At 41.0% G+C, this 144,179-nt stretch overlaps 1 protein-coding gene and 1 long non-coding RNA gene across 2 annotated transcripts; one reads left to right on the top strand and one right to left on the bottom strand.

The window, feature by feature from the left end:
• Positions 1-26,869: 26,869 nt before the first annotated feature.
• KLF13 (KLF transcription factor 13) lies at positions 26,870-76,024 on the top strand. The gene is made up of 2 exons (XM_075208120.1): positions 26,870-27,825; positions 71,723-76,024. The coding sequence occupies exons 1-2, from the start codon at positions 27,333-27,335 to the stop codon at positions 72,013-72,015; spliced, it is 786 nt and encodes a 261-aa protein (XP_075064221.1). The 5' UTR covers positions 26,870-27,332; the 3' UTR covers positions 72,016-76,024.
• On the bottom strand, positions 56,140-67,774 carry LOC142151969 (uncharacterized). The gene is made up of 3 exons (XR_012691272.1): positions 67,691-67,774; positions 58,440-58,540; positions 56,140-56,400 (listed from the first exon to the last, which is right to left on the bottom strand). It is a non-coding gene; the product is annotated as an uncharacterized LOC142151969 (long non-coding RNA).
• Positions 76,025-144,179: the final 68,155 nt, after the last annotated feature.

Genomic DNA, 144,179 nt, shown 5'->3' on the forward strand with positions numbered 1-144,179 from the left:
CAGACAAGCCACAACTAAAGAAACCAGCAGCCACAGGTGGTGAAAGTGAGAAGAACAGGTAGGAGAGAGCAGCAGAGTATGTGAAATGTTGTGATTCTAGTAGGGACAATGCCAATTTTTGGTGAGTGTTGTGCCCAATGTAAGGTGCAGGTCAAGACTGAACTCTTTCTGTACACACTGCATTGTTTCTATACTACACTGTGGTGCTAGATGTCCTGAAAGTCAGGAGTGCTTGAACATATGTCACGCTCCGGTGAATTCAGGACCTAGTGAATTTGATGTGCTAGCCACGCCCCAATGGCGCATTGCCACGCCCCCAATGGCGCATTGCCACAACCCCAATTGTATGACCACATTCCTGAAAAATTTTGCAAATTTGTTTTAGCTTACTCGACTATGAGGGGGGCCCCATGAATTTGTTGTACCGGGGCCCTGAATTCCTCTTGGCAGCCCTGCATATGATCCCAATGAATATGAACTGCAGGATCATTTATTTCTTTTCTTTTTTTAATGAAAACACCAATAACATGCACAATATAAACAAATGTGGCTATTTTGATGCCTGTTGACATTCCCAGGAGCACTTTGGTCTAGGCAGTAGTCAGCAGTATTTATGCACGACATTCCTGCATTAATTAATAGACCAGGTCATGTATATATGAATGTAATAAACATCAGGCAGGCAAGAGAATTCAAAAACACAAATGTATGCTTAAACACAATAAGGAAATATACATGTCTCCAAAGACAGAAAACATGTAGAAACTAAGGTGTAAATGTCTTTTCTTGTTTTGTGGAGATGAAATAATTGTTTTAGGCACATCTATAATAAAGCCTAGGACTGCAAATACGGTTTCATTCAATTAGCTTGGCACAGCCTACAGGCCACTACGACAGCTAATTAATGAAAATACAGTTTTGCATGAAAGTGACATTGTTCAATCTTTGACACCTGGGGAAGCTAGAGTTAACTTGTTGCATTTCTGTCAGGCAGGGAGACAGCTTATCTTATATACATTATATATATTTATGTAAATCATAGCACTGTGCTTATATATAGGAGGGGTTTCCAAGTTTGTTGAATCCATGTGATTTCAGAAACTGATGGCGGGCGCAAAACAGAGATAACAAATACTTAATTGGTATTATTTTTTAACTAAAACGGTAACTGCTTTATACATTGCTATTATTACCAACATAAAGCTGCCACTCTTTAACTCAGGTACTCAGGTTTATGCCATAACAGATATGTGGTAAAGCGACTTTGACCAGGAGTCAACATATGATGTTCATCGCTCACTGAGTGTCCTAAAAGGTCAAGCAAGTTAATTCTCGGATTGCATAGACCGCAATACTACGATGCATGCATAGTGAAGGACAGAGCGTGGATCACTGTCCAAACCCCCAAAATTTAGCTATGCTTAATTTCTTCATATGCTTAACTTAATAGCACAGAAATGACAAGCTTATTGAAATGATCAAGAAAGTGATAATTACTTGTATGCCTGCTGGATCCAAGCTACAAGGAGAACGTGGGTGAATTTTGTGCTGCATCTCAAAGTAAGTCATTGCTTGCTATTGCCATAAATTGCAAACTTTTCATTCATTTACACCGCAAAAAAGGAAATGTCAGAGGAAAAATTTAATTGTGTTCACAACAATCAGGAGTGCCGAAAGGGGTGGGTTGGGGTAGGGGCTCACTTACAAATTACCCTGGCCCAGACCTACACCACCAGGTAATTCATTTTTTATTTGAATTACATTTCTTTTGGGAAGTGGGTGGCACGCGTGCATCCACGGTTATGATAAGGGGGAGGGAGGGAGGGAGCTGACATCGTACACTGTCCAAGCAACTTGCAGAACAAACCGTGAGGCTCCAAATCTCGCGAGTCTAAGAGCTTCCATGCTCACTCTGCAGGTCGTTCTCCATCTGGTGGATGTCAGCCCCTCAAGCACAGCATAGGAAGGTACAGTGGCCTGGGGGTGTCATAATGTGTCTGGTGGTGTTATAATGTGTTTGGGGGAGTGTCAGAATGTGTTTGGTTGGGGTGTCATGATGCATCTGGGGGGATTGGCGTGATGTGTCTAGGGGGGTGGCGTGATGTGTCTAGGGGGGTGGCGTGATGTGTCTAGGGATGGCGTGATGTAGCTAGGTAAGGTGTGATAAATGTAATGTTTTATTATAATATATGTATTATATACTGCGCCTCAAAAACCCTTAAACATATAAATTCAATAAAGATGAGAGAAAATTACATACAATTAAAAACTCCATACTAAATTATTCATAAAGTAACATTATGTCTCACAATACAAAAATTATATTCAATAAGACACAAGGGGGTAAATGTATCATAGTGCGGGTTGTACAAGTCGCCGGAAATCCGCGAGATGACAGCTTAAATTTAAAGCGGTGCTACCTTGTAAAGGGAAACTTCCCTTTACAAGGTAGCGCCGCTTTAAATTTAAATTTTTATCATACACATTTTATTACATTTGTTATATAATTATATATTATGTGATCTGTGTTATGTACTTTGGTCACTTATTATTTTCCATATTTCATGTACCTATGCATTTTCAAAACAGCTCCAAACATTCCAGGATCCATACAAGAATCCAGTACCAGGTTGGTGAGAGGAACACCATTTTAATACATAATATGTCATATCTAAAGAGGTGCAGCCCCTTTCTAACATCTTAGGCTGCCGACGGCTGCACACTATGTGCAGGTCCGTCCAGCCGTGACAGGCAGGGACAGTGTGCTGCCCGGCTGCTCTGATTGTGTTTTAAACACAGTCAGAGCAGCCGGGCAGCACACTGTCCCTGCCTGTCACGGCTGGAGGGACCTGCACATACTGTGCAGCCGTCGGCAGCAATTGTCTGCTAGGGGGACGATCGCCCCCCCCCCCCCCCCCTGATCCGCAACTGGCCATGCCCCATGTTGACCGTGCCCCCATCACTGTGTTACCATGTCCCCTTTTACGACGCGCCAACTCGCATCCCTTCTCCTACTGTGGGAAAGGGGACAGGGTCAGGGGAGTTGATGTACCGGGACCACAAATTTCTCTTGACGTCCCTGACAACAACCTCATGTCAGTGGTAATGAATGTAGTAATTAAATTCAATAAACTGTTACCAAAACTCCTTCCCTAGGAAAATAAAAATGTATTTTTAAGGTAACGATGCAGAAGGTTTTTGAAAAGAGAAACCCCATTCTGCAACTTAGGGAGAGAGAATGGTAAATGCATGACTCATAGAACTTCCACCTGATTGTGGAAATGCTAACAATTATAAAAGTTATTTAAAAATGGATAACCCCACACAAGAACAATGAATGCAATAAACTAAAAATTTACAACATCTCCACATTTTCAAACCCGCAGCATGATAAATGTACCCCTTGGACACTGCAGAAATCCTGCAGATATACGGTACATCATGTAGACTTCCTGAGACTACAACTAAATATGGGTTACATGTAAAATGGTAAAGTGGTACTGGTGACAAAGATTCTAGCTGAAGTGGCACATGTGATATGGAAAAATATCTGGAGAAATGTCCATCGTAATTATGCTGCTAATAGACAAATAATCCATCCAATAATCTATAAATTCAGTGATAACACATCTAGGGCTAGATTTACTAAACTGCAGGTTTCAAAAAGTGGAGATGTTGCCTATAGCAACCAATCAGACTCTAGCTGTCATGTTGTAGAAAGTACTAAATTAAGGAAAGCTAGAATCTGATTGGTTGCTATAGGCAACATCTCCACTTTTTCAAACCCGCAGTATGGTAAATATACCCCCTAGAATCTAATGCTAAACGTATATGCGAACTGAATCAAAGAACCAGCAATGGCGGCGATACAATACTGCAAATACTATTGGACTGCAAAAAAAAATTAAATAACTCTATGATGAGCACATTAGATCATCTGGAAAATTGTTATAGGTGGAGCAACCTTAGACTCATATGCATTCCTTAACACATAAGGGAACATAGCTATAGATTTCCATGGTGTAGACATAATTCTTATCCTCCAAATCCTTACAACTGAGGAGTCAGTGACTATTGAGAGCGCACATACTGTAGACTGGGACCAGAAAGAGAAATTAGTGGTGGCCATTCTACGCAGTAATTGCAAATTATACCACAATGTGTTCCCTCTGGTGTTAAAGTTGTGGAACTACAAGTCCCATGATACAATTAAGTAAGGATACAAGGTAAGGATTTTACAGCTGTTGCTACAGGAGGGTTTGCATACTGTGACTGTTCTACCTTACTGCAAGTGATGGAAAGACCCCTAAAAGCTGCACACTGGACAGATGGTGCTTCCATGCCATGCTGGCCTCCATAGTAGTGTACTGCTCCATCTGTGTGGTGTGTTTGAGTGTTGTCGGTGTGTGTTTCTGACAGTATATTGTACAGTCATAAGTAAATACATATACATTCGCCCCTTGAGATAATTCCCAGTACCAGGAGCCAGTAACGTTACCATGTGATATATTGATCACATGGTAACGTTACTGGCTCCTGTATAAGGTTGTGACAATTAATGGTTATGACTTATGCTGTTAAAATTATTGATTTATTACGAGTTATTGTATTAACCTGTTGTTCATATTAAGAGTTGGTTCCCTACTTTCATCCACGCTGTCTTATTATTATATTGTTCATACTATTATTTTAAACTATGCCAAAGTATCCCTGGTGCAAAATATGCAATACTGAGGATGAAGATCTGCAGCCACCTCTGATTGGCTGGTTGCATCTTGATCCCTCCCATCTTGATCTCTCCTACTAATATAATCTTTACTGAAGCTGCTATGTTCTATGAAGTCACTGCATTCTATTTGCACAATGGATATTTGCATTCAGTCTGTGGCAGGAAAGAAGATTCTTATTTGATTATGTAAGGGGAAGACAACAGATGTTTGTATTTAATTAAATTTAATTTGTACTTTTATTTTGTATTTGCGTCTGTATTTAATTGTATTTTGCATGGTAAATCCACATCTCCTGACATAAACCAAGTGCATATGCTACTGTTGCAGAGCTGAATGCATCTTGAGGTGCATCTGACTCAGCATACACTATATTGGTTTTACTTTATTTTACACCTGCGTTTTGACATATAAAGGATCCCATCTCTTCATTTCTACAATCAATAAAAACCCAATAATGGGACAGAAATGTATGTTCCAATTAGATATAACCAAACAATTATAGTCTTACTACACTAATGCATAGACAACCACTTTCATAAAGCAATGCTTTCATCACACCATGCCTAAATAGGCAGCTCTATTGAAACTAACATACTACTAATGAGGAAAATTAAATGATAGCACAGAGGAAGAAATCACATTAGCAATTAACAACCTACACACAAACAAATCACCAAGATTAGATTGCCTGGGACGATTACAAATTGTTGAAAACGTATAATATGACCTTTCCAATGACATCCCTTAGTCTAAATAACTTCAGTGAGGCTTATACAATTTTCTTCTTAAAGCAAATAAAAACCCTGAAATAATTAAATTCTACGGAATCATGATGTTACTAAAACAAGATTTGATATTACAAAAATAATGACAACCCATTTACAAGACACTAAGCCAAGCATACTAACTGCCCTCAATTCGGCTTTATACACAGCACCACTCAGTAAAGGACTAAGTACAGAAGTAGTGGCTTCCTATAATAGTCTCTCCTTGACTATTATTCTTCACTTATATGAAAAAAACCCATTTGACAAAGTATCATGGACCCCAAAACATCTTTGAGATAAGATCATTTGGCCACAATTCTTCTCAATTCATCAAATATTTATACAATACACTATTTATCTCTTTAATTAAAAACTATTTGTGCAGAGACCACGTCCCTATGACTATGGGACCCGTGAAGGATGCCCGCTCACCTAGGGCTGGCACAATATTTGGTGAATCTAGGTGGTTGCCTAGGGTGAGAGCTGTAGGAGCTCCTAAAAGACTGAATGAGTGACATATCCGCTGCTCCTCCATGTCAGTGATAGGTTTAAGTGTGGTTCTGAGTATTTTACAATCATAGGATGTATTGAAAGGTATCCAATAGGAAAATCATAAAACTAACACTGATGGGCCTGAGTCATTAAGGAGAGCAAAGGATAAAAAAGGAGTAACTTTGCACATGGGCAAAACCAAGTTGCATTGGAGGGGGAAGTAAATTTAAAATGGTGGGGACAGATCTATAGTTGGGCTAGGGCATGTCCTAGATCAACTTTAAATTTCAGTGTAAAAATAAAGCTATCAAGTATTTGTGCTAGATAAAAAACAGCCAGTATTTAACTTATGTGCAAAATAATAAACTAATTTGTCCCCCTTGTATTGTAACATGGTTTGTCTCGGAGAACATTTACTTGTTTTCTTTGCCTTACTTTCCTTAATGACTCAGGCCCGATATGTGCAACTCAAAATATAGTGCAAATATGTGGCCACTCTAATACGTTCTGAATGTCCAGAGTAAAAAACTTAATGATGATTGCCATATCTTTGCTGTTTTAAAAAAAAAAAAAAAAAAAAAGACTAATTAAATAAATTTAAAAAATGGTGTGCCTTCCCAAATAAGTAACATGCACAAGTATTATAGCCTGGGCTGGTTACAAGTAAATTGGGGGCAGGCCTGTAACAAGGGCAGTGCGACCGACCAGGGTGCAAGGATGAAGGGGTGCAACACCCACCCGCTACATGCCAAATCACCACCAATTAATAATGCAGTGCATGCCACGGGGCAGCAACGCAGGCCTGTACATGCTCATTGACAGAGAGGTGATACAATGAGGAAGGTACTAGCTTATTGCTGCTTCGCTGACCTGCAAAAATGATGTCAGGACACTGTATAATAGAGGAGACAAGAGGAGTCAGCTGGATAGAAAGAAGACACAGATAGAAGATAAAGCAAGAAGATACAAGGATAAGCTCATTAAGGTAATAAAATTACTGCAGGGGCTGGTGAGAAGAGGGGGCTGTGTATATGACAGTGTACATGTCTGTGTGTTTGATCCTGTGTGTTTATGTATGTGTATGTGTGTGTGTTTATGTATGTGTGTGTATGTGACAGCTTACATATCTGTGTGTTTGATCCTGTGTGTTTATGTATGTGTGTGTTTGATCATGTGTGTTTGTGTGTGTCTGTGCTTGTCTGTGTATATGACAGTGTACATGTCTGTGTGTTTGATCCTGTGTGTTTATGTATGTGTGTGTTTAATCATGTGTGTTTGTGTGTGTCTGTGCTTGTCTGTGTATATGACAGTGTACATGTCTGTGTGTTTGATTCTGTGTGTTTATGTATGTGTGTGTTTATGTATGTGTGTGTATATGACAGTGTACATGTCTGTGTGTTTGATCCTGTGTGTTTATATGTGTGTGTGTGTGTGTGTTTATGTATGTGTGTGTATGTGACAGCTTACATGTTTGTGTGTTTGATCCTGTGTGTCTGTGCATGGAACAGTTTACATATCTGTGTGTTTTAAACCACGCCCCTACACATACTGGACACGCCCACTTGTATTGTGGCGTGGAAACCCCCCCTCCTCGAATCCTGCATTTGCCCCTGAGCTAATGGGGTGATATATCTGTTTATTGAATGTGAATGTTATTAATTTAATGTTGGTGCTAAAGGGGGGGGGGGATATGTCTGTTTATTAAATGTGAATGTTATTCATTTAATGTTGGGGTTGGTTGGAGGGAAGGAGGCCTAATTATTAAACGTGGGTTCTATTTTATTTATGTCAGGGCTACAGTATATGGAGGGAAAATGCATACTAAATGTAAATGCTATAAATTAATTTCCGGAGCTGATTGGAAAGAGGACTGTTTCATCTGGTTTAGGTGGAGGGAGGACTAGATTATTCACTCCCTGCTCAGCTTTCCAGGAGGGAAATAGTAACCATCTCTCTTCCAAACAGGGACCCAACATTCCAGGAGCTGGCCAAGCAGCAACTGAGCTTAAATACAAGCAGCATCACCAGGTAGGCAAAGGTACAAGAAGAGGTTGAAGAGTGCAGCACAGTATTGGAGCAATGCATTGTTCTTGTAATGGCCTAGACACATCCCCTCCAGCGATGCCTTACCGCTGAGAGGCAGCATCTAATCCCTACCAAGATATGGGGAGGGGGTTCTGTTTTTCCGAGGGCATTTAAATATCTATTTACGGCTCTGCCTGGGTAACAACAAACTTAGGGTCACACTGCAAAAGCGGAAATCAGCACCAGATTATGCCAGACTGGGCATACCATAATAGTTTTAAACCAGCCCCAGCCTAGTAAGACCAAATTCCTTTGTAATAGCATCGTTTGTGCCTAATCATAAAGTGCTGTGGAGAATACTGCTGCTGTAAAAATAAATGTTAATAAATATATAATTATAACTAAAACAAGTATCCAAACAGAAATAAGTAATTTCAGCCAGACTCCTTACATTTAACATATTGGGACTGATTCATTACGGCACACATACTGAAAATAATGTGCATATTTAAAATAACGCAAGTGAATCTGGTGTACGCAGGCCCGGCGCTCCCATTAGGCAAGGTTAGGCACTTGCCTAGGGCGCCGGGCTCTGGAGGGCGCCTTGAGGGCGCCACAAGAATGTAAATTACTTTAAAACTGTGCGGCAACCGCTGACCATACCTGTCACGGCCGCCGCACAGCATTCAGATGCACGGGGGAGGGGGGAGAGGCTATTGCTCACCACCGCCGCCTCTCTGCTCCGTCTCCTCCCCTCCACTCACTAGTGTCAGTGAGTGGAGGGGAGGAGACGGAGCAAAGAGGAGGCGGTGGTGTGACAAGGTAAGGAAAGACGGGGTGAGGGGGGAGGAGGGCGCCGATTTTTTCAAAATGCCTAGGGCGCCATGGACCCTAGCACCGGCCCTGGGTGTACGCACGTACCAAGGAGCGGATGTGAAGATACGTGTGGTGATGAATATGGGTGTATTTCTGCTCTGTTTTGATCTACTACACAAGACCCTGCAGGATACATCCAATACATATGAGGAATATAAACTCACAAAAGAACGCGCAGAAAATGGAAAAAAAACCTGTACAATTAATGTTCCATGTTAATGAGATTATTGTTTTTTTTCTTTTTTGCATGAAATACATTTATTATGATGTAATTAATGTCTACTGTACTTAAAATACATTTTTTACAGTTGCTCCTGACTGCAAACACATGTCGTAGCATACATACACAGTCGTCATCATTAGTAATCACCACTTAGCCTAGCACTGTAGCTGCATCAAGAGATACAATGAAAATGCAAAGACCTATGAAATGCCCAGAGCTTGAATCGAACTCTGCTGCATGCGATCGAGATTGCCCCCTCCCCCCTTTACTGCATATTGACGATGGGCAAAGGCCCCTTGCTCTCCCCTTTACCTCCCGGAAATCGTAGGCTGTAGTAAGTGACCTTTGCGCTCAAAGATGACTTGGATGTTACTGCGTTCTGTGGCATATTATTCGGTTCTGGGCTTGCGCAGCATAATTGTTAGTATGTGTACAAAATCACTGTTTACATCCCTTAATGAATCAGGCCCAATGTGTTCTGCTTCCTGATTCTATAAAGATTATATGATGTTTGACAGGAGGTGGGAGAGACAAATTAAATTTGGGATGCAATTTGTTGGTAAAAAGTAAAAATTTTGAGGCACAATACTTCCCAACATTTGCCCAGGCAAAATTGGGGCAAATTAAGCCTAGCACCTGATTTATGCAAGACACTTGCCAGTTACACACAAACACACCCTAATCCACCAAATCATGCCAACTTTTTACCTAAGCCCTGACAATTTCCTCACATACAGTATACGTTATATAAAAGAAAGAAAATATTATTATTAGAGATGGTCACTGACCCCCGTGTTTTGGTTTTGGATCTGGATTACCTACATGTTTTGGTTTTGGCAAAACCGCCCTTGCGCGCTTTGGTATTGGTTTTGTTTTGCAATTTTGTTTAAAAATCAATTTTTTTGGGCCTAAATTAACCTAATTTAGTGCTCCACCTGTTTCTTGGATAAGTAGGGTAATTCTAAAGCTAGTAAATTAGGAAAAAAACAGTTTAATCCCTGGTAGGCCGTCCTTAATTCTGCACACAAACCTGATTGTCTTCCTCTCCATCTTAGCCTATTGGCAATGCAGCCATCATCTTTGGGTGTATATTACACCCTACACTTATAGTTAAATATATAAAGAAATGGACAAAGGCAGTTTGGTTTCTGTCTGCATCAGCCCCCCCCCCCTCCACTTGTAGTTAAATAGAAAAGAAGCAGCCTGCATAGACTTTACTATATAAAACAAAATGGACAAAGGCAGTTTGGTTTCTGTCTGTATCAGACCCCCTCTACACTAGTAGTAAAATAGAAAACAATTCAGTCGGTATAGACTGTAGAATATAAATAGAAATGGACAAAGGCAGTTTGGTGTCATTCTGTATCAGACCCCCCTCCACTTGTAGTTAAATAGAAAAAATTCAGCCGGTATAGACTGTACAATATAAATAGAAATGGACAAAGGCAGTTTGATGTCTGTCTGTGTATGACACCCTACCCTTATAGTGAAATTGACAAAACAACAGCCTTTCAAGACTGTACGTGATATAGAAATGCCCCAAGTCCCTTTTCTTTTGGGTGTAGAGTGCACCCTACACTTATACTTATACTTTTTTTTAGGTGTGTTTTTTTCCCTGATTTAAAAACACTATATACTTTTACATAGGCTTTACCAGATGACGTACAGGGAAGACTACCATCAGGACTGGTGCCAGCACCTGCTTGCTGATCCTGCTCTTATGTGGACTGCTTTGAATCCATTTTAATGAGCCCAAAGCACTTGTAGTGCAAAATATTAAATAGATAGTGCTGCTAGATAAGACTTTCAACACCAGAAAAATTGGGGTTTCACACTGGGGAATATGGGACGCCCCAAAGCACTTGTAGTGCAAAATATTCAATAGATAGTGCTGCTAGATAATACTTTCTGCGGCCATAAAAATTGCTGTTTCACACTGGGGAATATGGGACACCCCAAAGCACTTGTAGTGCAAAATATTAAATAGATAGTGCTGCTAGATAATACTTTCTGCAGCCAGAAAAATTGTTTCACACTTGGGAATATTTGACACCCCAAAGCACTTGTAGTGCAAAATATTCAATAGATAGTGTTGCTAAATAATACTTTCTGCAGCCAGAAAAGTTGTTGTTTCACACTGGGGAATATGGGACACCCCAAAGCACTTGTAGTGCAAATATTAAATAGATAGTGCTGCTAGATAAGACTTTATGCAGCCAGAAAAATTGTTGTTTCACACTGGGGAATATGGGACACCCCAAAGCACTTGTAGTGCAAAATATTCAATAGATAGTGCTGCTAGATAATACTTTCTGCAGCCAGAAAAATTGTATCATACTTGGGAATATTTGACACCCCAAAGCACTTGTAGTGCAAAATATTCAATAGATAGTGTTGCTAAATAATACTTTCTGCAGCCAGAAAAGTTGTTGTTTCACACTGGGGAATATGGGACACCCCAAAGCACTTGTAGTGCAAATATTAAATAGATAGTGCTGCTAGATAAGACTTTATGCAGCCAGAAAAATTGTTGTTTCACACTGGGGAATATGGGATAAAATCTACCAAATGGAGCTTCTTCTTATCATATCATATTTTTTCTACTATTGCAAATGTGAAAAAATGATTTTTTTATCACCGGCCAGTGATTCAGGCCCAGAACAGAACTATTTATTACTTTGCTGGGCCAGTATGCACATCATTGAGCCAGGTTGCTTGCTCACGCATCAACATAGACAGATTGACGTAGAAAATAATTTAATAAATAAGTTTTGCAGTGCTCTTCTGACAAGAGCTTACTCTACTTAAGGCGCTCAGGGTTATTGCGGCACTACATTAATAAATAGGGCACTTTCCTGCGGCCCTTGGGGGTAGTTGAGGAACTAAATAGTTATAGGTGGAAGGAATTATTTCTGCTTCTTAGGCTGGTTTGTATAAGTTACACATTGTTAATTATTAGTATTACCATTGATTTATAAGGCGCCATAGAGCTCTCCATGCTGTGTGGAAAATAGGACATGCATAAAACAGGGACATAGTGTAGACAAAATAAATTGAGACATGAAAACAAAGGATAGGGAGTGCCCTGTGACTGAGAGAGCTTACAATCTAATTGGAAGTGGTTACCAGCAATGAGGCAAAGCACAGTCCAGAGATAGCTATAAGAGGGCGAGTATTTTGAGAAGAGATTTGAGATGAATAATGGGGTGGAGTTGTTGAGAGCTTTGTAGGTAAGTGTGAGTCATTTAAACTAGATTCTGGAGGACGCGGGAAGCCATTGTAGGGGTTTGCAAAGTGGTGAGTCAGATATGGAGCAGCGATAGAAGATTAGTCCTGCTGTTGCGTTTAAATAAGTAAAAGAAAAAAATCCTGTCAGCATATCACTCATGTTCTCTTCCTTCCTCCTCCTTTCTTGTAGAACAGACTTACACAACTCCAGAATTGTCAGACTGACTTGGCAGACAGAGTCTGAAGTTTCAATCAGCAGCACATCATTTTCCTTTGTCTGATGTTCCAGTTCAATTAAGATCTGAACATTGAGCTGATTACCAGGACATATATAAATTTTATAGATAATAATAATTCCAAAGCCAGTAAAGTAATTGAGCCCATAATAGCTTCCAATTCTAAAAACAGACGTACATGTATTTGTTATTGTATCATGACTGCAGACAGTCATGGTGCGTGTGGCATTGAACACATGCCTTCTATTGTCAGCGTTTTCCTGGAAAGTGGAAGAGAGTTGCTATTTTCCTGTGACAGGAAGATAACATTGAAGAGTTTTACATTTTATAATGGGTTCTAGTTTTCTTGGGAGAATGTACATGAAAAGCAAACATACATTTCATGGCAGTGGATTCAATACCAGGGGCTGGCTGGCAAATTTTAGCCTGGGGAGGCGAAACTCAGCTCAGCAGCCTATTAGGAACATTGTGAAGGGAAAAAAATGTAGGTAGCGCAGTGACCCAGCCCAAGGTAGCCCACAATAGGTCTGGCCCAGGGGGCACCTCTAGCTCCCAGTCCAACCAGCCTCTACTAACTGCAATTACATATCAACCACAGTATATAAAGTATTTCCCACTTTGGTTATACTTAGCACCTTTTAAATGAAGGTATTTCTGCATTAGGGGTACAACTTGAAAATTGTATACATACAGTATGCTTTCATTGCAGTATCATTTCGAAATGCATATTCAGTGGGGTCAAGGTGTTTTGACATGCAAGGTAAAGATGCTAAACTGTGTTCATCCACCTTGGCACGCGCACACACAGACACACACATATTTGTTTTTTTGCATTGTGAGGACCCATGTCTGAAACATGGCGTATAGGGACACCCCTTTCCTAATGCCCTGTCGACAGAACAATCATAGGGGTATGTGTAGGAGCGGTTTGTCACCAGAGTTACCACATGAGATTTGCACTTTGACTTTGCATAAAGTACTGACACGGACAGCAAGATGGGGAAAGTGTAATGTATTTTGACTGTCTGAGGACATCCACATTCCCGTATACATAAATTAATATGTGTTGCTAGGCAGTTCTTCTGCCTAGCAACACAGTCTTGCTTTCCAGGCACCCTTAGGATGTAAGCTCGCATGAGCAGGGCCGTCTTCCCTCCTGTCTCCTTACCCGTTCTTCTGCTCCGTGTTTATTGCATCAGCCTGCCTGGAGTTTCTGAAGTATTGGTACTTTTTGTTTATTGTTCTGTACTGTTATACGCTGTATAGTCTACTGTTTGTACTATGTGCGGCGCTGCAGCCTTGTGGCGCCTAACAAATAAACGATAATAATAATAATAATAATAACAATGGTAGGGAAAGCTTTATGTATTCTGGCCATTTGAGGACAGCCACATGCCCCCTTACAACGACACTTAGCCATGGAGGCTACAGTCCTGTTCAACCACTTTGTATCATTTCAACAAGTTTGATCCCTCTTTAAGCTGTTAAATGGTTCTTTATGTAGAATTTCACCCCCGAGCAGTTCTGATCTTTCAGTATGGATGGTTCAGTCATGCAACACAGTCTCGCTTTCCAGGCACCGGGCATGTCTGTATAAACCTCATCAGGTGTTTCTCCACAGCCTGGACCTCCTTCTCTGTCCCAGGATTTCCTCCGCACTTCTTTGCAACCAGAAAGGAAGTAGAGTGGTCCATTATGGCTCCACAAAATACAGAGAATGCAAAGTTCTTCTGCCTAGCAAAACTGTGTGTTACACCTACCTGTGGAAGCCTTGGCTGGACACTGGTCCCATGTTGCCAGGTTCATACACCGCCTCTCTTCTGATGTGGAAGTATCGACTAAACGCTTGGCCACTTGTCCTTCTGTCACGATGGATTGCTCATCATCCGACATGTCGCTCTGTAGCTGGACCGGTTCTGAAAAGAAACAGATATGTAAATGACCGAGGTAAAAGTCAAAAGCATACATCAGACACCAGATTTTCCACTTCATTCAAATTCTTGCCTTTGAATTTGGCCAGTCTGCCACTTTTGAGAGCCATTAACAGTTTGCTGATCTTGGCGAGTTGGAGGGTACCTTCAGGGAGGCAGTAATACTACCGGTGCATCCTGATATCATGCCCAAGGAACTCTGTCAACTGATCCAGTTCTGTGTCGTTTAGGTGGAGGACCTTCAAGAGAGTGGCAATGTGCTTTCGAAGCCTCGTGGAAGACAGAGTGTGGGTATATTTGGCCCCACACTCTCGTGTAAACAGTTGTATGCAATCGAAGCCTCTGAAGTGTGACAAGGCAGCTGGTCTGGCGAACATGTAGACATTTTGGCTATCCACTCCACATTTGTCACGCTTTTCTGTTCCATTGCAGCTTGCATGGCTGTTGTCAGCAGGATGGGGACTTTTCTCCCTCAGATTTCAATGCGAGTGAAGCGCCAACAGAGCATCCTCTCAACCTTGGAAAGCGCAAGGGACACATCTTTGGGGAGATCCGAGGTATCTCTTGAGGAGAAGGTAGTCGGCAACATTTTTGAATCTTTCCCTTCCCTTCTTCGATTGAACAAAATCATCTGTGCCAGGGTGACTTTTTGTTAGGAACCCCAACAGCCAGCACCACAAAACCCGGAGTCTACTCCGAAAGTCTGGTTTTCACTGTTGCCCCTAGTGGTGGGGCTGCAGAGAGACGGAGGGTCGTGAGATGGGTGCTGGCTGCGGAGAACCCAGGAAGGCGGAGTGAGGTCCAGTCGAGGGTCCAGTAAACAATCCGAAGTCAGAGGTCACAGGCAAAACAGCAGCGTAAGAGTCCAGGCAATGGGTCAAGGGGCAGAGGCAGTCAATCGTAGTTAAAAAATCCAGGCAAGGGTCGGCAACAATGAACAGGTACAATGACAAGCAGGTACAGAGGAAGCAGGCTAAAGCACAGAAGCTGGAACTATAACCGGCAGGAAGGGCTTGCCTTATAAACGTGCAGGGGCCAATGAACAGCGCCCTGCACAGCAGGGAATACTTAGCCCAGCTGGGCTATAATAATATTGATTATGCGCACGCACCCGGCTGCCCTAGATGCTGGGACGCGGCGCTGAGCACCGTTGCCTAGGCAATGGCCGGGGGCAGGATGAAATGACGTCCCGATCGTCATGACGATGGCCGGGACTCTGAGGCTGGGCAGGAAGCGAGTCGCTTTTGAAAGTAGTGTCCAGTGGTTAGCCGTAGGCTCGGTGGATAGCCCACTTTGGTAAGCTTGCTGCTTTTCATCAAGGTACAAGTGCATCTTTTTTTACATCTTCCGTGAAAGGTAAGAGCTGAGGCATGTTCCACTTGGATTCCTTAAGAGTTTTCAAGGCATCCGATGAGATCAACTCGTTCCATCTCGCCTCATGTAGCTTCCTGAAATATCATGTGTTTTCAACCGCAGCAGTGTAGCCCTCCATCATGGCTCGGCACTCCGCAATGCTCACTATCTTTTGCAGGCCATGCCCGACCTTGAGTGCCAGTGAGGGCGTCTTAAATATACCTGTCTCCTCGTCATAGCCATGCAATGTTACCCAGAGAATTTAACATTTTGATTGAATAATACTTGAAAATATTTTTTCATGTGTGTGTGGCAGACTAAAGTACCATAGCGAGGCAACCTCTTTGTGTGCATGCTGAATGTATTGAGTCTATCAGAGTGTACAGAACAGGAAATGAAATGAAAAAATATTTGATTAAAATTCATAAAATTGTTGTGTTTGCAGTTTAAAAACATTTTGCATACAGATGCAGAGAAATTGTTCAGGGACAATTAAGTAGTGCTAAACATAGGGACAAACTTCAAAACCTATGGCTGTCCCTGCATATTAGTGATAATTGACAATCATGACAACTGATAATGGGCAAGTAGTAAGTTTATTCCATGAGCCTGGACAGCAGAAGAGACAAGCCAATGGGGCCTCATTGAGGCATGCACGCAAAAGTGTGCTTTGATGTGCTGCTCATGCATTAAAAAAAGGCATATTTAGATTTCAACTTACCTTGCATCTGTGGTCCCTTGCACTTGAAAAGGTGGATCAGGGATGTGCACATTCAAATTCAGTATGGTAATGCCATACATATGTAAGTGTAACACAAACTGGAGATTCATCCTATTTATACTCAGACCCATTTCTATATACACATCTTAGGATGTGTAACTTTTAAAAGTAGTTGTGTGTTAGATGAAAAAACAGACAGTATTTTCCTCATGTGCAAAATAATAAACTAATTTGCACCCCTTGCATTGTAACATGGATTTGTCCAGGAGAACATTTACTCCTTTGTTTTACCTTACTTTCATCATCATTTCATCATCATCATCATTTATTTATATAGCACCACTAATTCCGCAGCGCTGTACATAGAACTCACTCACATCAGTCCCTGCCCCATTGGAGCTTACAGTCTAAATTCCCTAACACACACACACAGACAGACAGACTAGGGTCAATTTGTTAGCAGACAATTAACATACCAGTATATTTTTGGAGTGTGGGAGGAAACCGGAGCACCCAGAGGAAACCCATGCAGACACAGGGAGAACATACAAACTCCTCACAGATAAGGCCATGGGCGGGAATTGAACTCATGACCCCAGCACTGTGAGGCAGAAGTGCTAACCACTATGACTCAGGTCCATAGTGTGTAAAGAAGTTCCAGTGGGTTACTATGCAATGTGATTGGGGCTTGCTCCTTGCAGGCAGACCCTAGACATACCTCTCAACAATCCCAATATAGGCAGTATAGTCCTAATTACGGGCTCAGTCACACCACTCCGACAAGGAAAACTTTGTCCTGATCGGCGGGAAAGTTGCAGTGGCAGAGCAAGGGACGGCAATGAAAGTGTTTGAAGGGGAGAGAGAACGGGGCAGCCTGGCGCTTCAGAATATATTCTTAAAGCCTGGGGCATTCCCCTGTCCTTGGAGCTGAGGTCATGGAAAAACCGCAGGTTATAAATAGACCTAGCGGCTATATTTCTATCATTATGCAGTGGTAACTCTTGCTGTCAAGAACTAGTTTACGTTGTCTATATTGGGTTTTTTATTTTTTCAAGAATGTTCTGATGGATTGTTTGGGCTTTTATCAACAAGCAGGACCTGGAGTGTTTTTGTTTTTTTTAATGGACATGGCTTTTTTTTAGGTGCAACCTACTAAATTGAGGGATATCTTTTGATGGCTTTTTTTCCCCCCGATTTGATTGTACCAGCCTAGGCTGACAGAATGAATCTGTCAACATATTCAAAGTCGCCAGAATGACTACATCCCTCACAAACTGCATATAGGAATGTGGTATAAAGCATACTTGCCTACTCTCCCAGAATTCTGGGAGGCTCCTGAATTTCGGGGAGTCCTCCTGGACTCCTGGAAGAGCAGGCAAACCTCCCGGATTCAGCGGAATTCACGGCATTGAATGATGGGGGCGGGGCTTAATAGCATCATTAAGCCCCACCCTTGCTATTCAATGCATTAATTTCGGCATTTTATAGTGGGGGCGTAGCTATGGTGACGCAACACCGTCACCACGCCCCCTCCTACCCCCTGTCACCTGACAAGTTTTGAAAGTTGCCACGCATGGTGTAAAGCTGCAACATTCATTCAGGAAAGCACTATATTTTTGGTTATATGGCTTCCTTTTTAAGTGATTGTTTTTTTCTTTCGCAGACATGTTTATTTCAGTAACATACCAAAAATCAGCAAAATGTACAAAGCAACTGCTCATAAGGATGGTGAAAACTACCGCAAGTTAAGTGGTATACCCTACATAAGTAAAGAGTTTTGATAAACGTTTATTAGTACATCATTTTAAAGCTATGCTATTGTAGTAACAATCTGATTCACCATTGCTGACAGATGTCTCTTCCATGCATTCTGTCTAATGTACAGTAAGAATATGAATAGCTAGCCTAAAGTTTTCTAAGAAGTATTTGGAAAATGCTGAGTCAGACTACAATTGACACGTCTAGACATGTGATGTGTCAAGTAACGTTCTAAAACATAACATCTCTGAATAATCTCTATGTTTTAAATGTATAATGTGAATGTAAATAATGTCTATGTTTAATGTATAATGTCAATGTAAACAATGTCTATGTTGTAAATGTATAATGTCAATGTATATGAATTGTCTATGTTTTAAATGTACAATAAATAGTGTGTGTGCAGCTGTTGTCTAATATACTAGGACCTGGGGTGGACAAAATGATGTCAAATTTAAGAGCCAATAAGCTAAATCTAGGAACTATAATGATCTTTTAGGGACCTTACCCACTTGCGTTTAAATAAGTAGGTAAGGGCCCTGTGCCAAAGCAGGCAAATGCATGTGAAAGTAAAACATATTCTATTCTATAAAGACGCGCAGAACATTTTAAATTTTGCCAGACAGGTCACAGTTTATTGAATAAAGAGAGAATGGGGGTGGCAAAAGCAAATTGTGAGTCAGCTAACAACTAATAGCAAAACCAAACAGTGTACAGCCACAGGCACTAACCGCTGGTCCCATTGCTAAATCTGGCGTCAAAGTGACTACACCCCTTCTGGGCTCTCAATGACGTGCCCATAGAAAGCAGGTCAAGTGGTCCCCCACACAATAGGACCAAGAGTCAGGTTGCTTTGTAGGGGTCAGTGACTTACGGCCAATCAGCGATAGCACTGTATCAATTAGTCGCAGACTGCAAAAGCTTTTCCCCAACTGTGCCTCACCTGAAAGAGGGAGAAAAAATGTTAAAACATCACACATAAATGCAGGGAGGGAATTTCTGCAGCAAAAAGAGGCCCAGCAGCCACTGGGAGAAGAATATGTGGGCTAGTCAGAGCCCCTCCCCTCTGGATACTTGGTTGGAAGCTGTCAGCAAACTTAACCTCTAACAAAAATTTACATTTTGGCAAACAGGTTACAGTTTATTGAATTAAAGAGAGAATGGTGGCAACGGAAGTAAACTGAAAGTCAGCTAACAACTAATAGCAAAACCAAACAGTGTATGGCTTACAGGCACTAACCACTGGACCCAGGACATAGTCCTTTATGATTGGCGGCTGCTAAATCTGGCGTCATAGTGACTACACTCCTTCTGAGCTCACAATGACAAGCCCACACAGAGCAGGTCAAGGGGTACCCCACAAAAAAGGTCCAAAAGCCAGGTTGCTTCAAAGGGGGCAATGATCAGTGATAGCAATGTATAAATTATTAGCTGATTGCAAAAGCCTTCCTGCATGCTGAAGTGAAGTCCTTTAACAAATGAACAGCCCGCCACCAAGTGACCAGTAAAGCTGCTCCAAAAATATCCAAAAAAACTCATCCAAGAGATGAACTCCATCAGTCCTAGAAAACTGAACCTAGGACCCAACTATATTCCCAGCAGACCGGTTGACTTTCTTAAGGACAGTTGTCTTAATATGGGCTGGTCCTCCAGGAGAGTCTAGGGATAATATTAGACCAGCATAAATGTACTGATGGGCACTGCACCTGTATGGTCCGCAGATCCTCCATAATGAAGATAAACACTTTCAAGGATTTACCCTAGCCTAAATCGTTGCCCCCCATGTGTATCACCAGTATATCAGGTGCACCGTGCCTGCTCACTTCCCCAGACAAGAGGGGAATAAGGGATGCCCAAACAAGGGAGGGGGACTGGGCATACCGCTATTATTTCCTAGGTCTGATATATGCTTTGTATGCCTCCAACTTCCATCTGCCAAGGGACTTAATTGCAACAACAGAAGAGCCTTCCTTGGCAGTAGCCACCAAAATCCTAAAGGAGTGGGTGCAGTAGAGGGCCAGGTCTAAACTCACGTGTGCTAATGCATGCTTGAAAATTGCAGTAAACTAAAATTTGAATAGACGGGCTCCGCCGGCATGAACCAACCAGGGCTATCCCCGCAACTCGGGAACACAATAGTACTGGACAAACATTCCAGTCCTCCTTTGCCGCCATGGACATCCACTGACCTTTGCCCCACTGGTTAGTCGTGGACCTAAGACATTTAGAAGAAATTTGGTTAACATTTATGATCATGTAAAAAAAACAAGCCCAGGCACAGTATATCCCATATTATATTTGGTACAAGCTGCGTGGCAATAAGGAAGCGCTCGCTGTATCCCATGTTGTATATGTATATATTTATTTTTTGTTTTATGATCATGTGCCTAGCAAGCAGTGCATCCCCAACAGCATATTTCGACTGTGCCACTAACTAAACAAAAGGGTTTTATAATCATTATCAGTGAAAGCAGAAAGAGCGCCTATCAATTATCGCAGTATCCCAGCAACTACCGTCTTCCTAGAATCCTCTACCGTCAGGTTCATTCTCATCCACCCCTTCATAGCCTTAGAGATCAACAACCCTTTTGTGAAATCCGGCAAACCATGCAGACGGGCCATGAAAGATATGCCCACCAAGGAGGCAGACATGGGCGTCTTAGCGACGCCCTTCATGTATTTGGCCCGTATAAAAGGTAGTATGTTGTCCCTGAGTCGCGCCACACCCGAGACCACCAAAGCATGGACCCACTGCTGCCAGGCTGCGCAACAAGCTCTCCTGGTGGAAGGGGCCAAAGACATCTTGGTGAGACCTTCTATGCCAGCTTGACAATATGTCAAACAGAAGAAGGACATGGAGTACCAATGAGATGTGTACAGGGCCAAATCTCTAAATCACTGCCACTGAAAACGAGAGAGAGCATCCGCAATTTTATTGTCCAGCCAAAGAAATGCGTATCAATCCCAGTTAAAATAAGCCCTGAAAACAAAGAACCCCAAAGAGTCTGTGTGCAAGTCCAATTGGTGGTTGGAAATCTGCAGGGGTGGGGGAGCAAATGTGGATACCGTTGAAATCCTGTAAGAAATTGGACCAACTTCGTAAATCCTAAAGGAACGGCAGTACGAGAACGGGGAGAAGAAGGTGATCCTCTCCTCACTGTCAGGTGTCTGCCAGCTGAAGGGACAGAGAAGGGCAACATGGCTCCTCGCTCTGTAGGACACATGTGCCGTCTGTGCTCAATGGAAACAGGAGCAAAGAATAAATTAAGGTAAGTGCAAGAAAGGGAAAAGCAAAGTGAAGACAAATACAGAGAAATAAACCAATCAATGACACTAGTAATAATACTGAGCCTGATGCTGGTATCTCTGCTCCACAGGAATTTGTTTACCAAAAAGAGGCCCAGCAATCACTCTGGGAAGAATATATGGGCCAATTAGGGCCCTTCCCAATTGGATACTATTGGCTGGAAGTCATCAGCAGACTTAATCACTAATAGATAAGTGAATGACTCATGCACAAACATATGCGTTTAAGTGCGTTTGGCTTATGGCCTCACTTGTTTTCATATTTTCATTTGAGTGTTTTTGCATACCGCATTTTTTTCACATTATCAGCTTCAGAGGAATTATACCTGCCCTCTATGACGTGAAAAAGATACGGCTCTTGACGTGCTGGGTTCTGGTCTGTCTCAACCACACTTACTGTATTCTATCTACGTTAAGACACCCCTTCCCTCCCATTTTTCCCATTTTTACTGGAGTAACTTAAACTGGTCTCATCAGGCCTATTGTGCATATACCCACAGGAGGTCCATCCAGTTAAAGGTTTAGAACAGGCTCTCCGGGTCAAAGTTCTGCCCAGCGTACGCCAATGGGAGGTCTGACCAAGACCCTAACCCCCCTAAAACCTGGATAGGATCCAACTGGACCACCTTGTTTTGGTCTGAATGCAGGTTTAGAACAGGCTCCCTGGGTCAAAGTTCTGCCCTGCGTCAACCAAAGGGAGCTCCAACTGGCACCCTAACCCTGCTAAAACCTGTCCAGGATCCAACTGGACCACCTTGCTTTGGTCCGAATGCAGGTTTAGAACAGGGTCCCTGGGTCAAAGTTCTGCCCAGCGTAAACCAAAGGGAGATCCAACCGAAACCCTAACCCCCCTGAAACCTGTCCAGGATCCAACTGGACCACATTGAGTTGGTTTCATTCCAATCTGTGCAAGACAGACAAACAGACTAATTATTTTAATATATAAGATAAAAGATATGCATAACAGTGCACCTAGTTTAAAGGTAACCAGGTGGAGGACATAAGTGTAATTTAAGCTTACATGTTTTGTAGTGGTTTAGAGGGATCTTTTTTCACCGCTAACAGCAAGCTGACAGTGTGTGTCTGCAGTGAGATCAATCAAACAGAACACCTGCAAAGAACTTCTTTTTGAAGGCAAGTTGTAAGTGTGACATGTCCATCAAGCTAGGGCTGTGGGAGGTGTGTAAATTATTTAAACTTGCCTTTTTAATTTGTACAGTGTGACCAATGACAGATAGTTGCTGGTGTCTACGGAGTTGGTCTCTGTCCATTTAGCATTAGGGTCACAAGAAAGTGTGAACTTTTATTGTTTTTTTCTCAGGCTCATCCCCATCTCCAGATTGGATCTGTTTTCAAATATTGATTGGAGTGGGGTAGTCTTCAAATAAGCTTAATTTTACTTAAGTGTATGCAGTTTATATTTGAGATTTACATACTGACAAAATAAATGCAGATGTGAAATCAAAAGATAGGGAGGGTACTTGAAAAGTTGGATTTACAGCCCTTAAGCTAGGGAAAGTTAGGATGGAATTATCCTGAAGGAATTTGGGAGGGGGCGTTTCCCTTACTAAATGACTTTGTGCAGAAAGCTTAAAAAATTCTACAAATCTGCCAACATTTATACAATTATATTTAAATGTAATCATAAGAAATCTTCTCCAAAAATATGTGTTTCAGCAGTTTTTAATGGCTGGGTTACAACCTGCACCCATAAACATGGTACTAAAATAGACCTGGGGAACTGGTTCTCACAGTGATTTCCTCTTGAAGAGATAAAAGATCTAGGAAGTAGGCAGCAAGTAAGATAGTGAGAATTTTTATGCTCAAAAAAGGTGGTCAGGTTGATATGGAATAGGGTAGTCCAGTGGTTCCCAAAGTTTTGCAGTTCGCGGGACCCTTAGAGTCTCCAAATTTTTTCAAGGCACCCCTCCAAAATAATTACTGAGCAGTCCTGTTTTAGAAGTAGTTGGGTCAAAAAATTGTAATAAGTATTTAGGTCACGACAGAAATACTTATTTAGTTGTATGCAAAAATGCCCCTCTGCATCTAGACACTCTGCCCCCTTTGCATCCAGGCACACTGCCCCCTCTGCATCCAGGCACACTGCCCACTCTCATGTTGCCCCCTCTGCCCTCTCTCCCTGCTCTGCCCTCTGTCACGCTGTTCCCCTCCTCTGCCCTCTCTCACGCTGTCATCCTCCTCTGCCCTCTCTCACGCTGTCACCCTCCTCTGCCCTCTCTCACCCTCCTCTGCCATCTGCCCTCCTCCTCTGCTCTCTGTCCCCCTCCTCTGCCATCTGTCCCCCTCCTCTGCTCTCTGTCCCCCTCCTCTGCCCTCTGTCCCCCTCCTCTGCCATCTGACCCCCTCCTCTGCCATCTGTCCCCCTCCTCTGCCATCTGTCCCCCTCCTCTGCTCTCTGTCCCCCTCCTCTGCTCTCTCTCCCCCTCCTCTGCCATCTGCCCTCCTCCTCTGTCATCTGTCCCCCTTCTCTGCTCTCTCCCCCTCCTCTGCCCCGCGCCAGCTATAGAAAAAAAGAAAGCAAACAGAAATTTACCAATCCACGCGGCGCTAGGACCCTGCAGCCTCCTCTCTCGGGCAGCTGTCACTGATGTTGATATTCAGTGACAGCTGCGGGAGAGAGGGGGCTGCAGGGTCCTAGCGCCGCGCGGATTGGTAAGTTTCTGTTTGCTTTCTTTTTTCTAGGGCTGGCCCGCGGCACCCCAGTGACAGCGCCGCGGCTCCCACTTTGGGAACCGCCGGGGTAGTCCAATAATTTGATTCCATTGTTTTGTACTACAAATACCAGCCAAACAACATTTTGAATAATATTTAACATAAAAAATAGGTTCCAACTGTTTAGAAAGTGATGGGTAATACCACTTATTTTAAAAAAATCTGATGAGATTCAAATAAACAAAACAGGTATAAATTCTATTTTAAGTAGTTTCTAGGGGGGCTGTGGATGTCCATATCATGGATTATAACTTTGTATCCGTGAAACTTTCATGATACTATCTAGTGTTTAATTTGCAAATAAAAATACATAAACTCGAAAGAAGTGGAACTCAAAAACTTATGACATATACTGGGAGGACATTAAATTTATCTTTAAACATGGGACCAAAGAAAGCACCAGAACTGTGTTCCTGTATGTTCCAGCACAAATTAAGCACTTTGGGCCTCATTTAGAGTTGGAAGCAAAGTCGGTTTTAGGCACATCAACCAAAAAAACACAATCACGCATGTGCAGCAAGCACCATATCCGCCTGCATCTTGGATGCAATTTACACTTGCCACAGATTGCGGCTTACTACGAGGGAAAGGGTCGTAACTGTGAAGGCGTGAACTTGGATAATATAGACACAGGGGATGTGACCCCGTAGGTAAATCCTGGATGCAGACGCAACACACGTCAAAAAAGGGCTAAAACAGTGCGGCAGGAATTAGGTGACACAAGTAGTTAGCCATACTTGCCAACATTTTAGATTTGGCTTCCGGGCATGCAGGGGTCGGGGCTCCGAAAATCGCTGGGCCAAACGCTGTGATTCCCGATGAATCGCGGCATTTGAACCAAAGGAAGTGGACAGATCAGGTAGATTGCCACACTTTCCCGGGAGAGTTGGCAAGTATGTAGTTAGCTAGCTGCACGAACTGCTCACAGCTCTGTAGGGTACTACAAGTGGGATGCAACTAGGGTTGCATGCCACTCGTAATACCCTACCAAGCAGCGGCATACTCCCACTCCTCCAGCACATTGTGTGAGACAGTAAGGGGCACATATATCAATGTTCGGCAAAAGTGAGAAATAGTTATCAATCCTTATCGCATGGATAAGGATTGAACTATTTCTCAAATTTATGAACAACAGATCACAGAAACAGCAGTTCCGAAAAAACTGCTGTTTCTGTGATAAAAAAAAAACATACTTACCCCCCTCTTCGGAACCGCTGTCTCCGGATCTTCTCCTCGTTCTCTTCATTCTTCAATTGCGCATGTGCAGTACCAAGAACAAAGATCCCCGCTCTGTCTCTGAAACAATAGAGACAGAGCGGGTGAGTGACAGGGAGGGATCATGTGATCCCTCCACACATGCGCTGTCCAGCTCTGCTCTTCGGAGCAGAGCTGACAGCATTGGATTTCTTCCAATTATGATAGTGTACGCCAGCTTCAGCTTTTTCAGAACTTGTTAGATTTGAGCTGGGAGCAGTCACCATACTGTAGAAATACTGTAGAATGGTGACTGCTCCCAAAAACGAAGAGGAGTGCAAAGCACTTTCATAAATATCCGGAGGACACCCAGGGAGCTTAATTTCACGGTAAGTGCACGATAGTGCACTATCGTGCTTTCATAAATATGCCCCTAAATGAGGCCCTTTGTGAGGAGAAAATAACTGCAAGCACTTCAGCAAGTTGTGTCATTTTTGTATAATACAGATTGAGTAAATAAATGATTCTGAAAGTTTATAATACATGCCTTATGTGTATAGAAACAAACACCCATTTTATTAGGCAGGGTTGTATTATTTTGATAAGTAAGCTGTGCTTGTCACACAATAACACTATTTTCATACAGATTCACAACTTATTTTGGTAGTTATTATCCAACTGAGTCTTTTCCCTGTAAAACTCAACATCTATGCTAGATAATGAGAAACAAAGCTACAGAAAATGCTTGCCAAAGCAGCATCTGGTATCTTTCCACATGATCCCCTATTATCTATCCCTCTGTTCTGTAGACTCAATGCAAGCTGCAACTGGGATGAGCATATAATCATATTAGGGCATAACTGACAAACCCACCGTTGGAATTTCTGCAGTTACCTCACTGTATATTTGCATAGAATATGGAGCTCTTGTGAGCCCCAAGTAACCTTTTGTCACACAAAATTAAAGAGTGTAAAATCGTTTTGGCAGGCATTAATTGTGCTGGTAAATCCTAGCAGTGTGCTCGCAAATCCCACTTTGTCAAGCACTGCGTAGATTCATTGTCAGTGCCGTTACACTGATGAATAAATGATTATGGAACTCAAGGGTGGTGTTATCCCCTCTCATGTTGCCTGCAGTTCCCAAGTTGCATGAATTCAAGGGCCAATGGGATCAGCATAAACAAGTCAGTGATTGGTTCATGGTGCTGCAAGACCCAATCGGTTTGCAGTCCTGCGGTTGGCAGGCTGTGACTTCTTTGCCGAACACCCCATGCTCTGCAGATCTGCTGCTAGGAGTCAGGGATGACTTCTTAGACTGATCAACCCAGGATGTGGCTTCTTGGTGACGTCATTCACAGATGTTTCTCAAGACCACGCCCCCACGTGGGACTGAAACACATTCACATAGTGCAATAGCAGGGAGAATAGGCACCTCTTGCTGCCTGAGTGAAACACAAGATGTAGAACAGAATATACCTGATCGCCTTTTTAAAAAAAATAAAATAAACACTTTTATCTTAAGAGGATCTATCAACAGCTGTCAATGTCAAGAGTGGTCTTCTCTCCCCTTGACACAGATGGATTTATTTTTCTATGCAAGTTGGGCGTGATCTCTATGGACCAAGTGAAATCGGGTGTCAGCTAACAAGCTGTATTTATGAAAGGAAGATAACACACAAAAAAAAAAAATAGAAATCATCGACTTGGATGCAAAAGGGAATACTGTGCAATTGAAACCTAAGGAAACACAGGAAAAGAAAATGTCAACAGTCGCCTATGTGGACCATTTTGCAGCAGAGTGCCTTGTGTCTATGTCCAGTCGTGCTATTGTCCACAGTGCTAATCATGGGGACCCCGGGCACATAAGTGACGCCCCAGCGGCAGTAGCGACCCCTCCAATGCTGGCTGAAGACAAGGCTCTTAAAGATAATGCCTCACTGTTCGTGGTGGCCAGGATCCTGGCTGATCTCAACCAACAAGTCCCCAGTCTGGCTGCAGGCGCAGAGGATATAAAGGGGAGTCTGGCAGTCGCTGGGGATCAGGGGGAGAGTGTGGTTACAACCGGCAAACGTGGAGATATAGCAGCCACACCTCCCCTCCAGCAAGAGCCAAGCCTTAGACAAAGAGCCAGACGTGGGAAAAGCAGATCTGACCCCGAATCACCCCTCAAAAAGCACAAGTGTCCCTACTCTGGATGTGAAAAAGTCTATGGCAAATCATCCCATCTGAAAGCTCATTTGAGGACACATACAGGTCAGTGCTGTGCGATTCACTAGCCTAGTGCCAGCCAGCACGCAGTCACACATCACTAGCATTAATACAGGCAATAATAGGATTTGCTAGGGACCATTGGCTATAAAATTATCAATATCACTCTTGATCAGACATGTTACGCGACTGGTTGTAATTTATGGGGGTAGACAAAGAATGAATTCCCAATTCTGAGAATTACATTGTCAGTTCTGCGTTTTGATCACACCCACTTCTCTAGCAGGCAGGTGTGATCAGAGACACTGGCTGGAGTGATCGTAGTAACAAGTAGAGGTGATACCAATGAGACACTCTGTAGCATGTGTGCAGTGAGTGCTAGTGACAGGGCACTGAAGGCTCCTCAAGGAGCGAAGGGTGCAATTACTTGGGTGGATGCAGCTCTCTGGATGTGTCAATTTTTCCAGGGCAGCGTGTCAGTGTAACACACGTTGGTGCATCGTGGAATCCAGTGGGTGGATATGAAACTGCAGCTCCGTTTATTTCATGGCTCTCTATGTACATATGGATGTGGAAACTGATTATATGTCTTACGCATCAGGGTCTTTATTTATTTACATTGTGTGTACATTTGTGTAGATGTTCTGATTATACTGCAGTGGTTTCTTGCAATCGCATTCATAATTATATTTGCAGTTTGCACTCCTAAAAACATCCCGTTTAAATAATTCATTTTGAGAAGTTGAACTGGGGGAAAATAATTGGGAGGAGCATACAACAGTCACAGGGTCCTGGACTGTGAACCCACCTCAAATGACCTTTGGGAAGTCATTAGTTCTCCCTGTTTCTCAAGCTGAACGATTGTCAGTACAGTGGTGATCAGCAGCAATTGATCATCCAACAGCTCTAAGCTCAGGTGTTGCAAACAATAAAGTGATTGGAATGACATTACATAAAATTATATAATATGCTAGTTGGGCTCTTTGTTATACGGGACACGCCCCTTTGTACGCCCCGCCCATCCGTGACACACCCCTCCGCTCGACACGCTTTAGACAATCTCACCCTCCCCCCATTCAAACGACCTCGCCCTGTGCAGGGCAGCCCACTCTTCTGGCCAGCAACAGACATCACTAACGGAGCCCAGACTGATCTGTGTCTGAGGGCTAGGCTAGCCAGGCTTTATTAGCATAAAGTTGGATGAGACAGGTAGAAAGGGGATGTGACATATAGTATACCTTGAATTTTGAACACATAGCAAAAATGGTTAATCCGTGAATGCATGTAAAATGTGCACATTTTTGCAAAGTGTAAACCATATGAATGGTACAATCACATTGTGAGAGCTTTTACTATTCTTAATTGTATTACAGTACAAGTTAATATATGTATATTGTATAGATCAATGTATCAGATGATCATAGAAAGTAATAATGCATTGAGTAATAGCACTCAATTTCCCTGAAAGGATATATGTATCTGTTGGCACCAGAATGGTTTGTAATATGTAAGTGCAATCAATAGTTTAGCAAAGAGATTTGGTGGTGCAATGCTAATATTGTTCACATTCTTAATCAAGGGATTCCTATATAACTAAATATTCATTCCAAATCTGCAAGTTGAGAGAAGGGGAATTTAAGTTATAAAACAAAGAGTTTGTCTGGAGCTCCTGTATGAAGTAGAGAAGATCGCTTTCATTATTAGCCTTTACAATAGAGGCCAAATATTGCTATTTAATAATATTTGCTGTTGTTGTCAGGGTCTAGGCTAGCATGTCTGTATTGGACTTATAAGGGTTGTGCAACTCTCTCTGCATTACTTTATTATGTAACCTTGAATCTGAAAGAATTCCAGTGCAGCATGCATCATTCATCCTTATTAAATCAACCAGGCTGGCAGTACTTACTAGTACTCTATATGACCGGTCTCTAAGTGTCCTACATAAGCCTTGTCCTTTCCTTTCTGGTCTGCAGCAGGTGCCAGTGTGAGAACCTTCTGTTGCATTCTCACAAATCCATGTTAATTGCTGATGGTGCTCTCTGCAACTTATACTAGTTGTACATAGTACTATATAATGCAACTTAGAATATAAAAGACAATTCATTTAAATTAGTTTCTTATTTAAAATTAAAAAAAGATTTACTGAAGTAATAAGGTAAATTTGACACCAACATAATTTCTGATTTTAGAAAACTGATCATCTTTTTATCCTTGATGGATGACTCTCTGGTATAATTTATGTACTCCAATTGGTGCTTTAGATGGCCAATATCCTATCTGTATAGTCAAGTACAAGATCTTTGATGGACTGCCTCCATTCATGTTGAAATATTACTTACTGAATCCAGTTCCTTAATACAGGGCTCATGGTGTACATCTAAAAAACTTATGAAGGGTCTATTTTATTAACTGGTCTGGTCAGTCAGAGCTGTACAGTGTTACTTGCAATAGATTAATCCACTTTTTATAGTAGCCTGTAACTGCAACTTCATGAACTGTTTAATCTGGCTCTATCTGATTGTATCTTGTAGCCACCATCCATTGTACAAGCAGAGTATGCAGGAATAATTGTCCTTATTCAGCTAAATGTTTTCACTCATGTAGTTACATCATCTCATCACATAATGTGTGTTGCTTGGAACACTGGGAGATGATGTTATTGCTCACATTTCTCTGAGCCATTGTCCATGGCTCTGTCCTGTGAAGGAAGGCACACGTGCATGTGATGAGACCATACTGATACTTGGGTATACTTTTATATGAATTACTTGACCCATATGTATAAACATAGTATTTAGGTGCCTTACACTAGAGTGTTAGCACCTTCGGGAATACTTCATGCCATTAGTGTCTATTTCCATGGAGGTTTTATATAATGAATGAGCCAGTGTTCAAAGTTCTATTTTGCTGCACTGACTGGTCTGTGTCCCCAGAATTCCACCAAAGAGAGTGCAGGAAATATGGCGCCTGCGCAGAACATAGCGAAGAGTCTAACACAGTGCCAGAGTCTTTGCTGTCTTCTGCGTAGGAGCCAGATCCATATTTCCAGCGCTCTCTTTAGATGTTGGACAGGAGACTCAGACCAGTCAGTAGCACTGCCTGGACTTAGTCCCCAAAGAGAGTGCTAGAAATATAGCACCTGCTGTCACTGACCTGAGTACTGGGTGGGTGGTGTGGGGCCCCTTGACTCCTGGGCCTGTGTGCACATCTTGCACCCATTATAGATGCGCCACTGTCTGTTTCCACATGTTGAGTTGTACATTTGCAGGGATACACGTGTCTATTAACTTCCAAATTTGGTCCAGTATTGGGTATTTCTACCAATAAAGTTCATTTATATTATGCCTGTGTTCTTGCAGGAATTTGTAAGTTGATAGCGCACTTTGCCAAGTACATTTGTTGGCTAAAAAAAGGAATATACGTTGTGTGGTAGTTGAAATTTAGCATTGGTGCGATACCATTTAATTTTGTGTATGTTTAGTACAAGTCATAGGTCAATCTTCTAATAACAAGCTCATCATGTATAATGTGTCCAGTATAATGTCAACCTCTGTTGCTTCAGAGTGTACAGACCCTCTGTGTGTAACCTCAAGTAAGGGAAATAATAGTTTGGTGGTGCAGTGGGGTTAGTATTGCTATCTCACAGTGCTTGGGTAATGAGCAAATAAATCTGTTCTCCAACCAAAATCAAACACAAAACTAGAGTTTAAAGCTTGGTGAACTGATGAAATAGGCAATGGGAAAAAAATAAATTTAAAAGGAATATAGCCCAGGTTGTGCTGAATGTGTCTTCACAAATAACTCCTGCAGAGGCTACTCTGACACTATAATGGGTCAAGCGCCACCGCCATTCTCAAATTACTTATTTCTAATATAGTCAAAACTAACCAGAACAGGACTGCACATTGTTAGACATATCTACACACATTTCATTCTGTTTGTGAAATCCCAATTGACCGTCTATACAAAAATAAACAAGAGTACAGTATAATAGGACTCTGTAGTTCCAAGACTCTAGTAACAAGTCATATTTTAAACTTTCAATCACACAGAATCAAAATGCCCGATCTTATGTGTGAAGTTAGATTACTTTCCACGAAAAAAGTGTTTTGTTTGTTGTTGTTTTGTTTTTTTAGCTAGAAGTTTGGCATAGAGAAGTAGGGGTGTTTTTTATTTTGTTTGTTTTTTTTTTTACTTTTAGCCACGCAGTATGCAATATAAAACATGTGAGAATTATAGTATATTATCATTATTTGGCTAGCAGAAAAGTATAGAAACTCTAGGCAGTCAAAAATAAACTTGGACACTGAATATATTTGACATGTGGTTTTTGTTCTGTTTTTAGAATTAAACCATGTGTTCTTTTTTTTTTTTTCCAATTGCACATCAGCTGTTTTGGAAAAGTGAAAAGGTCTGGCAGAGCCCAAAAATACTTATTTCACTCTCCAAATTTAGCTGCATTTGTTAAACATAAAGTAGAGTAGGTTGTTTTTCTCTATTATTTTTTTTGTTTTATTCAACTTTTTTTCAGTTTGTTGGAATCACATGCCTTTGCCAGCTAAGAATCTTGCATTGTTGTTAGACAATGTAGGTCACTTGAGTGCACAACTGAATGCAGACACATACATCCTGCTCTGCAGACTCAGCAAGTCCATCTGAGCCTCCATTAGGAGTAAAAGCATAAAAAAGTTCATTGTCCTGCTATACAAGCTTGAAACGGAAAAGCAATCTCATGCATTTGGTGATGCTAAACTTAGCAGGCTAACAGTTGTATGGAAGGTAGCAGTACAGAAACGCAAAGTAACCTCATTACTTCCCACCATGCAACGAGCAGGGAAAGGGTTACACCAGAAAGCCATGGAATTATAATTAATAATCTGATTTCAATAGCTTTTGTATATAAAATGTCCCTTTCCTCTTTAAGCGAAACACACTTAGGTCTAGACTTACTAAGATGCGGGTTTGAAAAAGTGGGGTTGTTGCCTATAGCAACCAATCAGATTCTAGCTTTCATTTATACCCCATTCATACTGCACCAAAATCCCAGGTTTTTCCTGGGTCGAGCTGAAACGACCCGGGTCTTGGTGCAGTATGAATAGTCCAACCACAAAATCCCGGGTCTAAAATCCCGGGACTTAGACCCGGGATTTTGCGAGGGGTAATTCCCGAGTTGGACCCCGCTCGCCTGCAGTATGAATGGTGCAACCCGTGTAATTCCCGGGTCTCACCATTCATACTGTAAAAAAAAAAAATGGGGAAGTAAAAAAAAAAGATTTTAATTAATAAAAAATACATAACAATTGTTTACTTAACTTATTTTCAGCCAGCGGTGTCTCCGGTGCGTTGCCGGCTGTCAGGGGGACCTCTGGGTACTAAAATGACGTCATTTCTAATGGACTAGAAATGACGTCATTTTAGTACCCAGAGGTCCCCCTGACAGCCGGCAACGCACCGGAGACACCACTGGCTGAAAATAAGTTAAGTAAACAATTGTTATGTATTTTTTATTAATTAAAACATTTTTTACACTTTTTTTTTTCTAAAACCTGGGTCGGGCAGGTGCAGTATGAACCCGCCCGACCCGGGAATCTTGTTATCTATACTGCCCTATACTGCCCTGTGCCCCGGCAATATGGATATTGCCGGGGCGGCAGTATGAAAGTGGTATTATTTAGTACCTTCTACAAAATGACAGCTAGAATCTGATTGGTTGCTATAGGCAACATCCCCACTTTTTCAAACCCGCAGCTTAGTAAATCTAGCCCTTAGTATCATTGACCTTTTCATTCTAAAAAACCTATAATAAAAGAGACACTTAGGAGTCACCTATATTGTAAGTGCTTTAGTAACTTGACATTTACTGTGATCCTTTCCAGAGATTTTATCTTTATTGTATTTTGTGTAAAAGGCTTCATACATTGTGCGAGGCTTTGTGAAGGAAAACACACACACAAAAGGTCACACTTGCGTAGATGCATACTGCACAGGCACTCACAGATACCAAAATGGTGCAGCTATATTATGTTTACATATTTATTTCATTATTTAATAACTGGTAGTTAAAATGTTTACACAAAAAAAGGTTTCAATTACTGCTTACGGGTGCCAGTCATGGATATTTAATACAACTCTATCATATTTCAGTAAGTGTAATAAATAATACCATCCATATTCAATAATATAAGTGGTGTAAAAACTGATTTACTGTTACAGGTTGGCTTGCCTATAATTATATCATCATACAGTAAGTAAAATAACTGAAAGTATCATATTATGCAAGACTAAAGAGCTCCCAACCACACATAAAAAACATGTTCTCTCATGTTGAGTATGTATTTGGAGGCGCAGAAGCCATATAAACAGTGCATTCTAGACAAGAGGTGTCGAGAGCCCAGAGGGTCACAGATACACTTATGACATTAGTGTGTTGAAAAAAGAAGTGTGTGAATTAATGTGTCTGTATGTCTAAAGTACTGGTGAGGCCTTAGAATTGGGTGGGTGTTACAGTGCTACCAGATGGATGTGTAAATATGTGAGATTGCTCGACCCACCTGGCTCAGTGAGAAATCTGCAGCTGCTGTAGGATTGTAGTGATGTTATAGGTATTACGGCAAGCCAGACTGGCTAGTCTTAGACTAACACAACATGCAGTTATATTTGGGTATCATTATCCTTATTATTAAAATGATAAAGATTGTGAGTAAACACAGAGAAAAATCCCCCAGCACATTGCTATAACCAACAAAGGAGCTGCTATTTCTGTTTGTAGATAAAATGCAGAAATCTCAGTTGCACACATTTGCAAATGTATGATAAGCCACCCGCCCCGTCAAGGGGCTTCTGCTAATAGGGTGGTCCTAACTCTAATCAGTGAGATTCCCTATTTTTGGGCCATGCATATGTGTTTTTAAATTGAGAGCTAACTTACCAAGTACCCCAAGAGACATGTTAGGCAGCATCAGTAGCTGACAGTGAGTACTGTTGCTGTATTGCCATATTGAGGAGCTTGGGTTACCTCTTGGTAAGGATTGTGTATGCTGGGTTGAATCTTTAACATTCTCACCTAAAGTTGTCACGTCTAAATTTAGCAAAGGAAAAGGTATATAGTCTTAGCAAAACTTGGGATCTGTACCTGTTTTATTGTAGTTATTCTAATTTTGAAATGTTCTCTCTGAAATGGATAATAGGATGTGTCTATGCTAAGCAGAAAAAGCTAATTGAGTAGAATATCTGTAAATATTTTATTGTACAAATTTTAAAAAAACAAAAAACGTTTTGTCTAGAGGCCTTATGCAAATTTAAAGAATTTATGTCACAAAGGATTACGGCTCTAGGCTAAGGAGTCTTTAGAAACTCCCTGTTTTGTGGAGATGAGGAAGGGAGATGTATATTTTTTTAAAAAGTTATCAATGTGCTCTGGTGCTGGTAAATAGGTTTGAGGGTTTTTTTTTTTCTCTAAGATTAATTTGGAAGGAGCAGTATTCTGCAACAGTGTCGGCAATGGAGTTAGGGTTTTATACCAAATTGCCTGACTTATAGAAGACCCGTCAAATCAGCAATTTAGTCCTTTGTTGTCTTAGTTTATTGGCTAGAAGCTTGTCTACTTTTATAACTCTTTGCATAAAATTTGGAGTTGTTGTTGAGCAAAAATCATTTGGTGATTAGTAGAACCTCATCACTCAGCAGGTTTTAGAGCATGTTTTGCAGATGTGTTTTTTATTAGTAAATTCCAGATTATTAATTCTAGATGGGTAGGGTACGTTATCCCGATGCTCTGGATACAGACAAGCACTATTATTCCAAAAAACCCAGATTTGACACTTACATTCACAGCGACAGCATGAATTTCCGAAGACTCTAGTTTGCGACATGTGGTAATTCCGAAGATGCTGCATACCGGTGCTGGATTGTGATGTTGGGTAAGTATCGGAGGTTTAACCCTAACCCTGACATTAACGTACCTCTCTAAATGTGTTCGATGATGTCACAATCCTGCTCCGGCATGCAGCATCTTCGAAAATTACCACGTGTCGCATACCAGAGTCTTCGGAAATGCAGGTGGTCGCTGTGAAGGTAGGTGTATATTGTCATCATGTCGTCTTTTTTAATAAATCTTTTTTTTGTTTGTTTGTAGAAATAGTGGTTGTCGGTATCCCGACTACCACCGTTCCAAATTTATGCTCCTTCATTCTGCAGATAAACCTCAAACCTCATTAAAACATCTATTTATAGGGGCAGATTCAATTGTAGAAAAAAATCTACATTTTTTATTTTTTTGTGAAATGTCCGCTCACTTTTGCTCGCACCCCATAAAGAGCATTGCTTTTTACTGTATAAACAGTAAAAATGCGCAGTCGCGATGTTCCTCATAACATCGCAGCTAATTGAATCTGTCCCATAGAATCAAATTAACTAAAAGTATCAAAGCCAAAAAAGTTAAAGCCTTGGATCTTAAGAGAATAGGAGCCCATGTCAGTCTTTAAGTAGTCTCCTTGCCAGAACATAACGGAATCACAATGAACCATTTCAGTTGACAAAAAGGATTCAGCAGTAGAAGTCCAGATCTCAGGCTCTAGAAGGTATCAGTCTTGTCACTGGAACGTGCTCAAGCCACAGTAGGCCATTCTGATTATAGACATTTAGTACAAATCTGAGGGTCTATTGCAGACTTCTTTGAGGCAGTTGCATTTCATGGTCAACAAGAGATGCCGCCTCATTTGCTGCATTGTATGATATTTGGAGCGTCAATGGAAACTCCCAGAGGTAATGGATATTATAATTTCTGAGACTGTGGGTCACAGCTCCAAATTCTCGTCCTCTTGCCAAGGTTATCAGAGTAAATATATAAACCTTTGTATGCGTTAGGAAATCGCTAGTTGCTTTTATTGATTGATGCATGTGAAAATCCAGTGCTGATCCTGCAGTATACAGACACTGGGCGCTGCTGTACTCCCAGCTTCAGTCTGCCTAGCACTAGATGCCTATAGAACCACATTTCCATGAAGGCCTCCTGCCTCTGTAACTAACACATTATAACGTGTTATGTATCACAGCAAATTATAGTGTGAGGTTTCACTAAAGAGGTGACTGGAGGGAACATGTTTAACTTAACTGCAGATTGTCTTTAGAAAACATTGATATTGTCAGAGCCACACATTTCCAGTGACTGTCCCTGCAAATATTCTCCCAATACTGTTAAAATATATATATATATATATATATATATATGTCATTTTAATTGTACAATTGGAATCCTAAAATACTTATTTTCTCTTTACATACAAGTCTAAATATTGAGGGTCTGGCATTCTAATATATGGAAAATAGTTAATCATCCTTGTTGGCACAGAATGACTGTACACATTTAAAATATAAACTCTGTGAATATTTATCAGAGTGTAATGAGAGTATGATTAGAATTCTTGCTGGATCTGATAAGTCATTATCATAGTGACAAATCCCTATGGAGGGATGGCTGCAGCGGATTGCTTTCTGCTACACACTGTTTTGCTAGCGATATGGGTCAACTGAAGACACCGGTTTAATGCCAAGAATATCAGCTGCCAACTTTACTTCCTATTTCCCTATTATCTGTTGAGTCTTACTGAAAGCAGACCTCATCTTAGATTAAATGGAGGATTAGGTTTTACTCCAGTCTGGCACAATGTCAAATAGTCTGGCAGAGATCTTACACTGGAGATGCAGTCATTCTGACTTTTTTACATCCTTCACATCACAGTGTTTTCAGCAGGTGAAATTCTCAAGAGTTCCCCCGGCCTCCTCCCTATTTTTTTTTTTTGTCGTTGAGGGCTACAGAGACATAATCCTTTCAGTGCCAGTATATCGGGTGGCTCATAAATCAAATCAAAATAGAAACTCCCATTCCATTCTAAAGGAAAACCACAGCCAACTCTGAAAATTGCATGCTGTTCCAGTGGGAGAGATTCATCAACCTCCATTAGGTGTTAATGTGGCTGTAAATCCTATTGATGTGAATGGAGTTGCAGGCAAAATGGCAGCATTGAGGCTTAATGGAGTTTGATGAATTCCCTCCTCCCAGATTCAACAAAATAGTTCTGCCATTTGCTGCTCTCACATGGTAAACAATGACACACAGATGCTGTTCACAGGTGTCAACATTCTAAAGTAGAACTTGTAATATGATGATTTACTTATGTTTGAAATCAATTGCAAAGGTCTGTTGCAGGACTCATCTAGGTTGTGTCTGTAAATCAACTTTGCAATGTTATATTTTAATTAATTTTGTTTTGCTATTTTTTTATTGTTTTACAAGGGTGCACTTAATATATTTTGCTGATAATTGTAAAAAAATAACATGATTATAATGAATTTATTAGTTGCAAGTGCAGTGATCACAGTAACACAGACTAAATAGCATGGAACCTAGAATTTGAGCACTGAAGATCTGGTTAGGTTTTTCAACTATATGGGTTGAAAACTGCTGCTTCGACAATTATACCTCCAAACTTTTCCCCGATTTAGGCCGGACAGTCCTGATTCTGGGGGACATTGCTGGAAATATTGGGAAACATGTCCTGCCCACCCCAGTGCGCCACACAAACTTGGTACTGATGCCTGTGGCAATTCATAGTTGCTTTTAGAGGAGGTTGGTTGGCCTCATACTTCATATGTGGAGGGCACTCCCCCCTGGGGGACATAACAAAACCTCAATAGAGATAGGTTACACCCCCCCTTCTGTATGTGTCCTGATGGCTGAATTTCTGTTGTTGGAAGCTATGCTCGGAATCTTTATCGCTGTACAGCGTTGCGTAATATGGTGGTGCAATAAATTGCAATAAATTGTAATAAATATGACTACGGTTTTCATTTTATATTGAATTGTCTCAATTTGAGCTTTAAGTCTGGGAATTTTCTGAAACGCTCGTTTTTACAGTTGTAGTTTGTTCTCTAACTTTAAGCTGGCCAACCCGATATTGCAAAATGGGTGACCCGAAAATGATAGTAATTCTAGATAATGACCCTACAATATTGATCTGATTATTATCGGACATACTTGTGAATTGTGCCCTGAAAATTACACAGCTGGGGGTGGGTCATGATAACATTTGTCATCACACCCCACCTGTCCTCCAGGGCTCTCTCTAAGATCTCCTGGAGGGATCAGAAAGTATGTTATCGGGCATGGCAGATAATGCAGTCATAAAATGTTCGAACTGCGTGCGTGAACATCTTTCAACCATGTTGACAGCCCTTAATGATGCCACTCGACTAGAGAAACAAATTGCTGGGTCTTGTCCAATTTGACCACGTATATGTGAGATCAAATTGTTTGGCCTTTGTGCAGCCACTTTAACTGTGCTGCAAACAAGTCTAATTATGTCCCAATAATTAAGTCCCAACAAGCGATGACACTATTTCCATGTTAAACAATTAGCAGATTTCTTATTTCACAATCAAGTTTCCCAGGAAGATGGCTCACATTCTTAACCTACTTAGTTCTGCATTAATCTAGTGACTTTGACCTAGTTCTGCATTAGCTAATTGAAGGGTCTGATTATCCAATAGGCTGACTAGGCTAGGCCGCTAGGCTTTTGGGGGCGCAATGCTTTTGGGGGGGGGGGTGCACAATTTGGACAGGGAGAGGTATAACCTGAAATTTTAAAATAGGAGATAATATATATAGATAAGGGTGTAGGATAGACATAGACGGGAACAGGAGCAGATTTAACAGCCCCCCCCCACACACACCCCTTCCACATCTTCACCCTCAGTAGCGGTCGTTCACGCCTCTGTTCTGCTATACAGTTCTGATTTTATTGAAAATGCCAAGTTCATTTTTAAGTACTGCCTATTAGTCTGGCGTGGCTGGTGAGGGGGTGCTCAGGAGCATATTAGCCTAGGGCGGCCTGAAACCCTAATCAGGCCCTGGCTGACTTGTTAATATCAACCTTTGAGTAAATGTAAATACCTGTTTTTCTTTTTCCATATGAAAGACTATTTAGTTTCTAGTATAGGTTAATGTGGTACAGACTAGCCCATTATTAATACACTCCAAAGCATATGCTAAATAAATGTGTGGCATTTGTAAGTGGTTTCGCTTTACTTTATCTACTACACTGTACATAAGGGACCGGACTTTGAAATCAAGAGACTTCCTATAATATTTTCTCATGTACGTTTAGTTCCTCTTTCTAGTGTTTGTTAATGTTTGACTTTTCCATCAGAACCTACGCAATGCAAGTTGCACAAGTACTGTGGCTTTCTGCTGACCAGGCGGTTTGACGTTATTCAAGACTGTAGAACAGTTAAGAGAACATTTAATAAGAATTAAAAATAATAAAAAGAAACACATAATCAAAATCTTTGAAGTTTTCATTTATGTTGTCTGTTGCTGCTCTGCATTCCAATATAAACAACGTTTATTGATGTAAAGCCTGGTGGTGTGAATAGGGTGTGCAGTGTCATGTGATGCATTCTGAATGGTAAAACATCCATTGAGATCTCAGTGGGTGGACATACAATCAGACAGATGGTCAGCAGAGCACAATAGATGATTTTGCCATTGGGAACACCACCCATCTAAATAGATTATTAAGCTTATACATGAAAGCCTATAAAATGGCAAGCTGAAACAAATTCTCTTATTCTCTATTACAAATGTAACCAGTATTCTGTCCTCAATTATAAATGTGTCTTGCTGGGAAATAAAATGTCTGTCTCACATGCTAATGTGCCAGAAAACAGGAACAAATGTTGGATGACTTTGTTACTCTGAAAAGGTTTAAAACAATTATGTGAACCCAGAATGAATTCACTTCTGCTTAACCCCCAACATTCTAAGACTCCATGAGAAGAAATGAATAGTTCCCACCCACCAATAAATGATTAAACACCACCATTAAATTATTAGCCCCCACCTACATTACATTATGAGCTCCTCCCGCCCCCCAAACTTCCTTTCTTCCATCTGGCACACTATGTTGCATAGGCAGATTTTGATCAAACTGTAGATGCCCATTTGCCACGTCAGGGTGACCTCTTTCAGATGGGTACCTACAGTACACTAACTATTTATAATTTTATAAATCAAAATGTGAACCTAATGTAATTTTATTATAGGGTTTATATTACTGCAGAGTTTTAGTTGGGTATCTATCCTCTCTGTATATGGTAGGTCCACTCTAATCTTTGTTATAAAATATTAGAATTTTTCATGCATTCATAGACAAGTCACTAAGACTCAGCAGACTTCTAATCTTAAAAAAAAACAAAAAAAAACCCAGCTTAATATATTTAGCTTCAAACATGTAATATACAGGGAGGACGTTACTATGAGTTTAGAAGGCAAATTATTATTACCATTTATTTATATAGCGCCACTAATTCCGCAGCGCTGTACAGAGAACTCGCTCACATCAGTCCCTGCCCCATTAGGGCTTACAGTCTAAATTCCCTCACATACATACACACAGACAGTAGAGATGGGGGCATGTTTTTTTCTTTTGCTTACAAAGCTTCTTACAAGTCCATTGAGGAACCCTTTAATTAGTCTCATTTAGTCTTTTGAAGTCTAAAAGAGCTGATAAGATTTAAACTAGTAAAAAGGCTAAAAAGAGAGGTAATGAATATTATATCTGAAAGAATAAAGCACTGTAAATAAGGAAGGGTTCATGGAATAGCTCAATTTATGGATGTGGATAAATGTAAGTGGAGATTCTGCTGGAGGAATATTAAGTTAAAATGGAAGAGCGAGCTGATGCTGCTAAAGCTGTTACCCATGAGGTCAGATGACATGTTGGGATGCTGCCATTTCCTCTGCTTGCTCAACTGAACTGGGGAGTGTGTGAACACCTCCCTGTCAGAGCTGCTAACACTCTGCTTCATGTGAGGCAGGCAGAGGAAATGGCCGTCTCCTGGCACGTTGGCTGATGGCAGTGGTCACACAATCTGTAGCATCAGCTACGATTTCTATGGTATGTGCTCTTGTTGTGCCCTAAACACCACAACCACATGGGTGAGTTGTAGTGTTTAGTATTAGAGCACAACAGGGAAAAAAACAACCACCAGAAATTAAAAATAAATAAATCATAAAAATATGTGTATGTGATTACTCCTCTACCTAGGTATAATTTTTATTTGTGTGTCGCTATTTCTGAGTGGGTTTGTTTTATTATCACCTGTGTATATTATTATGGATTGTACGCTCCTCTGAGCAGGGCCATCTCTCCTCCTGTTTCCACCACTTCTAACTCTGCTCTCCAGCTACTTAGCCCTCCTCCTCGAGGCTCCACTCCACGTCCACTCTCGCTCACTCCTCCCCCCTGGGGGTCTCCCTGTCTTCCGCGCCCTCCTTCTTGGGCCCCGTCATTTGCGGATCCTACCTCCCCCTTCCCCGCCCTCTCTAGCTGTGCATTGAGCTTACTGAGTTGCTGTGCTTACTGTTTACTGTACTGTGCTGTCTCCCATTGTATTGTAATTTGTTTGTCTCTGTACGGCGCTGCGGACGCCTTGTGGCGCCTTATAAATAAAAATTAATAATAATAATATTAGATGACACATCACAGTACAATAACCTGTATAAAAGCTCTTGGTCTCTGGACTCCAATATCTATAGATAATCTAGTTTTATTACATTACTAATCATTACCCTGCATTTGTACTTTTATAGACCGTGTCACATATTGATAGGTTTTTAATGCACATTATTATAAAACATTTTGCTACACACTTCCACAATCACCACAGATGACTAAATATGTCATAGACAGTGTGTATGTAATAATGAGACGGAGAACCAAGGGTGTTGTGTAGGGCATCATTATAAAGGGCTGACAGCCCTTCTCCAGTTCTCAGATATTCTCCCAACCACTAATAATTATTTATGAAGCAGCCCATAGACATTTATATCATGTTTTTCTTTGCTAACCTTTACTGCCTTTGTGGAGGAACAATGTATTGATGGTGGCAGGTCTACATATTGGGGAAAGCCAGTGGTCAGTAGCACCTGACCTTTCACACATCTTTCACTGCTGAGGGCTATTCTCTTTCACATACCTTTTAAATAAGTGTAGACTGCACTCGTGAGCATCTGAATTCGGTCTACACTTTTATTTCAACTTCCTGTTGAAGAACCAGCGGCCTCCAGGGCTTCATTAATACTGCTAATCTATTGAACGAACTGACAGTACCTGCCAGTGAATGATTTAGCTTTCTACTTTATATGACTTTCATATACCTTACAACATTTTTTGGCTACACTGTTGATCCTCTGTGCAACCCCCCATTAGAAACAAACTACACCCAATAACAGTGAAGACCCCAGCCCAAATCACAGAGCCCCAAGAATGTCTTGCTAAAATTTACTGGCTGGTAGCTTAGTTTCCCCCAATTTGAGTGAATTGGAAATGCTCTGTTAATAACTTTGCTTGTTTGTAAAAATCTATTTCAGTGGTTCCCAATTTTTTGGGCATCGTGACACACCTGCCAAACAGATGACACTTGATGTATTTTTTTATGACACACCAATGTTAGAATATTCTGATACATCATAGTTTCCTACTGTCCCGGAATGTCTGGGAGACACCCGAATTTCTGGGAGTTCTCCCGGACTCCCGGGAGAGCAGGGCAACCTCCCGTTTTTTTGTCCCCTCATTACTTAAGTGGCGGGGTTTAGGACGCGAGTTGCACATCATTGTGACCCCACCCCCTGCTGTAGTAGCCTATAAAAGTGTGATGCCAGGGGGCGGGGCCAAATGATGTGATTCGTGGAGCCCCGTCCCTACATGCCCACCTTCCCCCCTGATGTCCCGTAGGACAACTTGCCAGAGTTGGCAAGTTTGTGATATATACAATCAAAATCTTGGTTACATAGAAGTGTTTTTCAAAACCAATGTAAAATATGACTAGATTGTCTTCTGGTGCAAAGGAAAACTGTGTTGTCTATAGCAACCAATAGGATTCTGCGATTTATTTTTTTTTTTATTATTTTTTTTCTAGTGGATTTAAGAAAATGAAAGCAAACATCTGATTGGTTGCTATGGGAGATACTGTCTTATTTGGTTTGCACCAGTTTTCACAAACTTCCCTCACTAATTATAGCCACACTCCTTTAACAGGTTGACACTTTAAAGCCTGAGTCTGCAAAAGTACCTCCTTGACATACTAAGATAGCTCTCTTTACATAAAAACTGTACCTCAAAAGTCTAGATCATAGCCTTTTATTAAAGCCACTCCCTTTATTTGATATTCCCTTTTATTAGTCAGTGTTTGCTTCAAAACTGGACCATAAAAAGTACAGGTTTCATGGTTCCATTGCAAATGGGTCTTGTACATGTATCAGCTGCAGCCAAACGGCATGCATCGGATTTAATTTCACTTGAACCACACAGCCTATATATTTCATGTGTCTTGGTTGAATAGCTGACTCTGCATCTGTAGCCCCATGTCCAATATTCAATACAGTCATGCAGGTATATACAGTATTAACTATATATCATGCTTGCCTACTCTCCCGGAATTTCCAGGAGAGTAGCTATCCTCCTGGGTGTTGGTAGAGGTGTGAGGTGTGGTCCCGCCCTCCATTATGAAATGCTGTGAATTTGGGCATGTCATAGCAGGGGGCGGGGACAAGGTGATGCATCGTCACACCCCCTTCTGCGCTGGTCACCTGACCTGGGTAAGTATGGACTTAATACATACTGCTGCCAATATAAATATTTCCCCTCCTCCATGCTATTATGCCCTTATTGCATAAACTCTGATTGGATATTGAGGTTAGTGGGAGAACTACAATATTATATGATCCAGTGACATGATTGAAGATTAAAGGGCCCCTCCTAAGCACAGCAGTACTTGCAGACTGGCCCTTTGCAATTGTGCACACTCGGGCATACTGCATACCCATCAGACTATTGGAAATTAATATACCAGTAGATAGTTTAAAAACAGCAGCAGTTACATACAGGGGGAGATACAGGATTATGAACCAAGGGATTGTGACTGGTGAAATGCATATGGCCATCTTCTCACATTAGTACTTGCAGTTGTTGTTTGTAGACGGATTACATCCCGGAGCCATTTTTACAAATAAACAAATTGATGATCTGTTGGTGCAGTTTTATTACCTTTTATGTACCGGTACTTGTTTTGTTCATTTTTGCTACCAATGATGTTCATTATTCCACCATCCACTAATAAATTCTCTATTGCTGAGTATGCAGTATTTTATTTAATTCCTATCTTCATCGCTTAGTCTGGGGGTAACACTGGCCCATCATTACATGTCGTAACTTTGTCATAGCAGATCTGAAAACGTCTTAACACTTTATGGCACATTTCTTTGCTAATAGCAACTGTTATATTATGTCATATTTTGGGTTATTCTGGCAGATAAAACAGCAATTTCTTTTCTTTTTTGTTGAGGCCATCTTTACAGGACATTACGGAGATGAGGAGATGAGCCTTTTGTGGCAGACATCCAAGTTTTTTTATTTTATGTGCTGTAGTGCAGTAGGGTTTGTGTAGACCTTTTTGATGCCCATCATTTCCATTCCATGTGCTACAGCATTATGGCAAAATCAATGTACTTAGTAAACCACAAACCGCAAATGAGCCTGAGAGACCATAATATTTGTCACAGAAAATTATTGTTGACCCTTGTAGATACATTTATGATCGATGGATCATTTAACAAATCTGTTCTTGGCACCTGTAATGTTTTGCACTGGAAACTAACCTACTGTCTGAGCATTTAGTAATCAATGGCAGACATATAATACAACAGTGTATTCTTTATTTCCTTGGTAGTCCTAACCTGCTGATCACCTTTCTAATGGTGCATATGCAAGAAGCAAGTTAACAGCAAGTTTTTGTAAATTTTACCAAGCTAAAATGAATTAGTGTGTGTGTGGGCCATAACGATTACTCAGACCAATTGAAATTGAATCAAATTGAAAATCTGAGCATTGCGTTCCAGGAGATCCTCACAAGGGGAGGGTAAATGGCAGATGCTGCACTGAAAATCACGTAATTTGGACCTGCCCTTCATGGTGAAATGCTGCGGTTGCGTCATTCGCTATAAATCGCGTCATTAGGAAGCGGGCGGGAGAGCAGGCATGAACACAGTAATTACTGTTGGAAGATGATCATTAGAGAGGTAAAAATGTTCCCATAATAATCTGTTTATTCGGGATACCCACTGACTAATTTTGTCATCTTGTCCAATTGTCCTGGTCACTGTCTCATACTTCCTAACATTCTGAATTTGGAAATAGTAACTTTTTAGGCCATGCCCTAATCCACCTTTTACCAATAAAAGTTGCTCATAAGATCATACTTACCTGCTTTTCAAACTTCACCTCGTGATCCTGGAGAAGTCATGTGACAGGGGGAGGGAGGGGGTGTGGTGCCATTGCATCACCGTAGCCCCGCCCCCTGATAGGAAATGCCGAAACTTTCTACCTTTCATAGCAGGAGCAGGGCTTAGTGGCATGGAATCGCGTCATTACACCCCACCTCCATCACATCTGGGAGGAAGCCTACTCTTCCAGGAGTCCGGGAGGACTTCCCGAAATTCTGGAGCCTCCCAGAAATTCCGAGAGATTAGGCAAGCATGCGTAACAGCATTTGCACATACACATTGGAAATGCAAACCTGGTCCCCAAAGAGAATACATTTTCTTTTTTTTTTTAAACTTAAAAATGGATATAAAATATTTCTATGTGTTTGAGGAAAATTGCACTATTTATATAATAAAGCATTTTCTCTGGTGGTGAGCCTCTGCCATCACCATCCTGAGATGGCAATAGTGATAAGAGGACAGTGGCCGTACCTGTACCACTGCTGTCTATGGTAAATAGGCTTCCCCTTAATGGAGCCCCCCCTGTGAAATCTATCCATGGCAATACTTTGAGATAATCGTCACTGGCCCAGGGGCTTTACTACTAAAGGGAACCTCCTGGCCCTCTGTTAAATAGGCCCCACAATCCCAATGAAAGGAAAGAATAATATACTCTGGCCAGTAGTAGATAAAACATGATAAGCATACAACACTAGCTGTAGTTGAAAAGTAAGCAGTGGATCCCTTCCAGTGTTTACTGATTATCCTCTTGATCAAAAACATATCATGCTCCTCTTTTTGCAAAAGTATTGTTGTATACTAAACATTAATATGTAATGATTTATTGCTTGTTTTGTACAATGATCTATTTTGATAATGGTTGTAGCGGTCAGGTGGGACCCGGCCCCGGGACCTCCACTGCTGTCCTAGATGTCGCCCTCATGTGTTTCTGAAAAGGCAGTTATAGTGATCAGCCCTGGAGTACTTACAGGCTGGGTAGGTGTTCCTTATGGAGGAAAGCACATCTTATCACTGGACCACTACCTGTAAACTGACAAGTGTTGCATAATGCAGTGAATAAAGCATATATTCCCTGGCATTACGTAGCATCACTCTAAAAAGTAAATAAAATGTATGTTTTTGTATATGGTACTTTAAAAGCAAACCTATCATACACTGCGTGGTGTATATTTGTTTTATCCCAAGTAAGTATAGAAGTCTACTGCATTCTAGTTTTCTCACTGCAGCATGCAGGTTATTTAAGGACACTTTTTTTTATGAACCCTTGCAGAACACTTACTTCAAATTTCCCCAGAGTACCCATTTGGAAACAATGAAACCTTCACACACACGGAGCTCTGGTTTCTTGCAAACATTACATTATCTTTGTTTCTGAATTAACTTTATTTCCACATTACGTTGTGAACTGTAAAAGACCTGTAAAAGAGCTGCCTGCTCATTTATTAAACATTTCTGTGGAAAGCTGCTAGTTTGGAGTTCTCATGATGGTGAGAGGAATTACTTGTTACAACAATCGAGCTGCTACTGTATATAGCAAAACAAAATAGCACTTTTGTAAAGTCTGCATCAACCTTGACCGGCAATATAAACTGCTTGACCTAACTAGTCTGTTTAGTCATTTTCAGCATACTTACCAACACTTGTTTTCTTTCTTCCGGGAGATGCCGCCTGGGACGTGGGCGTGCAGGGGACGTGGTGCCGAAATCGCGTCATTTTGGCCCCGCCCCTTGATGTGATGACGCAAAACGCCACGATTCCGGGTGAATCGCGGCGTTTAAACCGAATTTTGACGATCAGGGAGATTGCCACTCTCGCGAAATGCGGGAGTCTCCCGGACATTCCGGGAGAGTTGGCAAGTATGATTTTCAGTTGAGGTATTACAGATATAGGAACTTTTATCCAGAAACCCCTAATCCTGAAAGTTACAGTAAAACAGAAAACCTAGCATGAAAACGAGGAATAGGTCCCTATATCTGTTTTTCCCTACTTGGGACCTAACAGGATGTATTTTATGGCTTGAGCAAATTTCAAGTCACATGGGTGGGAGATCACATGGGTACTTAGCATTCTCCTATCACTTGTACTGTAGCTTGATAATCCTCTCACAATACAGTGGCTTGAGGGCGGGACCTATTGGCAATATGTGTGATGTCGTTGATGGTGGTACACAATGTCGGTGTGGCACTGGCCAGGTCTGGAGAAAAATTTGACAGGGTAGGCAAAACAATAGTAGGCACAACCGCCTGAGTTTGCTCAGAGCCTATAGGGTTACATAAATCTGTGTCTAACAAATACATTCCCATGGAGGGGGAAAAAGCAGGACTTTCCAAAAACCTGCAGCAATAATTTTGCAACAGGCAATTTTTTTTTGTAGTCAATTTGCTGTATGTAAATAACAAGTGGGATTGAGTCACAAAGTGTTGCTTAGTCACATAGTGAAAGATCTTTTTATCTAATAACAAAATTGAGACAATCTACATTTTAAATTTTTGTAAAACCTGTTCTGTGACCTCGATTAAGGTTTGTTTGTAGACATGGTTTTGATGCTATATAGATTTTCTTTAAATGTATTGACCATAAAGGTATAATGTAAACATGGTAATCGCATCACATATAAATCCATTTTTTTTATTTGATAGGGCCCACGGCAGATGAAGGAGGGGCCCCCATACTGCCAACAATTGACATAAAATCTTCACTAGCTACTAAACAAAATTAGCAATACTGTGTGGTTATATAGGGAGAATAATGGCTTGTACACACTATACAATAGCATTTTACCTGCAGTGAAGTTGGCTGCGTCCACACACTGCAGGTACGTCCTGCTCTGCAGTGAGTATGGAAGATGCATTTACCATAGAGATAGTAGCTCTGCGTCCACCATGTGGTTGATGCAGCTGGCTGGACTGTGCAGGTACAACGCTGGTTTGTTTGAGCCCTAGGGGCATATTCAATTATGCACGGTTGACTCCGGAACAGGCACAAAGGCACCTCGCTTTACCTCAACATCGCAGACTTCTCTTCGCTCCCCGTAGGGTTGCGAAGGGAAATCCACGATGCTGCGGTACCATGTTACCAGTGACCGTTCGGCTGCGCATTTACTTCTGAATATCACGGCTAATTGAGTATGCCCCTTAGAGCAATATTGTGAATTGCAGCCAACATACAGTAATTACCCAAATTAATTAAAATACAAGAACTTTAGGGAAATTCACCAAACTTATATTTTCTCCCACCCCTCAAGGTAAAATTGCAAGTTTCCACAGTCGGTGTGCAATTCACACTCAATATTACTTACTAGATAATGATGATAATAATAATAATAATAATAACTTAATGACATGACAATAGACAATGTTATTCCTATTTACTGCATATCTGTATCATTTCGGCTAAAATATAAACTTTAAAAACTATATATTAATAATAACTTAAAAAACTCATATACCCATCCTTGGTGGACTGCCACGCTGCATCATAAGTGATATTGTTTGTGTAGGAGCCATTGACCGGACTTAGAGACACTTTTAGAACTACAGACCCACAGGAAAGACTGGGAGACAGGCACTGAGTACATTGACAAATATGAGGTCAATATGTCTCCTTTTCTATAGCGAATATCCAAAGATTCAGACCAATAGAACATGTTCTAAACAAGAGCGTTCAGTATGCAGCATTTTCATTCTTAGTTAATTCATACACTACCAAACTGTACTGCCTAATTATAGCTTCCTTTCATCCTTACACCACAAAGAGCCTTACTGGAGATGTTTTAGATAAGGTATTTTATTTTTGTGCTGACTGTACCACTGGGTCCCATTATATCAGTGATCTCTTATGCCTGTGGCCCTAGATAACCTCTTTAATCTGCATTCAACACTCGCCTCAGCATTCAGTGTTTCTTTTTATCTTGAACAGTCCAGACACATGCATTTCCATCTTTAATGCTTAGGTAGGGCTATTGCATTCCTAGCTGACCCTCCAGCAACAGCCATTGCTAAAACATAATGATAACCCAATGTGCAGAGAGGAACCTGTTAGATGCACTCTATGCTAGAGTGTATCTAGCCAACTGCTTTATCTAGGTAAGATGTTTAGTTTGCAAAATAGACCGTTATGGTTCATTAAATTGATTTTACTGAAAAGTCTAAAGTTCACAAAGGTGGACTATTTCTTTAAATTTAGGTAAATGCTACATATACTGGGCCTCTTTTAAAGTAGGCCGCAACTTTGCTGCAAAAGTACTGTCTAATGTGTGTATTTTGAGTTGTATGTAGCTTAAGATACGTGTTTCTCAAAATACACTAAGTATGTGGCCATGTAAAGGTATTCTAAGTGCATGTGCAGTAAAACTGCAGATGTCTGCGGCCTGCAGCTGGTCCAGTCCAACTCTTAACCAATCCCAGTGGAGCACTAATACGCTACCAATCACAATCGTGCATAGTTAGTTCCAGAGAATGCCTTAGACTGTAGAGCCTGCGTGACAGATTAGGTTGTTAGTCACAGGAGTGCTATGTGGACATTTAGTGCTGTGGAGCTTTGCATCTTATTGTAAGGGAGCGCTGACAGAAAACTCCCAACATTTTTTCCTCTGCTAGCACTTTTGAATGAGTCTGTCCATCACACTCCTGCCCTAACACAATTGATGAATGCAGCTACCTTTGTTAACAGCCCCTCGCATAGACATTAAATCACAATGTCCCTTAACATCACTCCTCAACAAAGCATCCTCTATGCTCCAAAAGAGCACGTGTATCCCAGAGTCTGAGAACTTGAAACTAATGTGAGTTTGCTGAATAAATAACACTGAAAAATATCTTACATTTGTACTGTCCAGGAAAAACATTTGCATGCTCTCCAAGTAAGTATTAAATTCCTCACACATCCTTCAGCCAAGAAACCACTCTGGTCACTGTCATTAACCCCTTCTGTCTGTGCTAGAGATTTACACTGAAATATAGTGGCTCCTTCTGAAAATCATCAGGGTCAGGTGACAATTGCAGAAGGGGGCGTGGTGACGCCATTGCATCAATGTGGCCCCGCCCCCTTCAAGTCGCCCCACCTCTGTCGGGATCTGGGTGGGTGTCTACTCGTCCAGAAACACTTCCTACAATTTGTGAGTCGTGAGTCTCTCGGAAATTGTGGGCGAGTAGGCAAGTGCTCCAGATTTTTTTCTTGGGAGGGCATTCACTCAAACAATGCCGTTTTCTGCCTTATTAGACAATACAATAAATGATGTTCTTGTTAAACAGTTAATTTTCTGTTATTTACAGCCCGTCAGCTGTATATATTTGTCACAGACAGCCATAGCATCTGTTTGTGGAAGCAGGAACTATACACTGGTTCCAGGGCTCACAATCATTAAACACGAGCTTCAAAGTGTACGCAGTTTGCTGAATGCCTAGGTGCCATGTACTTCCTCATTTATGAAGGAAATCTGTTAAATTCAATGAATCTAATAGCAATTGCTGCATGTGTTAGAATTTGATTCAATATATATTGGATCTGTTGGTGCTGAAAGTAAGGGTAACTCTTCAATAATGACAAATTAAAAGCAAAATAAAAAAAAATTGGGCCGTATAACGATTTCAAACCGAGAAAAATATATACCTGATATTCCTATGTGGGAAATTAGAAATTTGAGGAAATTCTTATTTTTCTGACTTTGCCCATCTATCACCCATATGGTAAAAAATGTTAAATCAAACAGGTTATTATGTAAAAAACAATATCTCTTAAAAAAAAAAAAAAAAACAATATGAAATGTGCTTAGTTTGGCATAGAAATAAAAAAGCCAGCAAAGCCAACGTGGCACAAAAGAGTCATTAAGGTCCAAACTCCAATCAAGGTGTTGCACCAAAATTTTTGTTAACTGTCTGTTATGAAGAGCACTGGATCCGTACCTGGGTCCTGCACTGGTGCATGTAGCTGGTCCACACAGCACTCTTCAAGGGGCATTTGTCCTCTCTGCTTTCAGAAGAGACCTCTGCGACCTAAAGTGCACCGAGGCGTGTAGGAAGGGACACACTGTGCAAAAATATAAACATCACATCAGATTGCAGCTTCCTACAACTTTAGAACCATTCCTTCATTGGAAGCTGTCCAATATTCTCCTAAAATATTTCTGACTTTTTCAATTTAACCTCACTAAAGGCTTAAATTCACGAGTGAGGGGACATTTGGATGGGTGCAAATTGTGTTTTATTTATGAGTATAAGAAGAGATCCGACCAGTTCAGGGCTGGTGGAAAAATCAGGTCCTTCTGCGGAGTAGAATCTGGCCATTCCTTACCATCAGATGGTGCAAACCTCAACACCACTCCAAAGACAACCATCCTGCTCCTCAAACTCTAGTCCTTTGACACAAATCTAGGCAGCCCTGTGCACATCAAGGTACACAATTCTACCACTGTGCCTTAGCCATTTTGTGCTTTATTAACGACTTCCAATGTATACATTTTTAGTGGTTTCCAATACCATGAATGTATATGGCAGTACTTTAATGTTACAGAGTTACAGACCAATATGTTATCTACAATGTGCTTTATAGGCTAAAACTGATATCAATTTTACACAGTGAAACATGTCTGTCTACTTTCCTATAATGTTCGGATGACCCCCATTAGGGGGAGACCTCCAGGATTTCTGAGACAGAAGGCTATTCTCCCGGAGTGCACTTACATATTGGAAGGTGGTGGGTGGGTACAAGTAGGGCTGCCAACAGAAAATCCGGTAGAGAAACTTTTTGGTGGAACCTCTTACATAGCCACAGAAGGGGCCATACCAGGTTGGTGGCTCCTCCCACTATAACAGGCAGACGCCCCCCCTCGTCACTCCTGAGTACATTATTTGAATCACCATCGAGCACCAAGTAGTACTGGTGTGGTGACTCAATTGCATCATCACTACAATACATGGAATGCCTGTGCAATCCTCTCAAAGTTGGCATATATGGTTCTCTATGCCAGTATCCATCATCAAGAAACGTTCCATTCTAGAAAATAAACACTTATAAACTCACAAGACTCAGCCATGCCTATAAGTCTGTTTTGATTTCTTTAGCAGTTTGGGTTTTTATTTTTACCTAGAAATACCTACTATGTGATACACAAGCTCCATTGAAAAAAAAGACAAAAGTGATATTTGGCATCACTCCCTGCAACAACATTTGCCTTAATGTAAAGTCCCCAATATATCTTGCTCTGTGCCAAAGGAAATAAGCTGTGGAAATCAAAGAACCGACCAGAGGTTTACCTTACGTGAACCCGTTTTTCCACCGTGTTCCAATTTTATAACATTTTATTTAAACAGCTGGGCTGTCTGGAAGTTGGCACTTTACACCTGCTAAGCTCAAAGGGTAGATTTTGGGAAGGAAAACCACAACTTTACCACAGATGTTGGTGTCGAATGGCCAAAATGAACAAATCACAATATATTTTTAACATCTGACATACACGGAGAAGCACAAGGAAAAAGATAATGAGCTGCATTGTCATAGACACATATGGACATATGCTATGGATTAGTTTTATGTGTTCCCCATAGCTGCAGCTAGTGGGATTATTTTATTGGAGAACGTTCCTCTATGAACATATAGTATAGAAATGACTTGTGCTGGGGCAGAGTCAATCCTCAGAATTCCAGCATTACTGACTTTCAAAGTGATTGACCTGAATTCTGTGTAAGGGAAATCACATTTACTTTCTACAGAACGATATGCATAGGCAATTGATAATTAATTATGAATGTACACAATCATTTCTTTTGAATCCTAGGGGAGACATTATGGGGCCGCTAACCTAACCTACAAGTTCAAACCTGCCAATAGTGCCGTTCACAGTGGGAGAGTCCCATATCTGTCTTTGGAATATGGGAATGTGTCTGGGTGGCTCAGGGATGTGGTAGGTTGAGCCATAGGCATATATTGGGAAGGTGGATGTTATTTTGCTTTGTTTTGCAAGTTGCGTTGAAACCGAAGCTCGCTATTAATAGAGATGCCCGAACTTAAGGGATCCAAGTAGGCACGAGAGCCGGCTCGGTACATTCAAGCATCCTCGGATCTGAATAGAGGCAAAACGTCATTGTTGCGTTGTCGGATCTTGCAGGTTTTGTATTCCATAAGTACCTTCCTCCCCAGGAGATCTAGTGCCATTGCTCACACAGAAACAGGGGTAGCAGTGTTCTTGTCACTCTCCAGTCTCCAGTGCCATTGCTCATACAGAAACAGGAGGGGTAGCAGTGTTCTTGTCAATTGACAAAAATTTACTGGAAATGACTGGAGGTTATTGAGGTTAATAATAATGTAGGAACAAAAAAGAGCCAAATTATGTGATTTTAGAAAAAAAATCCAGATCCAAAACCAAAACACGACAATGAATATCTCTAACTATGAGGCATCGATGAAACGTAAATAACCACTCTAATACAGCAAGAACAACTTCAAGTCTCGTGTACAAATAAAGCTTTGCTTAAACACAAAAGCATAGTATATTCCCATGATAAATAAAGCACCAACTGGCATCAACAAACTGCGCAAACTGGTGTATAACTTAATCTGCATCAGCCCCTATGTGTTCTCTGTGTATATTTAGAAATAAAAATATTACAATGCACATTGTATAGCTAAATATATTGAACAATATTTATAATAAAAAGTCAAGAATGAAAAGATCAGCCATGTTAGATTTCATAAAATACTGTGCAGTGAGTAACCGAAACCTAGAAAACACAAGACTACCTGCATAAAATAAAGACAAAACAAAAGCTTAGCAAGGGCAGGAGTGTGTAGTCTGGACATGTCCTGCTCTCTTCACTAATTGCAAATGTCATATTTTGCTAAGAGTAAAGGAGTGAGACATGCCAGGAGCCTCTTTGTGGGTATTAATTTACAGTACACTGGAAAAATGTGTGTCAACCTAAAGTTGTGATTGTATTTTTGTCATATTTAATTACAGCCCTGGTTTCACTCAAATTATCATGATTGTGGTTCTTGAATTATCTAAAGAAACTTGAGAAAACTACTTTCATGATGATCTCATAATGATCTGTTTTCATGATTTATTCTTTTTGTTCTTTTTACTGATACGCAGCATTGATATTGTTATGATTAGTAAGACGTGTCTTTCCCTGTGAAGTATATTAAGCACTGTTGATTGAACTCTCTGTCAACAATAGGACTCCTTTACAAACATTGCATTTTTGCACTAAACTATGGCAACCAATCAGGCACTTGCTTTCATTGTCTAGCTTGTGTTCTACAGATAAAAACTACTTCCTTATTGGTTGCTGTGGTGAAGTGCAAATTTAGCACCTAAATGCAATGTTGGTTAATGAACCCTTATTTCATTTGAACCTAAAACACCAAATTGAATATTAGCGTTCATATATTTTTCCTTCATCGTGTATTTTAAAAAATTCGGGTGGACCATAATTAGGTGGTAGTACCCATACCAAGTAGTCATTTTCCCCTTAATTATATTATAGGAGTGTGGTGCTGTTTTAGTAGTCAGTCCCCTCCCACCATCACGACCGTATGAATTTCCCACAGTAAACCCTTCTCTGCCCAGCTAGCAGAATGACAAATATCTTTGCCTGAAACGAAAAAATTAGTTTTAAGTGGAGTTCACCGAGTTAAATTGAATGACGTTCAAATTCTGTAATGGCCCCAAAAGGCACTCATCTATTCTTACTGCTCAGGCTGTTAAGACCGTGTTGATGCCGCTCTCTAAACATCTCTGCATTCATGCGAGTAGTAAAATGTAATAGAAGTACAATGAGGTTACAGCCAAAGGGGTCACTTGCGAATCCCTGAAATAGTGCACCTACTATTCATTTTAGTCTTGCTTATACTGCGTTTGTTCCCAATTTTGAAGCACTGCTGAGCATGCTGGCACTTTCTTATTAAATGATGATGATAATAATAATATATGGTGAAGCACACTTTTGTTTTCAAGTTATCGCCATGCAAAAAGTTAAGGTTTTTGTTAGAGACCTTTTGTAATATATAAGAAATGTGGGATTTATTAATCACTTGGCAATAGGGTTTGTTCAATACAATAGGAATGGGGATTGTACAGTGTAGTGCTTATATATTACATAATGCTGTACAGAGAATATTTAATCATTCAAAACTCTCCCTGCACAGTTGAGCTTACAATCTCTTTTACCTTACCCGGCAGTTCAGCTTTAAATAGCATGTGAATAAGGTACATACATTCATATGTTGATTTGGATGATTGAAACAATCCTTTGCTTTCCAATAAATAACACGTCAGCTGCTCTCTATAAAATAAAAGGCACATCATTGTTATTATGTGCATGAACAAGGTCCTTCCTCAGTAGCCATATGATACCTGTACATGTGGCACTCATTAGGAATTCTAGAACAAGCCCCCTCTTTGCTTTATGTGTAGACTGCTTATAGTCAGAGAAATGTAATTTCTTCAAGCAGACCAACTAATTGTTAACAACCTCGTTCTTGAAATGGTCACACAGACAAAATACTGTACAACAAACTTTTTTCCACTTCACAGGAGATTATTTTTTCTGTCATCCACTGAAAATGGTGGTAACTGAACTATCCCCATCTGGGAATTATTACTTTTACAAATGTATAGTATATTCTACTATTCTGCATTCTGTTACCGAATGTATAATATGATGCAAATATTAAGGGAAAGCCGATTAAGATGTGTAACATGCTCTGGAGGTGAGGTTTAAGACTTCAGATATATATATTTTTTTTAATTTAAACTACCTGTGATAAATGATTTATCCTAGTGCGTGCTACACCTGCTTCATTGATGAGCCCCTGCATGGAAACTGCAGCTTCCTCATGCAGTGCAGACCAAAGCTAATTCCACTTATGTCCGAGCTCGATTAAGGGGGCACATGGCCCTAACACTCTGCTCTCAGAGGGCCCCTGGTACCCACTGCTCTCTCCTCTGCTGTGGAGGATCCGCTTACAATCCTACATGTCTGTACTGCATGTCTGTGGGACAATGCAAATCACACAGACGGGTATCTCTACTGGCGCTAAGAGACAGTGTTTTCTTCAGACACACATGTGACATGATGATGCGCATGCGTGGACGTGGGTGATTTAATATGTAATCCAGTAACTCACTAATCCTCTCCTCTAGCAAATGTTCTCTATAGTGTAATTTGCACATAACTTCTGCATACTCCCTGTTTTGGGTTACCAGCTGTATGAAAGGTGATCAGATCCAGAATGGCTCTTGATTGTGGCTCTCTATACAATAATTCGGGTACGTCAGTATGCAATTCAGGGCCACAGCCAGTGCTGTTCAATTTGGCTGCAATCTCAAGTTTGAAGATCTGTTCCTGTGACTTCTATATGAATAGTGTGAAAAGAACTTAAAGGGAAACTGGTATCATCTCCCACTCCCATTGGAATCCTTACAGATATCAAGGGGATTCACCCCCTCAACTGATGCCAGTGTTTAGTGTATTCTTCAGGAAAAGTAGCTTGGGGAGATTTGAATGTCACTGAGAGAGAGATGGAGTGCTGACTGAAGCAGATTGTGAAATCTCCAGCAGCTGTCCAATGCCAGCCAAAGTTTTGTTATGCCTGGGGAAGAATGGCTTGTGTGGCATGGGCCCAAGTGAGGGATGCCTACGTTTCTTGCTGCTGGTGGGGGGGAATAATCACTGTGCACAGAGTGCTCATTTTAAATCTTTATGCAAATTCGAATATATGGCTCTACATAAAAGCCATTCTCTATAGCAGGGGAAACTTCACATGGCTCCATATCAATACATGTATTTGTGCTATTAACCAGTGGCTTCTGGATCCTTCATCAATAAAAAGGTACAGTTTGCATGCTCATAATATTATTGCTCACAATAATTAATTCCATCATTATTCATTTTGGAGGGCAATGCTATTTTCTATTAGAGACCTGCAAATACCTTCTGTCTGACAAACTTTTTTATTGTCATTTATTTGCAATGAAGGGATTTTTGGCACCTTTGAGCTTACTTGACCCTAACATTGCGTTACAGACAAAATTGCATACTGAGGCCAAGTCAAAAAGAACTTTCAATTTAGGTCGTCTTAACCACATCTGAAATTCATCGGGATCCAGAAATATCCTAGTTTATGTTCACAAGTGATAAACCATGGCGTCTTCGCAACCATAACTTTGCCTTTTGGCCTGGAAACCGATATTGTTTAAAAAGAACATAACATTAAAAATAAGGTGTGAAGGGATTTTCGTTTGTCAACCCGATTTCGATCAAGCTGGAAGCAGCTTAAACTGAAAAGGAGATACACTTAAAAATAAGTTACACTACATTACCTTTAAATTGTGATGTATTTTGTTCCACACTTCCTTTAGATCAGCCTGGCAAGGCATCCTGGTCCTTGTACTTCTACAGCAGCTTAAGGGTTATAGGTTGTCTGTCTGTGTTTTAGAAAAATAAATGTATACTTTTCAACCAGATTTTAAAGTCATCTTTACTTCTGTTTAATGTAATTGTATGTTATTTGTATAGTTGTCCTCTCAAAATACAGCAATCCATAATATGTTGAAACTTTATAAATAAAGGATGATAAAAACATGTTTAAATATGTTTTTTTTTTTATCTATAGTTATCTAGAAACAACCATAACATTTATGATACACAAAACAATCAACCATTGTCAGACTAGAAGATGCAGAGCCGCGGTGCATCTGTTATGAGAGACGGCGGTATGCCGCATCCTGACGTGAGGTAGCAGCCGAACATGTGCATTAGTTACAATGCACTGTTATCTTTGTGGCATAGAGTAGGAGGGTGTATGGACATCCGCCATCTCCAAGGGGAACTCTGGCATGATTCTAGTTGTCATTTATGCATGTTCCTGGTTTGTGATATGACCTATGCTAGTTCCCAGCTAGTAATTAATTAGCAGCCTCCTGAAGCTGATTGTCAGCCCTGTCCTCCTCCTTTCTGATTTGTCCATCATAGTATTTAAGGCAGTGAGGACTGGGGCTCACTGCCCGTTATAGTTCCTGCTCTGTGCATACTTACCTGCTCCCTGCTCTGTTCCCCTTCTCTGGCTTTGGATTGATCTTGCCGTGTATGACCTTGGACCGTGTATTGGACTTTGCTAATTTGCCTGTGACCTTGATCTCTGCCTGTTACCTGGATTCGTTGTTTGCCGCCAGCCCTTACCTTTTGCCTGGACTACACCACGGCTGCCCGCTGTACCCCTTGACCTGGGCCCGTTTGGACTTTGCTATTCTTCCACCTGGCCCTTGGCTGCGCTGTGGTAGGGTTATAAACTTGTACTACTTTGAGCTTAAGACCTCGGAGCATCCGAGTACATGTGAGCAGGTTCAGCTCTACGGGAAAGGCAGCTGCTGTAGGCGAAGACCTCTGTGACCTGTTCTACAAGTTTATGACACTTATCGTCAGCCCTAACAGCATCCCAACAGGGTCTATACAAAGGTAGATATTAATAATAAGCAGTAGGCCCTTATTGTTAAGTATATATTATACAGCATATAATATATGCTGTACACAAAACAATAATATTCAGTGTAGATAAGTTTTCAGGACAGTTTGAGGAGATTCAAGGAAGATCCCAAAAGGGCCCATAGAATCACCTGGTAACTTCAAAGAACAAGTTCATACATAGTTGCCAACATTTACAAATAATTCCCAAGGGCACATTGTTGCTAATCAAGTGCATCTAAGCTCATCAAAAGAGTCTGTCTAGGTGAGCATTATAATCCTTATAATGACATGTTCTGAATTTGATTAGAATACATTTCTTTCATTTTTAAATACGCCTCTTCAACAACTATTTACCCAATAAAGCCTGTATAAAAATAATAGATAGTGAGACGTACATTAAATATACAGGCTGGGCTTACTCTGCCACCCTGTTGTCCAACATATTTTATGCAGCTTCGCTTATTGTCTTCAACTTAATTGTCACTGACTACTCCTACTGGTGCCGCTTTACTGAAGCAACCAATTGCTGACTTTGTCAACCGGGCACCTATGGGATGCTATCGTTACTGCTGCCACCAGCATGCTCCTTCACTGGCACCAGAAACCAGTTACACTTCTGGGTAATCGTTTGGTGATTGCTCTGACCCAGTGGCAGAACTACCGCCATTGTAGAGGGTGTGGTGACTAATGCCCCTGAGGTGAGGAGGGCATCTGGGATTGGTCCATATGCTGCTGGGGCCACCACTGTGCTTTTCTGAGCCCTGTTTAGGCTTTTAGTTCTGAAACCGATATTCTTCCAGAACCTGATGTTCTTCCACAAACATAGCAAATAACAGAGTGCTTGTGGTGTAAATAAATATTAATTGTTGATGTTATCACTTCAGATTAAGAAGAGTCCTAAACATCTTGGAGTACAAAGACACAGCTGCTCAAAGCTATGCACACGTTTCTTGCACGTAAGCAAAATCTACTTTACACATTAGTATTCTTAGTCATGTGCCTACAGGTATTTATAGACTCGGCATAAAAAGAGCTTAAGGGCCATGTTGACAGGCCATTGACTCACTTATGCAAACCACAGTCTGAACCTCTGAAATCAGACGAAAGCTTTTTTTTCCTCCTCTTGGTTGAACCGTTTTGCTGTGAGAGGAAATGTGTCACACCCTTCTCTCTTTAAACCTCCCCCACTTTCTGCAATAATGGCCACAGTCCCATCTGTCTGTTAAGGCAAAGCCAACACTCTGGTATAGAATAGGAGGCACTGGTAGAGTTATACCAGACACTGTTTAAAATGTTGATCCCTTCATCCCTGTGCTAGTGCCAGTTCAGCAGATTAGATTGTTTTTACCTTACAGCATATTTTTTTATACTCTTCCTCCTCCTCCCCTTTAAAAAAAACAAATCTTTTAGGATAAACATTAACTCCTTAGACCATGACTGCATTAGGCTTGTGGGCTTGGCAAAGTTGGTGTATTAGTTATTTACTTCCCATGGGCATAATTGGATCTGTCAGTTTTTGAACCTGAGACTGGTAAAGGAGCATTTAGGAAAAGTATATGTATATATGTATATTTTTCTTACACTTTTGCTGCAATTGTCAGTGCTACTTTTTTGCAGTTAATGTTGAAAATGAATAGAGGCTATGGGCTAGATTTACTAAGCTGCGGGTTTGAAAAAGTGGGGATGTTGCCTATAGCAACCAATCAGATTCTAGCTGTCATTTTGTAGAAGGTACTAAATAAATGAAAGCTAAAATCTGATTGGTTGCTATAGGCAACATCCCCACTTTTTCAAACCCGCAGCTTAGTAAATCTAGACCTATGTCTCTCCCTCTGTGCCTCAGGACAGACCTATGACATCCTTCCTGTAATGTGACTTTTTAAAAAAAAAAAATCTGAAAAAGGGTTATCATTTGATGCATATCCTGTACCATCTAAAAGCATAAATATTGCATGAGTATTTTAGTATACAGTACATGAGAATAAAGAGGTGTTCAGCAACTATTCTAGTTATTGTGTGCCACAATAAATAAGTACGTTATTCTCTCTGTGGTCAGACTCCACTTTCGATAGATGTTCATTACGGTGTTTCATCAACATCTACGGTCTCCTCTCAGGATCAGGATCACGCAACCTACAATCCCACACTAACTGCATGTTAATGTTACTACTTGAAAGACTTTAAAGTTTGTGTTTTGATAACGGGATTTGTGATTATTATAGTTGTGACGAAACGAGTTTGATAACACTGTAACCAGCCTGTCCCTCGTTTCTCACATAATGTGGATTATAGCAAGTACTTTTTATAGCTATTGCTTTTGTTCCCCAGCTCAACAGACTACAACTGCAGTATCTAATTACATGTGTATAAGGGGACATTGTTGCTCATTGTAAATATGTATATTGTATTTTATATTGATGATGTGGCAGTGAGGTTGTTATTCATCGTCCTTAAAAATTGAAGCCAGGTGGGTTATGGGTAAAGATCAGGTGATGTCCAGGAAACAGGTGAGGGGCTGGAGCTGCATTCATTCTCACCCCTCCTTTCTCTACAGGAAGCATGGAACAGCTGGGGGACCCTGTGACATCACAAAGTATTGTGAGGGGTTAATTTTAGGAGGGACTGACTGCTACCCTATCTTTGGAGGTGGGGCGGCCAATTAGTATCCATTGTTCTCCATAGGACTAGTCCAGACGTTTTGTCTGCATCCCAGCAGGGGGCTTCTGTGGAAATGCAGCTCATCTCCACTCCCCTCTCCAAACCCCCTAGCCTAGGACTCACCAATGTTTAACAAGGAGAGGCCCAGGGGTTTGCCCAGTTAGGGGAAAGGACGGTGGAAATTTGACCCTAGATATAAGGATATAAGGAGCCACTCTGAGGGGGGGGGGGGGTGATATTCATTCTGGCATTTGATTCATGGAAGGTGCAGTGTAGTTGGTTTTCAGTTTTTGTTCTCTACCAATGGACTACAGCTGCAGCTAAAAGAAGCACTCCATGGGTCAGGACATCCAGGTGACTGTAGCTCCTTAAGCTAGTGGGGTAACGGATAGATGATGTGGTAAGCCTGCCTGGCATTTATTTACTGTGTGTACATAATAATCTAGTGTTGTTTTTATTACAATAAATGTACTGTTGTACTTTTTTTAACTGCATTTGCCTGAGTGACTAATAAGAACCTTAGAAGGTACTGGGTAGGCTTCCCTGGCCTAGGAAGGCACCCGTTGATGGCCAGCCAGAGGGAAGTGGTTAGAAATGTAGCTGTATATAGGAATCTGTGCTTAATATTAACTAGCATCTGAACATCATGTACATTTGTAAATACATGACAAAGGGCCAAATTAAATGGGATGTATGCATATATTTTTTAAATAGTTGTTGGAATTACATATGGACTAAATTATTTCACTTCACGTCTGTCATATATAAACTTGCATGTGTGGATTTTGTGTCATAGGTACAACATTTATTTTGGCTACAATTTTTATTTAAAGGGGTTGTCTAATGAAGAGTACTATAGGATAGTAAATGTGGATGGCTCCTGGTTTCAGTTGGAGACGCCTCCTATTTGCTACACAGTGGTATAGCTGATTATACTAAAATGGTGTTGTTCAAAAATGGGTAACCTCTCTAAACATACCTCCCAACATTCTCTATTGGAGATAAGGGACACAATGGTAAACATTCCCACAAAAAATGCTTCTTTCGCCAAGAAATCAAATTGCTTTTCGACAGACCATGCCCCTTTCAGATACTTAAATCCTTGACTGTCCTGGGAAATTAAGGACTTGTCAGTATGTTTAGTGTGGTAGCCTCAAGAAATGTATCTGCTGATTCTGCAGCTATGACAGACATTCTTGTTGGCCCAGGCCAAATAAATATGACCTATGATTCTTTAGCCTAGAACATACTTGCCAACTCTCCTGGAATGTCCGGGAGACTCCCGAAATTCGGGTCAGTCTCACAGACTCCTGGGAGAGCTGGCAAATCTCCCGCATCTTGCTTTTGCTGTCCCAAAATTACTAGTTTGCCGCGCCCTCCCGCCACGCCCCTCTCCCGGAAAAAACTTGCCCAAAGTAGGCAAGTATGGCCTAGAAAGAGTGACTCTTAGGGACAGATTCAATTTTGCGCAAGGTGACTCTGAACCACGCACATATTGCAGGAAATTACGCTAAGAAATCTACGCTCATTTTTCTGCGCAGCTCTATGGAATGCAATGATAAATAAGCGGAAACTTCTGCAAAAAGTCCTACACAATGTGCCCCTGCAGACTGTTCTAGAGACACATCGCTTCACCTCGCTTCAAATTGATTCTGCACCTTAGTTCATACCTCCCAATTCTCCCTATTAGGACCACCATGTCCCACGGGCTGGATATTTGGGGCCTATATCCTGTTCACTGCTGCTCAGCATAGTGTCCACAGACTGCAATCACACAAAGTGTCTGTACTTGCACAAAGTGAAATCACACATACACTTGTGTATACCCATGAAAAATACACATTTGCGCAGAACTTTTACATAGCTACTTTGCCATTTTTCCGCTTTGTAAATCATACCATCTCCTATGATACCTTTCCGATAACTGTGTTTGTTGCAGTCTATTTTTCAGAAATTAGCATGGTATGTTTCTCATACTACATTTTGTGGTCTATTTATTAAACTAGTGCATTGTTAAACAGTAAGCATCGCTGCAATGCATATTGAAACACAGCTGCAATTTACTATAACGGGGAGCTCCAGCCATGAACTTCCTCATACACAAAGTAATTGAGGTCTCCACCGCATAGGGTTTCACCCAGCCGGGGATCATGCAAAGCCATTCTGGCTTCAGTAGGCCCCATAGAGACAGGTAAGATAACGTCATCCTTACTAACAACGCAGTCCCATAAAGTTCTATAGGAACTGCGGTAATCCATGATAGTAGTTTAATGCATTAGAAGTGCATTATCCCCTTCATAAATTGTGCGATGGCCGTTGTCTAGAGTTTTCTGCGGGTTTATGGCAGATTGCAGTGTCATATATAGACCCCTTTTTATTTTCTATGCAGTTATAGGCCAGCCTGTAGACACAGGAGAATTCCATATGAATTCAAGTACAAGTGTGAACAAACTCTTTACTGGAAACATGGCTTTAGGTCACAAACAAATATTATTGCAGTTATTATGCACTGTTGTTTGCCTCAATGCATTAGCACAATCTTTTTTTCATTTTGCTGTATGTGGTTATTATGTGTTTTTTTACAATAACATCATACTAAGTTCTTATGGAAACTCACTTTGATTTTGTACTGTAGCAGCCATACATTTGTGGAGTAACCTAGCTGTAGGACTTAAAAAGCAATTAGGTTGATACATGATTGCAGCAACTCATCACCCGAGTGAGGTACTATTATTTACTATGCTGCTTAAGGTCTGACAAAAACAAATTGCCAATATCTTACATTTACCATGCAGTTTCCAGCTTTGCTTTAGTGTAACTACAATTTACTTATCCAGGAATTAAATACTCTTTATACAATTATGACATCATTATATCACCTGGATAATGGAATCTCCAGGAACACATTTTTTAATGTATATTTAATGAGCTCACATTGGCTACTAGAAATCATAGGCACAGCTGAAAACCCAGAAACTGTCATGATTTGGCACTCACAGGAAGCCTGAATCAGGTCCAAAAATGAAGTTCAATTGAGGTCAACAGCAGTTACAAGAATAAGAAGTCTTGTTAGTGCCTCTCATGGCTGTTATATTTATTACAGGCATGAAAGGCACTAGCAACCAAAATCTAAATGAAGTTTACACACACACACACACACACACACACACACACAATGGGTCCATGTCCCTCCCCCCCACACACTCACACATTATGCTGCCATGTCCCCCCTCACACACATACATTATGCTGATATGTCCCCCTCCTTTCACACACACACACACACACACACACACACACACACACACTATACCCCCCTTCACCCAAATCACGTGTGTAGACCCTGGATTAACATTTCCTTGCTCATTTCCATATATACACATTGGTCAAAATGGAGATTTAGCAGTGGTGGAATGGAAAATTCAAGTGATTAGCCAGCGGCCACCTAGGCCCCCAGAAGCTTTTGGGACTATGCTTTTTTTGTAAATTACTTTTAGATGTTTTTTTTAACACTGTAGTAAAATACAAAAATGTGTTAAATGATAATAGTTGTTTCATAAAGTGTTAAAAATAATATACGCATATTAATATGGGAAGTTACAAGATGTTTAGTACTCATTGATGGTGACAGTAACAACTTTGTAAATATTATTACCTTTTTAACTGCTGAATCAATCAGCGGTTAAGTGAGTAAATTGTATCTAAAGAAGTACAATGTAACAGACAGTGAAAGACCATTTGCTGAGGGTCCCTCAAAGGCAAAATATCTGTTTGATTTAGTGGCTCCCTGTTTTATTCATAGCTTCATTTAATGGATATAATTAATGTCTGAAGTCCTCTAAGAAGATGTTTAGAGATGTAAGCCATTACTTACAGGTAGTTTATCTACAGGTTTATACATAGCAGAAACTCAGCAGTAAGAACTCTCATATGTATGAAGCAATTATCAGCCCATCACTGAAGCCTCTCCGAGTAACATAGATGGTTTGAACTTAGGGGAGCACACTAGAAATCTGTACAGTGTCAGAAGCTAAATTTCTTGATGCTTGCTCGAAGTCATCCGTACCGCACGTTAATCAAAAGTAGCTCCTCATAGGAGAGTTGATAAGAAAATTGCAAAGTAGATCTGATAGGCAGGCACATTTGTAGAAAGCGGCTCCACACAGCTTATTCAGTGATAGGAATGTTGGAGCAGTGCAATCATCTCTTCCTGATGTGTATTTGCATTAACAATTGCAGAAGAGTCTCTGCAGTGTTGGGTAGTATTGGAGAACAGGTCTGTTTATGACGTCATTGTGTGCGCACAGATACTGTTTTGTTCAGCAGGATGTCTTAACACAGTCCTAGTGCTTTGTGTTAAATACATATTGAGCGAACTTCTCAATATTGCACTTCTCAATATTGCAGAAGCATTCAGGGGAAAGGTGCAATGGGCTATAGGACATGGAGAGTGCCATATACCAGCTGAATTCGACCACTGTGTCTGTATAAAGATATATATATATATATATATATATATATATATATATATATATATATATATATATATATATATATATATATATATATATATAAAATTATACAAATACACACAGATTAGCCACTTTATGAGGTACACTTGGCAGTTGCTCGTTAATGCAAATATCTAATCCTCCAATCATACGGCAGCAATTCAATGAATCAAAGCATGCAAACATGCTCAAGAGGTTCGTTTTTGTTCAGACCAAACACCAGAATGGGTAAGAAATGTGATCTAAGTGACTTTGACCATGGAATGATTGTTGGTGCTAGATGGGGTGGTTCTACAGTGGGCACAGGCTCCCCAAAAGGGTGCAGTTGAAAATTTGAAAAGTTGCCTGGTCTGATGAATCTCAGTTTTTGCTGCGACATGCAAATGGTAGAATCAGAATCCATGGATCCATCCTGCCTTGTGTTTTCTTGTCACACATTGGTACCGTAATACATATTGACCATGCTTAAATGCCACTGCCCATTTGAGTATTATTTCTGCCCATGTGCCTCCCTTTATGGCCACAGTCTACCCATCTTCTAATGACTACTTCCAGTAGTATAATTCGCCATGCCTCAAAGTACACATCATCTCAAGCTGGTTCTACAAACATAACAAAGCATTCAGTATACTCCAATGGCCCACCATTACCAGATCTCAACCCTGATAGAGCACCTTTGGGATGTGGCGGAACAGCTGAAAATTCTTCTTGCTGCTATCATGTCAACATGGACCAGAATATCTTAGATGTCTCCAGCACCTTTTTGAATCCATGCCACAAAGAACAGACTATTCTGGGGGCAAAGGGTGGTTCCAGCCAGTACTAGAAAGGTGCACTTAATAAAATGGCTACTGAGTGTATTTATGGTGCCACACGTTGTCCCTTCATTGCACACTCTCATGCCTCTCACTACCCCCACATTGATCCCTCTCTCATACCTCATATTGTACCTCTCATTGGTCTCTCTTGTGCCTGCCTCTTTCTCTCCTAAGTGTGAGCCTGAGCCTGTATTACATCTTAGCCGTCAGATTCTATAAATAAAGATATACAGAGCAGATGAAACACTAGCAATAGCAATAAGGCGGAGGATGGTAAATAATACAAAGCAGAGAGATAACTGCAGAATACACAAACAAGATGCTAATACGCACAGCAACCAATCCGATTTTGTTATTTTTAATGCAATTTTTTGTAAAAGGTAAGCTCACATCAAATAGGTTACTATGGGCATCAGCAGCACTTTTACTTTACACCAAATTCCATATAAATAGGTAGCACTTATGTTCTACTTACTGAAGAAGGACCTGTTACTAAAGCAGTTTACAACTTACAAATAATAATTTATTTTCTAAGGAAACTAGAGCCTCCTTTGGTGAGAAGGACCCTGGTCTATGTGGATATGAGGAGACTGAATAAATACTATGACAGCTGCCATAGAATTCCCTATGGGCTGACTGCTCTGCACTGACGACTGTAAGCTACCATCAGCCAGCCAACACAAACTATTCAGACATTAACATGATGGGTTCCCTGCCCAAGCAGGGTCACAAATCATTCATTCTGGGGCGTCAAATCGATGTCACTGTTGGGAACATTAGCAGCTTTCTGCTGACCAACCTGACAATGGATGACTGTGCTGCAGCCTGGCTAACCTCATGTGTGTGGCTAACCTGCAGTGAAAATGTGGTGTAGGGGTTTCAGGGAACAGGCAATTATGAGTGCTTACCTACTGCAAGGTGGTTGTGGACATGCCACAAATCACATTATCAGGTACCTCTCATCTCTATGAGAAACACAGCATGACAACTTGAATTGCATCATCCTACCCCTGCCACTCCACTCACAGAGCTGAGTGAGGCTTGATGACATGAATCCCCCCCCCCCCCCCCACACACACACACAAACATCTCTTTCTACCTTCCCATCTCCTGGAAGCAAAGTAAGAAAGTAGGCAAGTATGTATATCTACAGTTATTTTCTCATACTCGCAAACATTTTAGTCACTGCAGTGTCCTGGGGGCGTGACCACAGGAACCACATTATTAGGCCCCACACCCTCTGCTAAACATCTCCATTTTTGGCCTATTACACCAGGGGGGCGGGGCCAGGATGACACAATTCTCTGTTTATTGTGCATCTAAGCCCCATCCCCACACACTTCATTTAGGATGTGGGAGACCAGGGCATGTTCTCCCAATGTTCTCCGGCACATTCCAGGAGAGTAGGCAACTATGTATTTACTACATTTCTCACATACTTGCCAACTTTGGCAGCAGGATCTCCAGGAGGGAGCTCCGTGATGGGGTCGTGGCCATGCAAATTGCGTCGTTAAGTCCTGCCCCCTGCTACACTGTAACAATTTCTGCCTATCACACCAGGGGACAGGGCCAGGGTGACACACTTAGCTCTGCCCCCACCACTTTACCAACGAAGAGGGCAGGGTGCAGGAGGTTGCCCTGCTCTCCCGGGAGTACGGGAAAACTCCCAAAAATTCAGGAGTCTCCCGGATAGTCCGGGAGAGTAGGCAACTATGATCTTTCAGCTTTACTCTCCTGTACATATCGCTTAGTTACATGTGGAATCACTTCATATAAGATCTGACACTTTTGCTTTGTGGGATTGTCACTTTACTGGACATTTCTGCCTCTACATAATGATAGTCACTGCAAACACTCCCTCTCAACAAGTCCAGGATGTGACATTCATTCCAGCCGATGCATTATATATTTGAGGGGGCTTTTTTTGTTTTGTTTTGCTTTTTTTAAATTGATGTAGGTGTCTCACGATATAGCAAGCACCTTTACAGACCTACAGTAAGATTGTGTAAGCAATATGTACTTCATATGAGGCAACACGGTACAACCTTTAACTCCCCTTAGGCTTAGTTCCTTTTAAGTGGTTCTTCGTCTTCTACTTTCTATTTTACTTTCAGTGTTCAGAGTTACAGTTAGCGAGATGGTGAAATTTAAAGAGAACCCTGATAGAAGACTGAAACCACATCCTTTATTGGAGACAGAGTCTGACTGTAAACATTATACAAAGCCACACAAGTACTTTGAACGCAAAGCATCTGGTATATCTATTCAATGCCACAAACTCTGCATTCCTGGCTGCTCACCAATGTTTACATGTGTAACTGAAAAGTACCGGATAGGTGTTACCCAAAACTGCACAAAGTGTTTGCATAGGTGTTAGATTTTGTGGTTTAATCAGCATCATTAAAAAAAGAGAGAGCGAAAACGAACAGTCAGCAAATAGATTGTTTTCTTAAGGTGTGTTCACATTTACTTATGGGAAGACATGAACAGAAAAGATAAAAATATAACATTTTTGTTTTGAAGTGACAAGACTTATTTTATTTTGAAATTCAAAGTATGTTCTGAATACCAATAAAGCACAAAGAGACTTGTATTAAAGCATTTTAAGAACTTTTAATCGTGATAGCAAACTTTTTATGTAGATGCTGGATCAGTGTTTTTTTTTATTAGGCCTAGGATTGGTAAATGTATGGGGAATTTTTAGATGTTGTACAACTGCAAATTCCAAGAACCCTTACATACACATAACTTTTAAAAGTCTAACTTTTAAATGCAAAGGTGCCGAAGATCGGTGCTGCGGAACAGACCTTAAATCGGGACAACCCGTCTAAATAGGCACAGTTGTGATGGAGGTTTGTGTGGTCTGTCTTGTCTACATTTTTTTTATTTTGAAATATATGTATGGAGGTGTGGGGGGAAATGAGAAAGCGAGAACAGATTTTTGCACATGTACCAACTTATTACTCTTTCCCTCCAGGAGACACCGGAGGGGAGGTAAAGTGTGAGGACAGAAGGGGGCGTGGTAAAGTGAATTGAGTCATTTTGGCCCCACCCCCATGCTGTAATGACACAGAAGCGGGGCCAAAATGATGTGATTCCCCCGATCCACTTCACTAGGCAGTGGGCAGGATGCGGGAGATTGGCCTGTAGGAGTCTGGGAGACCTACCCAATATATTTTGAGTCTCCTGGACATTCCAGCTGAGGGGGCAAGTATGGCTTCATGTGTATGTAGAGGAGTTACCTGCCAATAGCATCACTCCAAATAGCCTTTGTTTGGGAATATTAGATCATGGCTAGAGTGGATGTATGGGGAGGGGAATGGGGGATCTGAATAAGGATGTGGCTTAATTTGTCCTTATTTTCCAAACGGGGATGTTGGCAGATGTGACAGTGTGTTGAAAAACTGAAGCTCATCTATGAGATTTTGGTCTGCTGTGTATTGTGCCATAAGCTGTTTCCTGTGTTTATTTGCCTCTAGTTAGCATTCCAAATGAAATTATAATTGTTTTCTTTCTTAACCTTTTATTTGGCATGCATTGAAAATTTCTAGGAAAACTTTTTTTTTGCAGCACTTTATTCATATACCATCTAGTGATCAATATTGTAAGTTCTGAAACAACTGACTACTGTAGACACACATTTAGATGTTGCTTGAGAGCACCTCTGCCAAGGAAAGGATAAACCATTATTAGATATAAGTAATATTAAATGCATGTTGATTGAGGGCAACATTGGTTAAATTCCCCATACAGCAATTAGATATATTCCACTAGCTATCAATAGTTATTGTCATCATTATAAAGAATGCAAATTTTAAGTCTTTAACCCATTGTCATTTCATTTAGTCTTGATAAAACTATAATGCTTAGTTTTAGCATGTATTAGTTTCTATTCTGATGAATTTCTACAATATTGTACCTAGCTATTGCCTTTAATTCCAATATTGTATACCTTTTTATAATTACGGTATTTGTTAATACATTTACTACTTGGTACTAGTTCCATATTTCTGAGTCTATTTTTATGGCTTATATATGATATTACAAATAGACAGCATATGCCTCTTATAAGATCCTTTCTGTTATCATATCTGAACAATGAACCTGATATATGTTCCCTGACACTAACAACCTGCTTACTTGTTTTCACAGGTGAGAGGCCTTTTGAATGCAGCTGGGAAGAGTGCAACAAGAAATTTGCCAGGTCAGACGAACTCGCTAGACACTACCGCACTCATACCGGAGAGAAGAAGTTCTGTTGTCCTATCTGTGAGAAGCGTTTTATGCGTAGTGACCACCTGACCAAGCATGCCCGTCGCCATGCCAACTTCCAACCTAGCATGCTTAAAGGGCGAGGGGGAATCAGCTCAAGAAATGGCTCTGTCAGCGACTGTAGCCGCTCTGATGCATCTAGCCCAGCTATTAGCCCAGCAAGCTCCCCTTAAGTCTACTTGCACTGGACATTAGCACTTTGCCTCTGCTAATGTGGAAACACTTTGGGAAACGAACATTTTCTTACCTGCATTTAACTTTTTTTTTTGTAATTTTTTTGATTTTCATTTTTAAGTGGTTTGAAAAATGCTTATTTTAAACTAATAGAACAAATACCGGTTACTGATATAAGGAAAAACTTCCATAGCTCCTTTGTACTTGTTTTTCCAAACATTCTCGGCTGCCTTTCTCTTGGATTTCCAAAATTCTATTAATCTATTTTGGATCTCCAGAATTATACAGGTTATTCTGTCCTGGATCTTCAGAATTCAGTACTTCCTCCGTTTTCTACCTCCAGATTTCCACAACCTTCTGTTTTATATACACAAATATATCCATATCTCTATATAAGTCCATCAACCTTAAGTGTCTCCAGAACTATGAGTCTTTCTGTACAGGATCTGAACTGTATAAAAATGTATCTTTTTGTATCTGAAAATCTCCAAAGTCCACCTCTTGCAAACCCAGTCTCTAAACTGATATACAGTAAATCCTGTTTGTCTCAAATTCATCAAAATCTTAATATATACTTCCAGAAGGACAAAAATGGTATAAAAAAAACTATATTCTTCACCTCAGGACTCAATAAACTTGCACAACAAGAGCATTTGGCCACAGCTTACAGTTCAACAATGTTGAATCTCACCTCTTCTTCAATATCCCCCTCTCTCAGGGATTGTTCACTTGTTCTAAGAGTACAATGAAGTCACACCTTTACTGCAGCCTTATACTATGTGAGGTTCTACTTTTTTTTTTTTTGCACTCTGTTTTGTTTAGCATCTGCACAAATGGGAAGTGCCAGTCCTGAGATGCAGAGTCCATTTAGTGTCGTGGTAATCCTGGTTTGTTGCAAATAACATTGATTTAAATACATATGGTTTTTTTTCTTAGTCTTGTCAATATGTCGCACACATATGCGACTTGTGTGTATGATTTTGTTCAGTTTTGTGGCTATTTTAAATATCAGTATAATTTAGTATTTTTTACAGATCTTCGATAATACTTTCATAATGCTAAAGGGCTATACTCAGGGGCCCAGTGGCAAAATTGGAGGGGGGAGGCAATACTGCTTTATCTGCTCCAAAAACATTGCTCTGCTCTTCTAGGCAGGCGTGGGGTCAGGTACATTGTTAGGCGCATGCTCGGTGTGGCCAGGTTTGGGCTTTCAGTTCAGGAACTTTAATCCCAAATGGGACTTCACTGCATATATTGCAGCCTCTGTGCGTGCTCAGAAGAGCAGATCAGGAGCCTCCGATGCGGATGGACCAGCAACGTCGGGCCCCATAGCAGCCGCATGGACTGGCTGTACTCTACACTCTATAATGAGCATTATATTCATTTCAGTTTAGTATGGATTCTGTGCAATTTCTTTCTTATCAGGTCATAAAAAACAGCACCTCTTACCAAGTCACTTGTGATAAGTGCCTGAGAAAGCAGCACTACCTGCGGTAAAGCCACCATGGTTGCCAACTGTCACCAGATTAAGTAAAAAAATAAGTAAAAGGTCTTTGACACCCTGTTGACACTACTAAATACGCAGAGCATGCGCCAGTTCAGTGGTTCTATGTCTGATCTTGATATAAACCATAATCCATATTTCCAAGCCCTGACTTCCTTTATTCTCTGAATGCTACAGTTTTCAGATTGTGATAATTTTTGAATTACAGGCATAAAGTGTAAGTAAAAATGTTATATTTCAGTAAATTTGCATAAATATTCAGTACAAATATTGCTGGCAACACTGAAAACACTTAATTGGTCATTTCCATTGCAGCTTACCTTAAAGTATTTATGGGCTTACTTAATAAAATGGCGTTTCCTGTAACCACTAATCGCAATCAGATTCATGCTGTAATGTTGTAATTCATTTTAGAAAATAGAAGCAAATTTCTGGTTGCTATGGGTTACAACACATTTGTGTACATCATATTATTAAATAAGCCTGTCAATCTTTGACATAATTCAGATGACTACAATTTATTGCATCAAATAGTACTGCCTACTCACTAATTTATTCAGATGGGTCTGGGAAGGTGGTGGTACTTCATTATATGGTGCATATAGTCACTGATGCAGCCATACTAACTGTCCAAGGGAAGCAGTGCATTCTGGGACAAGGCAAGCGTCAGTATTTTCTCATAACTTGAGTTAATGAAGATGAGCAGAATTCTGACTACATCTGTATCAAATAGGGTTTTTTTTATGCATAAAACTATCAGCTTCACTACTTACAGGTATTGCACTTTGGGCTTTTGAGTGTGTTTGTTTATTTCTATATATAAATATATATGTGTGTATATATAAAGCTATACATATAAGAAACTAAACTGCAATACGGTTTTGTAGCAGGATCTATGAAGCCACAGTTTTAATTCTCTGGTTTTCACCTATCCATAACATTGTACCACTCTGAGGTTTTAAAATGGGACCTTACTTTTTGGTTTATTTAGAAAAATATGGAAAAGTAATAAAAAATATCTATAGTTAATGTGAAGTGCTTAGAGCCTTAACGTTTTCCTATTTCTTTCTGTGTTGGAAATATATTTGTGAACCATGTGTTTCAGTCAGGGAAGATGTAGTAACAATACAGCATTATGGTGTACGTCATATAGAGTATATGTGTAGTACTTCTAAACGACCACTAAACCTATAAAACAAAGCTTCTCAAATATGAAACAGACCTTTATACATTTGCAAATATGATGGATGGATATTAAGTCAAATATTGAGGAACAAAAGGTGTAAAATATACAAAAACCACAAGAGGTAGGTTACACTATTGTTTTCTCTGTCTTCCACGTATGAGAATGTGTTTTATATAGAATAGGCATGTACCTACCTATAGAATTTATGACAGTATGTTACTAAGCCATGCATATACCTCACAGCATTTCTGACTTTGGACAAATAGACCACACTGCTGTTCGACTAAAATGCTCTATGTCATACCTGCCTACTCTCCTGGAATTTCCTGGAGGCTCCCGAATTTTGGGGATTCCTCCCAGACTCCAGGAAGAGTAGACAGACCTCCCAGACCCTGTAAAATTCACGGCATTGAATAACGGGGGGCAGGGCTTAATCACATCATTAAGCCCTGCACCCACTATTCAATACCGTGAATTTTTGTATTTTATGGTAGGGACGGGGCTATCATCAACAACAACATTTATTTATATAGCGCCAGCAAATTCCGTAGCGCTTTACAGTGATGTAATGATGTCATCACGCCCCCTCCTACCCTCTGTCACATGATCTGTACTCCGATCTCCCGGAGTACAGATTTAAAAAGTTGGCAAGTATGCTCTATGTACACACTCATTTCGGGTGAGACTATGGCCTTATTGTAAACTAGCCCTCATTTGTCCTCCAAAAATCAGAACTGTTGGAAAATTTAAACTATGACAGAACTTTAAAATATTTAATCTTGTTAACGGTAACTGGCTAACCATTCTAAGGGGTAGATTTATCAAACCTTCTAAAACAAAAAGTGGAGTTGTTGCCCTTAGCAACCAATCAGATTTTATCATTCTCTAAAATGTAATGGATAAATGACATCCAGAATATTTTTGGTTGCTATGGGCAACATCTCCACTTTTTCTTTAGAAGGTTTGATAAATCTACCCCTAAAATTCTTCATAAAAAGTTTCAATTGACTTCTTTTAAAGTTTTTCTCACAAGCCTTACACACAGGAGGAGTGTTGAGCAATGAAAACATTACATTCCAGATGAAACTAAAGATATATCTGACATGTTCCTGAAATGTTTATATTTTGCAAATGTTAACAGTAGCTGTTTCATATGAAGATACTTGTATAATACGTTTAGTCTTCCTTTGAAGGTCATTGCTTATTTGACACCCTGAACTGTATACTCAACCATTCCTAAAACCTATTCCATTAGCCAAACCAACAAATTGTGACTTCAAAAGCTAAATACTTATAATAAAACATAAATGGGATTGTACATTTTTGTTTGCAAGCACATCTTTTTGAAGTCTTAAATATACTTAAATATGTAATATAAAATGTTTAATACTTATTTCCTGTATATACAGAGCACCATTGTTCTGAGCATCTACAGAGATCAGATGCCTGTCACCATGCGAATGATCAAGTTGGGTGTATGTAGCCATTTGAGCAGACAGGACTAATATGGCATGCTCCGGCACTTTGTTGTCATTTACAAAACTGCTAGAGTGCCCCGTTGTACAAATAATATTATCATTTTTTTTTTCATTAAGGCTAAAAAATGCAAAAATAAATAAGAATTTATTTTAATCTCATCACCAAACCCAGGGCTGCATCTATCTCTGTAAGTATGCAGTTTAAGCCTAAATTAGTAAATAATCACCTGTGCTGAAGGACAGTGCAGGTGATTGGTTACGTGGACAATTGATTTATGTAATGTTATGCAGATCAGTATATGTTTAGCACTGATATATTATCATTGGTAGAATTGACAGGTATCTTTTTTTAATGGTAAATAAATCTTAACGGGAGGGTGCTTATATCAGAAATATATTCAGCCATGTCAAAGAATAGAAATAATGTAATATATATTCAAGGATGTTGAAAAAATATACGTCAGAATTCATGTACCGTACTTACCATTGACTCAGTGGTGCAAGTAAGACAGAATGGATTTCTGTAAGTATTTATTTGCAGTTGGACAATATATAACTAATAGAAAGAGTTCAATATTTTACAGATATCTGGACTAATTATTAGTAAATTATTAGCACAAAAACTAATGGGTCACTTTGTAGACAAGCTGTGAGGTTCATACTGGTCCATACATTCAGTACCTATTCTATAACTCTCCTCACTGTGGTCCACAAATACAGACATTTGAATTTCATTTCAAACCTGTAAATTCAAATATTGACGCTCATGGTCTGTGGTTGTCCCTAGAAGAGAAGAGGCAATGGGTACAATAAGGGACATAACTGCAATGTGATATCAGAGAGGTAAGTAGTAGATAGTGTATAATGTTACTTAGGTTCGGTAGGTAATAGTTTTTTTTTTACATTTTTACATTATATTAGCCTTAAAGAGTTTTGAAGAGAGACAATATTGGCTTGGCCCTGGAACTTTTTTGCAGAGTTGCTACTGCTGCATCTTAAAATAATCGATAATTCTAAGATAAAGCAGAAGACTATTGTGAAAATGTATTAAATTACATCTATAGCCAAGGCTCAGTGGAGACTGCTGCTTTCATACTCCAACAGCCCTAGGTTTGAATTTCAGATACTGGGGGGGAGGCTACCAGAAAGCGGCTGAGCTCTAAGCAGCTTACCATTTCTTTAGAAACCATTTACTTTCTTGTGGTACTTGGTGCAACTTTGGGCCTCATTTAGAGTCGGACGCAATGTGCGTCTAAGACGTACATGGAAGAGCAGGAGTGTGAGTGTGCCGCTGCTTGGTAGGGTATTACGAGTGGCATGCAACCCCAGTGGCATCCCACTCATAATACCTTACCGAGCTGCAACCAGTTCCCGCAGCTAGCTAACTACTTGCGCCACCTAACTCCTGCTGCACTTTTTCAGTCTTTTTTGACGTGTGTTCCGTCTGCGTCTTGATCCGTCTAGGGTTGTTTTTGCAGGTAGACGTCCATAGTATCTAAATTATTCACTTTCACGCCTACATAACTCCGTGTTCTTCCCTTTCCCTCGTACTGAGACGCAAGCTGTCGCAAGTGTACACTGCGTCTGAAAAGCAGACGGACCTGATGCTTACATGCGCGTCAGTGGAAATGTGCAGGATGCGCCTGAAACGGACTTTGCGTCCGACTCTAAATGAGGCCCCGAGTGTTTTCACTTGTTCATGATGGATTGATCACTGAATTCTTATGAACATTGGAGGCAATTATTTTGTGAAGTAAACCACAGTGTAGAACTGATTCTACTAAGGCAGCTGACTTTTTCAGCATATGTCAAGAAATATATATGTTCCAAAATACAGTTTTGTATGATGTGTTTACATAGGTGTTACTTGTTGCTGCATGGTTTTTGTGCACGCATTCATTTGCGCTTTTATTGTCCTATATCAGACTGTCACTGATATTGTTCAGTGTGGATACAGAAATCTTACAGGGGTTGTGTGACATTACCCACATACTATTAGCTCATGTTTATTATCCCCTTTTGGGTAGTGTCCACAGCAATTAAACATCAAAATTAAAATTGTTGCAAATATGTTCCAATCGCAATCCAGTAACTGTTATTGGGGAACGTCACTCCAGCCATTTATCTTTAGGGATTTGTTGTAATTTGCTGCTGACAGCATTGTGGTCTAGCAAATAAAATGCTACTGGGAGCCGTAGCTCTACTGAAATCAAGAAAATCTGACATAACTGGCATACAGACTGTTTATACACAGTTCTTAAGCCGTCATATTTACTTTTCTTTTTTTCTTTTCATGGCAAACCTCTATATCGTTTAAAAGACACTCAGGGCCTGTTGCGGAGTTTAACTTACACTAAATTCCGTAGCATAAATGACGCAAATCGGCACTGCGCATGCTTACAAAGAGATGCACACACTGGGCCTTATTCATTAAGGAAAGTAAGGCAAAATAAAGAAGTTTATATTTTAGAATAAAGTTTTCTCCTGGACAAAACCCATGTTACAATGCAAGGGGTGCAAATTAGTTTATTAGTTTGTACATAAGATTAATACTGGCTGTTTTTTCATGTAGCACACAAATCCTTGATAGCTTATTTGTTCACTGAAATTTAAAGTTGATCTAGGACATGCCTTGCCCCAACTATAAATCTGCCATCACATTTTAAATTTACCTCCCCATCCAATGCAACATGGTTTTGCCAAAGTTCAAAGTGACTCATTTTTATTGCTTTACTTTCCTTAACGAACCAGGACCATTGTGCACATGCAGATTTATATGCATCTGACGATTGCGCCACCTAATGATGGGGAAGGAAAGGGGAGGTTTAACGTCGGCCAAGCACAGTATTGCAATATTCACGCAAATGCACCTGGTGCAAACCAGCATTGTTGTTATGAGCAGTATCTTTTGCACCTGCTAAAGTGCAGGTGCAAATACTGATGATCATGACGACCGGCAACAATACTCTGTTCTGATAGGATGATGGCAGATTCAGCTCTCAAGCTGACACCACCTCCTTCATTGCTCACAGCTATATTTAGCAGACGTTTGTCACTTTTTTTGCTTTTTGGCGGCAAAGTTCAGTACAGGTATTTTCTCACTTGGCTTAGCCCTAGAGTAGCTTTTGATGCATCTGGCTCAGCCTATGCGCTAAAATACACCATTTATAGTGCGTCTTTCTGAGTCTAACTGAAGGACAATCTGTGACCATATCTGCATTAGGCCCTCAGTATTTTAAGTAGCTATTTTTAGGAGTGATTTAGGCAGCAGAAAATCTCTGCCGACAAATCACTCACAGCAAATTCCCACAACTGAGAAATGGCTGGTGTGACAAAGTTCTACCTTCCTTTTCATTGCAGCATGAACTCTGCTGAGCCCTTAGGAGTCATCAGTGTATACATTACATTTCCTTTTGATATAAGACAATAACATGCACGTTGGGTGCCCCTACCTGCGTGGTAAGAAGAACCTGAAGTAAAGAACCTATTACACCTCTTCTTTTGTTTGCTAAGAGAGATAAGTTTTCTACAGAGTGGCCACTTTTTTACTTATATTCTAGAGCAATTTCAGAGACAGATATTTTACATAGTAACAGTAATAAACCAATACTTGGGCATTGATAACTTGGATTCCATAGAGTTTATATTGGGGCATTCAGATTCCATTTGTATTTATCATTTCTCAAACTAGGCATTTTTGTGCAATTTCAGTTTTACAGTTCCCTCTTTTATTATGCAAATTGTTTTATTATAAAATAAATGTGTTCCAGTTTTTTATTAGACTTCTTGCTTACTATGATTTTTAAATGTACTTTTTTTGTTTTTTATTTGTCAGCAGTATTTCTCCTGCTAAAGGTTTGGATTTGTTTTGTCTCTTTAAAAAGGGAACTTAGTAGGTCCGTCTAAAGCAATGACGTTAGTCACAAATATATGTAGCTAACTGTATTACATTCCAGCAGACAGGGAATATTGCATGCAGGGAAAAGTTATACTTATGCTTGTGTATTATTATTGTTTTAGTAAGTTACTTACTTTTTAAGGCATCAACACTTATTATAGTTTAGTTATGCATTGAAGCAGCATGTGTAGCATTTTGTGTTTAATCTGGTTGTTGCTATTTTTTGGGGTTGTTTTATAATCTATCTTAAAATGCATTCCTTTTTTCTTATTAAGGTTGGTTTTAAAAGGCTTGTATTTTTGCATTGTATTCGTCTATAGTTAATATGATGTTTGCAATAGGCACAGTGATGTTAAGCACCATCAGAGTAGTTTATGTGAAATATATAATAGATCATTTTTAGAAGATTTATATCCATTTGTTAGGCAGATGTGGGGAAATGAATACATAAACGTAGGGTATGTACATAATTTGACTGTAAGGACAGCTTAGATAGTTTAAACAAGTCTAGACAGTAACTCCTGATTCCCTTGAAAATGATGAACAGTCTAATGTGGTATTCTTTTCTACAACTACATAAGTGTAACACCTCTCAAAGTACATTCACTTCAATGAATAGTAATACAAATAGATAAGATCTTTCTAAGCAGATTATTACCTGTATTCGATTTGTTCCTCATAAACCGTTCTAATAATACATCTGGAAGCTAACACATGTGATAAACAATGACAGAATAAGATCATTTTGGGCTACAGATAGTACTCTGGTATTTTGCCATAGCTTATGTCACCCGTTGCCACACAGGATCAGGCAGCAGCTGGTGAAACAGTAAGCGACTCTGGCTCCCTAATTTAGTCCTTTAAGTGCGTGGCCACTTGAACAAACATTTATACCTTCAAGCGAGGAAATCTATAAGTGCAGACTTGCACTATAAGGGATGGTGACAGCAGCTTTAGTACAGCTCTGGGTCACAATCCTTATTATAATCCACCATTACGGTGTCAGCATGTCATGCTTCTTTGACACACATTTAAAATATTTTGTTTCTTAAGGGAGCAATTTTGTTTCCTGCTTTTTCAGACTACAAACAAGTTTCTTTGAATTTTTACCTTTTGATTAAACAAAACCGAAATGAAAATGTATTTGTTAATCTCTGTCTAGCAATTTGTATGATTTTATGCTCTTATTTTTTTTTTTTTCTCTCCTGTTCAAAAGAATATCGGTTGTTTTTCAATTTTTAATTCTGACAAATAAATTCAGAAATTTTAATTAAAACCATTTATTCATGTTTATGTGCACCGATAACTGTTTTTGGCGTACAGTGGTTATAATTAAATCTTATTCAACATTCCAGTTGTTATTACTTGCAATCTCTTATAAGACTCAGAAAAAAAATGCAGTCTATATAGGTCTATTGTTAATTAGCTGTCTGATGTTGGAATGCTCTTTATCAGGGCATATAACTAAAACTATTATAGTCCTCTATATTTCCCTTGATATTATTGTTATTTATGGGCATAGTATCCTGTACAGGACAAATTGAAATGTCAAATGAATTATTGTTAAGGGATATATATATACTACACAATGTGGCTTCAGAAACAAATTGATGCACCTATCATGGTCATGTGAGCAGAGGAGGGCTGGCAAATTTTAGGCCGGGGTCAAGACTCTACTCAACAGCCTATTAGGAACATTTTAAAGGAAGAAAAATGCAGGTGATCCAGCCCAAGGTAGCCCACTATGCCTGGGGGTGGGGCAGGTGCCCCTTGCCCCACAGCCCAGTCTGCCCCTACATGTGAGTTGCTTCATGTCCAATACAGGGAGTGTTACAACATGATAAGACCTGTCTTTCAGATCTCGTAAAACCTTTATCCCAGACAAAAAAAACTTATTTCACAGATATTTCAGCCTAAGGCCCTCTACTGTGTGTCTTCAGCCAATAGCAATAGTATAACATATTATTAAAAAATTCTGCCACCCGATAGGTCATAAATGTCAGAAGAAAAATTGGTTTATAAACCCGTCCTTTAACCTTTCTAAAAACAATCATTGAATTGATCAAGAGATGTCATCAGCTAACCACTGTGCTGTCATGTGGGAAAGGCAGAGCCATGCTCTTAGAAGGCTTCCTGTAGGCAGCAAATCCACAGCTATAAAAATGACACTTAATAGTGCAACATTTGCATGTCTGTTTCCTTGTCAATGCTTTGTCATTATTCCAATGGAAAAAGGGACATAAAAGAAAACCTTAGTTCTAGCTGAAATAAAGAAGTTAAATTAATTTGACATTGCTAAAAAAAAGTTACAAAGTACCTCTTTGTAACACTATCTACATTCCCACAAATCTACTTTTAGCAGTAAATATTCAGTAGCTTGAAAAAACACTTAAATTTATTTGCACATGACAATATCTCTGTGTATATACACTAATATCTACTGTATATTCTTACATAGATTTCTAAAAGAAGACACCCACAAAAATGTTCTTGACCGTTCCCAAATTTCTTGCTGTAATTTAAAGGATACAATCACCTAATATAATGTAGAAGTGCAGCCTCTCCATCACCCACTCCCTCCCAAAGCTTTGGGGCTGGTACCTGCACCTCTCACAGCCCCAGCCAAAAGCCTGATTGTGGTTGGTCCTCTGGCTCACACCTTGCCTATACCGTTATTTTAAGTTGGCAAAAGAAATTAATTTTACCAGTTCTACAATACAGAGGCATCAGATCTTTGTTTAGCAGCCCCCAGGACTCTGGCTAGGTGAGTGACTGTACTACAACCTTTTACCAGGTAATAGTGCAGATTAAATAGAGTCTGATGCATAGCTAAGCAGAAAATATTGTTGTAATCTGTAAAATTAAACATATATAAACACGTATGTACAAACAAAAAAAAAAGACATGGATCCTTTGCACTCTCCATGTACAGACTGGGGTGCAAAAGGGGGTTGCCCACATATTTTGTCTACACATGTATTTATATTTAAAATCAATCATTGTCCCATCACTGAAAGGTAAATATTCAAATAAACTTTTATGTTAATCAAATATATCACCATAAACATGACATTAAGCCTGCATGAAAAATGTATAGTCACCAGGCTATTATTGTTATTGTTCATGAATGTTTTATGAAGGCTGCACATACTGAAATCCATTTCAGCGTTTAATAGACTTTATGGTGATGATATGATTGTAATGAGTGGGGTTTGACTATTCTGCAATCATAGGAGCTCTTCTATAGTGATATGGAACAGTTTACGTCAATGCATTTTCCCCAAATGGCACATATCTCAATACATAGAGATAGATTTTAATAGATACATGAGAAGAATGATATGCTATATATTGTATCCCTTTATACCATTCTCTTTTGTAGTGCTACCCTCTCTTGCCACCAGATATACTCTCGACACAAAAGTGCATTCAGGTCGATTAAATCTATAACATGCCTCTTACTTAGAACTCCTGCGCTCTGTATCACCAGTTTGGCCTGTGTTTTTAAGTGGTGCTGTTATTTATATAAACAATCCGCTACTTAATTCACTTTAAATAGCATATTTATTAATTAAAATACCCTATAATCATTTGAGTTATTACTGAAAGTTCAGGCATACATGCAAACTCTCCCGGAATGTCCAGGTGACTTATGAAATAGTGCCTGGTCTGCCTCACTCCTGAGAGCCTCTGGCAATATCTCTGAAGCAGTATTAGTCAGAGAAGAAGCAAGTGGAACCCAGCGTGATGGGACAGTTTGCATCAAAATACTCCTTCCACAATGGCATTTTGAAGCAATTTGCATTATTGAGCTGCAGCCACTATCATACAAGTTACTTCATTAAGACCTGCCCGTCCCCGAATTCACGGAGCTACCCTCCTGGAGGAACATCTCAAAAGTCTGCAATTATTTCCTAAGTTCTCCAGCAACTTCAAACCATTAACAGTAGCTGGGTTATTTTCACAACATGAAATACTTTTTACTATGCAAAAGGGTCAAAGGGGGAATTGAGCACAATCAGGCAAATTTGAAATCAGCAGCATTGCCAAACAATGAAACTTCGATCCTGACAACAAAATTTTGAGGTCAAACCAATTATAGCCCAAAGGTTGTGCAGTTGACAGACGCAAGGTTACTCCAGATCTTTATGATGGGACAGGTGACATTATGATTTATTAATTTTTATGTTATTTTAATGATAATAAGACACACACCTCTACATTAATGAAAACTGGTGGTGAAGTAAACCATTGCAATTATTACATTTTATTATTATTATTACAATTTATTATTATTATTTTCTTAGCCTGGATCTCATCTTAATTGTTATCTCAGATATAACTGTTACAATTCAATCGGCTTAATAAATTTGCAGAAGATGCAAATGTCTTTGGTACAGGAGTAAAAGAGATTTATTCTTGAAATGGAATAAACCATACAAAATTGTATACACCCGTTGTATCTTCTGAAGGTTGTGCAGTAACTGCACTAACTAGCAGAGAGCAGACAATGATCAAGTGCTAATGGCAACATGAAGGCAGAGAACACTTAACTTTACCTTGGGGTACTGATTAATGGCACATAACAGAAATTCTACCAAAATACCTGAATAGACAAACTTTAATTCTTGCAAAATAAAATCTAATTCCCACACAAGATGAAAGATATTCATATTAATTTGTCTGTTAGTTATGTATTATCTCTTATAATTAGCAGAAACATATTAAGAAAGATATAAGGTTACAATTTTACTAAAGATGTATGTTTTACCCAGCTTTATTTTTTTAAAAAAATTGGCCATTTATTTTTATTTTCTTCTATTACGATTGTAAAATTAAAGCAAACACACACACACACACATCCACCAAACTGGGGTAAAATAGACGGTTTTCAAGATATATATATATATATATACAATAAGCCAGTAGATCCCAAACTTTTTCAGTCCAAGGCACCTTTAAGGTATCCATAATTTTTTTCAAGGCACCCCTAAGCCAAAATAATTGCCAAGTAGTCCCCTGCCTTGCTTACCACTGGCCCTGGCCGAGGCACCCCTGTGAGATCTCCGGGGCACACCAGGGAGCCTAGGCACAGAGTTTGGGAACCACTGCAATAAGCCATATGCGTCATTGACACAAAAATCCTTATCAGCACTGTACATCTTTACAATTAAACTTGAATTTTTACATATAGCATTGATTTTTTTTTTTACCTTCTGTGTAATTAAGTTTATAATTTTGGCATTTAAAATGTTTTTGCAAAAATAATAAAGTTATCCTAAGTTAGGAGTCATTTGTATAGTTATAATCTTCACTCTTTTGCATGTATTACTTCAATTTTGGTATTGTTTGATGAACAAGATTTAATAACAATTTATAGGAATTAAGGAACATACTATTTCATTTTTTTATGTAATTTGAACCTTTTTTATTTTTTTGTTTTACTGTTTCTCCATTTTAATAAAAAAATATTTTTTATGCAGTCTTACACAACTAATACCAATTGTCTTGAATGTTTTTTTTCTTTACCTTTTTAACTTTGATTTTTACAGTATTACTATACTTTATTAAATACCAAAAAAAGGCAACCAATAGGGTTTTGAGTAACCTACCGATATCTTTGCAAAGTTATAACATTGTTCAAATTGTTTAATAGTGCTATAATTACTAAATTATTCCATATTCTGCAGCTCCATACTGAGGGTAGACAAGACAAACATGAAGTAGAATACAAAAAAATAATTTAACATTGTTAGTGAGGACCCCTGATCAAGAGTTTACAATCTGACAATACTGGAAAAGCATATTGTCAATTAAAAAGGCACCAGAAACACAATCTATTAATCTTAAATAAAAAATGTTTCCATTGATAATTAAAAAATTATAATTATATAAATGATGAATGCAGAAAATGAGATTATTTTCCTTTATTATTATTTTTTATTTAAAAAAAATCTGATATATTATGCTGCACTGCATTATGGGAATTATGCCACATTGCATACAAAGACATACAGAAGGCCCTGCCCAAAATGGCTTACAATATAAAAGGGGTGGGGAACAATTAATACATAAGATAGAGGAATAAAAATTATAGTTGCTGATCCATTGTAAGGAAACCGCATTATCAGCCACCAATAATAAAGCAGTCATTGGCAACTGCCATTTCTGTACAGCTACTGATGGTGCCACACGGTTGGAACAAGGAGAGACGGGAAAAATTTGGGGTGTGCGACACAAAATATTAAGTGGTTATGTTTATGAAAAGGAAACAGTGGTTATTATTATTATTATTATTAATAATTTTTATTTATAAGGCGCCACTCAGTGTCCGTAGCGCCGTACAGGGACAAACAAGTACAATACAAGGTGGGACAGCACGGTACAGTAAACAATAAGCACAGTAACTCAGTAAGCTCAAAGCGCAGCTAGAGAGAGGGGGGAGGGAAGACCAGCAGGCGCCGGAGCCCAAGAGGGAGGGCGCGGATGTTGGGGAGACCCTCAGAGGGGTGTGGGGAAAGGTAGCTGGAGAGCAGAGTTAGAGGTGTAGGAAACAGGAAGAGAAGGCCCTGCTCAAGGGAGCGTACAATCTAAGGTGGTTGTAGATTTATCTGGCGTGGCCAATATGTTTTAATATCCTTACAAAAATATATATATCTATTGGATAAACAATATAGTGCCACGCACCTAACAATGACCGCAGTATGCTGTACAGCAAATAACCATGATTCTCCTACCTAGCAATTGGTCACCATTATCATCACCATAACCAGCTTCCCTTTTCTTTGTTCACATTAAAAGGTGATAATATTTTTAAGATAGCAATATGTCCCGTATATATGTAGCCCCTAATGTGTGCAGTGGGAGTAAACCCCAACTGCCCACCATATCCTGCTGTGAGAAATCCCTCATAGGCACACAGGTTCCTTCTCTATACTTCCCTTCCCACTACCGGGTCAATTGACTCTATTACCTCAGAAATTAGGTGTTCCAAGCTTCTCGAGAGAATTACCTACACTCGCCTCACACACTTTCCTACAGCAAACAACCTATTGGATCCTCTTCAGTCAGGCTTTCGCTCTCAACACTCCACAGAGACTGCACTGACCAAGGTTGTCAATGATTTGATTACAGCAAAAAATAATAACCATTACTCTCTTCTAATTCTCCTGGATCTCTCTGCTGCATTTGACACTGTTGACCACTCTCTCCTCATACAAACGCTACAATCCCTAGGTCTTGAAGGCACTGTCCTATCCTGGTTACCTATCTAATCACTCTTTCAGTGTTAATTTCTCTGGATCCACCTCTGCTCCGCTTCCTTTATCAGTTGGAGTACCACAAGGCTCAGTCCTAGGTCCTCTGCTATTCTCTATCTACAACACTTCTCTTGGAAAACTAATAAGCTCCTTTAGATTTCAGTATCATCTCTATGCAGATGATACACAAATCTATCTATCCTCTCCTGATCTTTCACCATCTGCACTGTCTCGCGTTACTGACTGTCTTCCTGCCATTTCATCTTGGATGTCTTCTCGCCAACTCATACTCAATCTTTCAAAAACTGAATTAATAATAGTCCCACCCAAAAATAGAAGCTTCCTGCCTCACATTTCTATTTCTGTTGATAACATGACCATAAATCCTACCCCGCAAGCTCGTTGCCTAGGTGTAATCCTTGATTCACAACTGTCGTTTATTCCCCACATCAACTCTATATCTAAAACATGTTACATACACCCAAAGGACATTTCCAGAATATGCACATATCTGACACAAGACACCACAAAAACATTAATTCATGCACTCATCATCTCCCAAATCGACTACTGCAATTCCCTCCTTACTGGTCTTCCCAAAGTCAGACTTTGTGGGCAGCACAGTGGCCTAGTGGTTAGCACTTCTGCCTCGAAGCACTGGGGTCATGAGTTCGATTCCCGACCATGGCCTTATATGTGTGGAGTTTGTATGTTCTCCCTGTGTATGCGTGGGTTTTCTCCGGGTGCTCCGGTTTCCTCCCACACTCCAAAAACATACTGGTAGGTTAATTGGCTGCTATCAAAATTGACCCTAGTCTCTCCCTCTCTGTCTGTCTGTCTATGTCTGTGTGTGAGTGTGTGTCTATATCAGGGAATTTAGACTGTAAGCTCCAATGGGGCAGGGACTGATGTGAATGAGTTCTCTGTACAGCGCTGCGGAATTAGTGGCGCTATATAAATAAATGATGATGATGACTTGAACCCCTACAATCTATTTTGCACGCAGCGGCTAGAATGATTTTCCTTGCAAACCGTTATTCCTCTGCTGAGCCACTCTGTCAGTCTCTACATTGGCTACCTGTATTTCAACGAATCCAATATAAAATTCTTCTACTAACATATAAGGCCATCAACAAAATTGCACCGGCATACATTTCCTCACTTGTCTCAAACTATCTCCCAACTCGACACCTCCGTTCTGCACAAGATCTAAGTCTCTCTTCCACTCTCATCACATCCTCCCATTCTCGGTTACAGGATTTTTTCCGGGCTGCACCCACTTTGTGGAATTCTCTCCCACGCACAGTAAGACTTTCCTCTAGTCTTCAAACCTTCAAGCGTTCACTGAAAACCCACCTCTTCAGACAAGCTTATGATATTCCTCAACCACCATCTTAATTTCCCTAGATTACCCTATTACCATCCTCTACACTGCTAACGCAAGACAACAACCCTCTGACCAACATTGCAACACACACAGCCCACTTAATACTTTTACCTTTGCATTCTAACTGGTCCATTGTGCAATATGATATAGCACATGCCCTTGTGCTTCAAACTCCCATTGTCCTATAGATTGTAAGCTTGCGAGCAGGGTTCTCTTACCTCTCTGTCTGTATGTATTACCCAGTATTGTCTTATTAATGTTTGTTCCCAATTGTAAAGTGCTACGGAATTTGCTGGCGCTATATAAATAAATGTTGATGATGATGATGAAGTGTTCCCTGAATATTCCCGGCTTCAGCAAAGCTTATAAAATTCCAATACCAACTTAGCCTCCCTAAGCAATTCTACACAATTACCACCCTTCTACACAGTTTATGCAAAACATAGATTTATTCGATTTTTAAACTCAAACATCCTACTGAACCAAAACCACAATTGCAGTGTGACTGGATCAGATAACCACACTAAGCACATTTTCCCATTGCAATCTGCCTGGATCAATATGCAATATGTGGCACTTAACCTAATTTGTCAAATTCCTATTTTTCTGTAGATTGTAATCTTGTGAGCAGGGTCCTCTTATCTTCTTTGTCTGTTTGGTAATACAAAGTCTTATTTTATTACTGTGATTGTTCCCAATTGTAAAGGGCTGTAGAATATGCTGGTGCTATATAAATACATTTGTAAAAATAATAATAGGGCACAGATTTACCCTACTGCCAGCAATATATAGTACTGAAAGATAATCATAATTACCAGCTGTATATTGCAGATAAATATCCCCCATTGCAAGATATCTGCTTGTTAATGCAAATATCTGTTCAGCCAATCATGTGGCAGCAACGCAACTCATTAAAGCATCCAGACATGGTCAAAAGGTTCAGCTGTTGTTCAGACCAAACATCAGAATGGGGAAAGAATGTGATCTAAGTGACTATGACCGTGGAATCATTGGTGTCAGACTGATTGGTTTGAGTATCTCAGAAACTGCTGATCTCCAGAGATTTTTATAGAAAACAGTCTTTAGAGTTTACAGAGAATGGTGCGCAAAACAAAAAAACACCCAGTGAGCGGCAGTTCAGTGGGCATGAATGCCTTTATGAGATAGGTCAGAGGCAAATGGCCAGACTGATTCAAGCTGACAGGAAGGCAACAGTAACTCAAATAACCATGTCTTACAACAATGACATGCGGAACAGCATCTCTGAATGTACAGCAAGTCGAACTTTGAAGCAGCAGCAGAATAACATACTCCTATCAGCTAAGAACAGGAAGTCTACAGTGGGTACAAACCCACCAAAATGGGGCAGTGAAAGCGACATGCACATAGTAGGGTCAGACTTAGACATAAATTACTTAAATCCATGGATCACCCAGGGATGTGGTGGAATGTGAGATTTGCAGAATGAACGTGCAGCTGATAAATCTGCAGCAACTGCACGATGCTATCTTGTCACCATGGACCAGAATATCTAAGGAATGTTTCCAGCACCTTGTTGTATCGATACCACAAACAATTCAGGCTGTTCTTGAGAAAAAATGAGTCCTACCCACTAATAGAAAGATGTACCTAAATAAAGTGACCACAGAGAGTAGATTGTACATATGCTCTATTTGTTAGACATGTTTTGCTCAGACATTATCAAACATTGGAAATTTCAGAGATTTACCACCACATTGCCAGTCATATATTGCAGTCATACTTCACCTTGCCAGCTATATTTTCTACATATACCCCACAATAACCAGCCATATATTGCACAGCCATATATTTCAGCCATAGAAATACCCCATGACTAACCACATGGTCCTCATACATAGATAGATAGATAGATAGATAGATAGATAGATAGATACTTCCTGCTTAACTGTTTTTCAGTGTAATTATTCCTATATATATACAGTATAATGTGCTTGTGCAGAACATGTACAATCATCAGGGTTTGCTGCCGAGGCTGCTCTCCACCTCATTCCAGCTGCGCAAACAGCTCAAATCTAAAACTGAAGTGAGCAAGATTGAGGCATTGCTGTCTCTCTCTTTCTCTCTCTCTTTCTCTCTCTCTTTCTCTCTCTCTTTCTCTCTCTCTCTCTCTCTCTCTCTCTTTCTATATATAAAATAACAAAACATTGCCATTATAGAGAGTTACAATTTTGTTCCTTTTTTTGCATGATCATGCTGTGGGGCGTATGACTTTTTAATGTATTAAAAGGTCATACGGCCAGAGCGGCAGCTTTTACTGACATCAGAAGGGGGGTACATTGCCCTGGAAAAGGGTAGCTCATCTTAAAATAAAATATTGTGCTCGACTTCTCTTCATAAAATCCCTAAAAGAGGAATAATATAGATGGACACAGGGCTCTGGGTCCACTAATGGACAATGCTACATTGCACGTGAATCTGAATTAGAAACAATACGCATGACACATTTGGGCTGATTTAGAGTCCGGAGCAAATCCAGCTAATGGGTGCAACATTTGCATGTGGAAAAACCATTTTGTGTTATGTGGGGGAAATGTGATCTGTCCAACTTGATTTAGAGTTGTAGGGAGGTGCAGCCTGTTCGGACTCTAAAATGCAGTGTAAAAATAGAGCTGTCAGGTTGTGTGTGCAGCATTTGCCCTGCATGCAAAAAGAAGGTTTGCATTTGCACCCCTTGCAGATCATCACTGTTTACTACACTGCATATTAAGAACTAACTTTAAATCAACCACTTTATCAGCTTCATTTATAAAATGAGAAAATTACATGGTTTAGATGCCTGTGAGGCGACATGAACCATTAAAACAAATTGCTGATAAAAATCTAAACATTTGGGATAAGAAATCTTGTTCACATGAACACAAAGGGCGGCACTGAGTTTCCCTATAATTTAGACTAAAGGAGAAGATTTATTAAAAATAAGATAACTGAAGGCTAAAACAGCTCTAGGCAGATTAACATTAATCATACTTTTACACTGACCAAACTGCAGTACATTCAGGTGGGCAGAACTTTTAAGTATACCTTACGTTTATGTTATCATGACCATCAACATTTCAGATTTTAATACAGTTACTTATGCCCGGGCATGTATCACATGCATCATAATTGAACCCAATTTTTTCCTGCTTTATTATCTTGTGATGTAGGTGGCAATTTTATCTGTCAAATTATCTAATATCTTCATTGGCATGCTTTCATTTTCATTTCTTGTTTCTGTAATACTTATGCTACACGCTGCTTTACTGTCACATGCTGCAGGGTCAGTCTACAGACAAATAGAACTAAATTAAAACTAAATCAGAGCTATAAGAATCAAATACATCAACTATGTTGGTATAAAAGTTAATGTTTTTTAATGGGGTATTGGGTGATGAAATTAATAAATGATATATCATGCATTGAGCAAGATTAAGACATTGCCCTGATAGATCTCTACATGCCGTGTAACATAGTATATATATTTATATACACTTTGTAATAGTAGATATGGAGTAGTCCCCCTGCAAGTACAAACAATTTAATGAAAAGGATGATACCAAAAAACACACTTATATGGAAACAAAACAAAAAATAAACAAATGTCACAGAAATGACTTCCAGATGGAGTAATTCAAAAATATAAATGTATTTACAAAAGAACAGGTTGCACAAAAACAAATATATACAAGACAGTAGGAAAAGACATATGGTTAAACAAAGTAGCAAAGAAAAAGACATATGGTAAGAAGAACCTGCCCATTGATGCTAAAACAACACAAGTGGACATTCACTTACAGATACAATAGGGCCCATTTATGGACCGGAAACAATTTGCACCTGCAGCACAAACAGGGAACTGTAGTTACGTTTGCGGGATTCCAGGTCCAGCTGGAAATGGGCATGGTGGAAAGAGTTAAAGCATGACTTGTAAGTCCTGTCTGCCCCCACTTGAGAACCAGCCCCTGATTCATTTAGACCTTTCCCTTTTTCTCTGCTGCTCAGTGGAGGCTAATCCATGACTTACATTATCATGTGAATTAGGAGACATTGGGGATTACATTGGCAGAATAGCACCCAAAAGAATGTTCCATTATAAAGTGCATATGGACGGTCGGTGTCAGTGTAAGTGCTGAGGCCCGATGTCCACTAGCTTACATTGTAATGTAGTATATATATATATATATATATATATATATATATATATATTGTAGTATATATTTTGTAAATGGCTGCACACTATTTCCACAATTCTCTGTTGCCTTTGTAGTGCCAACTGGCAAAAAGGTCTACAAGAGCTCATATTGTTCCAATGAATGCCCTAAAGCATGCAGACGGGTTACACTGGGTGCTGTCAAAGTATTGCTGGTTTCTTTAGCACTATTCCTATTGTTCTAGAGGAATCTTTAAATAGATGATCACGAAATGAATGCTCTGCCAACTCCAGATATAACAGATGCACAGTATATGCCAGGTCTTTAGCTCCCAGATAAATGATCTTCATATTCTCTAATACAATACAATGTCAATGAGCTAGTGTTTGCTAGCACTGTAAAAGTACTGAAATGCTAAAAATAAATTGTTCTTCACTGTTTTAGAGGAAAATTATCACTTTGTTATAGCTGATAGGAAATTGGCATGCTGAAAAAGGTACTGTATTACTCATTTACTTCCAAGCATATTCTTCTTTGCCAAGAGTTGTATAATACACTTTCTTGAGACAGGAATTAACAAGGCACTAACCATTGGCATGCATGTACATAGAAGTATTACTAAATATATTACCAGTCCAAGGAAGCAAAATACTTGTATATATTCAATATCTAATATAATTTACGGTTTACAGAGAGAGCAGAGAGCATTATGGCTGAGTTGTGTAATCCTGTTTATTTTTAAGACAATCAGTTACACTCTCTCTTTTTCTGTAATATATATTCATATTGATATATACACTCTGTTTTTACATACTAGGACATACTGTAAGTGACAATCATTTAGTCCTCACCAAATCCTAAAATGTGACAAATGTAATCTCATGTGATACATAACCCAAAGCAGATTTTGTATTGTAACTATTTAGTTAACAAATAATAAGCCAAAATTAGAAAGATGTGTGTTAAAACTAGAGATGGTCACTGACCCCCGTGTTTTGGTTTTGGTTTTGGATCTGGATTACCTTCAGGTTTTGGTTTTGGCAAAACCGCCCTTGCGTGTTTTGGTTTTGGTTTTGGTTTTGTTTTGCAATTTTGTTTAAAAATCATTTTTTTTTTGGCCTAAATTAACCTAATTTAGTGCTCCACCTGTTTCTAGGAAAAAAAACAGTTTAATCCCTGGTAGGCCGTCCTTAATTCTGCACACAAACCTGATTGTCTTCCTCTCCATCTTAGCCTATTGGCAATGCAGCCATCGTTTTTGGGTGTATATTACACCCTACACTTATAGTTAAATATATAAAGAAATGGACAAAGGCAGTTTGGTTTCTGTCTGCATCAGCCCCCCCCCTCCACTTGTAGCTAACTAGAAAAGAAGCAGCCTGCATAGACTGTACTATATAAAATGAAATGGACCAAGGTAGTTTGGTTTCTGTCTGTATCAGACACCCCCCTCCACTTGTAGTAAAATAGAAAAGAAGCAGCCTGCCGAGACTGTACATTATTAAAACAAAATGGACAAAGGTAGTTTGATAGCTGTCTACGAGCCCCCCCCCCCTCCACTTGTTCAGAAAAGAAGCAGCCTGCATAGACTGTACAATATAAAACGAAAATGGACAAAGGTAGTTTGGTGGCTGACTATCAGCCCCCCCCCCACTTGTAGTTCAAAAGAAAAAAAGCAGCCTGTATAGACTGTACAATATAAAATTGAAATGGACAAAGGCAGTTTGGTATCTGTCTGTATATTACACCCTCCACTTGTAGTTAAATAGAAAAAAGCAGCCTGCATAGACTGAACAATATAAAAAGAAATTGACAAAAGCAGTTTGGTTTCTGTCTGCATCAGACCCCCTTTCCACTAATAGTAAAATAGAAAACAATTCAGCCGGTATAGACTGTAAAATATAAATAGAAATGGACAAAGGCAGTTTGGTGTCAGTCTGTGTATGACACCCTACCCTTATCGTGAAATTGACAAAACAGCAGCCTTTCAAGACTGTACGGGATATAGAAATGCCCCAAGTCCCTCTCCTATTTGGGGGTAGATTGCACCCTACACTTATACTTATTTTTTTGAGTGTGTTTTTTTCCCTGATTTAAAAAGACTATGTCCTTTTACATAGGCTTTACCAGATGACGTACAGGGAAGACTACCATCAGGACTGGTGCCAGCACCTGCTTGCAGATCCTGCTCATATGTGTACTGCTTTGATTCCATTTTAATGAGTCCAAAGCACTTGTAGTGCAAAATATTAAATAGATAGTGATGCTAGATAAGACTTTCAACACCAGAAAAATTGTGGTTTCACACTGGGGAATATGGAAAACCCCAAAGCACTTGTATTGCAAAATATTCAATAGATAGTGCTACTAGATAATACTTTCTGCAGCCAGAAAATAGTTTCTGTAGGAGGGAATATGACACCCCAAACAGTTGGTAATGTTTGCAAAAATGCCTCTATCCTCTCTTACTGCTATAACAATTGCTAGAAAAATTGCTAGAAGAATTTCTAGAAGAATTCCTAGAAGAATTGCAAGAATAATTGCTCTGTCCCTCTGTCAAATGGCGATGGATTGCTGTGGAGGCGGGTATTTATGGATTTCAAATATCGCGGAAACCGAGATCCGACGATGGCACGATGACGTTTTGCCACGATTTTGAATCAGAATTTGCGCAAGAGTACTGAGTCTGCTCGGCTCGGTACTCGGATAGGTGAAGTTCGGTCAGGTTCGGATCTCGGGGAACCAAGCCCGCCCATTGCTACTTAAAACGTACACCCTATGATTCAGTAGCTTGTAAAACCACGTGTTATACATTCTGCCTGATCAAAATCTAATTTGGATTGATTGTGATCTGGTTGGGCAGGATCGAAAATCTGGTTGTCTCATGACAACAATCTGCATGTGTATGTGTGAGCATCAGCTGACTACACCTTGTGATTCAGTTGTTTCACCTGATTGTTGAAACACAAGTGCAATTTGGCCTTTCATGTATATGGCCAAAGTTGGATGGCTGATATGAATGTGTCAGAACAAACCAATCTAAAGTCACAGCATGTGTAGACCCTATATGGTAACCCTGTGATTGGTATGAACACTGCATTGTCATCAAATGTTGAATGGGACTTGCTGAAAATCAGTGTGTGCAGTCATCAGCCAAAAAATAATAAGTCTACATGTTATCCAGTTACTTTTCCCAACCCCAAAACAAAAGAGTATATGGATAATAATGTCATGAAAGAGGTGAGGAAAGTGTTTATAATATACAATATACTGTATAATGTATATAAAATATATAATATAATATCTTTAGCTGATTGATCAATCCTCTTGGAGCAGGCACATTAAACGAAGGATTTAACAAAGTTTATGGAATTTTTGTGACCTTCAGTCTCCTCTCCCCTAAAAAACACTATTTATAAATAACATTGATATATAACATATATGTGATTCTTTCAGGCAGTTACTGACTTAGTGCAAAAGATTGACCCTTTCCTTGCCCAATATGTTGAGTGTTGTGAATATTAAGGGTTTAGTTTAATCCATGGCAAAACAGGTCCACAAACATCACAATCCATATTGTAAATATTAAATTAAACATAGATATTATACTAATAAACAGATCGTACATTCTGCACTGTAGACTGTGCAGTAATCTGCATAGTGTACCATGAGGACTGTGATCCTTGAACTAGTCATAGCGTGCTAGCATAAATGAGTTTAGAGGAAAGGCGGGATCAGATTCTCTCGTTATGCATGTTAATAGTAAGACTTCACATCATTACCTTTTCACAGCTCTATTAAATTCTGTCTGTATTGCTATTCTGACACCTTTCATCAAATTCTGTAATCATAAAGAAGTGTATTTCTGGCAAAGAGTGCTTGCTGTCTTTGTAAAGTGTAGCAACTGTGTGACCTCATCTCTGGCAGAATTACCATTTGTTTTCTTGGCTACAGTTGGTACATAATGCCAGAGTAGATTCTGTTTCCTTTGCAAAATCCAGTTCTGCATTAACACCTCCTAAAGTATGACCTTAAACAAACCTCACCTTCCACCACTGAAAATAATTCTGTTCTACTCGATTTAAAGTGACTTTAAAACATCCTTTGTGTACTTTATGTTTTGAGTGTTGCGTCATTATATATGTGTTTCCTTATCAATGAATAAACTCACAAGGAAATTTAAAACTTAATGACATGAGCTCAGGTGAGATTATATTGGGTTATCAGTGCTCATGATCAATGTTTAATTTAGCTCTCACTTTAGGTTCTTGTTGCATTGTTTGTGTGTGTTAGTGCTTCTTGATGTCACGTCGGAGCCTCGCTACATGCTCATAGAAGTGCAAGCAAATATCAACTATGTTTCAGGTACCATAACACAGAAGTGTGCACATCTACAGATCATGCAAACATCCTATGAGGCTGTACGATGAATTGAATTCCCCCATTAAAGTAACAGCCCTTGATATCACATGTTCTTTTGCACTATGTCACCGGTCCTGCGGCACTGAGCTGACCTCTGACCACATAGCTGAGAAAATAACCAACGATATGATTACCATAGAAGTAAGTTATATATATATATATATATATATATATATATATATATATATATATATATAAAATATGTATGTTGTAAAAAGCTGATATTAACAAATTTCTTATGTGTTCATGATTATACAGGGATTGCACAAGTTGTTAACTTTAAAAACAATTCAATTTAGGTTATACACAAAAGGTGATCTATCTAATGTTTGTATGTCACTCAAAATGTTCCCATCTGGTAGTTTCCTATGAAAGAGACTTGAACAAGGTTCCAAATGAAAAAGGGCTATTTGGAGTAGTCTTTAGACAAAGATGTTCTCTATGGGTGATTTGTTGGTACAGTTATATCCTCCCAATCCAGTTGACTATATGTGGAAAAGCTGGGTACAAAGCAGAAATAATGATGTACCTCCTAGACATATAATAACACTAATTATGTTGTATCACTCACATTTAGCTAATCATGTACAGGTGTTGGTTCTCATCAATGCACATTCAGCTTGTGGTCCCTGTGGTGCTACATCGCATCTCAGTTCCCGTATTTCTTCCAGAACCCATTAAGGGTGTTATATATTCCATATTTTATTGGGGGAAAAATAAGGGGGAGAAAAGGGGGTACTGCAATGATGAAATACGTTTGCACCAGTGGTCAAAGTGGAAATTTAGAAGTGATGGTACTGAAAATGTAAGTGAATGGAACTTGATAGTTTTATAATAAAAGCAGTAGGAGAAATGGTGGTATGATATACCACCGTATACCAGCCCACTTTGACCACTGGTTCACATAATATTTATTATTGTAAAAATCAAGTTTTACACTCACATTTATTAACAGAAAGAAAGTCATATACGAGTATATATAAGGACCCAGCAGACTCCTCTCTCCCGCAGCTGTCACTGAATATCGACGTCAGTGACAGCTGCGGGAGAGAGGAGGCTGCTGGGTCCCGGCGCCCGGCGGATTGGTAAGTTCCTGTTTTCTTTCTTCTTTCTATGGCTGGCGCCTGGCGCGGGGCAGAGTGAGAGGGATCGTAGCAGAGGAGGGGGACAGATGGCAGAGGAGGGGGACAGAGAGCAGAGGAGGGGGACAGAGAGCAGAGGAAGAGGACAGAGAGCAAAGGAGGGGGACAGATGGCAGAGGAGGGGGACAGAGAGCAGAGGAGGGGGACAGATGGCAGAGGAGGGGGACAGAGAGCAGAGGAGGGGGACAGAGGAGGGGGACAGAGGAGTGGACAGAGGGCAGAGGAGGGGGACAGCGTGACAGAGGGCAAAGGAGGGGGACAGCGTGACAGAGGGAAGAGGAGGGGGACAGAGGGCAGAGGAGGGGGACAGCGTGAGAGAGGGCAGAGGAGGGGGACAGCGTGAGAGAGGGCAGAGGAGGGGGACAGCGTGAGAGAGGGCAGAGGAGGGGGACAGCGTGAGAGAGGGCAGAGGAGGGGGGCAGCGTGAGAGAGGGCAGAGCAGGGGGACAGCGTGACAGAGGGCAGAGGAGGGGACAGCGTGACAGAGGGCAGGGGGGGCAACGTGAGAGAGGGCAGTGTGTCTGGATGCAGAGGGGCCAGTGTGCCTGGATGCAGTGGGGGCAGAGTGTCTGGATGCAGAGGGGCATTTTTGCATACAACTAAATAAGTATTTCTGTCGTGACCTAAATACTTATTCCAATTTTTTCACCCAACTACTTCAAAAACAGGACTGCTCAGTAATTATTTTGGAGGGGTGCCTTGAAAAAATTTGGAGACCCTAAGGGTGCCGCGAACTGAAAAAGTTTGGGAACCACTGCTATATAGCATGAATATTCTTGTTGTGTGCATGACATTGAACACAAATGATTGCATTAGTAGATAAAAATTACCTTTGTTTTCATTAGACAATCAATCATTAATATATTCCTTATTAATTCACAGCCAAACATGGATTGAAACTATCTCCATCAAAAGGCATAATAATAATACAAGTTTTTAAAGCCTTGATTATTAATCAACGTTGCTATGTGTTTAATTCTTACCCTGACATACAGGTTTTGGCAAATCTTTCATTTTCAGACAACTTTTCAGGTTTCAGTCTATTGAAAACCAGACACTGAAAAATGATGCAGTGCTGATAGTGAAGCATCTGCCCACACAGATCATAAAGCTGTTTGCTTGGCACAGCTAACGCTGCACGTGTGTCTAACTGCTGCTGTGGATTTTCTTTTCTTTATTTTAAAAAGTAAACTAAAAAATGGGTAATATAGTTTGTCAGACTGTGGCTTCCATAATGACTGTCCTGCACTCTCCTACCTGTTCTTGCCACTTTCACCACCTGTGGCTGCTGGTGTCTTTAGCTCAGTTGCTGCTTGTCTGGATCCTGGAATGTTGGATGCCCTATTTGGAAAAAAAAAATGAGTACATGAAATTTAGAAAACTCCAACCAGCCTCAACATTAAAATAATAATATACACATTTGCTAAATAGATATATTTCCTTCCAAACAACCTTGACATTAAATTAATAGCAAATACATTTAATACATAGACCTATTTTTCTCCAATCAGCCCCAACATTAAATTAATAGTATTCCCATGTAATATACAGTAAAAGCCTATTTATCTCCATACAGCCTCAGCAATAAATTGAATAGCATTTATGTTTACTAAATATAACCATTTCCCACAACCATCCCTGGCATTATATAATTCATATTCATATTTAATAAATAGCCCTACTCCCCAATAGCAGCCCCATATTCAATTAATAGCCAAAACCACTCCAGCATTAAATTAAAGGTCACCTCACCTTAAATTAATAGGCCCTACTACTAAATAGCACCACAATCACCCCACAAATAAATAGCACCCATTAAATAATTAGCCAAACCATTCAATAGCCTACCTCTGACACTCTATTAAAACCCATTTCCCTCACACACTATATTAACATACACCCCCCTCCACACACACATTATGCTGCCATGCCCCCTCCCCACTCACACACACACACACACACACACACACATTATGCTGCCATGCCCCCCTCTCACACACACACACACACACACACACACACTATGCTGCCATGTCCCCCCCTACACACACTTTATGCTGCCATGTACCCCCCAACACACACACATTATGCTGCCATGCCTCCCCCCACACACATACATTAAGCTGCCATACCCCCTCCTTTCAAACACATCTCACACACACACACACACACACTCAGACACACATACATTATGCTGCTATGTCCCCCCCTCACACACACATACATTATGCTGCCATGTCCCCCCCTCACACACATACATTATGCTATCATGCCCCCCCCCTCACACACATACATTATGCTGCCATGTCCCCCCCCACACACAAACATTATGCTGCTATGTCCCCTCCCTCACACATACATACATTATGCTGCCATGTCCCCCCCTCACACACATTCATTATGCTGCCATGCCCCCCCCACACACATAAATTATGCTGCCATGCCCCCTCACACACATTCATTATGCTGCCATGCCCCCCCCATACATACATTATGCTGCCATCTCCCCCTCCTTTCACACACACAAACACAAACACAAACACACACACACACACACACACACACACACTCAGACACACATACATTATGCTGCCATGTCCCCCTCCACAAATGTGTTTTTTTAGGTAAGGCACCAGAAACTTGTAGCCCAGCTTTGAAAAGGTATGGGATATGAACAGGTAGGGGTACCTCAGTACTTATCGAAGATATTGGTGCATTTGAATGTTCAAAAGGTTGAGTTGATTATTCATTATACAATTTTTTCTTCATGCAAAATGTTGTACAGACATAAATCAAATATAGTATGTGGTACATAAGAAAAAAGTTAATACCTTAAAGGGATATACTAAGTGCCTCATCTTGAGTTAGGAATAAGTCTATCTGAAAGGTGCAGTGTGGGTTGCGTAGGTTTCCTCCGGGTGCTCCGCTTTCCTCCCACACTCCAAAAACATACTGGTAGGTTAATTGGCTGCTAACAAAATTGACCCTAGTGTGTGTCTGTGTGTGTTAGGGAATGTAGAATGTAAGCTCCAATGGGGCTGATGTGAATGAGTTCTCTGTACAGCGCTGCAAAATTAGTGGCGCTATATAAATAAATGGTGATGATGATGATGTTTTTCATGAATGAATTTAACATGAATTGTCCAGGTGTAAATTTGCACCCATTAGCTGGATTTGCACCTAACTAAATGAGGCCCTAAGAGTATACTGTGGACTGACAGAATGTTGTTTACTTATTATTATTATTATTATTATTATAATCTCTTTAAATAGCACCAACATATTCCGCAACGGTGTATAAGCAGACTAAAATCTCCAGATTTTGCTCACACATCTCTTAGCTAACAGAAAGCATAAGTTAAATTTTAAATGTTTTCCAAGTTAACTGGAACATGTTTGGGTTATTTGTATGGGCAGAGCAACTTACCATAAATCTGAAATGGGTGTTTGTGCATAGTTGTCAAAACATGGCAATGCTTAAATAAGACCTTCATATCAGGAAACAGCTAATCAATGGTCATTATTGATTGCTTGTATGTACAGTATATATTATTGTTCATGCAGTCATACTTTGCATTTCAATGAGTGAAAGTGATATACAATGGCTCTAAAGCTGTGTGCTGCCCTTATTTATTGAACATATTTATTGAACTAGCACTTCAGTGGCCAATATCTCCTGAGGCATGAATCACTTATGATTGGTACATGAAGGAAGATACACATACTCACAGGAAAGGACTGTTGGTTACATATATCTATGGTGCAATTCTCTGTGCATTGTAACAGAACAAAAAGCTATTCCTTTTGCAGAAAGAGATTTGCTTCTGTTTTCATAATTTATTTTGAAGTAAATGCCCATATTTAGATACTTCTTAAAGTAGTACCACCCACTGTATACAATGAAGTCAGTCATTTTGTAGACTTCTCGTGACAAGTGATGTGGCCGACGGTAGTGTTCGGCCAGTATTGCATCCACAGGGGGGAAGGGGGGGCCGGCCCGAATAGCCGTTGGACAGAGCGGCCCGGGGGACCGCTGCCCCCCCCCGGTCCAGCCCGCCCCTGTTTGCGGCTGCAGAGAGGCCTGGAGGTGAGCGGAGCCTGGTGATGCTGGTCCTTCTGCTACAGAGAAGGTCACTCGGGTCATAGACATAGACCGTAATATTTGGCAATGTGGCACAGCGATGCCCCTGTCTGTGATTGTACACATTTCTTGGCCTGAGTTGTTAACACAGAATCAGCAGTAGTGCTCAATCATCCACCACACCCATGCTGCAGAAGCAAGTGCAGGATTTTGACAGGGATTTTGACTTTACCTTTTACCCAAAAAATATTTGTACATATTTAGTAGTAGTTTGTACGTATGTAAAATACTGCATAGAGTATATACAACAAACCAGTGGTCAGGTAGAAATGGCACTATGAAAAATGTTAGTGAATTGAATGTGTTATAGAATATGGAATAGCTTTTCAATCAAAGCAGTAGGGGAAGCGGCAGTATGGCATACCACCATATACCAACCCACTTCCATACTGCAACAAACTATATACAATATATCCTGCTCTGGCAAGAAAGGGATGCCCCTTTTCATTGACACGGTATGGATTGACATGCACACATCTCTATCTGTAAGGAAGGACCAGCAAGTGATTGCCAAATGCAAGTTCGTATAGAGAATTGTATGTTTCCTGTTTACTAGCGCACAAAGCTAGATTATTGTAAGTTCCTCTGCTGTCTTTCTAATTCAATAATGTTGAGTGTGATGGCTGCACAAATGTGACACTTTCTGTGCTGTAAAATATTTGAAATGTTTATTTATTTCATAGAGTATGTATTGTGAAAATGGTCAATTCTATTAAAGAAGATTGCTAAATATTTGCTATGTAGGTTTTTTTTTTTAAATAATATTTGTAAGAACTAAAAATACAGTGAATGTGTTTATTTTGCTTTAGCGTTTTAAAAGCTTGTATTTCTTTTTGTATTTGTCTAAGGGAAATATTAGGAAATTGATATATTATTATGTTTGTTGAATTAATTTAGCTATTTTTTATTCATGTGTAAAAATAAGAAGCCAAGAAGTCAAATATCCCCCATCCAAACATATTTTATTAAGTTTTGCATAGTGCAAGCCATAGACCTGTAATGGAGCAATACATACCAGTGTGTGTACATCTCAAGGAACAGAAAAAAATATTTTGTTAATACAAACAATGACATATTTGTACAGATCACAGCCAGATGGAATGTAAACCCCTCTATAAGAATGACAAACGATCTCAATGTCCTTGCTTCACTTTGTAAACTTGCACTATTAACACTGATATTGCACTGACACTGCATATTCTTTTTCACTACTGCAATTAGCACTTTATTAATCAATTATAAGTAAGGGACCTCACCAGTCTGTATCCTTTATAAGACACTCACTTCTACCAATCTCTGCACAAGCAAAGTTGAATCTTCTCTGCTCTTGTTTCAAGAGCCTTGTTTTTTTGCCTGCTTATTGACTTAGGACCTGAGTCATTAAAGAGAGCAAAGCATAAGAAAGTAGTAACTTTGCATCTGGGCAAAACCATGTTGCATTGGAGGGAGAGGTAAATTTAAAATGTGGGGACAGATTTATAGTTGGAGTAGCGCATGTCCTACATCAACTTTAAATGTCAGTGTAAAAATGAAGCTATCAAGTATTTGTGAGCTACATGAAAAAACAGCCAGTATTTAACTCATGCTCAAAATAGCAAACTAATTTGCACCCCTTGCATTGTAACATGGTTTGTCCAGGAGAAATCTTTCTCCTTTTTTTTGCTTTGCTCTCCTTAAAGACCCTAAGTCTTCACCTCCCTATATTTTACCTTCTCCAATCCATCAACTTCGGCTTTGTCCATCAAGACCTGCTCTCTCAGCACTAAGTGCTGTGTCTGTGATAGCTAACCTAGCCAAGTAGTTCTATTTTGGGGAACCAGCATTGGTTCTTCAAGCTGCATGCTGGCAATTCTTGAGGGTCACAAACAGAGTTGACTTCTATGAAGCCATAACTCCTACCAATCTATGCTTGAGAAAAGTTAAAAGTTCATTTCACTGCAGGTGCTTCAAGAGTCTTGTTTTGTTTGCCTATTTATCTACTTCATCTTGTCCCTCACAGCTTGTCCTCTTAGGAGTATGCAGCTTGGTCTGTTGTGGTATTTCTGTGATAGCTACCCCAACTAAGGGGTTTCCTCCTGAGAGCAATCAGCACCATGACACTTTTTACCAACCAAAGTGGCCTAACTTTCCCTACTTTGAAAGTATGGTGTGCTCAGTGCGACCGATTTGCAGTTGGGCATATTTTAATTTTGTGGCATCATCCCCTTCCATCTGGAGAGGAGGAGCAAGAGCGAGTAATCTTAGGTTAAGTACAGTAAGGGCATCTTCAGGTAACTGACATGACTAGACTTGGATGCATCCCCATTTCATTACAATTTAAATGGAAAATGTGACTTTCTTGTGTATAAGACACTTCATTTAATTTTTATATTGTGTTCAAATATTGTAAAGCAATTGTTGCATTCACTGCTAACACTTTTAGCAAAGAGATGTGACTTAGCATTAGACATGGGTATACACATCGGATGTCAGACACAGAAATACTGCTATCTTTAAGTTGGACATATCTTGAGATACGCGCAATTCAATATACACACGAGTTGATGTGGGATACTCGAAAAATAGATAAAAAGCACCATAACTTTACAGAGTAATGCCGTCCATGCACACACGCACCCCAGCTGCATCCCTATTATTTTGTAAATAAACCTCCTAATGTGCCTGTCCATTGAGACTTACAGTACCATGTACTATACAATACATCTCCTCACTCGTCTCAAAATATCTCCCAACTCGACACCTCCGTTCTGCACAAGACCTGCGTCTCTCTTCCACTCTCGTCACTTCCTCCCAATCTCGGTTACAGGACTTTTCTTGGGCTGCACCCACTTTATGAATTCACTCCCTTGCATCACAAGATTTTCCTCTAGTCTTCAAACCTTGAAGCGTTCTCTGAAAACCCACCTCTTCATTATTATTATTATTACTATTTATTTATATAGCACCACTAATTCCGCAGCGCTGTACAGAGAACTCACTCATATCAGTTCCAGCCCCATTGGAGTTTACAGTCTAAATTCCCTAAAACACACACACAGACAGAGACAGACACACAGACAGATAGACTAGGGTCAATTTGTTAGCAGCTAATTAACCTACTAGTATGTTTTTGGAGTGTGGGAGGAAACCGGAGCACCCAGAGGAAACCCACGCAAACACAGGGAGAACATACAAACTACACACAGATAAGGTCATGGTTGGGAATCGAACTCATGACCCCAGTGCTGTAAGGCAGAAGTGCTAACCACTTAGCCACCGTGCTGCCCTCTTCAGACAAGCTTATAGTATTTCTCTACCACTCTCTTAATCTCCCTAGGTTACCCTATTACCACACTCTACACAGCTAACACAATACAACAACCCTCTGACCAACATAATTGTGTGACTGAGCATACAGCCCACTAAATACTTTGTAACCTTTGCAGTCCAACTGGACAAATATTCAATATGATGTAGCACTTACCCTTGTGTATCAAACCATTGTCCCATAGATTGTAGGCTTATGAGCAGGGCCTTCTTACAGCTACGTATATATGTATTACCCAGTATTGTTTTCTTACTGTTTGTTCCCAATTATAAAGTGCTACGGATTCTGCTGGCGCTATATAGATAAATGATGATGATGATGATGAAGGCTACCATTTGGATTTTGGAATAGTGCATAGTCTCCATTCCTTAAAAAAATCTCAATAGACTGCTCTTTGTGCCCTTTGACCCGTTTTTCAATTGTTATTAGTTTACAAGGATATTTGGCTAGATACTTCAGATAAGGAGGTTCAGGATTGATCCATCATGCCAGAACCAACTCCTTGGCCACCAATAAAATGATGGGCACTAAAACAAATAAGACCTTGCCTGTAAAGACATTGCCGTTTTAAATCTGCCCTGCAAAGTCGCGGAATATCGGCGACTTGCAGAATGCGCAGATTGACACATTTACCCCCTAGGTTCATTTTATGCTTGTTCAGGGGGTATAATAACAAAACAGCAATGTTGCTTAAATAACATACTCATACCCTGATTATGATAAACATCTGGTCATTGTTGAATGACCAGTCATTGGTCTGTCAATCAATTAACATTTATAATTAGATATTATAGGCATTCTATACACATAATAAAGGTTTAAAGCTAAAGTTTCTGGTTAACCACATACATTATTCAATATTAAATGCTCCCTACCCCTAAGTATCTGAACAGAAGAGGTCCAATGGCCACTATCCATGCCATTCAGGATATACACCGACTCCTAACGGGTAATTCTCCAGCTATAGAGAAAGTCAAGTACTGCCGACAGTGATTGGTAAAGGTCTTAGCTATATGTCCAGTAAGTGCCAGGACCAAGATAAATACAGCAAATCTACTATTATTGAGAAGGGAAGGATTATGTCAAATTGATTTTTTAAAGTGGAAAACCCATTTATTATGCTTATTAGTATTCTGGTAACAGTTTCTATGAAATGGTTTAACCTCCTGCTACTTTTTTAAACCAGAAGTTGGGCAGCAGGCAGAGCGCTCCTGAGCCTCTGTGTTGCAACTGTGCAGAATTAGTATGACTGTGGCATTCTATGCACTCAACATTCAGAATGGGGCTGTCATTATAATACTTATAGACTCCAACTTGAAAAGACTGCCACATGGCAGATGCACTCCCCAACTCCCATCACTCCTGGTAACATGAAAAGAGCTGGGAGTTTTACCTTTGTCAGGTGAGAATGCACTCTCATGCTTTGCTGACCAGTTGACGATAGGCATTCTATAGCTCTGAGGTAACAATTTTTCTCCAGCAGTACAGGGAGGGGTAGGTTATACTGCTTAAAAATATATTTTTATTTTTTGCTTTGGTATAGTGGTTCTTTTAATAATTCTCTTTTTAATGTTTTGGAGGGTTTTTTTCCCCATTAGTTTTTACAATAGCACTCTAGAGCATTTTGCAAAATCAGTGAGTGTAGCCCAAATCCATCTATGATGCAAAATGAATGTTTCAGCAAACTTAATTATTAACCAATATGTGTCTACCCAATAAAGCTTTTTTGGAGATGGTTTTGATCCTATTGTTTTCCATAAGTGACATAATGAAAAATATGTAATTATGTTCACAATACTAGTAATTATGCTCCCAGACCAAGATGTTGAATTATTGTGTGAATGATAATTCCCACCCAATACTGCATTTAAATAGCAATGCATAGTGTAAAGCTAACTGTGTCATGCTAGATATTGTAACTCCTCAGGACCTTGTTCCCTATTTCTAATGAACATTGTTTGGAAAATTAAGCTCTAGACCTAATCTGATACTTAAGGTTCAGGTGGATCTCAATGTTAGACACTCCAGGACAAGAGATGCAAACAACTGCTGGTTTGGTACTTAAGCTTAGTGTGGAGATTAGACTAATGGCGAGTGAAACTTCAGTTACTAGTCACCATGGCTTAAAGTACATAAATAAAGACCTAGCTTTGAGGGACAACACTAAAGAATAGATCCAGGCTTATATATGGACACGTTTTAATTGATGACTGACTTTTTTATGGGGTGAGACTAGATCCACACAAAATTTGAACGGTATTAGAGCCTCTCTTCTCCAGTGCTAGCATGCCAACCCCCTGTCTATTTCTGGTATCAGTTTTTTTATTGGTGCCTTTAAATGACAGAGTAAATAGACCTAGCAGTTGCTCATTGAAATCCAGCTCATGCGGCTTCTAATGATCTACAATGAATTCTCATTGAGGAAATGTTGACTAATCAGTTTAATTGCACTTAGGCTTGAATATGGATGGGCTCCATTAGAGAGTTGTTTCTATTACTGTTTCTTTCTGCTGGTAATGTCATTTGAGATGTACAGTACGCTCTGTTCCTTTATATGGAACACATTAATGGATGTGTGAGGTAAACATCAGAGTGCATTTAACCCTCTTATTGCTGTACCATTCTAATACTGTTCTGCGATACACTGCACATGACTCAATCATTCTATCCTAATTAATAAGAAAAAATAAAAAGTCTACTGCATAAGGTTTACAAGGTTTACAAGGTACAGATATTTAATATGCTTCCTACAATTCAATACTTATTTGCTTCAAAATGTTTTAAAACAATCTACTATATTCCGAACATCTAAAGTAATATTTTTGTGTCAGTCTACATACGGATGATATTTTGTTCTGTGTATAATTCTAGATTTTGGAATGCTCTATTTTACAATTAAATTTATTCTAGCATACTCTTCCCTTAAACATATCTTTGCTGGTATAAAAAGTAAATTATATCATCAAAGATATTTTCCACTTTAAAATCAAATGTATTAATTTTATTAACCTCCCAATATAATACTTTGGGTGGGGTCTCTCCCTTGGTGCTGACTGGTTTAGCAGAGTCTCAGCACCTACATATATATTGGAACCTCTGGTGATCCCATTCTTCACAGCTCAAATATGTCCAGACGGTGGTGGAGCATGTACAAAGTATACAGACCTCCCTTGGGGTCCATCTCTGCCTCCAGCCCCATCTATGACTCCAGCTGAGTTCCATTAAAGTCTGGGAAATTGACAGCACAGACCAACAGCTTCCTATTGGTTTACGTAGTCAACCCCCTCCCAGGCTGTGTGCACAGCAAAGGCTTCTACAGTGCCCAGCCCAAGTGGGAGCAGCATGAGTGGCCCTGGTGATAGCATTGGAGAACCAACACAGCAGCACTAGATCTTATACTTTGAGATGTTGTGTTTGGCTTACCCTGTTATAGAAAGAGCAGAACAGCACCCAAGGTTATCTGCAGAGGTCCTGGCTATATGTACGTGCTTAATACAACAAATGTATTATTGTTGAGAAGTGAACAGACATAGTATAATTGATTTTTAAAGTGGAAAACCCATTTAATATGCTTGAGAGGATTCTGGTAACATCAGTGGTGATCTGATGCTAAGTAAAAGCTCTTCAACTCTTGTTACTTTATTTATTATATTAAAATTGTTATTTCTAAATAATAAAACATGCTTAGTCAACAGAAATAGTAAACAAATTGTGCTCTGACAGTACAGTTGTAGCCTGGATTTCTATGACCAATTGCGTTTCCATCTGTCTGGATTTCACCAGGATAGTTAGTTTTTCAGATGGATCTTGTGGATCATGAAACCCTGACATGGTAAAGTAACATGGTCCTGAATTCTAGTGAAATACACAAATAAGGATAGATAGAGCTCTTACTATTTGAATAGAGGCATGGTGTGGCTGAAAAGCACAAATATATTAAATGCCACTCTCCGGGCACTCACTGTAGGAAACCTATTCCATTTTAATATAAACAAAAGGTGGTAATCCTTTCAGGCAGGCATCTTAAAAAAATTGGGGCAAAATATAAGGGGGAAAATGGGAAAGGAGTAGGCAATGTTACATTGAAAGAATAGGATTGTGAACTCAGGCTCTTCATAATGAAAAGTAAATATTTACTTCTCATTGTAGTAATCATCCTTGATCTTTTGTGGCACATACGGCGATGTCCAACTTATTATACAAAGTAGACACAGTCAGTATACAAATTAGAAACATTCATCCAGATCTGATTTTCTGATTTCAGAATCTTTCTGATTCCTGCCTAGCTACTATCTATCACTATACCTCACAGTTACTCCTATGATATATACATCAGTCATTTGCACACATCAGTCAGTTACATATCAGTCAGTTTTCTCCTTCAGATATCCTATATACCATTATGCTTTCCACTCACTCCTCTTCAGCTTCCTAGCTATCAATTTTGCCTTCCATACACTACCTTTCCATTTCTTGACTAACTACCATCTAGCACTATACTCCATAGTTACTCCCATAAGTGGTCTATCCTCTCCATCCCCCTCCTTGTACTCCAGACATTATCTACATATGCCTCCCACCTACCTCTTTTCCTCCCAACATTTCTTACCCTCTTCATCACCTCTTTTCACTCATCCCTGATATCCAATTAATACTACCTTCTTCCCAGGGCCGGACTGGGACTAAAAATCAGCCCTGGCATTTAAGGTACACAGGCCCACCTCAGTTCCAGCAGGAATGAAAATATGTGCCGCCGCGTAGCGGTGGCGCTGAACACGGCGTGACCTCATTGTGTTGTGGGTGTGGCCAACATGGGGCATTGATACATACATTATAATAATACATTACATTTTAGACAAATACACAGGCCCTACTGTTAGAAGCACACAGCGTTGCCTTCACAAGCAGTACGTTGTGAAGCGGGACATACCTTCCAACTGTCCTTGCAGTCGGACCAAATCCTGACTAAGGGAGACAGTCATCCAAATTCAGGACTGCCCTACCAGATTCAGGACAGTTGGCAGACTGTCCTGCTCTCTCCTACCTGTCTTGGTCACTTTCACCACTTGTAGCAGATGGTTTCTTTAGCTCAGTTCATTCTTGTCTCGAACCTGGAATATTGGATGCCCTATTTTGAAAAAAAAAATGGGTACATGAGATTTAGAAAACTCCAACCAGCCCCAATGTTAAAACAATAGCACTCACGTTTTATAATTAGGCCTACCCCCAGTCCCCACAATAATAATATTCACATTAATTAAGTAGACCAATTTCCCTCCAACCAGCCCCAACATAAAATTAACAGTATACCCATTTACTCAAGACATATTTCCCTCCCTCCAAACAGTCCCAGCAATAAATTAAATAGCATTAAAATGTAATAAATATAGCCATTTTCCACAACCAATCCCGACAATAAATAATTTATATTCACATTCAATAAATAGCCCTTCTCCCCAAAATCAGCCCCATATTCAATTGATAGCCCTAAACCACCCCAGCATTAAATTAAAGGTTCTTTCACCTCACCTTAAATAATTAGCCCCCACCTACACTCCACCATTAAATAGCCTACCTCCCACACTATATTAAGATCCTCCCTTCTCTCACATATTATATTAAAATACTGCGCTCGCGCACACTATATGAACATGGCCAAACACGCACGTACACTATAGCAACATGGGGCCACACATGCACAAAATTAGCCCCACAGCCACACTGTTAGCCCCACTGGTTGTTAGCCCCACTGGTTGTTAGCCCCACTGTCTGGTTGTTAGCCCCACTGTCTGGTTGTTAGCCCCACTGTTTTTCCTCCACTGTTTGTTAGCCCCACTGTTTATTTGTTAGCACCACTGTTTGTTAGCCCCACTGTTTGTTTGTTAGCCCCACTGTTTGTTTGTTAGCCCCACTGTTTTTCCTCCACTGTTTGTTTGTTAGCCCCACTGTTTGTTTGTTAGCCCCACTGTTTGTTTGTTAGCCCCACTGTTTGTTTGTTTGTTAGCCCCACTGTTTGTTTGTTAGCCCCACTGTTTGTTTGTTTGTTAGCCCCACTGTTTGTTTGTTTGTTAGCCCCACTGTTTGTTTGTTAGCCCCACTGTTTTTCCTCCACTGCTTGTTTGTTAGCCCCACTGTTTGTTTGTTTGTTAGCCCCACTGTTTTTCCTCCACTGTTTGTTTGTTTGCCCCAGTTTGCCAGCCCCACTGTTTGCCACACTATTACTTACACACACAGACACTTACCTTTTTACATCCAGCAGCAGCAGCACCCTGCGCGCTGGTCAGCCAACGGAGAATCAATGACTGCCGACTATGCAGTAATCACATGGGACGGCGCCTGTGGCGTGGTGCCGTCCCATGTGATTACTCACATAGTCGCCAGTCACTGACTCTCCGTCCGCCGAGCAGCGCGCAGGGTGCTGCTGCTCGGCGGACATGCGGACCGGCCCTTCTGGCCATCGGCCCTTCTGGCATTTGCCAGAAGTGCCAGATGGCCAGTCCGCCCCTGCTTCTTCCTAATATCACTATTTGCCCACCTTGGGTACTCTCTCCCCCATCCATCCTATACCATTCCACCTTATCCCTTGTCCCATTTCCTCTTTTTCCCCCTTTTCCCCCCTTCCTTCTTGAGATATTCACTATTTTCCACAACTTTCCCACCTCTAAACTCAATAGCTCTACAATTTCTTCCTCCACAAATCCTTCCTCCCCTCACCTCAGCTGTATACTCTCTTCACTGCATATAGCCTCTACCACCCTCACTCCCCCACTTACCACTATTGATTTCTCCAATTCACCCTCCAAATCTCTGCTCCTAACCACCATCCACTATTGTCCACCTCCCGCCACTATCCTTCCCTCCTCCAACCTTATCCTCATTCTCATCTTAAATTACTCACCTTTACCTGTGCATTCTGGAATGCCAGATCTGTCTGTAATAAGCTTCCTCCCAACCATAAGCTTTTCCTCTCCCGCTACTTCAACCAACTTGCCCTCACTGAAACCTGGACCCCACCTTCTGACAATGTCTCTGCTGCTGCTCTGTACTTTGGCTATCCTTTACACACACTCCATGCTCTGACAGCTGCCAACAAGGTGACTTAGGCATCATTTATCTCCTAACTGCACCCTTAGCATTGTGTTCCCTGTTCCTTCCCTCTCCTTCTCTTCCTTTGAGACTCACACCATACATCTTTTTTCCCCTTTCCACCTCTGTGTTACAGTTATCTACCGCCTCCCTGGCACCACCTCTCACTTTGTTGACAATTGTGCAGCCTGGCTCTCCCATTTCCTTTCCTCCAACCTACCCACCCTCATCCTTGGGACTTCAACATCCCCATTAACACCCCCAATGATAATTCTACCTCCAAACTCCTCTCCATTACCTCTGCCCATGGGCTCACCCAGTGGACCTCTCATCCCACACACTGTAAAGGGCATTCCCTTGACCTTGTATTCTCTCACCTTTGTGACATCTCTGACATCTTTAATTCATTATTCCCACTTTATGACCTCAACCTTCTTCTCCCCCTCCTGCACCCAAAGCCCTGCGGACACCACACAACCTGCATTATTTTGACCCCTCCTGCTTCTCTGCCATCCTTGAACCACTCCTCACTGCCATATCCTCTTTGTCTTGCCCTGACGCATCAGTCTCCTTTTACAACTCCTCCATCTCCACAGCCCAACCCATTTAAAGTCTGACACTCTGTTCACCTTTACTCCTGTCTTGGACTCTGATGTCCTCTTACTCTTCTCTTCCTCTTCCTTCTTAACCTGTTCTCTGTTGCACCTGCTTCACTCTCTCTCCTCTAACAATTGCAGTTACCTAGCTCACCTTTTTCATCTTTCTCTCTCTACAGGCATCTTCTCTTCTGCTTTCAAACACATTCTCATGATGCTCATTGTCAAGACACCATCTCTCAACCCTTCCTCTCTCTCCAGCTACTGCCCCTTATCCTTGCTCCTATTACTTTCCAAACTTCTTGAATGGCTAGTCTGTAACCGTTTCACATACTTTCTGACTGTTCAACTCCCTCCTTGATCCATTTCAATCAGACTTCTTCTCTATCCACTCCACTGCTCCTTGACCTCTCTGCCTCATTTGACACAGTTGACAATCTTCTCCTCCTTGACACCCTTCTCTCCCTTAGCCTTCGTGACATCTGTCCTTTCCAGGTTTACCTCCTACCTCTCCGATTGTTCTTTCAGTGTATTTTCCTCTGGTACCTTCCCCCCCCCCCCTCCAATCCCTCTCTCTGCTGGGGTTTCCCAAAGCTCTGTTCTTAGCACATTACTTTTCTCTCTTTACACTTCCTCTTTTGGTCAACTCATCTGCTCATTTGTCATCCAATATCACCTCTATGCTGATGACACTCTCATCTACCTTTCCTCCCCTGTGCTCTCTCCCTTCCTCCTCTCCCATGTGTCTGACTGCCTCTTTGTTATCTCCACCTAGATGGCTGGACGCTACCTCAAGCTCAATATATTCAAAACTGAGCTTATCATCTTTCCACCACCCAGTGTCACATCTTTCCTCTCATCTCAATTAAGGTTGATGGTGTCACCCTCTCCCCTGTTTCCCAGGTACACTGCCTAGGGGGTCATCATTGATGCCAGCTCAATTTAACTACCCATATTCAGTCCCTTGCAGAATTCCTGTCGCTTCCATCTTCGCAAGATTGTCAAGATTTACCATTTCCTCTCCCTGGATGCAACCAAGATCTCCATTCATGAATGGATTGCCTCTTTGTTATCTCCACCTAGATGGCTGGACGCTACCTCATGCTCTTGTCATCTCTGATCTTGATTATTGCATTCTTCTCCTCTCTGGCTTGCCTGACAGATATCTGTCCCACCTGAAATCTGTGCTGAATGCAGCAATGCAATTAATCTTCCTCTCCCCATGTTCCTCTCTGCTATGCCTCTCTGCAAAACCCTCCATTAGCTCCCCATGCCTTCCAGAGTACAATTCAACTTGCTTACCCTCACTTATAAAGCACTCTTCAATGCCTCCCCTTCCTACCTTTCCAAACTTGTCAAGAAATACTCCCTTACTCGCCCACTACATTCTGTCAACGACCTTCGCCTCTCCTCATCACCTATCGCCAACTCATATTCCTGCCTTCAGGACTTTGCCCATCCCGCCCCATCAAACTTGCCCAAACCTCGAATGTGTGAAACTCCTCCTCAAAATTCACCTTTTCACACTCTCCTGCCTGGCCCCATTGTAAGACAATTCCTTCCTCACCCTCCACCTGCCCATTACACTCCACCTCTATCAACTCCATTTACCACCCTAATCTTGTTGATGTTAACTCTCACACGTTTGGCCCTCTCTACCTCCTATCTCCTCATTCTCTTTGTAATGTTTCCTTTGTTCTAGTTGTATCTTCTTATGTAGTTGATTTCTCTAGAGTCTCTTGTATTGATTTTTACAGATTCTATTGTTTCTCTCCTCGCCTACTTATGTGTATTTTTTTCAGTTTATTATTTGTTGATTGTGCGGTGCTGCAGATTCTGTGTGCATATAAATATAAATGGTGATGATGATCTGCAGTTCTATATTATTGCAGAAATTGTTAAGGGTGTCTCCTTTTTACAATTGTTACGATTTTGATGCCTTAGTCAGTATTAGCACAGGCTTACCTAGGGCGCGGAGTCTAACGGCCTTCCGGTCTTCACCAAGAACCACCGCAAGGTAGTGTGGACTTAGCTGCCGAAGAACCGCAGGTCGCGGCCCCCAGATTAGCCTACTGACGTAAGGGAGAAAGTTCTAAGTGATGGCAGGCAGACAAGAAAATAGACAATGCGGTGCAAGTACAGGCACTAACCGTTAATTCCAGGCGTTGTAGGTCTGGAACAGTAACCGGTAGATGCACGGAGGCAATGGGTGCGTGGCAGGATTTGGGTCCAGAGAATAGTTGGTAACACAGCCGAGTCGGTACACAGAAGGTATCAGGTATACGGTGCCAGAAGAAGATCCAGAGAATAGTTGGTAACACAGCCGAGTCGGTACACAGAAGGTATCAGGTATACGGTGCCAGAAGAAGATCCAGAGAATAGTTGGTAACACAGCCGAGTCGGTACACAGAAGGTATCAGGTATACGGTGCCAGAGGGAGATCCAGAGAATAGTTGGTAACACAGCCGAGTCGGTACACAGAAGGTATCAGGTATGCGGTGCCAGAGGGAGATCCAGAGAATAGTCAGGTCACAGCCAGGTAGGTACACAGGAGTAGGAGGAATAGAGGGGTTAACAGGGAGCAGGTTCACAGAAGTCAGGACACAGGAACTGTAGCCAGGAACAGGAAACACATTGCTCTGACACAGGCAGCGTGTCAGAGCAGGGGAGATATAGGAGTTTGAATTCCCCGCCCAGGAGTCACATGATCGGCAGCAGAGAGAACCCGGAAGTGCGGCAGCGCTAACAGAAGAAGCGCTGAACAGATCGGACACCGCTGTCAGCTCCCGCTGACAGCGCAGCGGAACGGGAACAAGGTAAGTTCCTAACAACAATAAGTGAGAAGCCTGAGTGAGCGAATTTGAAAGACCACAATATGTGTTTCCTGAGGCTGACAAGTTCCATAGGATCTTTGTTTTCTATCTTAAATAAATGCAGCATTTAATCTTTGCATTTCCTGCTCATTAAAATATATGTAGTTTCCTTGTTCATGACACATACAAGGTTCTGCATGTCTTAATATATATTACTTGTAACTCGTGTGTGACCGCCCTTCCTATCCACATTCACATCCCACGCTAAATGGGCAATGAAAACATGCAGGTAAGGTTACAGGGAAGAAAACTAGGGGAAGATAGAGAGGAGGAGAGATATCAGGAAATGGGATAAGGGCTTCTAGGAAGACTGGTCCATATATACTAAAGCAAAAGTCATGGCCAAAAGCTTTGATAATGACACAAGTATTGGTTTTTACAAAGTTTGCTGCTTCAGTGTTTTTAGACCTTTTGTCAGATGTTGCTATGGTATACTGAAGTAAAATTACAAGCATTTCATAAGTGTCAAAGGCTTTTATTGATAATTACATTAAGTTTATGCAAAGAGTCAATATTTGCAGAGTTGACCCTTCTTTTTCAAGACCTCTGCAATTTGCCTTGGCATGCTGTCAATCAACTTCTCGGCCACATACTGACTGATGGCTGCCCATTCTTGCCTAATCAATGCTTGGAGTTTACCAGAATTTGTGGGTTTTTATTTGTCCACCCGCCTCTTGAGAATTGACAACAAGTTCTCAATGGGATTAAGGTCTGGGGAGGTTCCTGGCCATGGTCCCAAAATTTGCATGTTTTGATCCCCGAGCCACTTAGTTATAACTTTTTCTCTATGGCAAGGTGCTCCATCATGCTGAAAAAGGCATTGTTCGTCACCAAACTATTCTTGGATGTTTGGGAGAAGTTGTTCTTGGAGGATGTTTTGGTACCATTCTTTATTCATGGCTGTGTTCTTAGGCAAAATTGTGAGTGAGCCCACTTCCTTGGCTGAGAAGCAACCCCAGACATGAATGGTCTCAGGATGCTTTACTGTTGGCATGACATAGGACTGATGGTAGCGCTCACCTTTCCTTCTCTGGACAAGCGTTTTTAAGATGCCCAAACAATCTGAAAGGGGATTTATCAGAGAAAATGACTTTACACCAGTCCTCAGGAGTCCAATCCCAGTACCTTTTGCAGAATATCAGTCTGTCCCTGATGTTTTTCCTGGAGAGAAGTGGCTTCTTTGCTGACCTTCTTGACACCAGGCCATCCTCCAAAAGTCTTTGCCACATTGTGCGTGCAGATGCACTCACACCTGCCTGCTGTCATTCCTGAGCAAACTCTGCTTGGTGGTGCCCCGATCCTGCAGTTGAATCAACTTTAGGAGACGGACCTGGTGCTTGCTGTATGTTCTTTTGTGCCCTGAAGCCTTCTTCACAATTATTGAACCTCTCTACTTGAATTTCTTGATGATCCGATAAATTGTTGATTTAGGTGCAATTTCACTGGCAGCAATAGGCCTGTGAAGCCCTTTTTGTGCAAAGCAATGATGGCTGCACATGTTTCCTAGCAGACATCCATGGTTAACAGAGGAAGAACAATGATTTAAAGCACCACCATACATTTAAAGCTTCCAGCATGTTATTCTAACTTAATCAGCATGACAAAGTGATCTTCAGCCTTGTCCTCGTCAACACTCTCACCTGTGTTAGCGAGAGAATCACTGACCTGATGTCAGCTGGTCCTTTTGTGGCAGGGCTGAAATGCAGTGGAAATGTTGTTTTTGGGATAAAGTTCATTGTCATGGCAAAGAGGGAAATTAATTGCAATGCATCTGATCATTCTTCATGACATTCTGGAGTATATGCAAATTGGCATAATAAAACCTGAGGCAACAGACTTTGGGAAAAATAATATTTGTGTCATTCTAATGTACAAAAGATTTCTGTTATGCCTTTTAATAAAATATCTGTATATGCTGTTGTTGGAAAGGATCAATTCTAGTTTAATTTGTGTTAAATGCAGTTAAGGGGCAACACCATTTTTTTCATATTTTTTATTTAGTTGTAAGTCTACTGAAAAGCTAGCCTATTCTTAGCACAGTCAAAGTCAGCATTACAAAGAAAAGTATGCTACAAGGTACTAAACTTTATACAATTTCCCGTGTCTTACTTTTTACTATAATATGAGTACAATTACATACCAATGTTTGCCAATATGGTAAATTATTATTTTTATTATATTGAAAGCAGATTTCTATTCAGCCACAATATATTTTCCCCGAAGGTTAAATACACTCACTATATACTTAGTTGTAAATGTGTTGTGCATTATTTGCATCATCTTTGCTAAGTCGAATGCAATGCCAACATGTCTTTTAATCATGTTAAAACACAAATGATAGGGTGCCACCATGGAGTAGGTTGAAGCAGGTACAAACATATTATTGACCTACTTCATGGGGGTGTGTCCTTGGTCAGAAATTTGAAGGCAGTCGGTGAGATCATCTCTTCAGCTATTATTGATGGTGACCTTCAGACTCCTGGCTACAACTTGGGCTTACACCTTATAACAGTGTAATTTCTATGTGGCCTCTGCATGGCAACCAATTTATCTGTTTTGGGCTACAGCAGATAATTACAGTATACATAATAAAGATGTAAAATTGTGTATTTGGTGGCCCTTCTTGCTGTTATTTTGAAATAACAGCAAAATGTATGTGCTGCCATAGTTCAAATTAGCGGTTTCTCTACTAGGGATAGAACTGATAATATATAAAAAGCCTATTTGGAATGTATTTAAAACAGCAATTTAAAATGCATCTTTTTGTGCTATTTATCAAAGTAATATTCATACATGAAGTTGCACTTTTTCAGACTGGCAGATAGCAAAGTACAATGCTGGTTTTGTGACCTGGGATCCATACAAATTGTGCAGTGCATAAGGCGATGATTAACAAAACTTTAAAGAAGGCCCCCCCACAAAAAGATGCAGTTTTAGACATGCCAAATTGCATGTGTTTTGAGTAGGATGCCTATAAAATGTGGCCGCTAAGTAGCTACAGAAAATATATTTACACACAAATGTTATGATATGTGTACAACTTTAAATATAGCATACAGATGCATGCAGGGCACAGATATGACAGTCGTCATCATCAAGTACAATTGCGTCTACAGGCCTGCAAGACCCACGAAGATAGGTCTCCTACAAGGATATATATTGTAGAAATGTTAGTCAAAATTATGAGGGAATGGTTTTTTCATGATGTCCAGTTTGCATGCTACAAACAGCGACGGTGGTAACCCATATGCATTTTGTCTGTTCCCCTTGTCTTAGCATTCTTTCCTCTAAAATGCCTCTTTCCCTCCTGTCCTCTCTGCCTATTTCTAAGAACATCTACTGTGTAGATTTATGTGTTACATTGCTCTGTAGCTCTATATTGTAGATTGTGCTTTGTGATCTTACTGAGCTATGTGTACAAGGTGTCTGTGAAAGTATGAAAAAGTACATCCTTTCTTAAATCTTGGTTTGCTCTTTGGCCATTTAAAATGTTCCTCGCATGTGAATGCTACTAACACACAGTTTTTCACCTATATGTGTGGTGAGATATCCATTTAAAACACTAAAACACTGCTTTGTGTGCATGTTAGTACACGCGCGCACACACACACACTCATCAGTCACAAAAGTAAAGTCACCTGCCTAATATTGTGTAGGTTCCCAACATACCACATAATAGCTCCGACCCATTGAAGCATGGATTCCACAAGACCTCTGAAGGTGTCCTGTGGTATTTAGCACCAGGACGTTAGCAGCAAATCCTGTAAGACCTATAAGTTGTGAGGTGGGGCCTCCATGGCTAGGACTGGTTTTTCCAGCACATCACACAAATGCTCAATCAGATTGAGATCTGAGGAATTTGGAGGCCAAGTCAACACCATGAACTCTTTGTCATGTTCCGCAAACCACTCCTAAACAATTTTTGCAGTGTGGCAGGGCACATTATCCTGCTAAAAGAGGCCATTGCCATCAGGGAATACCATTGCCATGAAGGGGTGTATTTAGTCTGCAGCAATGTTTAGGTAGGTGGTACAAGTCAAAGTAACATCCGTATGAATGTCAGGACCCAAGGTTTCCCAGCTGAACATTGCCCAGAGCATCATGCTGCCTCTGCCAGCTTGACTTCTCTTCCCCAGGTAAAAGACGCGCTGCACTGCACTGTGTGTTCTGACACCTTTCTATCACAGTCAGTATTAACTTTTTCAACAATTTGTGCTACAGTAGGTCTTATGTGGGATTGGACCAGACAGACTAGCCTTCGCTCCCCATGCGTATCAATGAGCCTTAGGCACCATGACCATGTCACTGGTTCAACGGTTGTCCTTTCTTGGACCACTTTTGGTAGGTTCTAACTGCTGAATAACAGAAACACCCCACAAGACCTGACGGTTTTTAGATGCACTAACCCAGCCGTCTAGTCATCACAATTTGTTCCTTGTGAAAGTCGCTCAGATCCTTATGCTTGCCATTTTTCCTGCTTCCAATGCATCAACCTTAAGAGCTGACTTTACACTTGGTGCCAAATATATCACACCCTTCCACAGATGCCATTGTAACAAGAGAATGAATGTTATTCACTTCACTTGTCAGTGGTTTTAATGTTGTGGCTGATCAGTGTGTGTATGTATATATATATATACACACAGAACTGTACATTTTCTATGGAGTATCTTGTGCACATATTTATTACTTGCATTTCTGTGACACAGGTTCCCTTGCATGTCATGCAGTTGTCCCAGGGGGGGCCAGCAAAATGCTCAGATTACAGTCAATTGCTTCCAACTTTGTCATATAGAATCATCAGTAGAATCAATCAGCATTAAAGAAACAGCCTGTATCTCCAGAGCTAATGTGGCTCAGCAGTGATGGGGGATGTAGGCATTTTCACATAATTGGATCCCTCTGATTAGCAAATACAGAAGTGCTACCTTTTTATTGTATCTCCAAAATCCTTTAACCATGACGTTATGACTGAGAAATTATAACTGAGCGATGAATTAAGCCTGAGGGAAATTAAAAACTAAGGTATGTATTAAAGTGAGCAGGCAAAGTGAGCCTTGGGTACGCCCATTGCTGTGTCACGGTGGGGGGTCACTTAAAAAATTTCCATGGCTGACTGTGTTCTGCCTCTACTCTGCAGAAGAAATTCGGATGATAAGTTATACCTATTCTCCTGCCTGTGTTTTTTGGTTCTCTTTCCTTACCTTTCTTTTCTGGTCTCTGCCTTTATTTTACTGTTTCTCCTGCTTTCCTCCCTCTGTCTGTCCCTATGACTTGTAGCTTTTTCCTCTCATTTTCCCATGATATGATTGTCTTTGTTCATTGATGCCCCCCACCCCCCTCTGATTTCAGGTGAGCATGCGGGTCTTGTGGCCGCAAGTCATGTGGCTTCCAGGTGGCCGCAAGCTCGAGTCGAGCAGAGATCACTTCCGGCTTGGCCCAGGCCACAGTGAAGTCCCGGCCGCCAGGTGTTCTGTGCACTGGCCAGGCCCCACTCTGGGCTGCCTCATAGGTGATGAGGGTTCTGCAGTAAGGCCAACTACTGGGGCTGGAGGGCATAGTGTAGCCCCCTGCTCCCCCAGCTCCAATTAATCTACATGTCAGAATGAAAATAATTACTCACAAAAAAAAAAGAATAGGCCAACCACCTGCTTCCCCAGCCCAGATTATTCTAGAATATAGGCCTACAGTTTGGCCAATGAATAGGGCTGGCGGACATAGTGTAGCGTGAAGCCTATCCCCCTCTGTACCTCATACCGTATCCCCCTCTCCGAAAAGACCAGAGGAGATTTGGTGGTTGGGACATGTTTCCATTGACTTTTGACAGGGTGCACATAGGGTCCAAGCCCTCCGTGTCTAGTTGAGAGTTACAACTGTTCACGGATGTAGCAGGGTGGTTGGTTTGGTGCCTCTTTTGCAGGTGCTGTTACATTTTAGAAATGAAAACTACAATAATAAATTATGGCACTCAGTTCAGAGTTGCATAAGTCGTGTGATAGTTAATTTACACCTAGATACTTCTTCCATATGAAGCGGCAGCCTTCTTTCAATACTTTGGTAGGTACAGCCGATACACAAAATCTAAGAGGAAGGAGAAAAGGGCGCCTGATAGTGTAGTATTTAATGGAGTGTATTCCAAAAAACAATAGGTATAGGTAGAAGGCGTACCAGAAATATGATTATCAAGTGCTCATCAATACGAGAGTTCCAGATTCTTGAACCATGTGTATCTGTCTTGTGTGGTTGTACAGACAGAAAAAGAAAAAACAGACAAGTGTAGTACGTCAGACCAGCAAATATTGACTATATATCCAGTCACACAAATATATATATATATATATATATATATATATATACGTACCAGAGGACAAATGATATTTCGCTTATCTGTGCAGGTCTTTGCCAAGGTAGTAGTGTTTCCGTCCAGTTCACTCCATCAACAGATATGGGAAGAAATAAAAAAAAGTCCCATACAGTGTGTAGTATATTATAACACAAAATCCATTTATTAGCAAAACAATTTAATGCACACTCACAATAAACTGGACGGAAACACTATTACCTTGGCAAAGACCTGAACAGAAAAGTGAAATATCATTTGTCCTCTGGTACGCATATATATTGGTGACTGGGTATATAGTCAATTTTGCTGGTCTGACGTATTACACTAATCTGGTTTTTCTTTGTCTATCTGTACGAGCACACAAGACGGATAAATGTGAATTTAAAGCGGCAATGTTCTAAGGGCTAACTGTATTAGTAAGGTTAAGTGTTTAATTAAACTGCGGGGTCTCAACATTGGCACTTTAAATTCGCATGCCGGACAGCTGTGTACTCAGAATTAATTCTTGTCAGCATGCTGCTCTCATCGGATATGTGCACCTTTGATTTTTTAGGTGAGTCTGTATTATATTTCAGTCGCTTTTGTAGTAATTGCTTTTTTGTTTTGTAGGGATCCTGGTTGTCCGGGTTTTGTAATTCGGGAAAACGAACCCAACCCGTTTTGTGCCACTTTTGTAATTTTGTTTTCTCTAATTTTTGCTCTACAAGTGGGCCTGATTGGCTATTGGCGCCATGAGATTTTTTTATGATTTATCCTTTGCTTGTGTCTGCTGTTCTTCTTCTCTGTTTGCTCTTCTTCTCCTGTTTTGTCTTTTCCTCAGCCTTCCTTGTGTTTATTTCTGGGTCTTTCTCCTGCTGCTCTCTACCCATCTACTGCTGCTCTGGTCACTCTGATTCGGCTGCCGTCCTTAGTTTGTTTTGCTGATGCCTTGTTTGCAGAGTTCTTTGCTCTGGGTAGGTTCTAGAGAATATCCACTATCACCTGGCTTGGTTACATTCCTTAATGCCTGACTTGGTCATATGCCTAACTTGGTCCTATGCTGGTCCAACATAGTTACCCGGAGGGTGTGGAGGCCTTTTCCCTGATGAGAGAATAGTTGGAAAGATGTGTAAGGCAGTTACTTCTGTGGTTGCCAGGTATTTTGCACTCTATTGGTGGGATTGTGGATTGAACATCCTTAATTAATTAAATTCCATAGTGCTTGACCTTATAAGCCAGATGGAGTTTACGTAACGGGGGGTATGGGTTTGTTCATTGGAAAGATTTCTGGGAGTTTAGTGAGTTTTATGTTAGGTATGGTCTTGAGTGAGCCAGGCGTGGCCGGAAAACATTAAGCAGGTGGCCTATGCTTGGTAGGTGCACATTAGTTTTATTTATGTGATGGTGAACTCGCCTCCCTTCAGTCGGCTTTGGTTTCGGTACAGGCACCACCCTTTGGGGTGGGTTTGTTGGTTGCGTTCTGTGAGCCCAGAAAGGATATGGTTTCTCGGATGCTTGGGATAAAGGATTCCCAAGTTTAGGGATAAGGGTGCGTCTGGGTGAAATGGTTCCCCATGTATTGATATCGAGAGTGTAATTGACGCTCACTGTGATATTAGGAGCATAGGTCATAGCCGAACTGCATATCTCCTCCACCATACAATGTTGGGGATTTAATAAACTCCTTTATTTGCCAAGCTCTGTGTTGTGTTCTTTATTGTTACGATCACAGGGAGGTTTATATCAGTCAGGGATAGCGCTGGCCTTATTAAGGTGCAGCGCTTACATAGCCGGATTAAGGGGGGGGCACAGGGGGCACGTGCCCCGGGCCCCCCTCTCTCTGAGGGCCCCCCTGCCGCCGGCCGCCAGCCGCCATCTGATCGGATCACCTGTCAGTTGGTGATCCGATTCTGTTGCTTTTGCTTTGCGGCTGTGGGACCCCCCTGACGCAGGCGCACCGCCCCCCGCAAAATTTGACAGCTGTCCTGATGTACAGCAGTCGCGGTGCTGCTGTACATTAGGCTATTCTAAGATGGCCGAAATGGAGCTGCTGCGCATGTGCAGCAGCAACTCCTCTAATGCAATACCAGAAGAGACTGTCTGGGATGCTGTGCTGAACGTGGGTTCCTAGGTAAGTCCCACTTTCACTTGGAGTATGTATGTGTGTATTTATGTGTATATGTGTAATATATATTATATATATATTACACATAAATACATATACACATAAATATATATATATATATATATATTATAATATGTGTATGTATATGTTAATTGAACCTTTAATAGAAGAGGCATAATTACTTTAATAATTACTGACAAAATAGGGGATCCCATAACATATTTGTTGTGTGTGCCTACGTATATACATATATTATATATATATATATATATATAAATATATATATATATATATATATATGTAGATAGATAGATATATCAAAATTATTGACATGTTATAAATGTTTCTTTCATTTTAATGTGCGGCATCATTGCTCTTTATGTATGTGTATTTATATGTATACATATATATACATTTATACACATACACATACATAAAGAGCAATGATACCGCACATTAAAAAGAAAGAAACATTTATAACATGTCAATAAGTTTGATATATATATATATAAGTTAAAACTGATGTAATTTTATCAGTGTTTTTTTTTTTTAATGTGCAGTATCAGTACTATTTTCTGAGGCGGGCTGGGGCGGGAAGAATAAAAAAGACTATTTTGGGCCGGTCCCTGCAATAGCCCAAGTCTCTATTACTTGGTGGATGGCCCCTTCCCTGAGACCAGCCACGTTCTATCATTGGCTGCAGATTCTTACAATCCGTTCCCCCCTTCCCCTATGTGTGGCTGCTATTGTTGTCAGGGACGTGCACCACGTGACAGGTGCCGTCCCATTTGTTAAGAAAAACAAGGCCATACAGCGTGCAGATAAAACAAAGTTAGTGGGGGTAGTATGTTAATATAATGTGTGTGTGAGGGGGGTAGTATGTTAATATAATGTGTGTGTGAGGGGGGGTAGTACGTTAATATAATGTGTGTGTGTGAGGGGGTAGTATGGTAATATAATGTGTGTGTGTGAGGGGGGTAGTATGTTAATATAATGTGTGTGTGTGAGGGGGGTAGTATGTTAATATAATGTGTGTGTGTGTGAGGGGGGTAGTATGTTAATATAATGTGTGTGTGTGAGGGGGGTAGTATGTTAATATAATGTGTGTGTGAGGGGGGTAGTATGTTAATATAATGTGTGTGTGTGAGGGGGTAGTATGTTAATATAATGTGTGTGTGTGAGGGGGTAGTATGTTAATATAATGTGTGTGTGTGAGGGGGGTAGTATGTTAATATAATGTGTGTGTGAGGGGTGTAGTATGTTAATATAATGTGTGAGGGAAGGGGGTTTTTTAATATAATGTGTGAGGGAAGGTTTTTTTTTAATATAATGTGGGAGGGAAGGGGGGTTCTTAATTTAATCTTGGATTGCAGGTAGATGCTAATTATTTAATGGGTGCTATTTTATTTGTGGAGTGATGGTGGGGCAATTTAATGTAATAGTGTGGGCTATCAATTTAAGATGGGGTGATTGGACCTTTAAATTTGATGCTGGGGTGGTTTGGAAGATCATAAATGAATGTGGGGCTGTTTGGAGAAAATTAGGTCTGTTTATTAAATGTGGATATGAATTATTTAATGCAGTGGATGATTGTGCAAAATGGTTATAATTTTTAAACATAAATGCCATTTAATTTATTGATAGGGCTGTTTCGAGGGAGGGAAATATGTTTATATATTAAATGGGAATACTATTGATTTAATGCTGGGGTTGGTTGGAATTTTCTAATTTTCATGTACCCATTTTTTTTTCCAAATAGGGCCCACATCATTCCAGTATCCAGACAAGCAGCAACTGAGCTAAAGACACCAGCAGCCACAGGTGGAGAAAGTGACAAGAACAGGTAGGAGAGAGCAGGGCATTCTGCCAACTGTCCTGAATCTGGTCGGACTGTCCTGAATTTGGGTGACTGTCTCAGCGTAGTCAGGATTGGGTCCGACTACAAGGACAGTTGGGAGGTATGTCATGCTTCACGTTGTACTGCTTGTGAAGGCAGAGCTGTGTGCACCTAACAGCAGTGCACACAGCATTGCCTGTGTGTTTGTCTAAAATGATAACCATGTTACATCATAGGGGCCCTCCTGCCTAAAGTGCCCCGGGCCCCCCAGAGCCTTAATCCAGCTCTGAGCGCTTAGTTAACCCAGTGCAGCATTTAACTAACCCCCCCGGTCGTCCCCAAGAACCGCCTCAAGGCATGATGGATTTTGCTGCCGGAGGCTCACAGGTCGTGGCCCCTAGGTTAGACCACTGACGTGATAGGTAAGAGACGGGTGGTAATGGCAACAGAGTAGATGCAGATAAAATAAGTACAGGTACAAGGAGACGTAGCCAGAAAGTAAGCAGCTCTGGTACACAGGAGTAGAGCAGTATACAGAAGAATCCAAAGCTGTAGTCTGTATGGTATAGCCGGGTCTGCTACACAGGAGAATCTGAAGCCATAGTCTGTACGGGGAACCCGGGTCTGGTGCAATGGGGTAGCGCAGTACAAGGAAGAAGTCCAGGGGGTAAATGTATTAACCAGCGCATTTTGTAGCTCACCGATATTTGGTGACTTTGACAGCTAATTTTAAAAGGGCAATGTGTTTAAAGGCAAATATTTGCTTTTAAGCACATTGCCGTTTTAAAATTGCAGAGGGAGGCAGGTATACATTCAATAGCAGGCCACAAGGAGTGCCAGATGCTAGGGCAGAAAACCTGTTGCTCTGACACAGGCAGTGTGTCAGAGTGCTACTGATATAGAAGAGGGGAATTGAAATTCCCCTCCCCAGTGTCACATGACCGTAGCTCCATGCCACCTGTCTGGATGTTGACAGTGAGGCGTCTGTGATCGGGAGCCAAAGCATGGAGCTTGAAAGTGTTTTACAGTACCTCTGCCCCTTAGGGGTTAACTCCGGACACCCTATAAGGGCTGTGCGAAGATTTTCTATGGAAGCTTGTTAAGAGATCCAGTGCATGAAGATCTCTAGCACGAATCCAGGAGCATTCCTTGGGTCCATAACCATTCCAATTGATCAAGAATTGAAGGAAGCCTCTTAAAATTTTTGTTGACCTCATACCGAGACAGCTGCAGTAGGCCTCTTTAAAGAAGTAAATTTGTTAATAACAATTGGCTTCAGAAGGGAAACGTGAAAAACATTAGGTATTTTCAATGTGGGAGGTAATTACAATCTTATCACCACTGGGTTGATGATCTCCGAGACCTTGACGGGACCAATAAAACGAGGAGCAAACTTCCTGGAAGGGACCTGAAGATGAAGGCTCCAAGTTGACAGCCACATTTTATCACCTGGAGAGAGTAGAGGAGCAGGTCGTCTCTTTTTATCAAAAGACTTTTTGATTAGATTAGAGGTTTGAAATAGTCTCTTCTTGATTTGGGCCTACCAGGAAAAACATTCTGCAAAAAGAGAATCCACAGCAGGAACTCTGGATGGAGGTAATTCAAAGAACAAAGGGAGTTTAGGATGAAATCCCTGAAGAGCAAAGAAAGGAGAGACCAAAGTTGAGTCATGACAATGATTATTATGGGCTAATTCAACCCAAGGTAAAAGGTCAACCCAATTATCATGCTTGGCAGAGATATAACATCTGAGGAACTTCTCGAGCTCTTGATTGGTTCTTTCAGTCAGACCATTGGTTTGGGGATGATAGGCGGATGAGAAGTTTAACATAATCCCACATATACGACAGACAGCTTTCCAAAATGTCGAAGTCAAATAATTGGATTAAGTAAATCAAATTGATTAATATTGTTTTACCGTGCAATTGAGATTAGTGCGCCACGTGTTATGACGCAGTCGCACGGATAAATAACGCACACATACACTTACACATTCTTTTGTAAATAGTTCACCTTAAAATAGGTCCAACACACAGTCGTTTATAGTCTGATTTAGTAGAATTTAAAGTTAAATATAATAATGTTAAAAGCACTTTATTGAGATCTAAGGTTCAGGATACAGGAAACATATCATGTTTGGCATCATTCTGATCCCCTATTTATCCTCAGAGATCCGTTCCTGATGGCTAAGAGATCGCACCTTGCGTATGCGAGTTATGGACGACAGGGAATTAATGATCAGAATGGTATTGTGTGTATAATGTAAATAGACCAGTTTGAACCAGCTATTCGGCGGGAAGTTAAGTATGCAGCTGTTGGAGAGCTGACCCCCACCCTTGGAGGGCATCATTTGAACTGACCAGTGACCTGCATTATACCAGACTGTCCTGAAATCTGAACCAATGGAAACATGCCAAGCCATCTCTATTGTTTTCAATTTAACACCTACTGTATATAAACCAGGCTCTGAGTCCACTATGCAGTCTTCTTCACCACAGACTTCAGGATTGAATGACTGTATGCTGAATTCAGAGCGCCTGCGTATGTATCGGCTGTACTTATTTTATTGAGTTGTTACTCTGCTATATTCTGCTATTAAATCTGATTGTGCGTTGAAACCCCACAAATTGCAGCGGACAATGATTATTGGTAAGTGATAAAATTACTTTAATAAAAAAATTTCCACAAACTGAGTCCCGCAGTCAGAGACTATTGCATCCAGGCAACCTTGCAGACTAAAAATCTCTTTTATGAATAAATGAGCCAGGGTGGAAGCCGATGGTAGGCTTTTGAAAGGAAGAAACTGGGCTGCACGAGAAAGGGGGTTTGTGATGACCCACACAATGATATCCTTTGGAACAGTATAAATCAGTTATGAAATCCATAGAGAGATGACTCCAGTGACAGGAGTGAGAAACGGAAGCAGGAGCCCATTGGGAGATTATCAAGGAATTTTATTTTGCACACACATGAAACTTGAAGAGACAAAATCTTCTACGTCAAACTGTAAAGTAGGCTAACAGTAACTGGTGGATATTTGTTCCTTAGTCTTCTTATTACTGTAATGTCCAGCAAAACACGAAGCATGAGCCCATATGAAAAGTTAAGGAAGCAGGTGGGCTGGATCAAAGGTTTTCCCATGAAGAATTTTTAGGTGAGTAAGGGTGGTGGCCACAATAGATTCAGGATCAAGGATAAGTCTACTATACAGGTCTTCGGAATTAGCAGAATCAAAAGAATGATAGAGAGCATCTGCTTTTATGTTTTTGGAACAAGGCCAGAAAGTGATAATCATATCAAAATGGGAAAAGAATAAGGACCACCTGGCCTGTTCAGGGTTCAGACAAGATGCAGATTGCAGATATAAGAGATTCTTATGATCCGTATAGATGGTTACAGGAAATAGGGCCCCTTCTAAATTATGTCTCCACTCTTCTAGGGCTAATTTAAGTGTGAGAGTTCCCTATCTCCGATAGCATAGATTATCTCAGCCGGAGATAATTTTTGACAAAAAACCCCCACAAGGACAAAGCTTTCCCGAGGAGTTCTTTTGAGACAATATGGCTCCAACACCAATGGAGGAAACATCTACTTCGAAAAAGAAAAGAAGTGTTGAGTTAGACTGTCGTAAAATAGATGCTGAGGTGAAGGCTTTCATAAGCGAAATAAAGGCCTCTATAGCAAAAAGAGGCCAATGTTTGGAAATTGCAGACTTTTTGGTTGATGCAGTAATGGGTTGAGAAATGTGATTCTGCTGAGCTGACGCCATGTTGTTGACGATCAGCCATTTTATCCTTGTATAGCTTAAAGACAGCTAGCTTGTAGAAGTTATTCATTATTATCTTGTTGTTTGCAAGAAACTGCACCCATGACTTTAGAAATGGCAGACAGGAGATAAACCACCAGCCCCCTTGGGAGAATACCTGTGAGAATGTAGCAAGGTTTGTGAAAAGGAATCATGCACAATAATTGGTTTAGACAGGGGTGTAGTTTGCTGAAGTACGTGATTTTGTATAATCAGAGTGCTATAAGTATGTGAATTTGTAAACAATAAATTAGGGCATATTGAACACTCAGAACTTGCAGTGTCTCTTATTCTCTCCGGCTGATAAGTTCATAAACTGGTAAACTGATACTTACAGGCGAACTGACTGATTAGATCCAACAACATTGGAGGTTCCCAGGGCCTGATTAAGGGTTCCAGCCGCCCCAGGCTAACACACCGGTTGCCGCCCCTCCCCCCGTGCGCGCGCCACCCGCCCCGTCCAGTATCTATATTTCTATATTTATACCACAGTCTGCCAGCCCACTTCACCACTGTGTGCAGTGGCGGATCCAAGGGGGGGCGATCGGAGCATTCGCCCCCCCCTAGCAGCAAAAAGCTAGGTCCCAGCCGCCGATTAAAATGGGAGGGGTGGGGCTAAGCGGGGGCGGGGCTAAATGTGGGCCAGCCAATCAGAGTGGTCCCAGCCAGCGACCACAACGGGAGGGGGCGGGGCCAATCGCGGGTGGAAGGCGGGGTTAACGCAGGCCAGCCAATCAGAGCAAAGGAGGGGCGTGATTATGCAAAATCACCCCCCCCCTAAACATAAAGTCTAGATCTGCCCCTGACTGTGTGTGTGCGCGTGTATATACGTGTGTGTGTGTGTGTGTGTATATATCTGCACGACATTGTAAAATATTAATTAATACATAAAAACACACAGGCCCTGATTCATTAAGGAAAGGAAATCCCCCAAAAATTGTAACGTTGCACATGGGCAAAACCATGTTGCATTGGAGGGGGATGTAAATTAAAATGTGGGGACAGGTTTGTAGTTTGGGTAGGGTATGTCCTAGATCAACTTTAAATTGCAGTGTAAACATAAAGTTAACAAGTATTTGTGTGCTACATGAAAAAACAGACAGTATTTAACTTATGTGCAAAATAATAAACTAATATGTACCCCTTGCATTGTAACATGGTTTTGTCCAGGTGAAAACTTACTTATTTTTTTTTATTACTTACATTCATGAATCAGGTCCACATTAGTTTGAAAACACATTAAAATGTCACTAAAGTAAAAATCCACATTCAAAGTTAGACAGATTGCGCTGTTCTCTCTTACCTGATCTTGCAGTGCAGACTACCTGACGTTCTCTCTTGCTTGTTCTTGAAGCGTCGATGTCAGTTGGCTTCTGGAACATTGGGGTCCTGTATTGAAAATATGCAAAAATGCAAAATGTTAACAAACCCTGAATGATTCAAACACAACACTCCATTATGACCAAATAAAATAACCCCTTACTACAGGCATATATAGACAATAAAAGATTTGAAAATTATGTATAATAATATACTAACATCTACCAACCCCTGACAGTCAGTTAATTAACCCCCCAGCCCTTAGCCAATTTATAATTTTTATGACCCCTGCAGCTTATTCCCCCCCCCCCAAGTCATGATCTCACCTCTGGCCCTCATATAGAGAAAAATGTTTATCCCCCTGCACCTTACCCCCCCCCCCTGCATCATGATATGTGCCACTGCCCCCCCATAGAGAATAATAAGTAAAGCCACTCAGCCTATTATCCCACCCCCAGTCATGATCTGTGCCACTGCCCCCCCCCATTAATTAATTATTTCTGCCTGAAACCGCCAGGTTCTCCCCACATACTGTGTCTGAAAATGCCAGGTTCTCCCCCCATATTGTGCCTGAAAATGCCAGGTTCTCCTCCCCCCATATTGTGCCTGAAAATGCCAGGTTCTCCCCCCCCCATATTGTGCCTGAAAATACCATGGTTCTCCCCCCCCCCCATATTGTGCCTGAAAATACCATGGTTCTCCCCCCATATTGTGCCTGAAAATGCCAGGTTCTCCCCCCCCATATTGTGCCTGAAAATGCCAGGTTCTCTCCCCCCCATATTGTGCCTGAAAATGCCATGGTTCTCCTCCCCATATTGTGCCTGAAAATGCCAGGTTCTCCCCCCCCATATTGTGCCTGAAAATGCCAGGTTCTCCCCCCCCCATATTGTACCTGAAAATGCCAGGTTCTCCTCCCCCCCCCCATTATTGTGCCTGAAAACACTCCCCCTCCCCATATTGTGCCTGAAAAAGCCCCCCCCATATTGTGCCTGAAAATGCTCTCCCCCCGTTTTTAGTGCTCCCTGTTTTTAGTGCTCCTTGTTTTTAGTGTTCCCAGTTTTTAGTGCTCCCAGTTTTTAGTGCTCCCAGTTTTTAGTGCTCCCAGTTTTTAGTGTTCCCAGTTTTTAGTGCTCCTTGTTTTTAGTGCTCCCAGTTTTTAGTGCTCCCAGTTTTTAGTGCTCCCAGTTTTTAGTGCTCCCTGTTTTTAGTGCTCCCAGTTTTTAGTGCTCCCTGTTTTTAGTGCTCCCAGTTTTTAGTGCTCCCTGTTTTTAGTGCTCCCTGTTTTTAGTGCTCCCTGTTTTTAGTGCTCACTCAAAGTTTTACTTACCTGCCGCTGCCTGTGAACTCCTCTTCTGGTCTTCTCCGGCGTCCGGCGGTGCTTGTGGTTTCGCGCGGTCTGTCTGATCAGTGTGGTCTCGTGAGATGTTAACATCTCACGTGACCCACTGAACAGCGCACATCGCCCGCACTGACGGCAGCTGACAGCTTGTGATTAGCTGTCATCTGCCGTCTTCTGCCTACACTAGCTGAGCCTGTGTATGGAGTCATAGGTGGACTCCATACACACGGGCGGACCCTATAAGGTAAGAATTTCGGGGGGGGGGGGGGGGGGGGGGCTTGGCGGGCAGGGGGGGAGTTGTTTGAATCGGGAAAAAAAAAAAAAAAAAAGAAAAAAAGAATTTTTTTTTCTTCCCCAGCGCTACTGCGCCCCCCCACGACCCAGCGCCCCAGGCTGCAGCCTGGTCAGCCTGTTGGCTGAACAGGCCCTGGAGGTTCCCACCAAGAGTGCTGACCTGAGCCAAGGACAGACAACATTGGAGGTCACCCTGGACACAGGACTCTGACTATACCCGGGTGAGTAGCGTTTTCTACTCGTCAGGCTCCTCTGTTTAGAGTTTCCTCATGTCCGTGTAAGGTATCAGGCACGCAGATCTGTAAGTCCCAGATTTTTACAGTAATTACTAACCCAATTTGTTTACTATAATTGTATTGGTAATTAGATTTTTGAAAGATCAGTGAATTTTGAGTGCATCTGTGAACACTTTAGACACCATCCCCAGAAATTAATTAAAGAAGGGAGATTCTGTAATCTGCCCAAAGTTTAGATGCATTTCGCAGACCTTAGTCCCAGATACTGTCTAAGTAGCTATTTTACAGGACATCCTCTATGAGGAGTCCACAGAACCAGACATCCTGTATAAGGAGTCCACAGAACCAGACATCCACTGTAAGGAGTCCACAGCTAAAGTAGCTTCAGCGCCAGTACTGGCTTTGCCAGATTATGACAAGCCTTTCACATTATTTTGTCATGAAGTCAGTACACATGCACAAGAGGTACTGACACATACATGGTCGCAAGCTGAGGACACTTGCATACTACTCTGCACAATTACACCCAATCATATGAGCAGTGCCCACCTGCGTAAAAGCAGTAGCTCCAGCTGCTGTAGTGCTTGAAAAGAGTATAGATTATGCTAGGACACCCAGTTACCTTAATGGTGCCACATGCAGTAACAGAAATTTTAAACCAAGCACAAACAAAACATTTGTCACCAGCCAGACTTATTAAATATGAAGTAGCACTACTAACTCCCAGTAATGTTACACCTAAACAGTGCACATGTTGAATCCTACTACATTATTTTTGCATGTTTCAAAAGATGGGAGGACACATTGGGGTTCCCTAGGGCTCTGGGGGAATCCCAGATTGAACAAGATGAAAAATACACACAAAATTTTTCTGAACATGATTGTGTAGAACCCTTTTTGACAGAAATAGTAATTCAACAGAGTCTACCGAGTCACATGTCAGCACAAGAAGCTGAACTAAAGGCCCTGACACTTGCATGCATATATGCAGAAGGACAAAGTAAACATTTACACTGATTAAAGGTATGCGGAATTGCAAAGGATTATGGCCCTATATGGAAAAGTAGGGACTTTATGGGTTCAGCTAGCAAACCAGTTAACATGCCTAACATACCAGGGCACTGTTCACCGCATTCCAGCTGCCCTCCAAACTGTCAGTGATGAAGGTGAAGGCGCATACAATAGACACTACCCCTGAAGCTATCGGAAATATACTGGTAGACCAGTCCGCACGAGAAGCCACCATAGCCCCAGTATCCCAAAGGTAGTCTATTTTCATGGTGACTCCCGACCCCAAGTTTGACCATACTACACTCCAAATTATGCAGAAGCAAGCAACAGAGAATGAGAAAAAAGCTTGGGCAAAACATGAAGCGCTAGAAGTGCAAGGAGAGTGGTGTTAAGGTCAGCGTTTGTGTCTGCCAAAGGCACTTTATCCCATTATGGCCAATATAGCACATGGGAAGGGCATCTGGGAAAGATGCTATGGTTGTACTCACTAGCAGGTTATGGATAGCAGCAGGGTTCGCCCAATCAGCACAGGCGTTAGTGGCAGAGTGCCTAATCTGTGTACAGAATAACCTGGGTAAGACTGTCCAAATTCCACGGAGAAGCACATCCCAGAAAGAGGATACAGATAGACTTTATACAACTTCCCAAATGCTCTGGCTTTGAGTATGTCCTCGTTTGTGTCGACCTATTCAGTCACTAGCCGGAGGCCTGGCATGGCCGCATAGGAAGCAAATACTAAAGCAGTAGCCAAGAAAATTATGAGTGAGGTAATCTGCAGGTATGGGGTACCAGAGGTCATTGAAAGTGACATAGGGACACACTTTACGGAACAAGGATTCCAAGAACTGTTAAAAGACACAGGAATCATATCTGCCCTTCACACCCCCTATAGACCCCAAAGTTCGGGATGTGTGGAGCGCCTTAATGGTACTCTAAAATTGAAAATGCAGATTATTATGGCTAAAACAGGCCTGCCATGGATTTCATGTTTGCCTATGATTCTGCACTCCGTAAGAAACACTCTAGGAAAGACACAGGTTTAGCACCATATGAAATCCTGTTTGGCACAACACACCGAACAGGCTGTTATTTTCCACAGCAACTACAGCATGTACATGGTGATTTGTTGAACCATGTTGCCTTATTACAGAAACAACTAACTCAACCAAATAAAGAAAGGTGTATCAGATGGTACCAGAGGCCAACACATTTTTATATTTACATAAGACAATAGGTTAATATTGAACTACCTGACAGCTTAAGCTGGGTACACACTACAGAAATTTCGACCAACTTTTTATGCCAAGCGATTTTACATGCGATCGATGGTCCGATCGCTCAGTCCATGGACTGCATACACACTAGCCTTGTTTAGCACGAGAAAGGGAAGAGCGGACGTCCCGTTAGCGACTTTTTACAGCCATGTTGTCGTGAACAATGATTTAAATTCCGTACACACTGCAGCGACATTTGCGGGGAAATGTACGAGATACCGAAGACATTAGCATAAAGGGGCAGAGCTTTAGCTATAGTTAACTCCCTTCATTTCTATAAAATAGAAGTTTAGTAATGTACATTACATTTAGAAAAACATTTAACTGCTAAAGTGGAATGCAACGAATATTCCTTAAATAATAAATAAATAATAAAACCCCTTCGTATGTAATGGAATGCTCCATTCTCGACGTGCATCATCGCTGATTGGTCCATAGCAGAAACAAACGCCCATGTCTGAGTGTATAAAATGACAGAGGAACCTGTTTGGCGCTGAGGAGCGTCAGAAGATGGAGACAGAGAAAGTGACAGTGGGGGTTGCGGGTGAGGAGAAGATGCCAGTGGGGGTCGCGGGTGAGGAGAAGATGCCAGTGGGGGTTGCAGCTATGGAGACGGAGACGGAGATAGAGTCAGAGATGGTGCTGGAAGGGCCAAAAAATGTTGGAAAAGTTAAGGTGGGAGATGGAGATACTCAAGAAGAGCAAAATGCAAATCCAATGACCCCAAGAGCAGTGGAGATGATGGTAAACGTACTGGACCAGGACGACATTAAAAAAGGTCAGTAGCAGATGTAGTGTACCTGTATTGTAGATGTAGATGTAGTAGATGTATTGTCACATAAAGCAGTAGAAAATGCTAATTTATAACCTAATTTTTTATGTCAGAACGAAGATTTAACGGTGAGAAGGCCTGTTAGATACCACTGATACCACTAATGTTAGCAAACAAGGAGAAATAGAACAAGAAAAATATACTAAAGAAGTTCTACACAAAGGTATTTCAGTGAACATGTGTAGACATGTAAATCCTTTGGGCACATACCTGTACCGTTATAATAACCAAAATGGGGCCTGTTTTCCTGAATGCTCGGAGGTTAAGCCCGCTACTATTGCGATTTCGTCACAGGGACCAAAATATAGATATAAACTGATCTCGAGCAGTGTGAAAGGTGAGAAAATGAGAGTATTTATGAGGTAGATGTTAGGAACTCCCAAGTCAGTAGAGTGAAACTCGGAAACTACTCTGAATGCCAGGTGTTCGCTGGAGCCCCTAGTGGTGGGGACAGACTGGGCTGCGGGCCGACCGAGGGTCGAGTAACGTATACTGACTTAAAGGAGTTCCCAGAAGTGGAGTGATTGGTGGACTGTAGTATAAGAAGAATCCTAGGTCAAAAAGGTCACAGGCACAGATGCAATATCCAAGGGCAAGCGAAGGGTCAAACTCACAGGCAGAGAAGCAAAATCCGAATTCCAGGCAAAAGGTCAAGGTCAGAAGAGAAGGGTCACAGGTCCAATAACAAGCAGGGGTCAAAACACGGGTAGTCAAATCCAAGGTAGCAGGAACCAAAATGGATAGCACAAGCAGGCAGCAGAACTGAGGACAGAACGCTATAACCGGCAATGAGGCAGCAGACCTCATTGCCTTAAATATCAATACAGACCAATCAGTAGTTGGATACACAGCTGCAGGCTAATACTCATACAGAACAGGGCCAATCAGGGCTTGTCCCTGAAATACACAGATGCAGGCTAATGCCTGTAATATCAGCCCACAGCCTGCCTGTCATGCGCATGCGCCCGCCTACCGCCGGGACGCAGTGCTATAGTAGAAGCGTCCGGCCGTTGCCTTGGTGACGGCCGGGCAGGAAGAGGAAATGACGTCCCGGTCGTCATGGTGACTGCCGGGACGCCAGGGCGCACGGGAAGCGAGCCGCGGCGGCTGTGAGTACCGCCGCGGCTCGTGACAGTACCCCCCCCTTGAGGAGGGGTTAAGGAACCCCGACACCCAGGTTTAGTGGGAAATTTCCTGAAAAATTCTTTAATGAGTCTCCCAGCATGGAGACGCCTCCACGGTATCCAGCATCGCTCCTCAGGACCATAACCCTTCCAGTGCACCAGGAACTGAACTTGGCCTTGGACCCTTCTTGAGTCTAGGATTCTTTCAATGACATATTCCTGGTCTCCATTCACATCCAAAGGCTGAGGCCTGCTAGAGGAAGGCTGACTGAATCTGCTGGGAGCAGCGACTTTCTTCAGAAGCGAATAATGGAATGTCGAGGGTATTTTTAAAGACGGTGGGAGTTTCAGCCTGAAAGCCACTGGATTTACCTGTTTCTCAATTGAAAATGGTCCAATGTATCGGGGCCCCAGTTTCTTGCAAGGTTGCCTCAACTTGATGTTCCGTGTGGACATCCAAACCCGATCTCCCACCTTCAGAGAACATGGCACACGATGGCGGTCAGCGAAAGTCTTGGATTTTTGAGAGGCTTGACCCAGTGCAGAGTGCACCTTTTTCCAGATAGATCTCAACCTGGCCGTAAAAGCAGGTGTTTCAGAATCCCCACTGGGAACAGCAGTAGAGAAAGAGTTGGACTTCGGATGAAATCCGAGGTTGCAGAAGAACGGGGATGTGTGTATTGTGGAATGGCAGGAATTGTCGTATGCGAATTCCGCCCAAGGCAAGAGAGAGGACCAGTTATTGTGAAATTTTGAAACATAGATGCGCAAAAACTGTTCCAAGGACTGGTTGGTTCTTTCTGTCTGTCTATTCGACTGTGGGTGATACGCTGAGGACAGACTGATAGTGATCCCAATGGACTTACAAAAAGATCTCCAGAATCGTGCAATAAACTGAGATCCTCTGTCCGAGACGATATCTTCAGGAAGACCATGGAGACGAAAGATGTGGGTCAGGAACAAGGTAGCCAAAGTCCTGGCATCCGGTAGTTTGGGTAAGGATATAAAATGTGCCATCTTACTGAATCGGTCCACGACTACCCAAATGGTGTTATGGCCTGCAGATACTGGAAGGTCAACAATAAAATCCATCGAAAGATGGGACCAAGGTCTGCTTGGAGCAGGCAAGGGTAGTAGTAGACCAGCAGGACGGTTCCTAGCAGATTTGTTTCAAGCACACTCAGGAGAGGCATGAACGTAAGTTCCACATCATCTGATAAGGTGGGCCACCAAAGCCAGCGAGAAAGGATTTCAATAGTCCTACGAATTCCCTGATGACCAGCAGAGCGGTTGTTGTGACCCTCTATGAGGACAGGTTTCCTTAGATGAACCGGGACAAATAACTTGTTGAGAGGTGTCTGAACGGGAGCAATTTTCTGGAAGTGTTGGATAGTGGCTCCCAGATCCTGGGTGAGTCCGAGATGAATTGAAGTGGAAGGAATAATAGACTGCGAGTCAGGAGTTTGAGGATGCTGAGCCAAAAAACTTCGGGACAAAGAATCAGCCTTAATATTTTTTGCACCTGGACGAAATGTGATGATGAACCTAAATCTGGTGAAGAATAGGGCCCAGCGAGCCTGCCTGGGATTCAGAGTTTTTGCAGTCTGAATACATTGGAGGTTTTTATGGTCTGTGAAGATGGTAATCGTGTGTGCAGCCCCTTCCAACCAATGTCGCCATTCCTCCAATGCCAACTTAACAGCCAATAGTTCACGGTTTCCGACGTCATAATTACATTCCGCTGGCAGAAATTTTCTCGAGAAAAATGCACAAGGATGTAGATTTTTACTCTGTGAGTCTTTCTGAGAGAGAATGGCACCAGCACCGACATCCGAAGCATCCACCTCCACAATAAACGGAAGTCCTGGGTCAGGGTGTCTAAGGACTGGGGCGGAAATGAATGCATCTTTAAGAGCTGAAAAACTCGCCAGTGCTTCTGCAGACCACTCCGCTGGGTTTGCTCCTTTTCGAGTGAGGGCAGTGATAGGAGCCACTAACGAGGAGAATGAGCCAATAAACCTTCGGTAATAATTGGCGAAGCCAAGGAATCTTTGGATCGCCTTCAAGTTAGTAGGTAGGACCCAATCCTGAATTGCCTGCACCTTGGCAGGATCCATAGCGAATCCTGATGAGGAGATGATATAACCCAGGAATGCGACTGTGGACACCTCGAATTCGCATTTCTCCCGTTTTGCATATAGATGATGTTCACGCAATCTCAATAAAACCTGGTGGACGTGCTGACGATGCTGAGATAGGGATTCAGAATAAATTAAGATGTCATCCAAATAAACAACCACTGTTTTTCCCAAGAACTCACATAATACATCGTTAATCAGATCCTGAAAGACTGCCGGAGCATTGCACAAACCGAATGGCATTACGAGATATTCGTAATGTCCGGAGTGGGTATTAAAGGCAGTCTTCCACTCATCCCCCTTCTTGATTCGGATAAGATTGTAGGCCCCTCGGAGGTCAATTTTAGAGAATACAGTAGCTGTTTTCAATTGATCGAACAGAACAGAGATCAAGGGTAATGGATACATGTTCTTAATCGTGATGCTATTTAGTCTACGGAAATCGATGCAAGGCCTCAGACTGCCATCTTTTTTAGAAACAAAAAAACAACCTGCGCCAACTGGGGACTTAGAAGGGCGGATGAACCCTTTCTCCAGGTTTTCTTTTACGTATGATTCCATGGCCTGTGTTTCAGGAAGGGATAGTAAATATAAACGCCCTTTGGGCAACTTAGAACCGGGTACCAATTCAATGGCGCAGTCGTATTCCCGGTGTGGTGGAAGTGAATCAGCTTTCTTCTTGCAAAAGATATCACTGAAGTCCTGGTATGGTACCGGCAACAATTCTGGACTAGGCTGTATAATCCTAAGAGGCAAGGACAAGCAGGACGTAGAGCACCCGGGACTCCAACGGACAATCTCCCCTGTTTTCCAATCAATAAGAGGGTTATGACTGCGAAGTCATGGATACCCCAATATCAAAGGAGCAGAGGGACAAGAGATGAGATAAAAGGAGAGCTCCTCCGTATGGAGGACTCCTACAGACAACCGAACCATTGGAGTCCTGGCGAGAATCCTTCCCCCAGGCAAGGGGTTACCATCCAAACCACATGTGGTGATGCTTGATCCTAACCTGATATGTGTAATATCAAGTGTCTGAGCCAAATGTATATCCAGAAAATTAACAGCCACACCACTGTCAAGAAAAGCTTTCAGGTCCATGGATCTCTCACGGAAAGCTAGACGTCCAGGAACTAATAAGGAATTGTCTGAAGAGGTAATCTGAAGACCCAAGCGCACCTCTTCACCTGCACTTAGGCTTTGGAGTTTCCCGGCTTGCTGGGACATGAACGGACTAAGTGGCCTGGTTGACCACAATAATACACAAACCTAGTGAGCGTCTTCTGGAGCGCTCCTCCTGAGGCAAGCGATAAGCGCCCAATTGCATAGGTTCAGAGGAATCGGGCAAAGTGTTATCGGAGCTTGTGAAAAGGTCCATCGGAGCAGCGGACTCCCGTTCAGCCTTTCTCTCTCTTATCCGACGATCAATTTTTATGACAAGTTGCATCAAATTCTCCAGTGTGTCGGATATCGGATACTGAACTAAGGAATCCTTAATCTGCTCAGTGAGTCCTAAGCGAAATTGGCTTCGCAATGCTGGGTCGTTCCAGGCGCTATCAGTGGACCATTGCCGAAATTCCGCACAGTACTCTTCCGCTGAGCGACGTCCTTGCCTTAGCGTACGGAGATGAGCCTCAGCTGAGGCTACCCTGTCCGGGTCATCGTACAATAACCCCAGAGCTTGAAAAAAGGCATCCACAGACTGTAAGGCTGGACTTGTGGAAGGCAAGGAGAAGGCCCAAGACTGAGGGTCGCCCTGGAGTAATGAGATGATGATCCCTACCCTCTGCTGTTCGGAACCAGAGGAACGTGGTTTCAGACGAAAGTACAACTTGCAGCTCTCTTTGTGTCAGGATTTCCCAGGTATGACCACGGAGAGGAGATAAGTGGTTATAATGAGTTTATTAATAAACAGAGATGACAAGGTAACTCATGAGACAGTTCAAAATGCAGATGAGAAACAGGTAACTGCAATAGTAGATTTCAACAGGCAGCATAGAACTACAAGTACCAGGTATAATGGTTAAAGATGCAGGAGTCCAGGACACAGGTAACAGCAAATAGTGGATTTCAACAGGCAGCGTAGAACTACAAGTACCAGGTATAATGGTTGAAGATGCAGGAGTCCAGGACACAGGTAACAGCAAATAGTGGATTTCAACAGGCAGCGTAGAACTACAAGTACCAGGTATAATGGTTGAAGATGCAGGAGTCCAGGACACAGGTAACAGCAAATAGTAGATTTCAACGAAGAAATATGCAGGAGTCCAGGACACAGGTAACAGCAAATAGTGGATTTCAACAGGCAGCGTAGAACTACAAGTACCAGGTATAATGGTTGAAGATGCAGGAGTCCAGGACACAGGTAACAGCAAATAGTGGATTTCAACAGGCAGCGTAGAACTACAAGTACCAGGTATAATGGTTGAAGATGCAGGAGTCCAGGACACAGGTAACAGCAAATAGTGGATTTCAACAGGCAGCGTAGAACTACAAGTACCAGGTATAATGGTTGAAGATGCAGGAGTCCAGGACACAGGTAACAGCAAATAGTGGATTTCAACGAAGAAATATGCAGGAGTCCAGATAGCAGATAGAAGCTGAGCACAGGGAATGCTCCTCAGAAAGACCTGATGATCTGGCCCAGACTGTTTGAAGCAGGCAGGTATAAATAGGCCTCATGCAGCTGAAACCACTCCCAGTGATCAAGGAGAATAATCAAGTAGCACAGTGGCCCCTTTGGTGGGCAGTGGTACTACAAGTGGAAAGCATACCAAATCCAATAGAGTCACTGCAGACAGCAGCTGCAGAGTGCAAATCGTGACACTTTGAAATTACGGAAGGCTGGCCTGCTTCCAGAGAATCGGTCAGGCAAATTCATCTTAGGCTCCGGTGTGTCACCAGGGGGAACTTGCTGAAGCTGCCGGTCTCTGGAAACCCCTTCCTGGACTGCCAGACGCTGGGATAAAGTCTGCACCACTTGGGAAACCGCCTGTATCTGGTTGGCCAGAATCTGGGCTGGGGACAGATTCGACTCTTCTCCGTCCATGGCCGTATGATACCAATCTTCCTTGGCCGGTTATAATGTTAGGAACTCCCAAGTCAGTACAGTGAAACTCGGAAACTACTCTGAAGGCCTGGTGTTCGCTGGAGCCCCTAGTGGTGGGGACAGACTGGGCTGCGGGCCGACCGAGGGTCGAGTAACGTATACTGACTTAAAGGAGTTCCCAGAAGTGGAGTGATTGGTGGACTGTAGTATAAGAAGAATCCTAGGTCAAAAAGGTCACAGGCACACATGCAATATCCAAGGGCAAGCGAAGGGTCAAACTCACAGGCAGAGAAGCAAAATCCAAATTCCAGACAAAAGGTCAAGGTCAGAAGAGAAGGGTTACAGGTCCAATAACAAGCAGGGGTCAAAACACGGGTAGTCAAATCCAAGGTAGCAGGAACCAAAATGGATAGCACAAGCAGGCAGCAGAACTGAGGACAGAACGCTATAACCGGCAATGAGGCAGCAGACCTCATTGCCTTAAATACCAATACAGACCAATCAGTAGTTGGATACACAGCTGCAGGCTAATACTCATACAGAACAGGGCCAATCAGGGCTTGTCCCTGAAATACACAGATGCAGGCTAATGCCTGTAATATCAGCCCACAGCCTACCTGTCATGCGCATGCGCCCGCCTACCGCCGGGACGCAGAGATATAGTAGAAGCGTCCGGCCGTTGCCTTGGTGACGGCCGGGCAGGAAGAGGAAATGACGTCCCGGTCGTCATGGTGACTGCCGGGACGCCAGGGCGCACGGGAAGCGAGCCGCGGCGGCTGTGAGTACCGCCGCGGCTCGTGACAGTAGATTGTAAATTACATATATAGAATTTAAATGATAAACATTTTTATTTCCTTGTTTCCTAGATAAAGAAATCAAAGGGAATGAAAACGACATCAAGACCTGTTCTGCCACAAACCAGTAGCACCTTTAAAAATACCTTAAAAATAAAACTCTGCAGTATTCAGCTCTCTGATTGGTATGGGCGCGCTCACTTCTCATGCGG

This window comes from Mixophyes fleayi, chromosome 4 (assembly GCF_038048845.1).
Source record: "Mixophyes fleayi isolate aMixFle1 chromosome 4, aMixFle1.hap1, whole genome shotgun sequence".
Lineage (NCBI taxonomy): Eukaryota > Metazoa > Chordata > Amphibia > Anura > Limnodynastidae > Mixophyes > Mixophyes fleayi.

Excerpts from the sequence above, each read along its gene's own strand:
- KLF13 (XM_075208120.1), top strand. The coding sequence starts at position 27,333 with ATGTCAACAGTCGCCTATGTGGACCATTTTGCAGCAGAGTGCCTTGTG. Across the intron at positions 27,826-71,722 it reads TCATTTGAGGACACATACAG|GTGAGAGGCCTTTTGAATGC; the intron begins GTCAGTGCTGTG and ends TTGTTTTCACAG.